At 34.8% G+C, this 122980-nt stretch overlaps 12 protein-coding genes across 18 annotated transcripts in view; 7 read left to right on the top strand and 5 right to left on the bottom strand.

The window, feature by feature from the left end:
- The first annotated feature begins 20680 nt into the window (after positions 1 to 20680).
- On the top strand, positions 20681 to 22807 carry LOC108200875 (protein XRI1). The gene is made up of 5 exons (XM_017369141.2): positions 20681 to 20967; positions 21055 to 21221; positions 21426 to 21510; positions 21601 to 21783; positions 22314 to 22807. Exons 1-5 carry the CDS (start codon positions 20862 to 20864, stop codon positions 22601 to 22603), a joined length of 831 nt encoding a protein of 276 aa, XP_017224630.1. The 5' UTR covers positions 20681 to 20861; the 3' UTR covers positions 22604 to 22807.
- A 2754-nt stretch (positions 22808 to 25561) lies between these two features.
- On the top strand, positions 25562 to 29107 carry LOC108200876 (uncharacterized). Of its 2 annotated transcripts, none has more exons than XR_010287421.1 (7): positions 25562 to 25747; positions 26034 to 27435; positions 27537 to 27716; positions 27813 to 28081; positions 28171 to 28408; positions 28481 to 28703; positions 28782 to 29107. XR_010287421.1 is itself a non-coding variant. In XM_064084193.1 (7 exons), exons 4-7 carry the CDS (start codon positions 27594 to 27596, stop codon positions 28992 to 28994), a joined length of 843 nt encoding a protein of 280 aa, XP_063940263.1. In that variant the 5' UTR covers positions 25562 to 25747; positions 26034 to 26464; positions 26534 to 27435; positions 27537 to 27593; the 3' UTR covers positions 28995 to 29107. The 2 variants fall into 2 exon arrangements, 1 of the variants encoding a protein (XP_063940263.1); XM_064084193.1 differs by lacking the exon at positions 28481 to 28703 and having other exon boundaries at positions 26034 to 26464; positions 26534 to 27435.
- Positions 26614 to 27432, top strand: LOC135149632 (uncharacterized). Its single transcript, XM_064085398.1, has one exon. The coding sequence runs from the start codon at positions 26614 to 26616 to the stop codon at positions 27430 to 27432; it is 819 nt and encodes a 272-aa protein (XP_063941468.1).
- Positions 29108 to 38783: 9676 nt separating the features above from the next.
- On the top strand, positions 38784 to 44567 carry LOC108202258 (probable potassium transporter 17). Its single transcript, XM_017370651.2, has 8 exons — positions 38784 to 38975; positions 39946 to 40168; positions 40761 to 41003; positions 41145 to 41195; positions 41923 to 42183; positions 42690 to 42742; positions 42826 to 43195; positions 43459 to 44567. Exons 1-8 carry the CDS (start codon positions 38844 to 38846, stop codon positions 44304 to 44306), a joined length of 2181 nt encoding a protein of 726 aa, XP_017226140.1. The 5' UTR covers positions 38784 to 38843; the 3' UTR covers positions 44307 to 44567.
- Positions 44568 to 45158: 591 nt separating this feature from the next.
- LOC108202257 (sodium/hydrogen exchanger 7) lies at positions 45159 to 66776 on the bottom strand. 5 transcript variants are annotated; one of them, XM_017370648.2, is made up of 23 exons: positions 66504 to 66774; positions 63308 to 63358; positions 63044 to 63135; positions 62190 to 62267; positions 61964 to 62121; positions 61627 to 61728; positions 61438 to 61555; positions 60455 to 60507; positions 60316 to 60381; positions 58143 to 58187; positions 57196 to 57251; positions 54156 to 54340; positions 52997 to 53044; positions 51886 to 51993; positions 50805 to 51036; positions 48592 to 48894; positions 47952 to 48049; positions 47660 to 47791; positions 47322 to 47540; positions 47005 to 47211; positions 46420 to 46684; positions 45931 to 46220; positions 45159 to 45563 (listed from the first exon to the last, which is right to left on the bottom strand). In XM_017370648.2, the coding sequence occupies exons 1-23, from the start codon at positions 66646 to 66648 to the stop codon at positions 45513 to 45515; spliced, it is 3102 nt and encodes a 1033-aa protein (XP_017226137.1). In that variant the 5' UTR covers positions 66649 to 66774; the 3' UTR covers positions 45159 to 45512. The 5 variants fall into 5 exon arrangements, with proteins under 5 accessions (XP_017226137.1, XP_017226138.1, XP_017226139.1 ...); XM_017370649.2 differs by having other exon boundaries at positions 45931 to 46217; positions 66504 to 66773; XM_017370650.2 differs by lacking the exon at positions 66504 to 66774 and having other exon boundaries at positions 62190 to 62301; positions 63308 to 63333.
- A 1094-nt stretch (positions 66777 to 67870) lies between these two features.
- On the bottom strand, positions 67871 to 87596 carry LOC108202256 (sodium/hydrogen exchanger 8). Its single transcript, XM_017370647.2, has 23 exons — positions 87272 to 87596; positions 85758 to 85808; positions 85517 to 85608; positions 84672 to 84749; positions 84440 to 84597; positions 84111 to 84212; positions 83925 to 84042; positions 82899 to 82951; positions 82761 to 82826; positions 81544 to 81588; positions 78687 to 78742; positions 77953 to 78137; positions 77721 to 77768; positions 76579 to 76686; positions 73414 to 73645; positions 71384 to 71686; positions 70804 to 70901; positions 70477 to 70608; positions 70131 to 70349; positions 69808 to 70014; positions 69330 to 69594; positions 68792 to 69099; positions 67871 to 68360 (listed from the first exon to the last, which is right to left on the bottom strand). Exons 1-23 carry the CDS (start codon positions 87474 to 87476, stop codon positions 68043 to 68045), a joined length of 3447 nt encoding a protein of 1148 aa, XP_017226136.1. The 5' UTR covers positions 87477 to 87596; the 3' UTR covers positions 67871 to 68042.
- A 3642-nt stretch (positions 87597 to 91238) lies between these two features.
- Positions 91239 to 95135, bottom strand: LOC108201927 (transmembrane 9 superfamily member 3). The gene is made up of 7 exons (XM_017370269.2): positions 94829 to 95135; positions 93716 to 93756; positions 93006 to 93591; positions 92773 to 92910; positions 92506 to 92662; positions 91920 to 92404; positions 91239 to 91747 (listed from the first exon to the last, which is right to left on the bottom strand). The coding sequence occupies exons 1-7, from the start codon at positions 95008 to 95010 to the stop codon at positions 91528 to 91530; spliced, it is 1809 nt and encodes a 602-aa protein (XP_017225758.1). The 5' UTR covers positions 95011 to 95135; the 3' UTR covers positions 91239 to 91527.
- Positions 95136 to 104476: 9341 nt separating this feature from the next.
- On the bottom strand, positions 104477 to 109708 carry LOC108201488 (uncharacterized). The gene is made up of 3 exons (XM_064085397.1): positions 109527 to 109708; positions 106439 to 108971; positions 104477 to 106339 (listed from the first exon to the last, which is right to left on the bottom strand). Exons 1-3 carry the CDS (start codon positions 109706 to 109708, stop codon positions 104477 to 104479), a joined length of 4578 nt encoding a protein of 1525 aa, XP_063941467.1.
- Positions 109709 to 112302: 2594 nt separating this feature from the next.
- LOC108202072 (non-functional NADPH-dependent codeinone reductase 2) lies at positions 112303 to 113928 on the top strand. The gene is made up of 4 exons (XM_017370447.2): positions 112303 to 112652; positions 112769 to 113012; positions 113152 to 113331; positions 113610 to 113928. The coding sequence occupies exons 1-4, from the start codon at positions 112333 to 112335 to the stop codon at positions 113826 to 113828; spliced, it is 963 nt and encodes a 320-aa protein (XP_017225936.1). The 5' UTR covers positions 112303 to 112332; the 3' UTR covers positions 113829 to 113928.
- A 106-nt stretch (positions 113929 to 114034) lies between these two features.
- Positions 114035 to 115975, bottom strand: LOC108200394 (polygalacturonase). Its single transcript, XM_017368521.2, has 4 exons — positions 115281 to 115975; positions 114897 to 115186; positions 114592 to 114820; positions 114035 to 114496 (listed from the first exon to the last, which is right to left on the bottom strand). Exons 1-4 carry the CDS (start codon positions 115713 to 115715, stop codon positions 114278 to 114280), a joined length of 1173 nt encoding a protein of 390 aa, XP_017224010.1. The 5' UTR covers positions 115716 to 115975; the 3' UTR covers positions 114035 to 114277.
- A 1876-nt stretch (positions 115976 to 117851) lies between these two features.
- Positions 117852 to 120713, top strand: LOC108200397 (non-functional NADPH-dependent codeinone reductase 2). The gene is made up of 4 exons (XM_017368526.2): positions 117852 to 118349; positions 118956 to 119199; positions 119613 to 119792; positions 120364 to 120713. The coding sequence occupies exons 1-4, from the start codon at positions 118027 to 118029 to the stop codon at positions 120586 to 120588; spliced, it is 972 nt and encodes a 323-aa protein (XP_017224015.1). The 5' UTR covers positions 117852 to 118026; the 3' UTR covers positions 120589 to 120713.
- An 851-nt stretch (positions 120714 to 121564) lies between these two features.
- The window catches only part of LOC108200395 (non-functional NADPH-dependent codeinone reductase 2), a 2474-nt gene continuing 1058 nt past the window's right edge, over positions 121565 to 122980 (top strand). The window contains exons 1-3 of one of the 2 annotated variants that reach the window (XM_017368522.2): positions 121565 to 121695; positions 121914 to 122320; positions 122604 to 122847. In XM_017368522.2, coding sequence (XP_017224011.1) covers positions 121998 to 122320; positions 122604 to 122847 — 567 coding nt within the window. In that variant the 5' untranslated portion in view covers positions 121565 to 121695; positions 121914 to 121997. Of the gene's footprint in view, positions 121696 to 121819; positions 122321 to 122603; positions 122848 to 122980 lie in introns of those variants that run through there. The other variant, XM_017368524.2, reaches the window with a different exon arrangement.

Here is a 122980-nt window from a genome sequence, read left to right as displayed (position 1 = left end):
AAGCTAGCATTCCTAGGTTTTTATAAGTGCTTCTTGACTTATTACACAAACGATACGAATAAGTGCTCATAACTTATAATCCAGAAGTTGGACTTAAAAGTCCGAAACAAACACCCTCTATATATTCTCAGGTTACGTTTAAGACTAGTAAGGCATGGAATATTTATCTACTCACGTACAACATAAAAACTTCTCGTAATTTTCATATAATAATTATTTAACAGATATTATATACATGTATTTATTTATGTGTGTGTGTTTTAAAAATAAAAACTGAAAATAATAGGGACCATCAATGTAATAGATTGTTACTCCCTCTGTCCCTCTCATTTCTTTACAGTTACTATTTTGGGATGTCCCTCTCATTTCTTTACGTTACTATAAATAGTAAGTTTTTATCATCATTACACCCACTATCTTCCCCCACTATCTCATATTTAACAATAAAAACTACTATTACATCCACTACTTTCCTCCACTATCTCAAATCTATTATTAAATATTGATAGGTCCCACCACTTTACCCACTTTTCATCTAACTTTAGTCATTTTCCATACATTGTCTTGGTCTCCGTGTCCCCCTCCAATGTAAACAATTGAGGGGGACGGAGGGAGTAGGATTTTGGACTTCAAAATCAAAAAATTACAGATTTCATAGAACTTGATTATATTATATTATTTATCAAATAAGAATTCTTTATGGATTTGAGATGCTGTTGTGGGCTGATTAATTGATCACCCCGAGAGGGGAAAGGTGACTTTCTGCGTTTGGTGAGAGCAGGTAAATCATAAAAAGAGATGTGCTGAATTTAAGTGACTTACTGTTTGTTTTCTCGTAATTTTTTATACCTATATGTAGAAGTAATCTAGTGACAAATTTACGTGGAAAAGCCAAAGGAGCTTTACTTTTTTTTTTCTTTTAATGTCTGCTTCTGGATCGAAGAAATCTACTCTTCGTGCTAATTAAGTACCCCTCCTGTTAACATCAGTGGCCTCCCTCCTCTCCTCCTCTCATCTAGGGTTTGTGCATTTTCAAGTAAATCAAGGAGCTTCCACTGGTTTTCTCCGGTGGAAAGCCCCAACCCCTTCATTTTTTCTTTATTCTCGTTAATTTCCTTTCAATAAAACCCAATCTTTTGGGTGTTTGTGTGTCTCTCCTCTTGGAGTGTGTGTCTTGTCTCTTCTTTTGGAGTGTTTTGTTATGTTTTTGTCTGGTTGTGATTGGGTTCATTTGGTGTTGGATCTATTGAAAACGAGTTTATTGATATTTTTGGTGATCTGCAAAGACTGTATTGATTCTGAGACGGTGGTGATTATTGCAAGAGCTCACCTTTCACAATCAAAGATTGTTCATTCTTCACGGGGTTACACTTTCGGCATGTCTATAGCTGGTATCCGGCATGTAGATAGCTGGGGTGCCTTCGGCATGTCTATAGCTGGTGTCCGGCATGTAGATAGCTGTGGTGCCGTTTCTCCAATCTCAATTCATACGATTGTTGTTTTTGAACATTGGGCTAACAATGGGTTTTACGTGATACGGTCAATTGCGATGGTACTATTTCCAGAGATGTTGGTGCAGTTTGGATCATTTGGGATGTCTTTGATTTCGTTTTTAGTTTCAAGAATTTTTAAATTCTATGTGTTAAACGATCAGGAAACAAATCATCTAATTGTTTTTAGTATGTTATTTGTTTTACCACCTGGTTGTATCGGCAGTTGGGGATTTATCCCGGCTGTATTATATTCAAGTTAATGAAATCTTCCTGCATTTGTCAAAAAAAAAAAAAAGTACCCCTCCTGTTCTTTAGAAAAAAAGAAGGTTCTCCGTCCTGGTACTTGTTTTTATGTATATTAAAATATTAGTTTCAGATTTTTATTTGAACAAAATTAAAATATTATAATTTAAGTTATACATTCAAACTTTTAAAATAATAGGTATCTATTATTCATGAAGAAATCTTAAATATTAAGTTGACAAAATATTTTAAATTTTCGACGGTTATAAACAATTTTGCGAATATACATCAGGGTCGCTATCCGAAGTATGTCAAGTATTTTTTGAAATTATTATACTATTCAATTCAATCTGAGACCACAAATTTTCGTCATATTTAAGAAGAACTTTTAGCGATTACTGAACTGCTTGGAATTCAATGTTATAGATCATAGATGACGAAATTAACAGGGAAGTTTAAAAAAGTGTTCAATTTTTATAAATGAAAAGTAAATTATAATTGAGAAGTAAGTGTTAAATTTTTTTTTTGATTTTTATTATTCATTAAGTACAATTATTATTAATATAATAATTAGAAATTGACTTAAAAAGATTCTCTATATATTTGTAAAATCATATTCCAAAAATAAAATAAGTCACATAAAAATTAGATATTTAATTAGATGAGAGGGAGTGCTTATCAAGGAATATGTACCACTTTAATTATTAAAATTTCAAAATTATAAATATGAAAGATAAAATCAGTAAATTCTAAACAGCAGAGGTAGAGACGTAGAAGTAGAACAAAGTTAAAACTTATAAATGATTAAAATATTTAAAAAATAAGTAGAATTCGTGAAATAAAAACCGACATTTATAACTTCTTTTTTAGATGCTTTTTGAATTTTTATAATTATTAACCCAGCTTTTAATCCCGGCTAAACACGCCGTATACTCTAAACAAGCGGATGTTATCCGGTCCATATCGATGAAAACGAATATTTTTACTAATGTAAAAGTCAACTGACAGAAAAACCTGAATAAATAGAAAAGAGAATGAGCCAAACAAGAAAGGTTAAAAAGTCATCCGTAGCATCCATTCTCAGCCGTTGATTCAGACTATTTAATCAAACAGATGACGATGATGACGACAAATAAGAAGAATAAAACGAAAGAATGTAAATATTCTTGGGCTAGATTTTCCAGAATGTGTACGTAGACGTGGGGTTATGTGTAACATCAACTTTATTAAATTATTATTTTTGTTTTTTCAATGTAAATAAGAAAATTAAATTAAATTACTGCGATCAGTTTTCAAATCAATCACTCAATCAATCAGGTCACGTACGTTTTCAAATTTCTTTGAACAGTTAAAATGTAAAACGTCTGATTTAACACTGTATGGCTCATCTGGGGCTACAATGCTCTACTTCTGAATTGCTACGGACGGTGCCGACTTCTTTATTACTACTCTCTTTGACATTTTCATACATACACAACAATAGACGTCGTTCGTTTTAATTTGATCGAAACTGAGTTCTTGTGATAAAATTTGACATTATTTGAAATTAAAGTTGAACATGATTTGGAAAAATATAAATTAAAGTTGGGATGCTATATTTTGAATAGGATTTGAATAGGCTAAATTGTTATCTAAAAAATTTGAGTCAGGTTCGAGTTGATTAGTGTACTCAGGCCGATACGAAATATTTTTATATTATAAGTTATGAAAATAGATTTTTCGTCTTACGATCTTATTAAATTATTATATATAATTATTAATGTATTATAATTAAATATCTATACTATACTATTAAAGCCGAAACATTAAAAGTTTGGTCGGTCGGTCGGTACTTGGGCCAAAATACGGGCCTATCTATATAACCAATTATTCTGGGCCTATTTATATAAATAATTATTCTTTTTAATTTGGGTCAAAGTACGGGCCTATCTATATAACCAATTAATAATAATCCTTTTAAAACTGAAACATTAAAAGTTTGGTAGGTCAGTACTTGGGTCAAAATACGGGCCTATCTATATAACCAATTATTCTGGGTCTATCTATATAACCAATTATTCTTTTTAATTTGGGCCATAGTACGAGCCTATCTATATAACCAGATAATCCTTTTAATTGAAATATATTACTTTTTTATATTTTTACTAAAAAACTCAATCTTCTAAAATAACATTGAGAAACATGGTAATTACTTTTTTAACTAAAATATATTATCTTTTTATAAATTTTCCAACTAAAAAATTAATCTTTTACAATTAATACGGACATGGGCGACATATTTATACGTAAAGATGTGTGCCAAAAGTCTAAAAGTCAAATAATAAAAAATAGAGGGAGTATTATTATATTGGTCGGGCGGTCGGTACTTGGGCCGAAGTACGGGCCTATCTATATATATAACCAATTATTCTTTTTAACTAAAATAAATTATCTTTTATATATTTTTTAGATAAAAAAAAATCAATCTTCTAAAATAATATCGAGCAACATAGTAATTGTCTTTTTAATCAAAACGCTTTATCTTTTTTAGATTTTCTAACTAAAAAAACCGAGTTTTTACAATCAACACGGGCGCCATATATATAAAAATATAATATCATTAAATATAATTATTAATAAATAACATGTGATATTATTCAACCAAAATACATGAATAACATTATTTTTAAATACTCTAATGATCTCATATTAAAAGAAATATTACAAATCTGTCATATACTATATATTATTACACTATTAAAGCCAAAAATAAAAATTCACTTGGTTGGTCAGTTAGTTGAGTTTGGTGAATCGTTTGGTATTCGACCCACGGAGCTCTTAAATTTATAACATGTTATAGTATATTTTTTATTATCAATTAAACCAAAACATCAAATTTAGGTTAGTATGATGGGGAGGTATTTGGTTCATGCGTATGTTTTATACCATATTATTAATTATTATTAACTAAATATCAAAGGTTGATTGGTTAGTTTATATCTGAGTTTACAGGCCACCTTAAATTATAACATGTAAAAGAAAATATTTTAACATTCTCATTAAAATATATATGTTCGACCTAATTTTCAATTAGACATTTAACGGACTTAACTATGAAGAATTTATCCAACTGTTAAGTAAAAAATTTATTAAACCATGTTATTCTATCATAATTTTATTTTTACAATAAAATTAGGTAACTTTAAAATATATATAATAAAATAACAAATATGTTAACCGCCCGTGCATTGCACGGGTTATAAGCTAGTAATTTTATATAAGAAAGATAATTATTTTTATTTAAATTTTATATTATTTTTAATTCGATTGGATAATGAACTAGTTAGTTCGGGTTAAAATTTTAACCCATTTCGATTTAGAGCTGACCAAAACACTGGATCGAATAGAAGAATCCTGCCCAAACTCAAACTCTTATCGAAATTGCCTCCTGGATGTGATGGGATATTTGGATTCCAGTTTCCAGGTGATCAATCCAATTCAGAATTTACTCCGTTTACGTATTTTAGTTTTGAGTCCAAGTGGGGTCGCATTTTGTAGGATCATTGTAAGGTGGACGAATATTTTCAAAATAATATTATATCGGACCATATTATGTAAATAATTTTCAAATAATTTATATATCAAACTCCTGTAAATGACAACATTTGTTGAACCAAGAGATATGTAGCAAAATAATAAATTTTATCTATAACAACATGAAATAATAATACCATGCGATTTTTAAAATATAACTAATCATCATAGAAATAAAATGGATTAGGGCTTCAACAACTTTTATATAATGTCTTATATTTATTAGTAAAAAGCGTTGTCACGGTCATCTCCCATATTTTTATAGGCGTGAATTTAGTGTCAAAATTAGTACTCCTTTGTCTCACATAATTTTATATGATTTTTTATATTAATTGACATGTATTTTAAGTCTTTTATAAAATATATTTTTATAATTTATTTTTTTTTGTTTTTGAATAAAAAGCTAAAATTTTTATAAAAAGTAAAATAATTTATAAAATTATATTTTATAAGAATTGTAAATTTGGTGCAGAGACTATTGTTCTCGTCCTCCATATATACTACTCACCGGGACGGGGGACACAGGAGAGTACCAGTAACAAATAAATTTACTGCACGGGTGACCCTGTAGGATGCAAGGGTGAGTCATGAGTGTGCAGTGTGCAAGCATTGTAGGAGAGGGGCGGGAGAGACAGAGGATAGGATGCGTTGGAGGAGACAAAAGGAAGAACTTAAATGAAGATGGCAGGGGGAGATAGAGAAATAACATATCAGAGTATATACAGAGAAAGGCAGGTTTCAGCAGGGGAATGATGAGATTTTGCTGCATGCAGAAAGAATATGAATGATGGGTTTATTTGTACGCTTCTACCACTCCCCCTTCCATCCACTCCATTGCCTCTTCTCTCAATGCCTTACAAATTTCACTGTTTTTTTTACCCCTTTTTGAATTGACCTACCACTATTAGCTGACCTCTCTTTGCTCTTTTTGTTTTGAGCAATTCCATCGTCCGAAACCTATTCTACTCTATCCCGAATCTTTTAAGTGTGCTAATTAGTAGACCTCGACTAAGTAGAATGCTAACTTTGTACTACTAACTAGATGATCGGATTTCGGATTTAGTAGTTTAGTTTGATGAGTTTTTGTTTATAAGAAAAATTTATAACTATCTTTCTTGATACACTTTAGAATACATGTAATTTGGACTATTAATCTAAAATTCGACATGCATACAGTTGAATTTGGTATGATATGCAGAGATGTTTGGGCTTGTCTTAGTGAGTTTAAAATAAATAATTTTTGTTTAAAATAAAAAAAATAATTAGAAGTTAAAAACAGCTTAAAACTTATAAGTGATTAAGGTGTTTCAGAAATAAGTAGGAGTCATGAAACAAAAGATAACATTCTCAATTTTTTACACAAACGAGTGGAATAAAACAGAAACTAATTTTTCAAAAAAAAAAAATACTTAAATTATGCAGCCAAACAATCATTATAATTTCACAGTCTATATATCAACAAGAATTCAACTAAAACAACGCTCGATTTACGATTGGATAGCCCATACGGTGGATTTATCCTCTGTTGTTTCTGTTGTTTCGGGATCTTAAATAATTAACTTTATAATCAAAATAACCTAAAAGAATAACTAAATTAACATCCAACAAGGCATTTCCCCCCTGAAATTCAAATAAACCGAGCAATCCTCTTCCATTATTCCATACTCGTTTTTCTTTCTTCATGCACATTTTTCTTCACTTGTTAAATAAACTTAAATACCGAAATACAAGAGTAGCTATAGCTGTTTAGTTTGAAACACAAATAGTTGAATTTCGATGTGTGCATCGAGGACGCCGGTGAAAATGTAGGGTACAAGAAAAGAAAATGCTACTACAGTAGTATCCATCGTCCAATCTTGCTGCTACCTCTGTTTCTCGAAAATCGAGCTTGGAATAAATCGTGTGAGAAGACAATAGAGTGAGAATAGATTTGTCCATCTCTTCTGATGTGCCCTCAAATATCCGCATTGTCATCTGAACGGATTGAATAAAATGAATGATATTTACATGCATTTGTATTTAGTCCTATCTCTAAATTCCTCTCTGTCCGCTGCCCCGGGTCCCTTATTCTTGCAGACATGCATAAAATATTCTACCTCCGTTTCGTACTGCTGTCGTCAACAAATCTAGAATAAACTCGAAAACTTTTATCAAAAAGTTCGAATCATGTTTTCAACATAAGATGCCGCGATGGTATTATATTTTATTAGCAGTGGCATCAGAGGGGGCTAGGGGATACTAGAGCCCCTCTAACCTCGAAAAAATAATGTATATTTTTTTTCCAGCCTCCGCTAAATTATTCATGTCATTATAATCTAGAGTACTTAGAGCGAGTTCAAGAGATGCCTTATAACATGTCCTACATCATAATTTAGGACATTTGATAAAAAAAAATGTTGATCCAACAATGTCCTAGTGATGCCTTATATCATTAGGACAACCTCTTGAAACCTTATTTACAAGGCACCTCTCTCTCTTTACTCTATCCTATATATTATAAAAAATTCTTATACATACTCTCTTTTTCTCTGTGCTTAGGACTTGCTCTTAGTCTAAAGAGAGTCTGATTAATAAATACATTCAAACAGATACACTCATAAGTCATACGCACACACTTGACACTACCCTAACTCAGCTTCTCACTGTGATAAATTCATTTAGCCACGAATCCGCGACAACCTGTCAGTTGCGCTCTCTCTCCCGGCGGCCGGTGCCTAATGCCCATAGCCCACTGGCCTGCAACATGCTCTCTCCGATTCTTCCTGCTTTTAGTAGGCTTAATATTTTCGGCAATGGGCAATGGGGTTCTTACGGGAAGAAGGACAGACCAAGCCCTTAGTGATCGTTATCCTATCACGCCACACATGGAGAAGGAGACATCTTGGAAAGAAATAGCGAATAGTCATGTCACTTAGAACTGGTTGCTTACGCTTTTTCGGAGGTTTACAGCCATTTTGTGGCGTAAAAAAATCGCTATTTTATAAGTCAATTTTTTTTCGACGCCGCTGCTTAGTGCTGTATTTTATGTTAATGCACTTTGAACAACGTTCTCTTTGAAGCCTTTTAACCAATCAATACCTGCAACCTAGAGAGATGGTCGTCTCTCTTTGATGAATGTGGTATCGAGGTTCAGTATTCAAATCTTAATCAGTCTTTTACCATCTCACTTATTTTCAAATTTGAGCTTCTTGAATTTCATTCCTGGTTCCGCCACCGTATGCAGCGCATGTCCAGATTTAAGAGCATCCGGATGTATGTATATTAGATTCGTGAATATAGTAATTAGAGTAAATTAAATTGGAAATTAAATTTTATATAATATTTATATTTGTTATTTCTGATATGATTTATTGAATTTAATTAAAAATTTTAAAGGGTCGGAAATTGGATGATTATAATAATAAATTTTTTCTTGTAAAATAATTATATAGGCACTTGCTCAAATAAGAACTTTATTAAAATGAGAACCGTTAGAACTTTTTTAATTTATCAAAATCTCATTTATTTGAAGGGCCCCGCCAGAGGCACCTTCACAAAAAATGTATATCATTAAGGTCTCCACCTAGCTAGCCGAAAAAAAAATAAAAAATAAAAAAAATCACCGATGACGTGGCAGTGGACGTTTTTTTTTGAATTTTTTTTGACTAGCTAGGGAGACACTAGTTTTATATACATTTTTTATATCGGGTACCCACTAGTTTGATGTTTAAATTAGTCAAAATATGATAAATTATAGAAGTTCTCACGGTTCTTATTTTAAGAAATTCTCACCGGAGTAACCCTCTAATTATATAATTCTCTTGATGTATTCACATGAAATCGTTTCATAGTAAATTTCATGTGAAATATAAAAATCAAAGAGTGTATAAATCAGCTTTCTTACGAAAACAAATACTATTGTTTCTAGAATCCGTGTGATCTCGAACCGTGCATTGTCATATTTTCTGGTTGACAAGATTATGAAGACCAGAAGCTAGATCAACTCAATGAACAAATAACAAGGAGTAGCATTTTAAATACCACTAACCAAAACAAGGGAGTGGAGACATACTAACAGCTGGGATAAGGAGCCTTGTCAATTCAATCGACAATTCGAGTAGAATTAAGATGTTGCACACTACTCCCCTTCTTTTCATGCTGTAAGTTTCAGTTTTTTTTAGAGCTTGTTGCACTTTGTAACCCTACACTTTGACTGATTAGCAAATCAGACCCTACACTTTAAAACGTGACAGTTTGTAACCCTAAGTTTTATTTAGTTTTCGGTTTGTAACCCTGGCCCACACATCCGTTAAAAACAACTGTTAACTTTAACTGTTTGAGAGGTAACAGTGTGTATATTAGTTTTTAACAGCTACTTTACCCCCTATGACCTCTCAAAAATTATGTATTATATTTTAAAATTATTTCTGAACACACACAACAATATATATTAAATTACAAATAATTTTTAAAATATGTATTTATTTTAAAATTTTAAAATAAGTTACATCGTTTATGTAAAAATAAATAAATTTTCAGATTCTAAATCTAAATACGTATTTTAAAAATTATTTTAAATTGTTTTATATCGTTGTGTGTGTTTAGAAATAATTTCCAAATATGATACATAAATTTTGAGGGGTCACGTGGAGTAAAGTAGCTGTTGGAAACTAATATACACACTGTTACCTCTCAAACAGTTAAAATTAACGGCTGTTTTTAACAGATGTGTGGGCCAGAGTTACAAACTGAAAGCTAAATGAAATTTAGGGTTACAAACTGTCACGTTTGAAAGTGTGGGGTCTGATTTGCTAATTAGCCAAAGTATGGGGTTACAAAGTGTAATAAGCTCTTTTTTTTAACACTTAAATGCATGTTCGGTTAACCACTTCTCAATTTAAAGCACTATGTGTCTCTGCCTGTTACTCACGTGACACTAGAGCCGTTTGGGTAAATTTATGTTGCCTAACGATTTATTTGTAGTAAAACTTTTATATATTTATAAAACATTTGTATGATTTAAATATGTTTAATATTCAAAAAAATACACTTTTCTTGTGTTAACGCAACTTTTTCTTTAAAACAATTTTTGGATTCCACGAGTACACTCCGTCTATAATTTCTTTACTAGATTTGATATAAAGATAAATCGAGTGCACAATCTTAAAGTCACTTACAGAAGATATCAATATACTTTTCTATAAATAATTTTATATTAATATATTTTGTAATAAATATGGAAACGAACGTGAGCAAGACAAGTTATTACAGAGTAAAAGACAAGTTATTTCACATATTTTAAGTTATCAGTGATTATAAACAAGCATTCTACTCTCATCTACTTTTAAATAATAAATTCTTAAATTTACTTTATGACTTATTTGTAAAATAAAATTTTAATATATTCTCATACAAATATTTTTAGAAAGTTAAAAATATTATTATATTATCAATACTCTTTCATAATATAAATTTCTATTATTTGATATATACTATAATTGTGGATACTATAATTATGGCGTCTGCATGACACTTTTGACATTTTAAGCCGATTATAGTTTAGATCGTAACAAATGAGGCATGCAAATTGGTTGTAAAAGTTATAATGTCTTTGTTTAAAGGTGAGTCAGTATTGAAGAATAACAAGTTGTCAAGTTAAATGTTGACATATATACATTTTGTATGATAATAACAAATACACAAGAGGAGCATAATATCATTGTAGATTTGAAGTAGTTAAGTTTAAGTTGAGAGTCAAAGAAAACATGTTATATATGTTCTGGACCGCGCTATAATATACTTTGTAACAAACACACACTAAAGAAGGAATATTTCAAATCTTAACGCAGTTCATTGAACCATACTGAGCTTTCCTTACTAATGACAAACCGATAGAAGACAAAATAAACTTTTAAAAACCGAGAAAAAGAAAAGAAATTGCCACCCCTTAAATCTTGATCATGTTTATATATGATTTGACCTGTAAACATAAAAGAATTTTTTCCTTTCCATCCTCAGGAAAGTAATAATTTCGAGTCATATATTAATCAAGCCTATGCTTTATAATTGTCTCTCACTAAATTAAGTTCGAATTCAAATTATATATACTAGTAACTAATTATATATGATATGTTATGTAAAGACTATAATGATTTTTATTGTATTATTTATTTGAAAGTTTCACAAAATTAATAATATTATTAAACAATTTAAAAAATCAGTTCAAACGAGAACTAGTCATACATAGTAGTAATAATTACTAGTCATGTATATAGTAGGGGATGATACATACTTACACTATATGATGAAATGCTAATAAATTGTGTATTATTTTGGCTTTGACTAAGTTGTACCAAAAAGCAATTGAAAATTTGAAGTATGAATGATTGATTCAGACATGGAGTATAATCAATCTATAATATATGGTGGAATGTGGCTCTAGGTATTTCATGTCCGCACACAAAAAGATTAGATATAAGAAGAAATGGCACAAGGCAGAAAAAACTAAAACCTAACTTTCATTGACTTTACGTGCTTGTAATATTAAAGATTGGAGTTAGGTCATACTTTTGTGTTTGAATATAAAAAGGCATAAAGTGATAGAGAAAGGCTTTGCACTTTTCTTCCCTTTGTGTATTTTTTGGAGTAGTCATGCACGTAGCAGCATTCAAGATTTCTGCTGATCATCTTTCGCTAGGCGAAGAAGAAGTTTAATTCTACTTATATAAGTATTTTTATAATATGAAGTCGTGTATATCATATTTGAAAATGCAACAGGAGGACCTTGAAAATTGGTAATCGCATCCGGCCATATATGATTTTCCATTATTTAGTCCAGATTTTTGGAAGTCAGTCCAGGAAAAAATGTGTCGCCAGCCCATTTCTTTTATGCAAACATTAGTCACGAGAGAAAATAACATAAAAAAATTTAAAATGAGAGCTCCGATGATGTACATATGATATCAAATTATCGTGTTTTATCTTATGCTATGGTTGTGAGATAAATTTTTATTATTGTTATTATAGTATCCCTGTCTTATAGAATCGAGTTAAGATTTTTTTTTCTTCTAAAAGTAACCCAGGTGGAATTTATTTCCTGGGTCCGCCCTTGCATAGAACTAAGAATCTAACCAGTCAAATAAAGAACTAAGCCCAGTAATTATTCAATATGAGATTTTACTTGTCTTAACTCTTATCTACCAGACAAAAAATAATCTTGTTTTAGCATTTGTGTTTATTTTAAAGAATTTGTTGCAGCCCTGCACGGTGCAGAAAATTGTTTTCTTTTGTAGCCCATCTTTTAAACTTTTATCGATTTTTTTGAATGGCAGAGAAAGTTAGCCGTGTTAACTGCGAGGCTATTAGCTGAACAAGAAGCTGATGCAGTGATGAAGTGCTCTTAATAATCCAAAATAACATGTTGCGAGTGCATTGCATCGGCGGACTTGTAGAAAAATTCAAGCTGTGAATATGATGACACCAGAACTTGAAACAAAAGCAGATATTTGCACCAAATAGATTTCTGGCATTTAGAAATTTCATAAACATTCTGGGAAGACTATACTTGAGAAGCCACTCTTTCAAGATGCCTAACCACAACAATGCAAGGGTTCTAGTATTTTAATCAAAAAGTATAGTAAAAAGGATCACTTCAGCTCATTAGTACTCCCCAGTTTTTACTTGAGTTGCTGATGTTCTGTGTTGTGTTTCATACCCAAGTCTGCAGTCCCACCGATAAATTCTACTTGTGGAATTAAACAACTAAAACTGATAAATTTGGTGATCAGGCTATTTCTGTGAAGAGGCAGGCGCCCTGGAAAATAACTTTCAACCACCATGTCCATATACGATGCAGGAATGCCATCAACATTGACATGAATCCACAGTGCTAGACTTCAAGCCCGTTTGACGGAGTTTATGACTTATGATTTAACGTAATTTATTGATTTGTTTTGCATTCTCCGTAGCAGGGTTCATGGTTCCAGAGAGATTGTGTGAACTTGTGACTAGTGCCGGAATTAGAAGGGGTGATCGGGGGCTTAAATACTCCCGACTCCTTTCCTCTTTTCTTATTTTCCTACAATGTTAAATATATTAAATTTAAATTCACTTCTAAAATTTTAGTCCATTTTAATAAATTAAATTTTCAACAATGTATTAGTATGTCGCGAATATTACTGATCGTATAATTTTAAGGGAAATCTACAAAACTACCTACCTTTTCTTTTATTGTTTTCAAAAATACTACCTTCCAGAATTATTTTTAAAAATACCTTTTCATAAAATTTTTTTTTCAAAAATACTGTTTGCAACTTTTGCAACCTCATTTGCAACTACAGGCGGCGCCAGCCGTGTTGCAACCTCTTTTGCAACTTCATATGCAGCTGAATTCCTGATTTCAAGTTCAAGTTTTCAAATGTCATTTTCGACCTCATTTTCGGAATCGATATATATATATATATATATATATATATATATATATATATATATATGGTTGCATATGGTTGTATTCAGTTGCATATGGAACTTGAAATTAGGATTTGTAATTGCATATATGGTTGCATATGGTTGTATTCAGTTGCATATGGTTGTATTCAGTTGCATATGGTTGCATTCAGTTGATTCTATTGTAATCTAATGGCCCCGCCAGGGGCACACCATACATCTGTTGTTACTTACAGTTTTCAGTTGCATTTAGTTGCAACTGAGGTTGCAAATGAAGTTGCAAAAGTTGCAACTGCAGTTGCAACCTCATTTGCAACTTTTGCAACCTCATTTACAACTATATATAGTTTTCAGTTGCAAGAGGTTGCAAATGAAGTTGCAAAAGTTGCAACTGCAGTTGCAACCTCATTTGCAACTTTTGCAACCTCATTTACAACTATATATAGTTTTCAGTTGCATTTAGTTGCAACTGAGGTTGCAACTTTTGCAACTTACAGTTTTCAGTTGAACTAATTGCAATTGCAGTTGCAACAGTTGCAACTTTCCATTTTTATTTGCAATTTTTGCAACCTCATTTGCAACTTTTACGGCTGCGCCGCCCAAGGTTGCAAATGAGGTTGCAAAAGTTGCAAATCGTATTTTTGAAAAAAAAAATTTATGAAAAGGTATTTTTAAAAACAATGAAAAAGATGGTAGTATTTTTAAAAAAATAATTTTACAGATGGGTATTTTTAAAAAGATCCCTAATCAATATACTTATATAAAGGAGAAGCGAGGGGCGTGTAGGTGGCGCCTCTCACATCGCTCCGTTCTATTTTTCTAATTTTCTGAAATTTTTGGATGAAAAATATCAAAAATTAGAACTACCTTTTTTAGTTTCGGGTATATTAGAAGTAAGTTTCAGAATCTGATTTTGTTTCAGATTATTTATGGAATATAGTACTTGAAAGTTTTAATCTGATTTTTAGAACTACCTTTTTTAGTTTCGGGTATATTAGAAGCAAGTTTTAGAATCTGATTTTGTTCCAGATTATTTATGGAATATAGTACCTTAAAAGTTTTAATCTGATTTTGTTTCAGATTATTTAATTATGGGAAAGAATAGCACACAAGTCTCTCTACACCTATAAATACCCCTATAGATTGTAGGGTTTTCGATCATCTAAACACAACCTTCTCTCTTTCAATACCACAACTAGGGGTGAGTATTCGGTTAACCGAAATCGAAACCAAACTTTTTTTCGGTTAATCGAAACCGAAATAAGCAGAAATTAACTACCGAAAACCGAACCGAAATTCTTTCGGTTTGTAACCGAAACCGAAACTATTATTTCGGTTATTACCGAAAACCGAATTTTAAACTATTTCCCTGCTAATATCTACTGCAGCTTTGATATGAATTCATGTTACATCCAAATTTATTAAACTAATTCATTTGTCCAAAACTAAGCAAATATTAAGTGATCTCTTATGCTTTTATGCAAACTCACGGACGTCGGCCAGAGCCAGAAGCTAAGTTTCTCATGCTTTGCTTTGTCCATTGGTAAATCTAAGCAGAGTGAATGACAAATGAAACTGCCCAAGAGTGAATTGCATATGAAGCTTACTGAAGCTATAGGATTGACACTTCATATAACAACTATAAAAAGTAAAATAACTGATATGTATGTAATATTAATACTAATAATATAATAAATATTGAAAATTTGGTTAACGGATCGGTTTTTCGGTTAACCTTGGTTAATAACCGAATAACCGAAAAACTGAATTTCAAAAATTTCACTACCGAAAACCGAACCGAATTATATAATTTGGTTAAACGAACCGAAAAAAATTCGGTTATTCGGTACGGTTTTCGGTTAACCGAACTGAATGCTCACCCCTAACCACAACCTTATCTTTCTCTGGTGATAGTTATCTTGCTCGATTTCTAACTCGGTTGTGTCGTTCTAGAAGAACAACGATAAGTGAAGGTTATTTATACAATATTAAAAAAATAATGATTGTTACAAGCAAAGGTGTTATAGACTGTGGGAGTCGACAAATCCAAACACGGAAAAAGAATATAGTCTTCACATGATATTACATGATATTGATGGATGATATCAATAAATTAACTATTAGTAATGTAAGTTTGTTAATGATATCAATGAATTAACTATTATTGATGTATGTTTATTGGTTATTCTTTTATAATATTTGTTTTGTTCATCGTACATGTTTGTTGTTAATTTTTATATGATTTATTTTATATACAGGAAAAAATTGCTCATGCATAATCTGTTCGCTCCGTTTAAGCAACTTTTAAGTGAAAATTGTTTATACAGTATTAAAAAATAAAGGTCCTTACAAACAAGGGTAGTTATAGACCACTATCACCGATTTAAGTTACATGTTTTTGTGCACAATCAATCCAAAAAAATTGGAGGAAAAGGACAATGTAGGAACATGATTATTTTTTTTAAAAAAACACAAATAAAATTAAGATTCGTCGTGTTTTAAATGTTTAATCACGTGTATAAATTTATTTCATTTTTCACCATGAATTATACTCCAATTTTGCAATTTTATATATTAGTATTGGTATCACATCAAGATTTTTATAATATAGATTTATTTTATCCTACAAATATTAATTTTGAAACATTAATATACATTTTATAGACAGCCACAATATTATTTTATTCTACAAATATTAATACTGAATCATTAATATAATTTTTATAGGCCGCCGCAACGCGCGGAGTCTCAACTAGTTTTTTTATATAAACGAAATCCTAACCCCACAACTGCTTGTGAGCAAGGTCCGAAGCAGGTGAACAGAACACTTGCAATGAATCAGAGCAATATAGCTAATTATGCGACTCCTAAATTCAAAATTTAATCAGGTAAAGGAGTTTAAAAAATGGCAACCTGCGGAGAATGAAACTCTGGCAGATAACATTGTAGTATGCAATTTGGTTCGTTTTTAACATCAGAATAACACTATTAACAGAACGTAATATAGTTGTGAAAAATCGGAAACAAAACTACTCCCTCCGTCCCCCTCAATTATTTACATTGGAGGGGGACACGGAGACCAAGACAATGTATGAAAAATGAGTAAAGTTAGATGAAAAGTGGGTAAAGTGGTGGGACCCATCAATATTTAATAATAGATTTGAGATAGTGGAGGAAAGTAGTGGGTGTAATAGTAGTTTTTATTATTAAATATGAGATAGTGGGGGAAGATAGTGGGTGTAATGATGAAAAAACTTACTATTTATGGTAATGTAAAGAAATGAGAGGGACATCCCAAAATAGTAACGGTAAAGAAATGAGAGGGACAGAGGGAGTAATTGATTAATCTATCGGTTTATAATTTATCAAAAAATGTTTTAGTCAAATTTGAGGATTTTTAGTCAAACTAAATATAATAATAAATTTATAAATATATCTTAAAAATTAATCAATTTTTTTAACAAATGATTTTTTTTAGAGCTAATGAAAACAGAGATAATGAACAAGTTTCCACGTAAAATTCAATAATCATTGAATAGACTATACAAATATTGAGAAAGAACCCGACACTTTGGGCCACTTATTCAACCAAATCTTTGCGGTCGGGTTATTGTTCTTGGGTCGACAACCCCGCATGCTGCTGGTGGCCCTGCAAAAGTACGTACCATATTCGCTTAAAATAAATATTTCTCTTCTCATTACTCACATTTATTCTTTTCTTTCAAACAGGTTAAAATAAATTGTTATGCATGATACAAGTTTTTTATAACTTTTTTTTAAAATAAATTAGAATTTACATTACTAGTATAATTAATAATTTTATTGCAACTATATCAAGTCTTTTTCTAAGTAACGACGTTTTCACGTTTGAAACTCATTTGTGTTATTATGTTTGAATTTTTTTTGTCGTTTTAATGTTAAAATTAGATCTTAATAGTTTAATAATGTTAAATTATGGAGTTAATGTAAGATGACATCCATTTTTTGAACAATATATAGCTTTAACTCTCTTGATAGTTTTCTTGTTAGTAAATGAAATGTTAAAGCTCAACTTATATTGGGCTTTGATATTGTTTTCAAAAGTTGAAGGATGATAAATTCTTTGTGGTCATATGATTTGAATCGTCATAAATGGATCTAAGACATGGTTTTAGTGTAATATATCAGAGAAACGAGTAAAGGTAGCTTGTTTGTCTATAAATATATAGATAGGCCCAAGTTGAAATTAGAATAAATTAGTTGAGAAGTCGCGCGTTGTGGCGGCCTATAAAAATTATATTAATGATTTAATATTAATATTTGTAAAATAAAATAATTTTGTGGCTGTCTATAAAAAATATAATAATGTTTTAAAATTAATATTTGTACGATAAAATAAATTTATATTATAAAAATCTTGATATAATACCAATACTAATATATAAAATTGTAAAATTGGACTATAATTCATGATGAAAAAATGAAATAAAATTTATACACGTAATTAACAATTTAAAGCATGACGAATCTTAATCTTATTTGTTTTTTTTTTGAAAAGTAATCAAGTTCTTACATTATCACCTTCCTCCAATTTTTTTGGATTGATTGTGCACAAAAACATCTAACTTCAATCTATGAGATAGCGGTCTATAACTATCCTCTTAAAAGTTGCTTGAACAGAGCAAACAGATAATGTATGAATAATATTTTCCTGTATACAAAGTAAATCATATAAAAATTAACAAAAACAAACATGTCCGATGAACAAAACAAATATTATAAAAGAATAACCAACAAACATACATCATTAATAGTTAATTTATTGATATCAACCATCAATATCATGTCAAGACTATATTTTTTTCTCGTGTTTGGATTTGTCGACTCCAATATAACGGTTTATAGCTACTTTACTTGCAACAACCTTTATTTTTTTAATACTGTATAAACAGCCTTCACTGATGGTTGAAGAATAACGGCACCTCCGAGTTAGAAATCAAGCAAGAGAACTATCACCACAGAGAGGTAGGGTTGTGGTATTGAGAGAGAGGAGGTTGTGTTTAGATGATCCAAATCCCTACAATCTATAGGGGTATTTATAAGTGCAGAGAGACTTGTGTGCTACTTTTTCCCATAATTAAATAATCTGAAACAAAATCATATTAAAACTTTCAAGTTACTATATTCCATAAATAATTTAAAACAAAATCAGATTCTGAAACTTGCTTCTAATATACCCGAAACTAAAAAATGTAATTCTAATTTTTGATATTTTTCATCCAAAAATTCCAGAAAATTAGAAAAATAGAATGAAGTGATGTGAGAGGTGCCACATACACGCCCCTCTATCACCAGAGAGAGGTAGGTTTGTTGTATTGTGAGAAAGGATGTTGTGTTTAGATGATCCAAAACCCTACAATCTATAGGGTATTTATAGGTGCAGAGAGACTTGTGTGCTATTCTTTCCCATAATTAAATAATCTGAAACAAAATCAGATTAAAACTTTGAAGCTGCTATATTCCATAAATAATTTGAAACAAAATCAGATTCTGAAACTTGCTTCCAATATATCCGAAACTATAAACGGTAGTTCTAATTTTTGATATTTTTCATCCAAAAAATCCAGAAAATTAGAAAAATAGAACGGAGCGATGTGAGAGGCGCCACGCCGTCACCTACACGCCCCTCGCTTCTCCTTTATATAAGTATATTGATTTTGTACTTACAACTAGTATAAAATGATTAAGATAATTGGGGCCGTTTGAGTGAGCTTAAAATAAGTGCTTATTGCTTAAAGTAAAAAAGTGAAGTAGAAGTTAGAAGCAGGCTTATAAGTGATAAAAGTGTTTTGGAAATAAGTAGAAGCCGTGAGACAAAAGCGAGTATTCGTAGCTTTTTTTAAGTACTTCTTGACTTCTTACACAAATAGTACAAATAAGTAACTTATAATTCAGAAGCTGGGCTTATGAGCCGGCGCCAAACGCGCACAATGATAAGATCAGTTTGTTTTAGGAAATTAGTTCATACGTTAACTTCAAAAATTATATATAATAAAATTTAATATTACACACAAAATGTTATAGATATATATACTTCTCTTGTACGCAGGTTAAGCAAATAAGCGAGAGGAGTAAAATATTTATCAACAATCTTTCAAAATTATGTAATTTTATTTATCATTGCTAATGTATGATCTGTCTATTCCTATAGAAATTGTTACAATAAATATAAGTAAAAATGGTGAAAAATATGATCATTTAAAATTAATTTCTTAATAGGTGTCCAAATTAGAAATATGGCCATTTTAATTGGGACGAAGGAAGTAGTTTTTTTTTAGTAAATTATTAAAAAAGTTAGACATTTTGAGTGACAAAAGCGTAAATAGCTTCATTAATTAATCTCTAGATTTTATTTTTTGAATGAAAATTTAGTATGCAAATAACTTTTTCAATTTCCCTTAACACATGCAATAAAAATAATTTAAATCGACTAATAATTTGGCTTGAATGGAATTGTAATTTTAAAAAATAGAAAAACAAACTGTTTCATGAAAGTCTCACGGTCCCATTAGAGTTAGATCAAATAACCTCCAAAAGAATAAAGAACAAACACCGGAAATCCACATTTGTTCCATCAAATGACCCTACAAAATATAACCAAGAATGTGAAATAAAGTTGAAAACACTGTATAGTGTATTATTCATCACTGAAAAGAAGAACAGTTAGTTCACCACCACACAACTGAAGAAAAAAGTAAAAAGATAAAATAAAAAGACAGAAAACAAGAAAAAAGAAAAGCTGAATTTGAATTATGTCTCTTCGAAATTTGTCCTCCTTACTTTCTAACCATTTTAACCTTACATGTTACCAAACCAAACATAAAATCATAACCACTGCAATTATTTAATCCCCACATAACCACCTTTCTTAGAATATCATAATTTATTCAAAGTGGAAATGCCCACATTTTTCGAATCCCAAGAAACCCATAAATCTGCTTCTTCTTTTTTCTTCTCTCAGTGATTGCAGTTGACTGACTCACTTCTTTTTCACATTTCTTCCCTTTATTTTAATTTTAATTTTTTGTCTTTAACAACTCTATATATTCACACATATTTGCATTTGAATTATGGTCAGTTTGTGATAAAATGGAAGATCTTTACTCCATAGCAAACTCCAGTTTCTACTCTTCTTCTTCTCTTGGCTGGGAATATCAGAATCTTGGGGTTTTCAATGCGGATATGTCTCATTCATGTAATTTATTTTTTTTCTGTTTTGTCATCACTGTAGTGTATTTATGTGTGCTAATGATTGGTAACATTCATTGGTGTATAAATGCAGTTGGGATGGGCAGCATTAACAGTCTACCATATTCCTCAGCACTTGATAATCTTTCTGATTATTCCACTGGCTATCTACAAGATGCTTTGCTTGAATTTAGCTCTAAAAGGAGAAGGCTACTGCTGTTCTCAGAAGAACCAACAAACTACTCTGCCTGCCCTGTTGAGGTAATTACAAGACTCGGGTCTGATTGTTGCAGCATATTTCTTGCGATCATAATAAACGATTAGTATGATGCAATAATCATTTGTTAGGGATCCGTACATGCATGCGGTAATATGATAATATTATTGCATAGAGTAGACAATATATAATTTGAATACATGTACTAATATATCTACATTTGAATGTCACTCTATTATTTTATATAGAGTTGCTGGAAGGAGAATTTAAGCCAGATTTATCCTGGAGATTTTGGTGATCTTAATCAGACAAATGAGATGGATAAAGTGAAAGGTGAGTAATTTTTGTTTTAAGTTGAAATGATAAAAATCAAGGAATGTTTTATTTAATAATATTTATTAATTATTACTGCATTATGTACAGACAAGATGAAAAATGAAAATAATAGAGATGTGGAAGCATCACCAGAAGAGGCAAGACCAGCTTTTGAAGGCAATAATAATCTGTGCTCATCCTCCTCTTCACCAAACAGCAAAGATTCAGTCCAGACCGGGTCCATTTCTCAGTCCCTAGATTCCCTAGCTGCCTATTCCCCTCTTTTAGTCGGTATGTAATTTATCTTTTGTATTTCCTGTATTAATTTTTGTTAAATTGTAGTCTTAGTTTGCGAAATGTATATATTATCTACTGTTAGCGATATGACATATTTATCGTGCTTATTTCGTATCTGATATATGATAGTATATAATACTCATTTATATTGTTTACTTTTTGTACCTCTTTAGAATATATAACTTCTAGCACACTTAATGGATATTTAAATGGGAGTGTGATACATACACTGTCATACAGCAAACGGTATGAAGATTGAAAAAAGAAGAAGCGAAGATAAATATAGGCAGTTGGCGCAAAGCATGTCTATATGCAATACATTTCTCTTTATCTTTTTCATTTTTCAATCCTTTATTCTCTGTTTATTTAATCATTTGTCGACTTTATGATAATATTATATTGTATTATAAAATTTTAGATGAGCCGGATTGTAACTATGAACATGCACAATAAAAATGACATGTTTGGAAGCTTGGATTTCATTTAAAATTCTGTTTAATGATTTTTTTCGGCCAAATTACTAGGGGACGGAGATTATTTGAAGAAAAGGAAGGAGGTGATCATGACCAGGGTAGTTTATCCATTTGCAGTGGTTAAACCGGGAGGCAAAGAAGGCGAAATAACGTTAAACGACATTAACGAAAGAATTTCGATGACTCCAACGAGGCCGGTGAGGCATCCGGTGGGGGATTTTGCCTGCCGGCCGGTAGCATCACCCCACGGACATGGTCTCTCCGGGAAGGCTGTGGTGGCTCTAACCAAAATTCAGACACAAGGGAGAGGCACTATTACAATTATTAGGACCAGAGGCTAAATGTTTATTACTCATATTTTTGTTACTTGTAATATTTCTCTTGCATAAATTGTATAGACATATATGTAGGGGATACTTATATATATGTACGTACAATTTCGTTGCTTGTATTAACTTTTTACATGCAGTAAAAAATAAAAATACTAAAATGGCCAGAACGTACCGGCAACTGTGGGTTCAATACATTGATCTTGTTTGTTTCCACGATTTTGTAGTTGCATAAAAACATGAATTTAAGTGGAATCATGTTAGAATGTTAGAGCATCTTCAATTAACGGTTCTAACTAAAGTTGTTTAACATGACTATTTTATTATCTATTTTCTTTGGCAACTTTTACATAAAAATTTGATCCAATGATTAGCAACCAAAGTTGCCACATATTTGTACAAATATAAGTATATATAACAAGATAGGAAACTATAATATCTTTATGGTGATATATACAATTTTCTTTTTTAGAGGGTGCCAAAGTTGACAACTTTGTTTGACACTCCTTCCACTCAAATGGAGAGCCAACAAAAGTGTCATGCCATATGGCACTGTAGCACTCTTTTTGGCATCTCATTTGAAGTTGCTCTTACAGTTCGCGTGTAAATAGTAAACCTGTGTTTGGTTATATGTGCAGTGTGTAACCAGAAATCCGGAAGGAAGATGGAGCTGGAGGGAACTAGTTTCCCCCAGTAACTTTTACTTCTTATCTATTACTGTATATTTTATTTTTTTAAATTATCACTAAACTATCATAATTATAATTATCTAAATATTATATAACTGATAAAAATATATTATACAAACAGAATCGCTCTCAAGAGAGAACAAATGCTTCAAATAGAATCACAAAATCATTAAGGTTTTGTTGCACAACCTATATTTTACATAGATTTTCAAGATTTAAATCTAAATACATAATGTTTTTGCATCGTTGTGTGTGTTCAAAAATAGTTTCAAAATATAATACATAAGTAAGATACTCCCTCCGTCTCAATTTATAGGTCCATTTTGGAATAAACACCCATATTAAGAAAAAAGTTGGTTATATGGAATCTTATCTCATGTTTCATTAATTAGTGCATTGATAAGTGAGAATATTGTTGAGTTTCAAAAAAATCACAATTAATATGTAGATAAATTTGTATCGAAAGAAGAGAGGGACAAGTATTTTTGGACAAATTTTCTTTCCAAACTAGACCTATAAATTGAGACGGAGGGAGTATTTTTTTTTCACGTGCAGTTTTGCTGCAGAACCTAAACTAATACTATAAACATAACGATTCTAAGAGTTCTGTAACTAATAGTTTTACATGAACATGACCCCAAACAAACATTCTAGTAATTTATATATCCTAAATATTTATCGGTCTTTTAAATTTAACATCTTCAAGTTCGTCTTTGCCCAACTCATGTACAAAACTTAAATAGTCACCATAACATGATTACTTTTATTTACTGTTTTTGTAAGTACGCAGAAAACAAAAGTGAAAATAAATGGTTCAGTGGACCTACGCCTTATAATTGTGATCGAAGCATGCCATGTATACAAATATATACATGCAGCTTTCACTACTTTAAATTCGCAGGCGTTGAAAATAGGTGATCCTTGCATGTGTTTTTGCTCGTAGCTTCTCTTTCCCGTCTGACTAAAATACGGAAAGAACATCCCTGGTACAATAATTTATACCATGTCTCCCTTTTAAATACAATCATATTATTAAATATTTTTAAAAATTCTAAAGGCTACACCGCAAGGACATGTGATATTGCCACTAACTTTCAAGTTGCGGTCATGCTAATCTCATTTCCTTGTCATTGCTATTTCCTTCCGGGGAAATGTTATTTCCAAAATTCTTTTTTTATTTCCAAAACAACAAATCATGAAAGACGAAATTACCATTACATGAATTTTTTCCAACAGTTGTTTATTGTGTATGCAGGGGACAGTTTTGTCTTTTCATTCTTCTTTTGCTCTGGATATAACAAAAATGCTCTAGATATAACATTTTCTTTTCGTACTCTTTATTTTTTTACTGCACTACAACATAAGCATGTTTGATTAACTTTCAAATTTACAAAACAGATTATTTTGTAAAATCGAATATCAGTAAAAGTATCACATACGCGTACATTTTAATATGCACATCTCGCATTTACGATTAGAAGCACACGGACTCAACAATCCGTCACTGAACACTCCAAATGGGTTAATAAATTAACATGAATATAGTTGTTATCTCTATTTATAAAAAGCCTGGGCATGCGTATGAGATTCTGGATTTTATTTAAAATTTTGAATTTGAGCAAAATTTTGTTTGATAATATTAATTTGGATTTCATTTGAAATCCACGACATTCAGAATTCAAATATTAATATAAATTTGATAATTTCAAATGACAATTTAAATTCTGTAATTCTGAAATCTTTCATTTAAAATGAAATACGCGTTTTCAAATATTCTCAAGATTTAAATGATGAAAGTATTTTTATCTAACCAATCTGTACTTTACATTTTTTTCATAGCCATTCCGGCTCGTGGTATGCACAAAATTTTATCTTCTAAACCCCTATTCCAAATTAAGTGTTTCTACTCCTTTAAACAAACGGGTCAACAGAAACAGAAATCAGAAGAAGCAGCTCCAGCTTTTTGTAAACAAACACCACCATAATTTGAGGTGTAAATTTAAATAAAAACTTGACATCTATATTTTATTTAAAAAGAAAAAAATTGAAAAATAGTGTATTGAAATATTTCTTTAAATATATTGACTAAATTGCACTGTTCATACCTGAAACTTTTTATTATTTCACTTTAGTGGCTCAAAATTAAAAGTGGCCAAATGCATGGCTATAAATATTATTTTAAACAATAAAAGGGCTCTTCCCCACTCCTGTCTAAATTTTTTTAACGCCGTTTGATGTAAAAACTAATAGCACGCAAGTGTAAGGTTAATTGGGTCATGTATGTAAACAGACAGTCACAAAACACACCCATCTCCCTCCAATTCTCTCACATAATACAACTGCCTCCTCTTCGACTACACCTTTCACTATTCCTTCTACTCGACCTTCGACTTCAAAATGACATGGCATCGAAGGCTGAAAAAAAATGCCGATGTTTACAAACCTCGAGAAAGCCCCAAATATACAGGTACATCCTTTTACTTGATCCATACAATTCTATATATACCGTGTTATTAGATTTGAGGGTTTTGTGAGTACGGTGTTATTGTTGATATGTATGTTCGATTATTAACTTTCTTTTTGATCGAAACATATTTTAGTTGTGGAACCCTATAATATTTCTATATTAGGTTTAGGATTTCTTTCTTCTTGTTTACTTGTTTATTATAATTGTGTATGCTATGATTTTAGTTGTGTAGTAGATATTCTAATTTTGAGTTGTGAGATAATAAATAGATTACAATGAAATGCAGATTGTGAATATTTTACTATAAAAATGATTCATGGTGGAGAGATGCAGTATGACCCGAAGAAATATGTAAATGGCAAGGTTGATTACTTTGACAATTGTAATGGAGATGAAATGAGTTTACTAGAATTGATTTCAATGATGAAAGAACTAGAAGAATACGGAGGATTTCATACCTACTGGTATAGGCTGCCAAGTATTATCGTGGGTGCAGGGTGTTTATTGAAGAGTACTACAATAGTACACAATTTAAAGAAGATGTAGTAAGAGATAAGGAAGAATACAAGGGTGATAGTGATAATAGATCAGATAAAGAATATGAGGGTGACGGTGATGACAGTGACACATGTAAAGAAAGCTTCCACTCTGACCATTCAAACAAGGATGAGAGTGATGATGACTTGTTGTTCGATACCAATGTTGATGAGGTTGCCGGTGAGAAAGTGAGATATGATGTTGATACTGAGGTAGGGAATGAAAGTGATCACTCAAGTGTCTATGCAGGTTCAGATGAAGAGAGATTTGCGGCCAACAACACAAATGAGGATGAAACCAATTATCCTGTGTTTAATGAAGATGCAAACATGGTGAACCCTGTTTTTCAGAGAGGAATGTGCTTTAAAAACTCCAAGACTTTTAGGGAAACAGTTAAAAAATATGCCATTATGAATAGGAGGCCAATCATAAATTGCAGAAATTTTGGAAAGAAGGTCCAATATGTGTGTCAACCACCCTGTAGGTGGAAAATTTATGCATCTCCAATGCATAAAGGATCTGTAACTTACCAGATTAAAACATATGTGAATAAGCACACATGTATGCCTACCTTCAATCAGAAGCAAATCAACTCCAAGTGGATAGCAGATTATTATGAGATGGAAATCAGAATGAATCCTACTTGGCCCATCAGTGCATTTCACAAGAAAATTGTCAATGACCTAAAATGTAATGTGAGCAAACATGCAGTTTACAGGGCAAGGTCTAGGGCATTGAAAAGAATAAATGGAACACATGAAGAGCAATATGCAGATTTATGGAAGTATGGTTACCAGTTGAAGAAGGTTCTTCCAGAGACTACTGTCAAGATATTAACTGAAAATCCAGAACCAGAGCAAGTGAGTGGAAGATTCCTGAGGTTCTATTTGTGTTTGGGACCACTGAAAAAAGCTTTTAAAGCACACTGCAGAAAGATTGTGGGACTTGATGGATGCCACCTTAAAGGCCCTTTCGGTGGCATACTTATCTCAGCTGTAGGTGTGGATGCAAACGATGGTATGTATCCAGTGGCTTGGGGAGTTGTGGAGTCTGAGACAACTGATTCATGGACTTGGTTTTTAAATTTTTTATGCCAAGACCTGCAAATTTTAGTAGATAAGGAGTGGACTTTTATCTCAGATAGGTAGAAGGTAATATTCTTACAATCAATTGTTTTTCAATATATATACATATATGACAACATACATACTTTGAAGATCTAATATGTGTCATTATATATATAATATATCAGGGATTAATACATGCATTGGAGTCAATTGTGCCTCAAGCTGAACACCGGTTTTGTGTCATGCACTTGTTCCAGAACATGCACAAAGAGTATAAAGGATTGGCATTGAGGCGTTTATTGTGGAAAGCTGCTAGAGCCACTACTCTATCGGAGTTTAATTTGCATATGAATCAGATGAAAGAGGTACATATGCATTTATGTCTATGATGATTATTCTTGTACATGCCTAACTATAATAAACAGGTTAATATTTATTGCTTTGAATGGTTAATTCTACAGGTCTCACCAAATTGTTATGAATGGTTAATGCAAAAACCTAGAGAGCAATGGTCTAGGTCTGCATTCAGGACCACCTCACATAGTGATATGTTTGTTAACAATCACTGTGAGGTATTTAATAGCAGTCTGAGCAAGTTGAGGGACCTACACATCATCACAATGTTTAGAGAATTACATAAAACAATAATGAAGAGGATCCAGATCAGAAGAGATAAAATGATAACTACAAATGCTGTCATTTGCCCTAGTGCTCATAAAAAATTAACAAAGTATGTACCTTTATGCTAAATTTAATCCAAATCTATTGACAAATGCCATATTTTATATACTAAATTCACCATATGACAAATGTCTACAGGTCTATACATTATGCTGGTAATTGTGTGGTGACTTGGTCTGGAGGTTCATCCTACAGTGTCACTAGTAGTGATGGAGGCCATGAATTGGTGGTGAACTTGTTAAAGAGAACCTGTGCATGTAGGAAGTGGGACCTTACAGGCTTGCCTTGCTATCATGCATGTGCATGCATAGCACTAAGGAATGAGCCATGGGAAAATTACATCCATGATTGCTATAAGAAGGAAACTTATTTGCAGGTATATCAATTTAGCTTTGTTGTGAATTTAACTATAATCAATTTACATCCTTGACTATTGTTAATTTTGTAGCTATACGGCCATACTTTAGAACCAATAGTTGGTCCAGAGTTCTGGGAAGATACCCCAGAACCAAAACCCTTGGCTCCTGCTGTGAAGATACCTGCAGGGAGGCCAAAGAAATAAAAAAAATGATGTGCCAGCGGACCTTACAAAATTGAAAAGGACAAATACAAAGGTTCATTGCACATACTGCAAAGCGGTTGGTCATAATCAGAGAAGTTGTGCTGCAAGGGTATGACTTTAATCACAAGTTAATTTTTCTCCTTCACATACTATCATAATTTGATGAAATATGTCATGTTGGTGATAGAAATCTGATGAGGCTACAAAGGCTGCAGCAGAAGGGAGAGAAATCAATGTTGGAAAGTCTAAGGTGAAGTGTAAGAATTGCAATCAAGAAGGCCACAATTCAAGGACTTGTAAGATGCAGAAAGCTCCAACAAACCGGTCTAGGTCAGAAACATATGAAAGAGAGTGCTTGGGAGTTGGGAACAAAGTTGGTGGGGCAAAAAAGGCACCATAATCAAACTACTTTAAAGAACTAAACTATCAGTTTTAAGAACTAATTTTTATTTTGTGAAGCTTCTGTTTGTGAGCTAGTACCTTTTTTGTTAGTGAAGTCATAAATTTACTGCATGTTTTGGTACTATTACTAGACATGGATAGTATGATCATCAAATGAATGGATCAAATTACCCTGCCGTTAATGCCGTCTACTTGGAATGGACGGAGCCCTTTCATTGCTTAAAAATATTATTTACAGCCATGCATTTGGCCACTTTTAATTTTGAGCCACTAAAGTGAAATAATAAAAAGTTTCAGGTATGAACAGTGCAATTTAGTCAATATTAAATTACCTTCAATAAATCAAAATAACTCTTATTCTCAGAAGAAAGAAAGTACAGCCATCGAAAACGAACCAGGCTTGGGAGAGTAAACGCTACATATAATTTTATGATTTATATGTGTCGAGTCGATGGGCATAATGCCCAGCAACAGTAGCAACCTTGATGTGGATTTATATAAGAAAAAAGAAAGAAGAGGAGGACACTTCCTAATGTTAAACGATGTAATGACCCTGCAGTAATACGATAATAACGTGTAAAATGAATTTCTCTTCTTCATGGTGGGGAGGTTACGGTTCTAGTACTGCCACATGTCTACAGTTTATGTGATATAAATAATTGAGTTTTATTGAATACGATTGTAATTATTTACTGTAATTGCCACAAGTCATGAATATTTTAAAAAACTGTCTCATGCCCACGTAAAGGTGGCCGACTATACGATCTCTGTGTCTCAGAATACAGTATTACCAAATTCCTAATTGATTATCTATCTATCTTGAAATATATGTGTTTTTTACAAACATTTCTGAATAGTTAATGTATAGTTAGAATTTTTTTTTTTTGAAATAAAAAGAAATAATTAATAACATAATACAATTTTTTTAAAATTTTAATAAATAACAGCTTTCTCTGGATAGTCAAAATATTTAAAAATATGTGATAAAAAGTTAAATCATATACTCCCTCTGTTTTTTTTATATGTCACTTTTGACTTGAGCACATATTTTTAGGTGGGTTGACCAGCTAGTAAAAATTATTATTTTTAATTGATTTTTTTTGTGAATTAAAATTTTAATTATATATTTTTATTAAAAAAAGAAAATTTCAAAAATAATATTTTTAACCACCCAGTCAAAGCACGTAAAAGTATATGCTAAAAAGTCACCAAATACCAATATACATACGATTTTTAAAATTGCACGACTCCCATCATTATCTCAAAGCTGGCATCTTTAGTTTAGACAAAAGATGTGTGGAAATTCTACTCCTGTTGTTGTCGTTGCAGACATTCTACTAGTAGGCCGTAAATCTATTTCTATGTTTTTTCTTCCTTGGTAGAGTAGCATGTTATCATGTATGCTCACTTGCTCAGTAGTTAGTGATTAGTCACCAAATCCAAGAATATAACCATGCCAGTCCAAACACATAATCTAACACGCAGGGTCGATAAAAAATACTCCCTCCGTCCCAATCAATTCTATACAGTTTCCTTTTTGGGATGTCCCATCATTTCTATACATTCTCAAAATAACAACTTTTTATAATATAAAACACTACTTCACCCACTACATTCTCCCACTATCTTCATTCTATAATAATAAAAACACTATTACACCCACTACTTTCTTCCACTACCTCAAATCTATTATTAATAAATATGTGGGTCCTACCACTTTACCCACTTTCCATCTAACTTTACTCATTTCTTACACTTTTTCTTGGTCTCCGTGTCCAATCCATTGGGACGGAGGGAGTAGTACTTTTTTACATAAGTTTAGAGCATCTCCAATAGACTCTTGGAATCACTTTTAAATATAATATAAATTATTAGCTCTTAACAATTTAGTGTACATGTACTCCAACAATGTTCTTTATATCCACTCGTTATTTATTTTTATATTATTAAAAGTACATTGAACTCATAAAAAGACAAAAAAAAATTGGAAAGAAAGAGAGTAAGTGGAACAAACTTATAATAAAATATTAGTTAAGAGCTATCTAGTGGCTCCTACAATTGAAGAGAGAGAAGAGGCTCTTAAGCTTTTAAAGAGCCTCTAAGAGTCTCTTAGAGGTCAAAATTTGGCATGACTCTTTATTTTTTAATTTAAGAGCTCAAATAAAGAGTTTATTGGAGATGCTCTTAAGATATCATATATACAGAGATGTCATCATTATTAATAAAATTATAATCAATAAAAAATTAATCATCTAATTAAAAAATATCGGACAGATTACAAAATCTAGTTATTATTAACTGAAATTTGAAGCCTGATTGTTGGGTATTCGTTAAAACCCAGCAGCAGGCCGGTATGTCATATATTGATGAAAACATTACTCACGGTACGTTATACAAAAAAGATTGTGGGAGTTGGTAAAGCAATAGCTGATTGCAAGTTTTCATTTTCGTATTAATTCATTTGGGGAACACTAAACCGTGACTAAATTTATAAACAATTTAGTGTGACAATATGGAAGTTCTTAAAAACTCCAAAGTCCGAACACATGTTGCCATTCATTTGATAAGCAGGGCCTCCAAGTGCTTATATATGCACACAACCTAGATCTCTATATGTAAAGTGAAGTGTTTGTTTTCTCTTTTACAAAATATGTATAGTAAAATTAAATCAAATCGATTAAATTACAGTGTTAGTTAACCGTATTTAGAATATGGTTTAAGTTTTCGATAGCTTTTTTGTTGTGTTTAGTTTTGTGAAAGATCGTAACTTTGTAGAAAAAGATCTTTCCACCAACGAAAATTTGTTATGTCGCCAACAAAAATATAAGATGTTTCCGGAGATTCGGACAACAAAATTTTAATTTCCAAAACAGTCAAGTCGTTTGGAAAAATATAAGATTGAAATCAAAAAGAAAATAACTACAAAAACTTGATTAAAACTAAAAACAAAATTGAGGGACTATGAGTTAATCGACTAAAAATACATAATTCGAAGTGACTTTGTAATTATATAATTATTTTTAAATATTTTTATTGTAAATAAAACTTAAAATATTAAATTTTTGTTTACATAAAAAAATAATAAAAATCACGTAAATAAGGATAACTCATACTCTCTATGTCCCCTCATTTCTTTGCGTTACTTTTTGGCACGTTTTTTCATGCTCATTTTAAGTATAGTTACATAGTGGGTGTTTGGCGGGGCTTTTAAGCCCCGCTTCTGGACTTTTAAGTTAGAAGCGCTTATTCGTACCATTTGTGTAAAAAGTCGAGAAGCACTTATAAAAAGCTACGATTCCTAACTTTGTTTTATGACTTCTACTTTTTTCTCAAACACTTTAATCACTTATAAGTCTTGACTAACTTCTACTTCATTTTTTTATTTTAAGCAAGAAGCACTTATTTTAAGCTCACTCAAACGGCCCCATAATATATTTTTAGCATTTTTTTATCTGAATAAAAATTTGATGTTTAAATTTTTATTCAAGATTTTTTTTTAAAAAGTTATGAAACTATACTTTATAGAGTCTCAAAATACGTGCAAACAGTGTACGTAAACTATTAAACTATTCAGAGGGAGGAAGGAGTATTGAGTTAGAGCAAGTCCAATAGTGAGCTAAAAATAAGTGTAGCTATTGCTATTATATAGCACCAAAAAGTGATTTTTGGTGCTAAAATAATATCACAACTCCAATGGTTGGTGCTATATCTTGTGCCAAATGAATATATGTGCATTCATGTACTTGAATAGGTTGAGATATAAATCTATTTATTATTCATTTCCCACCACTTTTTTACTTTTTGATGAGGTGGCAATTATAGCTATTGCTATAGTTTGTGCTAAATATAGCACCAACTATGGCAATATGCTATTTTAGCACCAAGTTTAGCACACCATTGGAGTTGAAATTTTTTGATTTTGAGCTATAATATAGATATAGAACAAGATATAGCTCACCATTGGACTTGCTCTTATGCGTAGAAGTCAACAATTAATCCGATTGAAGATGAATGGAATAATTGGAGCCAACTCCTATCACATTACTTATTAATAATATAAAATAATAAATCTTAATGAGTTTTAGAAATTTAAGTTATCTATTTTTAATCTCAACTCCAATATCATTCTCTATATTCGTTCCCATATTATTATTTTAATAATAAATTTGATAAAAAGAAAGGGAAAAGTAGGGAAAAACAAAGAAAGGAGAGAGATGATTTTCTTATTCATAAATATTAAATATGTAATGGTTAGAGGTTAGTTAAAAATATGTAATGACTAGAAGATTTCAGAATGTGTTGGTGATTTAATAAATACTCTATTTAGATAGTGTTGAAGTACATTAGGCAAATATGATTTTACATATTTCAATTTCAGCTGGTCTTATACAAGTAAAAGTAGGTGATAGACCGTACAAAACAAAATCCCAATAAAGGAAAATTCTTCGTCAGCACGTTAAAAGCATAATGGACCGGGAAAATAGATTTTTTTGCCACCCAACTTATTATTTGTTTAGAAACCTACCACTGAACTATAATATTTTTCTTTTTTGTCACTAATGTTAGGTTCGGACTTTTTTTTGTCACTAACGTTAGGTTCGGATTTGATTATTAACACTATGTTATTTTTTAGTATTATTAAAATATATTGTTAGTCTGCAATATAATGGCGATCTGATATGTGTCTATATCTTTATGTTGTGTCCTAGGTAGTTTACCTTGGAGGACGAGAGTTGGACACCCATTTTGAGACTCCGAAAAATTTCAAAAATTATTTTATTTTATTTTTTCTGAATAAAATTTAATGTTGGTTTTTTTTCCTTAAAAAAATGTTGGATTTTTTCTTGTCACTAACATTATGTTTTAATTTGATTATTAACAATATGTTATTCTTTTAGCATTATAAAAATATAGTGGCAGTCTGCAATATTATAGTGATATGATATGTGTCTATAACATTATATACAGTCATCTATGTGTCCCTTAGCTAGTTTACCTTGAAGTATGAGAGTTTAACAGATATTTTAAGAACCTAAAAAATTTAGTTTTATGAATTATTTTAAGACTCCACAAATATATGGCATCACTTGACTTTATAGTTCTTTACCACTACTTGTCACGTATTTTAAGGTTCCCACTTTTTATAAATATAGTTCCATAAGTTAATTTGAGATTTCCTTTCTCAAATTAACTCTGAGTAACCTTACAATATTAGGTAGGTTTGGTGAAAGTTTGTGATACATATGCTATCCTCGATCAACGATTTTTAAACAAATGTGAATTATTTATTATATTCTACAAACAATGATACAATTGATGGAAGACCTCTAAATGAGACATGATTTGGACATGTGAATATGAAGAATATAAGATACAAGGAGGTTCATAAATTTTGTAACCTCCACATTGATAAGATTTAAAATGTTCAGGACTTTATAGATGTAAGTAACTAAATAATGTGCACCAAGTTGCTATTTTTTCTGAACTAACTTAGTGTGGGTTATTAAGAATGCCTCCGTGTTATAAACTTGAGTTGTTAAAAATGGAATTGTATCAGAGCCAGTATGCTGATATAAAAGGCATTGAAAAAGGAGATCGCACACCACCAGCAGATAGGGTACATAAAGAGCATTTTCAGAGGGGTATGTACAAAAATTAGAGGGGAATTAAGGGGGGAGCAACCTGTATATCAGGTTTTCTACGTGGGTATTTACGAAAATGAGAGGGAAATTAAGGGGGGAGCAGCCTGTATATGAGCTTTTCGAACATCGTCAGTGTAACCTAAACAAGAACTCGCTGCAAAATATCATTAGGATATCTGTAAGTTCTGTATTCAGCACTTTTAATAGATGTTGGGACTCAAACCTGTCCACATATATCAGACTTATCCAAATCCGAAATGACTCGCTAAAGTAACCAATCGAGCCGATTCTTAAGCTCTCATCCTTAACAATATTTCAAGAAACAAAAAGCTTACATAAACTCTGGTTAGGGAAGCCCAGTCGATGACCTGCAACTAAAAGATGACATAATAAAAATTCACAAGACAATTACCATTTCCAGGCAAGCAAATATTAGAGAGAGGATCGAGCAATTGTATCTGAACTTTGGATACACGCAAAAAGCACATAGAAGATCAGGACCCGGCAGCTGTTCCTCGAGAACGAATACAGAAGTTCCCCAACATGCAGAGCTTGTACATGAATCAAGTTATCCTGAATATCATTTGACACAAACCGTATGCATTCCTCATAATCATACACAAGAACTTATATTCTCAGCCTATATATGATGTGACCTACATATGATGTAGTATATCCAATAGTCACCAGAGTAATTTCTAAGCTAAAAATACAATAAATACTTTTTAATGTTTTTTAGTAAATTGCGGAACACGTACCGCTTGCAACTATTTGTGCTTCCATTTCTGCAATAAGCAATAAGATACTACAAGTTTATAATTAATTGCTTGGTCTTTCTAGCTTGGTCTTTCTTACATAGACTTTGGTTGTTACAGGCATATAGTTGTGCTCACATATTGTTTTTGTTGCAGCATTTATATATAAAATAGAAGATTTCAATAAATTAAAGAGGGAGAATAAATTTTTTTGCCATCCAATTTATTATTTGTTTAGAAACCTACCACTGAACTATAATTTTTTTCCTTTTTGTCACTAATGTTAGGTTCAGACTTTTTTTTGTCACTAACGTTAGGTTCGGATTTGATTATTAACACTATGTTATTCCAAAACTATTAGGTGCAATGTGCAACATACTGAAATCAAAGAGGTGCCAAATGCAATTAAATCTAAAAAGAATAACATAGTGTTAATAATCAAATCCGAACCTAACGTTAGTGACAAAAAAAAAATCCGAACCTAACATTAGTGGCAAAAAAGAAAAAAGTTATAGTTCAGTGGTAGGTTTCTAAACAAATAATAAGTTGGGTGGCAAAAAAATCTATTTTCCCTAATGGACCGTTAAAAGTCATCAACTGTGACAACAATCATTCACCGGGATATCATAAAACCTCCTGTTCCCTCCGTCCGGTGAACAGTATCTCATCCGTTCAATCAGATTTTTTAAATCGTAGAATGTAATTTCGATAAATATTTTAAAAATGTTGTTAAGTGTAATTTTATAATTTGTTTTTAATTTTTTTTTCAAAATAATAATTCAATGTTTAGATTTTTATTCAGAAAAAAATTAATAAATAAATTATGAAACTATAGTTAACTGGAAGTTTTAAAATGCGTGTAAGCCCGCCATCCCAGCGCAAAGAATTTGGTGGGACGAAGGGAGTATATGTTAATTGTCTGAAAGGTTAATGTAAAAGATAGTTCTATAATGTTTTTTTTTTCAAATTTTCATTTTTTGGATAAAAGTTTAAACATCAAATTTTTATTCAGAAAAACATAATTTAAAAATATATTATGAACCTATATTTTAAAAAAATCTTAAAAAATGTGTCAAAAAATAACTTATACGATTGAATGGGACGGAGAAAGTATATGATCCCAAACTCATCATATAAGACAATCTATGAGACGGAAATCACGTTAAGACACCGCTGAAGAATAATATGCATATTTAATAATTGAAGTATATCAATAAAAAGAAGTTACCTAACAATAATGAAAATTCTATGATAAAAAACTATAATTATTATTTTTTAAAATCATGATTAAAATTATTTAAAAACATAACTGATAAGACTGCTCAGATTTCCCGACATATGAAACTGTTGTAATTCATTATTTTACTGGAGTTTTGAAGAGGATAAAAATGGTGAAGGAGGTGACAAAGATAGAGGAGGTAATGGAGGTGGGGTAGAGATAATGGAGGTGGTCATGGAAGTGGTGGTGGACATGGATGGGGATGCGAGAGCTAGACGTGGACCTAGGCGGAACTGCAGGAGGCAGAGGGAGAGGCAGAGGTGAGGTTGTTGGAGAAATTAGTAGTATTTGTTTTAGAAATTAGTGATATTTCAGCTGGGTTTATAGTTTCGGTTTTTCTATGGTGTGCCCAAGGGCACACACTAAGCACTAATTTTTATGAGTTTGGTGCATTCTTATTGGTCATGTAATCATAAATATGGATGGCCCCCCTGCATTTACACCAACTCCACCAATCAAAATCCACTAAACTCATCAAATTTAGTGCTTAATGTGTGCCCTTGGGCACACACTATAAAGACCCTTATAGTTTATAGTTAAATAAGACTATGGTCATGTTTGAGAATTAGCTGTTAGCTATTAGCTGTTAGCGGATTGAATTAGATGTTTTGACTAGCAGCGGAATGAATTAGCTGTTTCTCGTAAACTGTTTGGTAAATAGCTGATTGATTAGTTTTTTCTAACATAAACCAAAACCGCTAACCCAAAAAACTTCTTAAAGCAGCTTTTTCAAAATTAGCTTTTTGTGTCCAAACCTCTATTTCAATCGGCTAACTACCAAACACTTGTATTAGCGGATTCTAGTGGTCAAATCTCTAAACCACCCCAAACCTCTAATTTTGCCCCAAACCTCTAATTTCCAAACCGGCCTATATATACACTTTTGCGTGTCTATATATATTTATATATGTGAAGACATTTCTTATATGAAAATATTGATTTGTTGTATGCAGGTAGAAACAATGGTAAAAAAATTGGTTAGACACTAATTTCTACTTCTAGTTTCTGATTCCAAAGTCACTGTATATGGACAAAGGCTCAAATCGAAACCAAAACAAAACTAGAAACCTGCCTAACCCATTACATTTTCAAGCCCAATTAATCTGGACCACACACTTTAAATACGTTGGTTGCTTGACTGTTTCTGTCGAACTAGGACAGAAAAAGGAATAAATTATTAGAGCATCTCCAACGGCGTTGGTTATAATTGTTGGCTAAATTGGACCTGTAAGACATTATGTAAAATTTGCTGAACCTGTAAGACATTTTGCTTCAATGGTATCGGTTATATTGGTTGGCTATAATTTAAAAATAGTATGTTATTAATATTTATAAATTGTTAAAATAGAATATATCAGTTCAATATGGTAATAAATGATGTACAATCTTCCTACAGATTTTCTTACAGACCTGTAGAGGTTCGACAAATTTAGCCATCCATAGGAGGTTGGCTAAATTTATAGACAACAGGTAAGTATGGTTGGAGTTGAGTTTTTGGAGCTGTTGGCTAAATTTTTTTATTTTAAGTATGCCAACTCACCTTTTAGCCAAGGGATTTAGATGGTTGGAGATGCTCTTATGTTACCAAATTTTGCTAATCTTATACGAGCATGTATTTGATGAAAAAAAATAAAAAAACAGGCAATTTCTGAACAGGCCTTTGTCTGGCCCTCATTAAGAATATATTGAATTGAATATTCATATATTGATTGATTGATTAATTTTGGAGAGCTCCGTTTTTTTAATCAACAAAAAATTAATTAAAAAAAAATTTAAATATCTTACTACCAATGTTGTAAAGAGCGTAAATCGGACTTAATCGATGAAGTCACTGAACAAAGATTAATCGGCGATTAATTGAATTGATCGGAGATTAATCGAATTAATCGGAAATTAATAGATATTTAATCAGTTCGACGAGTTACGGATGAGGGATTAATCAGTTATTAATCACCGATTTTTAGAACAGACTATAAAAAAACCGCACGTAAGTGACAAAAAGAAAAAAAAATCACATGAACAATCAGCTGGAACGAACCCTTTTAATTTACGACCGTTAGATTTAAAACAAGCAGAAGAACAGTGCGTCTATATATACACTTATACACACACGCATGTTAATAAGAGTGGCTCATTGATATTTGTGTATCTTGCCGCCAGTTTACCCTCCGATGGAACAGCACCAGTTAGAGAATCATGGCTCGTCGGAGTCTTTGTCGGAAGTGGTGGTGTCAAACGGAGAGTTTGTCGGAGGTCTTCGTCGTACTGGCGACCATTCAATCTCTTCCTCAGCTGATAAAAATGTACATTGTCTTAATTTATTACAAGTTTTTTTTAATACTAATGTTTTTGTTGATGGGTTTTGCATGGATTGATGTGTTGTTGTTTTCTTTTTTGTTTTTATTCGGGCATAGATTAATTACAGAACTGTGTGTTGTCAGTTGTGTACTTGTGTTTGTGTGCTGACAATGTATTGGTCTGAAAGATATGTTACCTGAAAAGTGTGAATTTTTAGGGTTTAATTATGTCATCTTAAGGCCCATTTAACGGATTTCTTGAAAAGTGAAATCTTGTCTAGCTTCTTAAATTTTCAATTTCTATGACATAAAGGTATCGGAGCTCAGCTACGCAGAGAGGTCTCATGCTCGAAATAAATTAATTCAGACACTAAACCCGAATTTAGGTTAGCAAGTTATCCGAGGTCGTTTGAAGCCCCCATCAACTTTTAATATTGGTTGGAACAAACTAATGAAGACTAGCGTACCATTCAAAAACACCAAAAACCTGTCAGATGGTCCACTCTGTGAGTCAATCGGCTTCCGATTGGGCTTCTGTAAAGATCAAGAAGTTTTATGCTGTGATTCATTGCCAATTTGTGCTCATTGAGATTGGTCGTAACTTGTATTAATATGAGCAAGTGCTCATTGATTGCCTAGCTTCATAACTTACAATTGATGTTGATAATATCCTCATATTAAAACTTTTATCAGAGTTAAAACTTGAATATCCATTACACCTAATAAATAGCGATCAACTTCATGATGTAGACATGAAGAAAAGGTTTAAGGTTGTTGGATTACACACCTTGCACATATGTGGATGAAAGTTATATTTTACTTCATGACTGACCTGTGCTATATTCCTTATAATTTTATTCGTAGTAATTACTACAACGCCGCAAAAAAAATTCTTTGTAGTTCTTCATAATACAACCGTTAGAGATATTCTGAAATTGTATTAATTTTTGGTTCTGGATGCTGCATCATTATTCAGGGGACAGGTCGTTGGCCAACAATAGTTCTTGCTTATAAGACGCTGGGAGTAGTTTTTGGAGGGCTGGTTACCTCCCCGCTTTATGTTTACCCTTCAATGAATTTGAAATCTCCAACTGAAGATGACTATTTGGGTATCTACTGTATCATCTTCTGGACTCTTAGTTTGATCGGAGTTGTCAAATATTCATGGATAGCTCTAAAAGCCGATGATCAGGGTGAAGGTAACATGATTCTTTGGTATTTACTATTCAGTTTCTCTCTGTTACTTGCCAAATGTTGGAATCCTGCACTTCTTCTTTTATAGCTTTGTAGTATTTGTATGTCCGTAAAATAGTTAAAGTTGTACTGATTATAGGGAGCTTTTAGAAATTATGATCTCTTTAACACCTCTGTATGATCATCACTCTGTGAGAAATATGGTCACTCGCGCACTCCCAAACATTATGGTAGATGATATTATATAAGTTATTATCTTCAAAATGCCTACCGGAAGAACACAGAAACTCTTTAACACTGAAAGTCTTAAAAGTTGTATCATGCAAATAGGACACAGGTTTTGGTTTATGACAGATTAAGAAAATTAAAACATGACAGCAGAGACGACAAGTTACCATATTCTTAAGGGGCAAAAAAAATGTATGTCAAAGGGCACATACTTGTAGCTTACCTGTTGATAATCAAGACATAAAGTAAACGTTTTTCCAAGAATAAATTCCTTCAGATCTAGGTAAACATGTTACAAGATATATGTAGTTTGTGAATACCAGAATACTACTTTTGCCTAAATTTCTGGACTGAAATGCTCTGCTGCAGGCGGAACATTTGCTCTGTATACATTACTCTGTAGGTATATGGATATTGGAAGTCTTTCATCAAAACGCGTCCATTCAAACTCAACCCTTTTTCATGCTAGCCAGTATGAAGGCTCCAAAGAGCAAAGCAGACTTGGTAAATTTTTTGAGACGAGCGTAGTTGCAAGAAGACTGTTATTTTTTATTGCAATGCTAGGCATGTGCATGCTGATTGGTGATGGTATACTTACACCAGCCATTTCAGGTACCCTTTCATTGTCCAACAGCAATACTTCATGCGTCTATCCTCCATCGAGATGTCCAAGGCTACTTTTTCTACATTTTGCCAAAGGCATTACATAAAATACACTATCGTAATAGTTATTTATTCTTATTCCTTTTTCAGTGTTGTCAGCAATAGATGGCATCAGAGCACCTTTTCCTTCAGTAAGCAAGTGTAAGTATAAATACAAAAAAATTTAATCACTGCAGTTGAAAGTTACTACTTCTTAGCATCTCTCCCTAGTAAACCTGTGAGAACTAAAAGTCACACAGTGGCCATCCTAGTAGAGCTATGATATATATATTTTGTTTCTTGACTAAAACTTGCTATTTGATATGTTCTTACTAGATGGTAGTATACCCGTATGTTCTTCTCTTGCTATTATAATACAGCAGAAATTCAAGAAATCATCTTCCGGAAAATTTTGATATTCAAACGCTCAGATATTGTGAGTGCTTTAAGTCTTAATTATTAAAACTTCATATTTTTCTTTAAGATTTACGAACTATTACTGTCAATGTAGCACCAAGACGAAGCAAGGTATATACATTTGAAAAACAAAATCCCATATAGAAATTTAAATGTCTCAGGATTGTGACAATGACCTCCTAGAGGCCTCAAACACATTTATATAGGACTGCCGCGTACCTGGTACATGTGGGTTGGGTCTGATGCACACCAACGGGGGTGTATGACTTGTGTCTGTAGGGTCTTACATGACACTCACTAAACCTGGTAACAAGTGAAGAGAAGGAAAAAGAAAAATAATTGATACCAAATCAGGTTTCAGTGGATGTCATTAGTTTTTCTTCAGAATTACACTAAAGCATGATATAATGAATTTCTAAGCTATTTTATGTAATGTTTTTCATGTTCAATATTTTTGGTTTTGGTGTTGCAGCTCTGGTTGAATCTATATCTGCAATTGTTCTCATTGTCCTGTTCCTGATGCAAAAATTTGGTACGTCACGAGTGAGTTTTCTTTTCTCACCCATCATGGGGGCATGGACACTCAGTACCCCCATTGTCGGAGTGTATAATATCATTCATCACTACCCAAGCATATTTAAGGCAGTATCACCACAATACATCTATCAATTCTTTTCGAGAAAAGGAAAGGAAGGATGGCTTTTGCTTGGTGGCACAATTCTTTGCATCACAGGTAAGCTTCTTCTTGTGGCCAAATATATGAATGGCAAGAGATATTTGAATAGCATATTAAATTAGTTTCTGTGTTACATTTAGGGGCAAGCTAAAATACTATATTCAATAGTATTTTATTATAAATCAAGTGACCCATCTAAACTTTACCCTGTCGTAAAATGTTTACTGTAGTAAGTTTAACAATCTATACAGTTGCTGTAACGCAAACTCTCAGATGTTGTAAGTTGCAACCTCAACGTTTCTGGTGCCCAATTAGTAGCTTAAATAACATAAATTGGTCTGACGACCTTTTGTGAGGGCTATTCATATTAGGATAGCAGCCAAGGGGAAAAAAAATTAACCATGCTAGAAGTTATCTTGCATGAGAGTAATGTTCTAATTTAATTCCTACACATGATAGCCAACTTTCTGCTTTGGTATTTATAGCCTCTTTTCTTTTTATTAGTTCACTATTATGCAAACAAGACTAAATTAGAACCTTCTATTTCTTATTATATTATACAGGTTCTGAAGCAATGTTTGCTGATCTGGGTCATTTTAATCAAAGATCCATTCAGGTGATGAACCTGCCAAATATGTATTTCCATATCCATTTATTATGCTGTACTTGGTGAAATCTGATACTTTCTGCACCTTATAGATGGCATTTGTGTTCACTATATATCCTTCACTGATTTTGACATATGCTGGGCAAACGGCGTACCTGATCAAGAATCCAAATGACCACGATGATGGGTTCTACAAGTTTCTACCGACCAAAGTATACTGGCCTATCTTCGTCATAGCCACATCAGCTGCTACTGTGGCGAGTCAGTCACTGATCTCAGCAACTTTCTCTGTTATCAAGCAATCTGTGGTTTTGGATTATTTTCCTCGTGTAAAGGTGGTTCACACTTCCTCAAGCAAAGAAGGCGAGGTTTACTCTCCAGAGATTAATTACATCCTCATGATTCTTTGTGTTGCTGTCATACTTATTTTTGGAGATGGGAAAGATATTGGAAATGCCTTTGGTAAGATATCTAATAGCTAAGTACCTTTTTTTTATTATTATTATTAATAGAATACAATACCTATAGATTTAACTTCACAAGTAGAAAACAAATGAAATAATGAGTTTTTTCTTTCATTATTCTAGGGACACTGTATCACTAACCATAGTTCTAATTGTTGCCATTGTTATATTGCCATCACCACATCACTACGTTGATATTTATAAGGTTATTATTCTAGCTTACGATATTTAGCAATTATATGAATCATAAATTGATCGCAGGTGTTGTTGTGAGTATGGTTATGCTCATCACTACCATACTACTTACTCTAGTCATGATTACAATATGGAGGACTCCGCCGATTCTGGTTGCTTTATACTTCATTGTATTCTTTGTAATGGAAGGTGTGTATGTTACCGCTGTCTTGACTAAAATCCCAGAAGGTGGATGGATCCCGTTTGCTATATCTTTTATTCTTGCTTTCATCATGTTTGTCTGGTTTTATGGAAGGCAGAGAAAGATAGACTATGAAGTGACACACAAGGTAGATATGGACAGGTTTGAATTGCTGCTATCTGATCCAGTTGTCCAGAGGGTTCCTGGACTATGCTTCTTCTACACAGATATCCAAGATGGGTTCACCCCAATTTTGGGTCACTACATAAAAAGCATGAAATGTCTTCACAAAGTTACAATTTTCACAACACTCCGATACTTGCTGGTCCCAAACGTCTTGCCACATGAGAGGGTGCTTGTGAGAAAACTGGGCATTAAGGGAGTGTATGGATGTGTAATTCAATATGGATATGCAGACTCTCATAGTCTTGAAGGGGATTTGGTTAGTCGAGTCATTGAGAAGCTGCGAACCCACTTACTTAATTACAGTGATGATGCAGGCTCAGTTTCTCCAGATGAGGAAGCAGTTCTTGATCTAGAAGAGGCAAAGCGTATTGACGTGGTTCATATTCGCGGCAGGACAAGGTTCTACATAGGGGAAAATTGTGGTTGGTTTGACAGAAGCATGCTTTCCTTTTATGAAATCATGCACAGTAATTGCAGGTCTGCACTTCCTGCTTTGGGGGTCTCCTTGACCCAGCGCATTGAGGTTGGGATGCTCTACGAAGCTTGAAAAGCTAAAATCTATAAATCCAATACAATGTATCGATGTTGTTTGCAGTTCTGTAAAATCAAACACCAAACATGACAAAGTCATTCTAGATGCCTCAGCATGCAGCAGCTACGAAACATGTACTACTCGCCATGGTTATGGACATAGAATTTTTACAGTTTCTTAAGATAAAAGTTGAGTTTATACAACTTTTTTTTCTTGACAAAATCAGATGCAACACATCCTATTCAATTTCAATTGATTGCTTGTCAGAGTCGTTATCTTTAAAGTATTCACACATAGCATTCTCAACCTCTTGTGAGAAGAGAGAAAGGTATGCACTGGACAATGATTTAGGGAGGCTACTTATACCACCAAAACAGATAATGCCAAGTCTTAGTATTTCAGGAAAAAAAACTCACATTTATCTTTTAGTGGTAAACATTTAATAGGTGTTTAGCATTATGTGTGTACAGAAATAAGTCACTTATTTTCAGAAAAAAGTACAAATTATGTGCTTTTCCAGAAATAAGTGATTTATTTCTAAAAATAAAATGAGCCAAACGGAGTCAATGTGCACGTCTCCAGGCACTCCAGCCTTCTTCCCAGCAAAACAGATACTAAGTTGTGTTCGTGCGGTGTAAAACCTCGATTCTAACGATCACAAAATCAAGCAGATGAACAAAGGCTGTCAAGTGCCAACTACAGACTCTTTAATTTTACTTGGATGCTATTCATCAGATTGACAAATGTTGGCTGTAAAACCTCGTTCCAACTGCATACACTCTCGAAGTTTTACTTTGCACTGTTCTTTCAACTACCCAGATAGTTTATTCTGGACTATTATTTGGCCTGTATTTTATATTTCACTAGGACAATCGACTTCTATGATATTTCTCATTAGCATAGAGTTAAGATATGTACATTGAGTCTGACAAAAAGAAAAGAAACAAAGACGTGTCCATTGAGAAGACTACAAAAGCCTACTGGACCTGCTATAAATAATGTACTTGGTGAACTAATACTTGGTACCTTCATCCTTAGCACCAGATTCACACTTGCGTAGTCTTGTTCCAGAAGTTTGTTCGGTGAAGGAAGTCAGAAACTCGGAGTTGCAGATTTATAATTCGGTGCTTCTCCCACCTAGTAGCCCCTTCTGACTCGACATAACCAATAGGCTTTTCTTGAGGGTGATGGAACTTTTGGATATGAGTTGTGAGAAGGCTTTTACTTATTTTCAGGGAAATCTTGAGCACTTGTTCCGGCATCATCTTCAATCTAGCAAGTTAATATGATAAAGTTACTTGAAGCAAAAAGCTAAAAAAATCATTTCAATCCTGCACCAGGGTATTGGTATGTTTAAGTCTCCTCTGACATCTGATGTAAAGACTCTGGCAGACCTAGATAAAAGGAAATTCTAACCAAGAAAGAAATAGAGTAACCTATGGGTTTTAATCATATATTTTTAGCATTAGACCTATTTTTTTAGGGTAAGAGTTCAACTCTCGCAAAAGATGTAGTGTATTTACACTCAAGTAGTGTTGACAAGTGCACACAAAGATATATACAATTTGCACAGGCACAAACAGATCGACAGATTTATACTCATTACCAGAAAAAAATTCGTAAAACGATGTTGACTTACCATACTGCCATACATGCTTAGCTGCATTGCCCTGACAGATAGGTTGTTAGCATGTTCATTGGTCTCTGCAATAGGATGCTCATGAGGTTGTGTTGGTTTGTAACATTGGTCAGGCCAACTCATAAGACCTTCATGGTCACTACTTTTGAATCTAGTGAGATGATCTTTTGTATGTGGAACCAGGGATCTGTGGACTTCATAAGCAGCAATATTAAGCATGACAACTCTTGTCCCGGGCTCCACTTGATAACAAGATGCTCGATGCAAAAAGCTGGCTGACTCGATGCCTACTACCAAAATAGAAATGGATAAAAGACTTGCATCTAAAAGAAACAACGCCATATACCAATAAAACTATATCTTTATTCACCATCTTCTCAATTCACTTATCTTTACAAAAACTACATCAAAAAAAGAGAAATTTTGTAAACCCGGTGCAGAGTAACACTGAATTGATCGATTGAGCAATCATCTTACGAGATGTTTTACCTGATATGTCTGATTCCTGCTTGTTCGTATCACCATACAAAGGCATCAGTGCTGCTGGTGATTCTATGAGTTCCTCCTGAATCCCTTGTCCTTTTATATGTCCTTCCAACAACAAGCCAATGAAATGGTGAGGTACTTCAATACTTTCTTCCACAGGATACCTACTCATTGTTGACTTCTCTGCAACAAGAGCTCTAACTTCTTGCATTGGAACTTTCTCGAATAATTGCGGAAGCAAAATTTTAGAAAGAACAGTTGCACTTTCCTGAAGAGAGAAAAAATTCATATATCTCAAAATCTACAAAACACTTTCTCTAAAGTCCAGTGAAATCATCAAGCACAAAGCGAAAGTAAGAGCGGTTTTTAATAGCTTACATTATCCGAAATTAAACATATATCCAAGTTTTAACTAAAGAGTTGACTCAGCAAAAAATTAGATGATGCTGTTTATATCTCTATATGCTATATATTGTCAACTTTATTCATGTGCATGACGATGTACCTTAAACCAAGGTTGTTGAACTTAATTACATACTACACTACATGCACTGAAGTCAAATGCTGAATTGTAAGGAATTAATAAACCTTCCAGAAGAAATCTTCTATTGCCGGATCTGAGCTGAGAAGTGCCAGCACTTTTTCTGCTTTAATAAAGAAACAGAGTACCATGGAGTCTGTTATCATATCACAGATATAAGGCCTTCCATTCACCACCTCATACAGTCCCAGAGAACTCCCATGTGTGAATGTTGGATGCAATGAGTGCTTATTTCTTATACTCTTGCTTGCCCACTGCCACAAGTAAAGGTTCCTTTTAGACATGGTAATAACACTATAATAATGATAAAATAAGGGAAACAGTTTTATTTGGTAACTTGTATTAACGTAAATTATATTTTTACCACCACTACTCCATTCAAAATGACCCAGATGCCATTTGGCATGGATCCCTCCTTGTATAGTGTTGAACCACGTATCTTCATTGTCAGCTTTGTTGACCCTAGAAGTGCATCACGTGTTGTAGGAGGAAGGGCACCCAAGAGAGGATTAACACTAACAAGGTCATGTGATTTCGGATTCTTCACTAAAGGAGGATTTCTTAAAAGCTTCTTCAGGTCGATCTGTGGTATGTTTGGCATGTTGTCAAGGATAAGTTTAGACAACATGCAAAATTAAGACTAGATACACAAATGCATAATATATATCATCACTGGCAGAAAAAAGTTTCCAAGGGGTACACCTGTACAGCATCATGAAGATGAATGATTTCCTTTTTCTCTAACAACCCAACCTTTTCAAGATTTTGCACGTAATCACTTAGATGCTTTATTACAGAATATGTAACCTGCCTTGTTTTCAAGACGTGCAGAACCTGAAATGTGTTTCGTATAACAAATTATATTTCTAAAAATTCCCTAAAAAATTATGTTGCGGTGTACAGAATTCATCTTGAAGTACGATTACAAGGAATTATAAAGTGTAACTTATACAATCAGAAAATTAATCCAAGATAGTGTTGAACTCCTAAAAACCTGAGGGAATGCGACACGAACATCTTCCAGGAACTGCTTCGCCTCCTCACCTTCTGTTTCACTTTCACCAAAAACAGTAGATGCAACTTCACTATCACCTAAACCATAACACTCGTAGAGAAATATTATATCAGCAGAAATACTTGATCGATAAAGTAGATATACAACTAATTGAGGTTCATTAATAACCTAGAGGCCACGTGCCTCCTTCCCATCCTCCCCCCTTGGACCTCCTTCCTTCCCACATACTTAAAAATCTAATGCGCTGAAAATTATACAACATATCCACGTGTATAAATATATCCGTGTGTGAGTTTATGACTGGTTGCTCATAAAAATATCTGAATGTTATTTTTATTTAAATTTATCATAAAGACAATAAATACTTTGCTTCAATTTGGATATATACGACATTTAAGCTGAACAAATTTTAGCACAGGGAGTCTGTTTCTGTTGGTGCAGGACCTGTACATTCTACCAGGGATACAGCTATTCATGAAATGGCGAAATTTCCTTCGAATAACAGTGCACATACTATGTGGTACTATGAAATTCAGAAACATTAGGAGAACAGGAAACCAAAGGTAGGAATTATATTTCCAAAACCATCAATACAGATAAGAAATTGCAGATAACCTACCAATAAATCCATGTAGTTGCCGGCGTGAAATTCTGTGGGCGCGTAGAAAAGCAGAACAAATGTAGCATGCTGATTCTAATCTTTCAACAATGAAATATGTAACAAGTTTCTGAGGGAACAACCTTATCTGGAGAAACTTGTAATAGTTTGGAAAATGTACATTTGCCTTTACACATTTCCAGTCAGATAGAGGTGCTTGATATACCAAGTCCAATGCTTCATCAACAGATTGCATCACAACATTTGCTATATTTTGTGTAATTCTTCCCTCCTCTAGCATTTTCCAATAAGCAGCTTGCACACCTAGAATTAAATAGTTCTCTAAATTAGCAATAAAACAAGCTATTGGAGTAGCACACAACAGAGGGTATCAAAAATAATAACTGAGCTGATTGCACTCGATGTCCTTCCAACATACATATTTAATATTTGCCTTCCACTATGCTATATACCACAAAGACATAAACCACAAGTTTCATCATTATGAATATACATATAATATAGATCAGTATTCCTGCATGAACTACATTCCAAAACAGCAAAACTGCTTTGAAGTTTGAGACAAAAGAATTTCATATATTATGTACTATGACTTTCCATATAATTATGATGACATAAAAGTCATAACATAGCAATATAGCATCCATATCTCTTACCTGTATACTTTATTATTAACTGAACATGAAATGATTTGTAGTCAGTCAGTAGTATGTAATTTGAGCCATGTACAACAAAACATTACGGCCCATATTAAAATTATTTTGGACTTCAAATGTTATTAGCCACAGTTCACGAGTTCAAATTAACTATATACAGTTCTATTCATAGAAAGTCATAAATTTGCATACAAACGCTGCATGCATACAATCATACAAATTATGTCATATTTTAGAATTTGCTAACTTTTATTCAAAATTTACTTTTAATTCAATCATATATGATATTTACTTATATACCTATAACAATTCTAAAATATGTTAATAAATTTCTTATATTACTATGTACTTTACACGTGTTAATTTTTATTTAAGACTTGACATCAATTATTATAGGATAATCATTATTAAATTATTTAACTATTTTGATATAGTAGTGTGTACATATTATATTATAATAGTCATATTTTTTTATTTTTATTTAAAATTTACTTTCAACCCTTTTCAATTCAACCCAATATTTTACATATTTTAATTCCTATTTAATATTTACTTTCAATACTATAAAAAAATAATTCCTATCAAAATAATCCCCAGTTATAATAATTTGGACATTTTTAATTGTTAACATTTACTTGCAATTTCTATAGTATAAAAAATATTTTAAATTTATTAGTATTTAATTATTTAAATTAGAACCCTTTGCTTTACACAGTTTCATGTAACGTTCATATCCTTATTATAGAAAAATATCTTTCGTGTTTGGTTCCTTAATTGCATCTTTTATCTAGTGGATGAATATTTATTCCACCCAGACACTTGGTGGAAATGTACATATCCCTGTCACATGATTTTTATTTTTACTATATTTTTGTTAAGGGTTGTTGAACTCATTCTTGTATATACTACACTTCCTATATTCTCTTTAGGTTTTATGTACTTTTAGTGATTAATAGAGAAATGTTAATATGAGAGCGAAATCTGTAACATATTCCCCTAGCATGCACAATTTGAAGCATATTCTAATATCAAATGCTACAAACAGCTCTGGAAATATAAAAAGAACTCCAGAAATAACATTTCCCTTGGTGATACACAATTTGTAATGGTACTGTGTATTAATGGTTTGTTCTGTTATGTCATATATATTTAAATGATTTCGAGTTCCACAATGCACACACAGTGACTTTCAAAATTTTGACTTTAATCAGTTAATCCTCTGACTTACCGCTACAAGGTTCCCTGCCCACTCGATTAAAGATGAGGTTTTCTGTACAAAGTAAACATTTCCCAGACCCCTCACAAAAAAGCATCTAAAGGCAAGAAAAGTAATTGGGCAATATTATATTATACTGTCCATAAAAAGTTTAAGAACAGGGGCGTATCCTAACCTCAAACTCAGACTTTGGGGGTATACTTGTAACTCTGTAAGTAATACCATATTAGATGACCAACTCTCTAAGAAATTAAGATCACAGGACACTAAAATGATTCTAAAGAACATGTAGAGGCAATTTCAACAAAGATACACACAAGAAAGGAAATATGGAACACTACCGTTTAAGAATCTTATGCGTATATCTTCTAGGTTCATAACATCTAACTTGTCATCACTGTCGGACTGTGTATGAGGATGGGTTTTTTCTCCTTCCACATCAGATAAACTAGCAATATATTTTTTAACTGTAGGCCAGTCAGCAGGTCCTAGTTCCTCGTCATCACCAAAATCACCAAATACCTCTAGAGCTTTGTTCATCATTTCATATTTTGTGTAGTTCAGTATTCTCCTCTGCCACAAGAAAACATTCGTAAATCATTAAAGTGCCAACCACAGTATTGCAAAATGTCAAACAGAAAGCTAACTGCTGAGAGAGAATATATCCAAACGACAAAACAAGGACATGAAAATATAAGAACTTAGCATTCCTCAGGGACTTGAGAGGTTGCTGTCTACAATTACGGTCAAAAGCCAAACCGAAATTAGTAAGTTTTAATGTTGTGATATGATAAACCACGATATTCTGTGTATCTTTCTCGGGTCATTATTAGAAGACAATCACCATTATGCCTCACAGACAGTTCTGTTCGTTGGTTCTTCCATAATTTGAAAAAAAAAAATATTGATATGATAAGAACATGTAACCTAATGTTTGCTCGGATTGGTTAGTTTTTCACTTCTTGCATTGATTCTGACACTGTGAGTGTGTTGTGGTGATGTATAAACAATAAAATGGAAAAGGAACAGACTAACAAGAACTTAGAACATGGAAAGATAAAACAGACGAGATATCTGTTTCATTGCAATAAGATTTTTAAGCAATATCTTCACAAGAGAAGAAAAACTATATAAAGCAATTGAGCCATTTATAAAGAACTGCTTACCTTTTAGTGTACAAAATTTCTCTGAGTCTGGCTTAACAACCAATTACTATACAAATAAGCAGCTACAATAGTAGACTGGCTATCGGTACAATATACTTATTGATGATTATTAAAGTTGTGACGCTCATTCTACTGATCTACAGTTTCACCCTGGTTTCGAGCAGTTTATGGTATTACATGGCACTCGTAAATGACCTAGAGATAACAAAATTGACTGATGCAGTTTAAAGCCTGAGTAGGCTATTGATCACATTACCTTGGCTGCTGACAATTTGTCCAGATCCAGAAATTGTAAAATAAACTGTGTAGTTGATCCATTCAATACGAGCGTGAGAAACACGATTCCTCCCGTAAAAAATACAAACTGCAAAGTGAAAAATTGAAAATATATAAGGTAGTGGAAGGAAGCAAGTGAACACTTATGCAAATAAACTCTTTGCTGCCCCAACACAGGATTAGCTTGGCACCGATGAAATATGCCAAGCAACAGTTTGCAGCCACTGCGCAACTCAAAAATTGACACTCCGGACTTATTTAATGTTTCAATATACATACTTTATAGCTTCAATAAGTCTAAGAAGGTGACACAGCCAGCAATATCTGAAGCCCATAAAAGAAATAGCCAACCTAACTGTTTGAAAAAATGTTTTGGAGTATGTATAGCTAGCTTGTCTGAAATTTTTTGACTTGTTTGCTGTAACATTGTGATTTTCTATTTTTAAACATTATCAATGGGTAAACCAAGTGTACACCTTGTGCACTGCAAGTATTTCATTACCCTAAAATATTTTTTTGAAAATGTACATATAAAACATCAAAACCAGTGGAATCAGATTCACAGACAAGATTTCTTAAAATTCCAACTCTACTGAAAGAAAACCTAATATAGATAAAGAAACAGAGGTACACAATGTCAAGTTGCCTTTTTGTCGTAAAAATTTTCTCTTGTTGAAAGAATTGATTTAAGGTGGATGAATTAATTTAGATGGAATAAATTTTGGATAAACTATCTGTGCTAACCTGTAGGACAATTACCAAAACAAGAACTACTCGTATGAAAAGATATGAAGTTAGAAGAGCCCCCAAAATAAAATTAAGAACAAGACAACAGGAGATCAATTACACCCTTTTAGACAAAGAGAAGTTAGGAGTGTGCAGTAAGAAATTGTGGATTACAATAACCGACTCACTGGAATATGCTGCAAACAGTTACTGGGTACATATATTGAAGTGTGTAAACTGTAAAGTGCCTTCCAAATTAAAATTTTTGCATTGCCAACTTCATCATAAAGGTAAAAGCATATATAATTCAGGTAGAAGACTTGGAGTTTAACAGTTTGTTTAATATGTATAAGAGCAAAACATACCAAAATTCCCGTCTCAGGGCTTATATATGATGAACTGTCGCTAGAACGCTGGAACACCCAAAATGTTTAAATGTCAGCATCAAACTTTGTAAGAGAACAAAAATTTAAAGCACATTTCATGCATGAAAGTAATAATCCTTAAAAAACAGAAGCACTTTCCTAGCTATGATATGAATTCACATTTGTACAACTGCTGAACTAGATTTGAAAACTTCCCATGAAATTGTCCTGATAAGTGGGCTCTTTTGAAATTGAGATCTGATCTCAGTTCCAAGTAGTATACATTATGGAGAAAATGCTAGAGACCCTTTTTCCAAAATATTCCCAAACCTTAGTTGACAACTTTTGATTGGTTTGCGTCCCACTATTAATAATGGGACCCCCCCCCCTCCCCCCACCCCAAGCACATATATCCGCCAATTAAACTCATTATTTAGGAAAAAAATTAGAAATTTTTCTGGGGTATGTAGCATTGCTCATAATAAGCATCAAGAGGGATCTTATCCTAAAGTACTACCAAGGGTCTATGGTCCGACTCTTAAAAATAAAAATATTCAAAGATTAAAAAAAATCATTCTTAAAAACCACAATAATAAAATAAATCTAACATTTATTTTTTTACAACTGTACATATGAAATTTGTTAATCAAATGATCACTAAAATATTAGTTTAAACTACACCACTTAATGTCTTAAACCTGGACACTATATATTTTTACTTGAACAAAAATGTAGGAAACTTTATACACATATTTGTGTGGTTTCTTGAGTTGAAAGAATACAGCAAATATACACATCTTTATGTGGTTTCTTGAGTTAGAAGAACAGCAAATAAATTTTATAAAATAATAGAACTGCCCATCACACGGGTTGTGAGTTGGCCTAGATACACGTGAGCAAGTACAATTGCAATTCAAAGTCTAACAATTAGAATGATGCCTAAATAACAATCCTAAATCACCTGTTAACTAATATTAATCCAGAATATCTATAAGATAAGCAGTAATCTCCAAGAACAGAATCTGCAATCTGGAATTCTTTTTAACTTTTTTGCAATAGCTAGTATGTGGATTCATAATTCTTATATTTTTCAATCAACCCTAATCTCTTGATATATCTAAGATTTCATGAAAAGTGGGAATACATGAGCAATACTTGCCTTAACTGACAGCGAAAGCGAAAGTGATACAGCTCCTCTCAAACCAGACCATACAAGGACAGTAGCTTCTCTCCAATCCAAACCATAACCAAAATATCTTAAACAAGGATACAATACAGCAACCATCGCAATTCGTGAGATTTGAACAAAAACATAGAGGAGAATGAGGTAGCCCCAAGAATATTCTGAAACAACCAATCTAAGTTAAAAGAACTATATGTAAGTTTGTAGGACAAAAAGTCATTTATCGAACAAAGAACACTAATATGGCTCAAGGAACACCGTTATCTTAAAATCTTCCAATATATAAGGTTAATCAAGAGACACGGTGGTTCTATTTTGAGAAATATCATATTTAAATAAGTGTACTTAGATTCTTTTTTATTGAACTTCAGTACCAATAGAATGTCAACTTCAGCCTTAAAGTGTATAGCTTTAATGTTCTGAAACTCTATTAAATGGACATCTTGCAATGCTTCCGCATGCAAACTTTATCTTCCAACGGAACTAAAAAATCATCTGCACAGTTTCCGTCCGTGTCATACAACTCATACCATTTTCTTAATCCTTAATAGTTAAAGGATCAGCCACATCTTGACGAGTGTAAAGGTAATAAAACTATGCTAGTGATAGCGTTGTCCTAGCAGTCCCCATTTAGATACTTTTACCTATCACACGATAGGAAGCCTCTCCCATGTTTTTTTTCTCTCTCAGGCACTTTTGCCACTTAGATTTATAAGGTGCCCTCTTGTGCAATAGGAGACCTCTACACTGTTTTTTTCCTCAAGCTCTTAGGAGACATAGATCGGAGGGGTCTGATTAAGCGTCTACTTGAATAATATGTTCTAGAACGCCTCTTAATGGCCTATTGAGCTCTTTACTACGTCAAAAAAAAAGTGACCCATAAACATGAAATGCGGATTACAGGAAATGCAATGATTAGACAGGACTCTGCAGACAAAATGCTTCAAAATTGCCAAGCAGTGGGAAGAAAATGGGTTCTGGCCTTTTTAATGTGCATTAATAAGTTATTCTGTTGCATTTATGGTGTCGAAATTTATTTTGTTAATCCATGCAGCTCATCAGCTGAGAGGTCATTATTTTAATATTTCAGGCTAGTAGCTGGCGGCATTTATTTTTCAAGCTATTTGCTGGCAGCATGAATCTTTTGTTGCATATCTAGTAGCACATCAGACGTGCCACATTTACAAATTGTTATAGAAGGGCAGATATGTAAATACAAAATAATATGATGTAAAACTTTATTACCCTCTTATTTAAATTTTAAGTTATAAAAGAATCCCAAACATTCACAACACGATTTACTGAGACAAAACCCGGAAATGACCCGTTATTTGTTTACACATAGCTATTCAATTCCATCCAATTGTTACTGATTTTTGCTAGACCAAAATTGACCCGTTAACAAACACGAACCCAATCCCAAACCCGAAATTACCACCCCTACATGAGTGTGAATATTAAAACAATTATAATTAGGAATGTGGCTAATGGTACTTTAGGGTAATATCTGGAAGTTTTTGAAATTGAAAGGAGGATTCGTGGTTTTAATAATATAAATATTGGTTGAGAGAGGGGAACAAAGTAGGAAAAAGAGAAGAAATGAAGAAAGAATTGTACAAGAGCAAGAGATGGGCAGCAAAAATAGGTACAAGCATCTAGACACCACGCAGAAGGAGAAATTAATTTTCAAATTAGTAAGAGCTTGAGTAAATATTGAAGCGAGGAGAAGGTTGGCATGTTTCACATGATTGCAGGACTATTAGTTTTATCAGTGAGGAGAAGTCTGATATGTTTCGCAGAACTTTATTCTATTAGATTTATCGGTAAGGAGTAGGGAGGGAGAGAAAGGAGCTTTTCGGAGGATGGAAACGACTAGGGATATTGGCCCGCTTTAACACCATTATTAGTACCACCATGATGTCAAAGGAGTGGGAACTTAGCATACTTGTGCCAACTTATAACAAACAAAGGCAATAAAACTTTGGAAGAGAGTTATGGGATGTAGGGTGCATAGAGAAGCAGAGGTGTGCGAGACGTTGAGAACCAGTTCGGTTTCTTGCCGGGTTGAAGAGTGGATCACGGGCGCCTATTTATGGGACAATTAATGCTTTCGTGTCCATATTATATTGTGAATTCAGCTCTGAAACCATGTTGAGAACTAGTCCATCTAAAACCTTAAGATGTTGAAGAAAGGCCCAAATGGATCTTACGCTATATTTCAACATTCCCATTAATGCCCATTTTTGGGCCAATTAATGCCTTCGTGTCCATATTATATTGTGAGAATATTGGGCGTGATAAAGAGTCATACTTGATACCTCCACAAACTTAAGCTCTAATATCATGTTAACTGACTAGTTCTCCTAAAACTTTGAGGTTTTGGGAGGAGGGCTTGCTAGGATCATATTTCCATCCCCTATTCCCAAAATCATTTGCTCTAACCAAAGACAAAATTAGCATTACAATATGTCAACACAACTTTTGATTATATAATCAAATTTGTAAAAAGACATTTATCAAGGGCAATGAGCGATGTTAAGTTTTTGAATAAAACCTATGCTACAACTTTATAGTGATATTTTGCATGTTCATTCAAATGGGTTACCTAAAAACTATCTTATTTGTGCTTGGTGTCAAGAAAAGATATATTTCAGCGGCGCTTAAGGTAAACATCTCTATTTGCAACTTTAAATAAAAACATGTACTCCCTCTGTCCCAGTCAATTGTATACATTTCTTTTTCACTGCTCGACACGCTTTTTAAGGCTCTTATAAAACATAGTTCTACAACTTATTTTTAAGATTTTCTTTTTTTGTATAAAAGTATAAATGTTATACTTTTATACAAAAAAAGAAAATCTTAAAAATAATTTACAGAACTATACTACATTGAAGCATTAAAGTCCGTGCCGCGCCCCCGTCCCCCAATGTATACTATTGATCGGGACGGAGGGAGTACTATGTACCTATAGTTATACATGATGCATGAGGGAAGATATATAAAAGACAAAGCGTACCATGGCTTTTAAAGGTAGTGGTGTTTCCGAGAACACTTTCAGCTATAACAACCCCACTGCAAAGATAATAAGAAAAGTCTTGAAGATATATTTTATACACAATATATAATATTAGATGACTCTAGCTAATATGCTAAAAAATTGACCCTTTAGCAAACATCAAATAAAAGATGTTACATTGATGACATAAATGCATACTATTTTATTGTGTTGCGAAAACAAACGATTTAAAAAAATTAAAAAATGAAGACACGTGGCAATTGTAAAACAAGGATATTAACACAATTTTACCATCAAACTGTATTACTTTAATGTGCGTCATGACTCGGGAGGGAACTGATTGTTATATTTTCTGGGCGAAGGAGTGTAAGAAAGAAATGTGTTTATAATTATATCACATGTCATTGATAGCTCAAGTTCTTCATTCATTAAGAATCGAAGGTTGTGCGTAGCTAAAATAGACCAGTGTTTAATACTGTGCTCGTCACTTTCATTAATACTTCATTAATATCTTAAGTCTTCACGATACACAATTATTTGGGACATATAGACCTTCTCAAGTACCTCCATATTTGTGGGTAAATAACATTGTAAACTTATAATATAGGACAAAATAATTTCCCTCTATCTGGACCAAATCATTAAATATCCAAATTGTGGAGAAAGGCTGTGGATGGTGCTTCACTATTTTACCTAGAATCTGAATGGATATTTAGTACTAAAAAATTTAACTACATATAATAATATATAAGATGGAGAGCGGAGAAGAAGCAGAAGAGGGAATGTCTTATTATCATATGTGACATGATTGTTGCATGCAATGCATGGACCCGAAACTTTACTACCTTCATAAATATATTAGTATATGTGCAGTGCATTGATCAGAATCATTACCACCTTGATAAAATTTATTAGTATATGACAAATGTAACATCTAAGAACTATACCTTAAAATGAAAATCAATGTATTGGCAATATAAGCAACCATTTCCCTGAAAACAGTAGCAGAAAAATATTTAGTATAGTTAGATTGAATTTCTTAGAAATGGAGATGACACGCTTAAGCATTTACGAAAAGAACCTTCGAAAAAAGGCAAGTACAATAACATTGAAGAGGTTAAAGAAGATACTTCTACTATATTATGCCAACTGTATTGAGAATTTCTTTATTTTCAATAAACACTGGAGTAACCAGTTATGTGTTGCCTTGAAAGAATAATATATGAAATTAAATAAGTAATAATCCCTTCAAGGAAGTGCCTGAGATGCATCACATCCCGTTTTACATCCTTCAACAGCTTAATGGTTCTGTACTAAAGATAATAGGTTATTTGAAGTGTAACCATATAGCATACCAGATGCAATTGCAGCCAACTAGACTGAACACCAGGCCCGGTTTGAGAAACCAGAAAAAGAATGTGTTTAATTGCAACATACTACTATATAGTACTAATTATTATTTATGTGAGCGATTACAATTAGTAATTGTCAAAGAATGTAATCAGACTTGGGTAAACTTGATAGATATAATATAGGGCAAAAGTCAAGTTGTAGGATTCAATACTAGCCTAGTATTATCTGATAGAACATAAAGTACTATGTTCTTAGTTTAACGAAGCATATAAAAATTGGTGTTCTGACATCTCCGCTTCAAGCTAATTTCCAAGCTACATAAGGTTGAAAATCATAATTTCCATGATTAAAGTTAAAGTGAAAATAACTATATCCTAGATTTTGGTGTTCAATGTCCATGAAGAACTAAATACGTTCCTTTTTCATTCAAGATCTTGTAAATAAAATAAATGAATAGAAATTTTATTAGGGAAAATAGATTTTTTTGTCACCCAACTTACTGTGTCTTTAGAAACTTACCACTCAACTATTTTTTTTTTCCTTTTACTCATTAATGTCAGGTTTGGATTTTTTTTAGTCACTAACTTAGGTTCGGATTTGATTACTAGTATTGTGATATTTTTTGTAGCATCACTAATACATAGTGATAGTATGTAATATTTCGATGATGTGACATATGTTTATATCTTTATATATAGCAATAATAACATTAAATGAGCCGATAAAAAATTAAAATCAGGAACAATCGTAATTAGAATTCTATAAATTCATTAAATCGTCAATATGGAATCAATGACTTCAAACAATTCATCCTTCCTGATAAAGTCTAATTGAGTGATTCGATGCATCATCTTTCACTATTAACGTTTCAATCGACTAGTTCAGCCTAAGGCCTCTCTTAAATTTATCTTCATAAATTTTAATAAGTTTATCTTATTACAATTTTCAAGATAAAGATAAATAAATAGAGAGGTCCGATGATTGTCCTTTATAATGCATCATTTTATGTTATTATTACTCCCTCCGTCCCTCATTTGTTTACAGTTTTTTCTACTACTTAGCACGTACTTTAAGACTTTTATAAAACATAAATTCATAGCTTATTTTTGAGATTTTCTTTCTGTGTACAAAAATTCAAATGCTAAATTTTTATTCGGAAGAAAAAAATAAAATAATTTATGAAACTACATCTTTTAAAAGCAGTAAAATAATGCGTGTCAAACTCTTATCACCCAAGGTAAACGACCTTGGGGACATAAAAAGTACTACATATAAACATATAGACATATATCAAATCATCAATATATTACAAACTACCACTATAATTTAATAATGCTAAAAAGAATTAATATAATGCTAATAATTAAGTCCGAACCTAGCTTCAGTGACAAAAAAAAAAAACTGAACCTAACATTAGTGAGTAAAATAAAAAAAATTATAGTTAAGTGGTAAGTTTCCAAAGACACAATAAGTTGAGTGACAAAAAAATCCATTTTGCCATTTTATTACTGCCTCTGCACCTGAGTAATTCATCAGACATAGCTACTTAAACATGTCGCAAAATATTAGCAAAGTATATGCATTTGGAACCCAGTTTTGTACTCCTCAATATTTGTGCAAACACGGGTATATTAGGAGGAACAGATTATAAAATCTACCAGTAGAAGATTAATTTAGTTTATATTTATATGTGGCCATGTGGGTGTACTGGTGTCCTACTATCACTATGGTCAAGAGCTAGATAATTTAAACATCAAAGAGTGGTACCAAAAATGATGCAAGCTTTGTTGACCATCACCCGTAAATGCGGTCCTAGCGACTGCAGCATAGAACCTGAGCATAAATGATGCTTTTAAAATATGAATTTAATTACACCCTACCGAAACTTGGTGAAATGCTGGCTTACATTCCCAACGTCATAACTGTCAAGACACCAGAAACATCAAGCCACTCTTGAGCCTATTATATAAGAGCTGATGTTAAGTTTTCGCATGAAGGAAACAAAGTAAAAATCCAACTCAATCATCTAGTTTCCTAAAAAAAATTACTCACTGAGAAAAGTAAAATAAATGCCATAGCTAAGTCCCCATAGCTTTACCACACCTATGCACCCGATAATATCTTAGAGAAGCTATAGTTTAGTATACACACATTATAATATATGCAGTATGCTACAGATCTAGATAGGTCTTCAAAAGATACAGGACAGTGTACTATCTTTAAAAGCTTCCTTCAACCACTAGTTACAGGCCTTCTTTCATATTCCAGAAATCACAGGATGGTACGATAAATGTTTGACAAATTTGATTGTCCAAAACTGATGCTTTTTCTTTCGATAATAGATTTGCAACTGCTACAAGGGTGCATGGGCTCAATCACGGGCTTAAGTATCCCAAGTATTTTATACGTTTAATAAGAAAAACTGAAGATAAATTAATGAAAAACAAGGAGAAGACTACATATAATTTGAGCTAATGTCGCATCTAAACACTATACTCTCGAAGATAAGTATAATCTTTAATCTTAATGGAATTAACGAGCAAATAAAAGTCACAGGTTTGATGAAGAAACATAATGACACAAGTAGCAACTCAGCTGAATTATAAGTCACCTATACTTTAGGAATACAAGGAATATCGATTCAGCTCAGTAATCCATACCAACAGCCCCGTCATTAACCGATGTTTTATCTCTGCTACATTAAAGTAAAAACGTTTAAGGAACCTATGGTTACCTAGTTCTTCAAATTATATTTGTTTGAACTAGTGCACTTGATTGCGGGATCAGTGACAGAATAGTAAGTCTAAAAGAAAACATATTCAGGTTGACAAGCATGAATGCTTTTATGATATGATCAATGTATTAATTTATTGGTTGAGCGTTACATACAGTGAAGTAAGCAATGTAGCTCATAGCAAGTGTTAGTGTAATCTCTATCACCGTGTCATTGAATACAAATTTAAGCCACAAAACAGATGCCAACCCAAATGCAATACCGATGCCTACACTGAACAAAAAATAATTGAATTAGAACAAGTTTATATGTTTTTAATGTTGACTAAGAGCAAGTATACCTACGCTCCAAGAGAAACTTGTGCCAAAAATTTTACAAGAGCAGCCCACTTCATGCCTGATCCCGTGGCCATTCGAAAAAATAGTTGGAAGATCACAATTGCAATTCTGAAGGTGAAAACAGATATGCTTGCTAAAGTATATGCAGATATGTTATGGAAAAGGTGATTCAAATGACCATTACACCAAAGAATAAAATAAATCATAGCAACATGATGTTTAGTGCATAATTTTTGTTATCATGTTGCCTTATTGGCAACACACAACTTTCGTCAACCAACAGGTAAAACAAAAGATATCTACAAAAACAAAATAGATAAGCGCGGACAAGTAGGTTTGATACCCGTCATTCATCACTGATTCTCCTTCAATTATAGTACTCAGTTTTTTACTTGCACCAAGCTCCTTTAAATGGGCCACAACAGCAACAGGATCAGTAGCACCTAGTAGTGCTCCAAGCAACAATGAGGTCGTCCAACTCCAGTTATAGGGAAATATTAGCTGCAGCAATATTTACTATATCAGCAAGTAATGAAGAGATGCATTGTATATGCCAAAATTCAGCAAACCTTTAGGGCAGCTCCAAGGAGGAAGGTTGACAATATTACACCAGGCCCAGCAAGTAGAAGCATTTGTGCCATACATTTCTAGAAAGCAGAGAGGATGTGATTAACTCATTCACTGAAAATGATACCATTAATCAATATAAATGGACTCAATCTAACAATTTAACCCAGTGCATAAGTAAGCTTACAGAAAATCATTTTTTAAGATGCCTAATCACAGGGGGACAAGGAGTGACAACTAACATACCATTGCAATATAGGTGATGGTCAAAAGAAAATAATCTGAATGTGCTGGCTGACCAATAAAATTTGTGACACTTATTAGAGCTGTAAGAAGTCAAGGCACTGACTAAATGAACTAACTCGCCAGAGAGACACATCATTAGAGGTGACACCTAGGGATTTTCCAAGTTCTAACAGAACAGGCCTTCTGGGAAATGACACATTTAATTGCATTACATTCAATAAAAGAGCTAAATCAGTCTAAATTCCCGAGACATTTATGGTTAATCAAACGTCAATCTATTCCCAAGTTTTAGAAATGTCTTTCCCATGGCTCATGATGTTGTCAATTGAATGATACACTTACAGCAGGCCAAAAAATTAGCATCTTATATCACATCTGCAGACTTGCTTCAGGAAACAACATGACATTTGACAAGTAACAAAGTAGTTATGCAAGTATTGGAAGCAAATAAATGCTTTTTTTGTTTATACTTGATCACCAATTATTATATTCTAATAAATGAAAAGAAATTATCTTCTTTTCTACTGTGCCACATGTGCTCAGCTATAAGAATATACAAACAGATGAAAGTATACTATAAATAAATAGACATATGGTAAAGAGAAGTAACCTTTATTTGGTGCACCTCCATCGAAAATGAACTCTCGAAAAGAAGACCAGGTAGAAAAACAGCTAGCAGAAGGTCAGGATCAATATTTGCCCCTGAAGATTGATAATATTAAGACAGCAGCTAGTTTTATAACCTTAGGCAAGTCAAATATTTGTACTTCTAAAAACAGTATTTCACTATTTCTAGTGAATGATGTAAGCATCAAGACGCAACTTTCATATAGTGACACAGGTATAAGTTTATCTAAGGTGAGATTTAACTTACAAAGTCGGATGCCATCTCCAATCTTTCCCAAATGATGATGTGTACCATATTCTGCGTATAAATTTATTCAAATATAATATCCACAACACATAAAGTTATTGCCTAAAGTCAATTTACAGAATAATACAAGATCATATGCATAAATTTGTTAGTTTCATTCATACCAGAAGAAGCTCAATCACATGTCTTTGCATAACTTTTACAGATATACTTTAATCAAATTAGCAAAATTAAAAAGAACTTTAAAGCAAGACAACGTGAAACAGTTTATCTTGGCAAGATATTAAGTATAGATCATCTCTATAATATAATATGACCTTCTTCTTTCACTTTAACACCATTTCAACTCGCCAACTTTCCCAAAGATTAGGATATCATAAGAGTGACTTAACTAGATCAAATATATTTAATTCTAATCCGCTCAACAAATTCCTTTAAGTGCGTCCATGAGTTATAGAGGAACTGAATAAAAAAGTTGAGATAAATATGTGATACAAAGTGGTAGAAAGGTATTTAATCGAGCTTTGTATGTCTGCTCTACCTTCTCTTCAAATTTTCCTACATTGGGGATGATTGGTTTCATAGACATGTCCTCTTCTTTTATTCTATCTCCTTCAAAGCTTAAAAGCACACCTCAAGATTGTTATTCCTCTAGAATTAATTAAAAATAATGACTAAAAGATATTTTAACAAAAACATATTGATTTCAGCACTTAACCAAACACATTTAACCAAGCACATGATATCAGGAATGATAATTGAACCTCGTACCACCTTAACCCGAATCCTCATTCTAATCCGCGAACCAAACGACCTCTTAAAAACAATTTTAAAAAGTAGAGAACATGCTTAAAAAACATTACCAAACACCACCTTATAAAATCACCAAACTAAGTGCTCGCTTGGTTTCCTCTCCAAGACCTAGGAATTTCAACTTCCTGGAGAGTAGCTACAAATGAAGTTGTTTGGTTGACAAAAGTAAGGGAAGAGCAACTTCCATGGAAGTATGAATACCTATTGATTCGTAGGAAGTTATTAACCCACCCCACCCTTGGTCATTAGAAATTCCTATAGTTTTAAATTCCTATATAACAACCAAACAATTTTATTCACTTCCTACGGATTTTAGGAATTTTAATTACCAGGAAACTACTGCAACCAGTGTTGTGAAAAGCGCGCCTAGGCGAGCGCCTAGGCGCAAAGCGAAGCAAAGCGCACCCTTAGCGCCTCATATATGTCGAGGCGAAGCAACTTCAATGAAGCGCACGCTTTTAGCCTTGAAGCACAAAGCGCGCTTAAGCACGAAGCGGTAGAAAAGCGCGCTTTAGCGAAGCTGAGCGCATAATAAGATATTTAATGTTATTGGGCCACTTTTAAGGCCCAAAAGTACTAAGCCATAACAAAAAAAAGAATTTTGGGTCACTTTTAAGGCCCAAAAGTACTAACCCATAACAAAAAAGAGAATTTTAGGCCAAAAAAAAAGTACTAGCCTGGAATTTTGCCTATGAAACATAAATTTTGAATTTTAATATTTAGTTTTAGGATTGTTTTTCCCTCTAAAAGTATTATTTAATATATTATAAAGGATACATTAAGTTATTTTTGGCTTAAAGTGTGATTTAATATATTATGAAGTATAAATTATGTTATAAACCTATATACATATATTCTAAATAATAAATAAAAAAATTTGTAAAACATGCGCCTAGCTTCAAAGAAGCGCGCGCCTCGCTTTTGCGCTTTGCGCCTAGGCTCTAGAGAGTTTTGCGCCTCGATGCGCTTAATGCTTTCGATAACACTGACTGCAACCAAACAAGCACTAAATAATTCATTTACCTGAAACCCTTTTTTAAAACCAAGGAGGAGGTGTGTGACTGAAAGGTATGGATATCAATTAAAATATTACTCACTCATTCCCATCCATTCTGGGATGTTCCTCTCAATTCTTAAATATTTCAAAACTTTTATAATATGATTACTACTCACATCCACTACTTTCATTCACTTTTCCTAATCTATCAATTAAGGGGTGTGTGGTTCATAATTAATAAGTCCAATTAACGCGAATCGGAACCTTGTACCCATGTCTTGGTGTTATATTAGTAATTTTGTTGCATGAAATGAGAACCCCATTCTCTCATGATAGGCGAATCATTCCTTCCACAGCCCCCGAATACCCCACCCCCACATTATACATTTTTGTACATTCATGCTACTTGCTACATTTTTTTTTCTCCGGGTCCAACACCATTTATTCTTCATGACTGACATTTCTAATTATAATATTAAAATAATATAAACAACCAAACTATCACTAATAACAAAAAATTACTTCCTCCGTCCCTCTGGAATTATACGTTTGGAATGGACACGGAGACTAAGAAAAGTGTATAAAGTAGTTTGGACACGGAGACTAAGAAAAGTGTATAAAGTAGTTTAAAGTAAAGAGAAAGAAAAGTAGTTAAAGTGGTGGGACCCATGCATAGATTTGAAAAAGTAGATGGAAGTAGTAGGTGAGTGGGATTATTATATTATAAAAGTTTACTATTTTAGGAAAGTTTTGAAATGTATAGAATTGAATGAGACAGAAAACGAAAGTGCATAGAAATCAGAGGAACGGAGGGAGTGAGTAATAATTATATTGATTTCAACACTGAACCAAACACGCACGACCGAAAGTCGAGTAGTTAAGAGGGGTGTATTGGATTGGGATTTTAAAGCATTTTTTTGCATTTATGAAATCCGAGAGTATTCGATTGGAATTGTTTGAAATCCAATAAAATCTTGAGGTATTCAATTGGGATTTCAAATTATGCTACAAAATCTGGTGGTATTCAATTGAGATTTTAAATTATGCTTTACAATCCGATGGTATTCAATTGAAATTGTTTAAAATCCATTAAAATCTGATGGTATTCAAATGCAGATGGATTTTTTTGCATTTCATAAAATGATGGATTTTGTGGCATTCTTCAGTGTATTTTAAGTTTTTTGAAATCCCATCAAAAGCAAAGGGATTTTGAAGCATTGTGCTTAAATCCTATCAACTCTGCGACATTTTATCAAGAATCCGCACAAAATCAAAATCAGACACAATCCATTAAAATCCATAGACCTAAAACAATCCATTAAAATCCCAATCGAATACACCCCTCAAAATGCATGGAAAAAGAAGATAAAGTAAAAGTATATATACCAATGGAGCCGAGAGCGATCCCAATAATAAGAAGCGCAACGGTGTACGGAACCCTGGTTCCTTTAAGTAATTGACGTGACGCGATTCCTAACAACAGAGATATTCCCACGAATAATATGGCTGTTTCACTCTCTTTCCCCGACATTTTCGCCTTCCAGAAATACTCCACTACTTGCACTCAGTTTGAAGATGTAGAGTGTGTGACTCTAGAGTGTGTTCGTCTCCATCAAAATAAGAAACAAGAGAATTTTCTTTTTCTTCAAATTGATTTAGTGGTTAATTTGGTTTTCATAACATATAATTTGTCATTTATTTTTAGAGTAAAGTTTTATGAAAGTACTCATTTCACTGAAGTCTTGAACAACTTCTTCTTCAAAATCAGATAAAATATAATTTATTGATTTCAATTTAAATTTTTTTATTCTGTAATATTTTTAAACATTCGACATGTTAAATATTTTGTTCTACAACATAATCAACATGTATGATAATTAATTTTATAAATCACACGACATATTAAACATATTATAGAATATAGCGTCCTGCAATTTATAAGAGCAATTGTTATGCATATCGATTACGCTGTAAAATATAATCTTGAACTTGTTGGATGTTTAAAAATATTATAAAATAAAAAAAATTAAATTTGAAATCACCAGATTATATTTTATCTAATTTTGAAGAATGACGACTCCAAGACTTCACTAAGATGAGGATTCAAGGAACTTAACTTTTTTATTAGTAATAATATACTTTCAACTATTGAAAAATTTTATCCCGCAATTTTATCATAAAATTTTAGTGAAAATTTAGTAAATTTACGACAGCGAGTCACGTGACACGCTTAAGTGTTATGAATGACTATTTTATTATTAATACCTTTATAATATATATTTCAAAAATACATCAATAAATAAATCTTAATAAATATTTAATTGATGACTATTTTGATATAAATATCATTATAATTATATATTCCAAAAATATAAATAAATAATTGGAAATTCATCAAAATTACCACTTTTTCTAAAAAAATTGCGATTTTACTATCTTTTGAAAATATTTGTAAAAATATGATCCGCAATCAGATGCAACTTTACATAGTTGAGTTTTGATTTTTCTAAGAAAAATACGACTTCAAGTTGTATAAGTTACGTTTTGAAGTTACGTTTGGGGGCATTTTTTCAGAAAATGACAACAATAACCTTTTGCTGCTAAATAGTGATGCGAGGCCAACACCCCAATAGTTTATTAGCTAAAATACGATAAAGTTGTTTAGAAACTTTTTAAGATTTCTCTGACCTTTTATTAGCACAAGTATAAGAGTACCATGAGTAAAAATAAGTGGTATCAGTTACAAAAATCGGTTGTGCAAATGATGATACTGAGAATATCCCAAAACAAAACAAAGTAACATTCATGATGTTACAATCCCGTACTCGCCTTATATTACATTTTTTTTTTTCACTAGGATACTTATTCTATATATATGCTGTCTACTCTAGTGAACACATGTACATGAGAACGCCAAAAATTAGACTACTGAACCTGCGGAAAAGATAATGTACTTGGTGAATCAATTCTAACAATATGTTCATCCTCAGTGCCAGATTCGTCGCTTGAGTAATCCATTCCATGAGTTTTTGTTGTGCTAGAACTCGGTACTGGAGTTTTACCATCAGGTACCTTCCCCGACGTAGCAGTAGTGGGCATTTTCCCAAAAGTAGCAGCCCCTTCTGACTTGGCATAGACAAGAGGCTGCCCTTCAGGTGATAAAACTCTTGGATATGACAAGCTGTGAGACGACTTCTCATTATTTCCACGAGAACTCTGTGCATGTAGTCTGGTGTTGTCAATCTAGGAAGTCAAGACAGACAAAGTTAGTTGAAAGTAGCAAGCAAAAAGGTGAAAACAGACGCATATGAAAAGAGTTTAGAATGTATAACAAACTCCAAATTTGTTTCAATTTGGGACCAAGGAATTGGTGTATTCAGAAGTCTCTTTACGTCTGATGTACAAACACTTACACAAAGTTGAGATAAACGACCCATACGCTTTCCCAACCAACACAAAGGGCTTTAGTCCTGTACTTGGCATTTCTTTTCTTTAATGATTGTAGGAATTCAAGTCTTGCAAGAGACATGGTAATTACTCATACAAGTACTATAGACCAGCAAATGTAAAAAATCATGTATACAAGTTGTATAAACACAAACAACTAAATAAGTTGAATAAACACAAACAACTATTTAAACAAACAGTTCATATAGTGATATTATCATACATACCATGCTGCCATACATGCTTAGCTGCATTGCCCTGACAGATAGATTGCTACCAATTTTGTCAGTCTCTTCTATACGATGCTCACTAGGTTGTGTTTGCATGTAAAACTGTTCGGGCCAACTCATGAGACCACAATGTTCTTTACTTAAGGATCTAGTGGGATGATCTTTTGTATGTGAAACCAAAGAAGACGACCTTCTCTGAAGGGATCTGTTAGCTTCAAAAGCAGCAAAATCAAGCATGATAACTCTTGCTCTGGTCTCCACTTGATAACAAGATGCTTGATGCACAAAGCTGGTGGACTTGATGCCTATCAAAATCAGATTTGATTAGGAAATCAAACAAAGAGCTCACATCTAAATGCCACAACTTTAACTTCAATTAATAAAAAAATGTAAATAAACTTTTTCCCTAAAAACTGATTATTATAAACCATGAGGTTTTCTCATAACATTTCTTTCCACTGTTCATTAAGAAAGTACTTGATCAAATGCAGTAACATACTAATGGATTGGTCAAACATCTTACTAGATGCTTTACCTGATACATCTGATCCCCGGAAGCTCATATCACCATACCAAGGCAACAGTGCTGCTGGAGATGCTATCAGTTCCTCCTGGGTCCCTTGTCCTTTTATATATCCTTCTAATAACAAGCCCATGAAATGGGGAGGTAGTTCAATACTTTCTCCTCTAATATAGGTACTCATTGTTGACTTCTCAGCAACAAGAGCTCTGATTTCTTGCATTGGCATTTTCTCAAATATTTGTGGAAGCAAGAGTTTAGCAAGGACAATTGCACTTTCCTGAAGAGATAAGATAACTAAGTATTCAAAAACTGCCATTTAATAATAGAAAGTGGAAAGAACAATAAAAAAATCCAAAGCTGCTACTTATAGCTCTACATTCTACAGATTACTAAGCTTTTAATATGACCTTATAGCCAAGTTCAAAAGACTTGATGCCGAACTAATCTACATTCATACAAATATGTTGAGACTTTTGAGTAATGAACAAACCTGCCACAAGAAATCCACTATTGCTGGATCTGATCTGAGAAGCATACGTATCTTTTCTGCTTCAATAAAGAAACAGAGAACCACAGAGTCTGTTATCATATCACAGATGTAAGACTTTTCATTCAACACCTCATACAGTCCCAGTGAACTTCCATGTGTAAATGTTGGATGCAAAGAGTGCTTAGTTTTTATAGTCTTGCTCGCCCACTGCCACAAGAAAAGATTCTTTCTTAACACGGTGATGGTGCTAGTAAAAACATCAGGTAGAACATGATAGATTTTGGTAGCTCTCATCATGAAATCAATGTAAATAATGCTTTTACCTTCACTACACCATTCGAAATAACCCAGATGCCATTTGGCTGGGATCCCTCCTTGTAAAGTGTTGTACCGCGTACTTTCATTGACTCTTTAGTTGAACCTACAAGTAACTCACGAGTTGTGGGAGGAAGAGCGCCCAAGAAAGGGTTAAGACTGACTAGGTCACGTGCTTTAGGAATCTTAACTAGAGGAGGATTTCTTAAGAGCTTCTTCAAGTCCATCTAGGGTGGAATTGACATGTCAGCAAGGAAAAGTATGAAAACATATAAGGTGAAATCATTAACATGGACAAGCAGACCAACATAGTATGTATCCTTGTTGGAAAAAAGTTTCACTTCTAAAGAATACCTGTACAGCATCATGAAGATGAACCATCTCCTTTTTCTCTAGCAATCCAACCTTCTCAAGATTTTGCACATAATCAATTAAATGATTTAATACAGAATATGTAACCTGTCTTGTTTTCAATACACGCAGAACCTGAAATGCAATATACATTAAAATTTAAAAATCCTCCCCGCCCTCAAAAGGTAGAGATAAAATCAAAGCTACCCTTAAGCATAATATGTTGCTGACTTGCTGTGCACATAATTCAGCCCAAGTATTATGTCATGGAAATGAATAATCAAAATATTAATCAGCAAAGCAATCAAAGATAGTGTTACTCCAAAGAACCTGAGGGAAAGCTACACGAACGTCCTCAAGGAATTGCTTCGCGTCCTCTCCTTCTATCTCACTTTCACCAATAACACTAGATGCAACTTCACTATCACCTAACAGATAGACGACAGAAAAAATTTGATGTCAAGTTAGTTAAAGAAAATATAATTTCAGCAGGAATACTTTATCAATACAGTAATTATTAAATGTGTTTCTCACAAAGTATATGGATATTATTTAATTAAATCATCAGAAAGACAACAAATATTTATCTGAGTTTGAATACTTACATAGTTTAAACTAAACTAGTTTGGAACACATGGTATGTTGGTCAGTGCAGAAATTTGCAGTTTAGAATGGGAAAAAATTGAATATATAGTAAAAGTGTCATACTGATTTTTAAAACTCAGAAATCAGGATATGTTTCTCCAAATAAAACTGTATAAAGTATGTTTTTCTGCGAAATATTAGGAGCAGGAAAAAATTGAAGGTTGAGAAATGAATTCATAAATATCAATACAGGTATGAAATATAAATATAGGTAAGAAATTGCAAATAACAAAAGCATTTACAGACCCTTGTATAAAGATTTTACCAATAAATTCATGTAGCTGCCGACGTGCAATTCTGTGGGCGCGTAGAAACGCAGCACAAATGTAGCATGCTGATTCTAATCTTTCAGCAGTGAAATACGTAACAAGTTTCTGCGGGAACAATCCTGTCTGGAGAAACTTGTAATAGGATGGAAAATGTACATTTGCCTTCAATCCTTTCCAGTCACATAGAGGCTCTTGGGATACCAAGTCCAATGCTTCATCAACAGATTGCATCATAAGATTTGCTATAGTTTGTGTTATTCTTCCCTCTTCTAGCATACCCCAATAAGCAGCTTGCACACCTATATTGAAAGGGTCTTCATATCAGAAACAAAACGAGTCATGAGAATTAAAAAAAAAAGTGAGCTGAATAAACCATGTGTCCTTACAACATACATATTCCTTGCTTGCCTTGCACTATAGGCTAGACGCCAAACAAAAAACAGAGATATATTGTATAGAATACCATTACTCCCATGCACACATTTATTTTAACACTTTTTCGAAATTGTACATAAAAACTTCACAGATTAATATGTTTCACTGTATTATTGTGATTATGAAGTATAGAAGACAGCATAAGTATATACATATCACAAAAGAATGATATCCCTTGGTTTCCTTGTAATGCAATATTCAATATACCCTTTAAATTTTTTCAAAACTAACATTTGATAAAAAGTGTCCTTTGCCAGTGTGAAGAGAGAGCATACTGATACATAAACACAACAATTTAGTACCTTCTGTGCCTCGGCTTATAATAAAAAATTCACTATTTTGGGTAAGAGTTCCACTATTCCCATATACCAAAATGGCACAACATCTGAGAAATATTACTAATGGTAAGGCCTACAATTTATTAAAACTAATTCGCTATAAATCAATTTATTTTATAAAACCAATAGGATTATAGATTAGTTTATACTAATTACATAAGCAATTACAAATCTATTAAGAAAAGAAATAATCTTGTTAAGACATCATCAGCTTGAATTAATTGCAATTAATGAGTACTACGGTATAATTGAAATTTTAAAAACCTAAAACTTGATGTAAAAACTACCCTAAATGAATAGTATTGCCAAATTTGGTGTAACACTATTTACTTGCACCAAAATGATGCTAGTTTTAAAGTTGAATTGGAGAGCACTTGTACATTATAATGCTCTAAAATTAGTAAAGTGTGTTCCTTAGAGTTGGATTGGAGTTTTTTAAGCTCCTCACTTGAAAAACTACTTCGGAAAGGAGCGGACAAGGGTAGCACGGATGAGTCAATAATAACATTGAGAGGGAGGGCCATATCGATATTATAAATTTTAAAATTGTACTACTCCCTCCGTCCCTCTCATTTCTTTATAGTTTTTTTTCACCGCTCGACACGCATTTTAAGGCTCTTATAAAACATAGTTCCGTAATTTATTTTTGAGATTTTCTTTTGTGTATAAAAATTCAAACATTAAATTTTCATTCAAAAGAAAAAAAAATATAAAAAATAAGTTACAAAACTATGTTTTCTAGAAGCATCAAAATGCGTGCCAAACTCTCGTCCCTCAAGGTAAACTACCTAGGGGGACAGAGGGAGTATATATTATTTATGAATATATAAAACTCGAAAAGTAGAAGAATGTGTTTTACATGTTATTTTAATTTCATAATTTTTTGTGCCAATCCATTTTATCAAGATGTTCAAATATAATTCACATTTATACAAATTTTGGGAGGGGGAGATAGTAAATTTCAGGTTTTATTTACAATAATAAGAAACTAAGACAATTTATAAGACTAATTTTATAAAAGTTCCAAAGTTTGGGGGTGTGACACCACCCGACACACCTAACCTCTGTCCTGAAGAGTTCCAAAACTTGAATTCAATACATAGTGGCAAACAAGATGGGGAAAACCGGAGTTTTAATTTTTACCTCTCTGTTGGATGGCTATCTTTCAAAAACTCGAGGTTTTAAAAGAAGGCACTTAATTAATAATATTACACAAACATAGACAAAAGGAAAAAAGTAAGAAGGAATCTAACCATTCAAGAAACGTATGCGTATATCCTTAAGATTCATAGAATCTAGCTTATCATCAGTCTGGGACTGTGTATGAGGATGGACTTGCTCTCCCTCTACATCAGTTAGACTTGCAATATATTTTTTAACTGTAGGCCAGTCAACAGGTCCTAGTTCCTCGTCATCACCAAGATCACCAAATGCCTCTAATGCTTTGTTCATCATTTCATATTTTGTGTACTTTAATATTCTCCACTACCACAAAACACGAGTACAAATATAGCATAGTTAGAGATACAGAATGCCCATTAGAGATTTTGTAAACTCTCAATCAAAACAAAATGCTATATAACGAGAAAATATTTAGTAGATGAAACATGAATCTTGACAAGAACTTCACCTACTCTAAAGCTTGAGACGTTGCCAACTAAAATTACAGTTAGTAGTCAAACCAAACTTATTAAGTTTTAATTTAATGAAATTACCATTGTATTATCATGTTTCGCTAAATAGTTATATACTAGCCCGTAAGTTATAAACCAAGTGTCGACCTGTTTGACACGTGTCTACACAATTTTTTATTTAATAAAACATGGAATTTTAGGGGGATGAAACCAAATTTGGTACAATGAAATACCATAAAAAACCACCTTTAATATAGAGTATAGAATCATTTTGTCTTTGGTTGTTTCATTATCTGACGAAATCGAATTATATCATTCTTGATCATATATTGTTTCTATTATTTTATCTTGGTTCTGTGCATAATGCATATGATCAAAAGACCTCTGTGGCTTGTGGGTTCTTTTTTGTATTAGTTATGATCATGCAGCTGAAACTGAACACAGGATGAGAAACGTAAAAACTCAAAAAAGAAAGCAAGTTCAAGCTTGCCTTGTAGTCAGCTGGTAAACAAGCACACGTCCACAAACTGGTTGCGACTCTCGTAAGAGCTGAAATTATTAACCATGACAATGGGAGAAAAGGCCCTCAATGTCACTATTTTAATACATAATACCCCAAATGTCACTATATAAGAATAAGGCCCTCACTATCACTCCAAAACACAACTTAAAGTTGCGATTTCATCTTTAATCAAAACATGACACGAAGTTACGTTTCCATCTTGAACCCAGCAGCTTATCAGATAGAAACAATATGTCAATATACGCTTTTAAAATAAAAAAATATTCTATTAAGCAGAACACAGGACGAAGTTGTGCTTTCACATCTTAAAACACCACTTGACGTTGCGTTCTGATTATCTTTTTTAAGATATAAAAATAAACACAAGACGAAGTTGCGTTTTTTTTAACATCAGATAAAGTCATGTTTTGAACTAACATTTGGGGCCATATTTCAGAATCGTGACATTCAGGTCATTACCCCCTAGAAAATGACATATGGGGCCAACACCCGACAAATGGCAGGGCGGGTAATAAAATCTGCAACAAGACCTATAGCACAGGGCATTCAGGTCATTACTCCCCTAGAAAGTGACATATGGGGGCCATGGGGCCAACACCCGGCAAATGGCAGGGCGGGTAATAAAATGTGCAACAAGACGCCCCAAATTCACGATCAACCCCACCCCCACAGCGGAAAAAGAAAAAACAATTTCAGGCCCAATGCAGTTATTTAGATAATCTGATATTCATTTCATTATTTGGTTTCTCTGTCAAGATAATACATTTTGCACAGATGTATGTATCTATTCCTCTCTCTACAATTAATCTTCAGTTACTTGATAACTACTATCCTTGTCTCATGCCTCTTTATATTCATCATCTTTGGGAAACAAAAGATTTTGAAATTTTGATTTGTTGTTTTATTTGAATATTTATCTCACATAAAATTATATTTTTGAATATATATATATATATATATATATATATATATATATATATATATACGCTTTTGATCGAATACAAACTAAATTTAAAATAAAAACTAGGAACCAATACAGACCCTTAGATCAATCTGATCTAATGGCCCCGCCAGGGGCACCCACACTAGTTTAGTGCATCCTTCCGCACACAATCCCACATGTTCCCCCCATTTTAAAATGATTTTTCCTGTTAATTGGTAAACGTTTTTTAACTCCGACTTCACCATATTTTCTATATCTCCAAACGATCAATTTGCATACCATATTTAGTTTTTAGTTTGTATTCTAAAAGTGGTTTGTAGTGTAGTACGACTCTCTCTCTCTCTCTCTCTCTCTCTCTCTCTCTCTCTATATATATATATATATATATATATATATATTTTTATTTTTTTTTTAATTAGGGCCAAAATTTCATTCTAAAACATGGCCTCTATAATTATTAAGACGTTCCCGAAAAATTGGAAGTTGGTGGCCAATCGAATCATAGGCATCTACTACTTACAATGATAAAGGCATCAATTTATGGCAAAATATTCCTTGACATTAATTCCTTAAATTGATTTGAAACCCTTTCCCCAACTTACCCAGGGCCGTGTCCTACAGTGCATGCACCTTACCCATGCCCAAGTCCTACAGTGCAGTCAACTTGGGATCGTAATGGTCTCCCAACCCAGAAAGATAATGCTGCTTGTTCTTTCAAAATTATAAGAATAAATAATAAAATAATGATAGGGAATGGCAACACAATGTCAGATAATGTTAATCTAGTCTTTTCAGTCTGCTAATATCTGACAGCGTGAGAGTTTTAAGAGAATGGATTGTTAAACGTGAAACACTAAAATTTCTTGAAATATAAAATAGAATAAGCTGATGAGCTGTCAGGGGAGAAAGAGCCTGCTAGTAAGAACATGGTTACTAAACAGATCAGAGCATAAGGGTTCACTAAACTTAGATTTTAAAGCAATGTCCTTCCCAAGAAAAGCTACATAAACCAAATAACTATGCAGAGCTGGTAATCTACTACAATAAAGAAGTTTTTTGAGGCTGTCCCTTACCGTCTCTGCTTTTGCGCAGCTGGCTTAACATATAATTGTTACACAGATAAGCTGCTACATTATTAAATTAACCATCCACTCAATTTACTTTGTGAGGATTAGTTAGGCAAATAGGCTTTTCTATTGAACTACATTTTCACCCAGGTCTGAAGCAGTTAATGGTCACATGTCTCAACAGTGAATCAGACCAAAGTGAACATGATATAATGCAGTTTAAACCCTTTTTAGGTTATTGATCACCTTACCTTAGCTGCTGACATTTTGTCCAGATCTAAATAATGTAAAATGAACTGTGTCGTCGATCCATTCAAGATAAGTGTAAGAAAAACAATTCCTCCAGTAAAGAACACAAACTGCAATAGTAAAACATACAAGTCCTGTTATAAGACAGTGGAAGGGAAGCAGAAGACAAGTAAGTATGTAAACAATGCTAGACGCTTCGACCCTAATCCAGGTAACATGAAATAAAATTTGCCGCCATGAATTAAAATTTGACACTTTGGACTCATTTTTGTTTTAATTGCAAACTCTAGATCTTCGAGGTATTTGAGCAGTCATGCATGTGTACAGGTTTACCATGTCTGAAGCACATTAGCAAATGCCTGAGCCAGCAACTCAAATAGATTAGAGTATAAGTTAGTTTGACCTATTGCTTTTTATACACTAAATGCCAGTGTCTAGTTCAGAGTACCGATGGGTAACCCCAAGTATTCTGCACTTCGCGCAACGCAAGTGTACAGTCACCCTAACATCTATAACAAATTGTGAATATAAAAACATCGAAACCAGTAGATACAGATGAGAAAACCAAAACTTGAAAATTTTAAATTCGATGAGAGAAAATCTGATTTAAAAAGGAACAAGAAACCACAACTTCAAGTTGCACTGTCGCACTAAGCCAGAAGAATCAGCTCTTGCTTGAAAAGTTGGCCCAGATGGATGTACTTTTTTAAGGGATAGAACCATTGGATAAATTATTTTAATGTCTAATGTAGCATATCACATATGTACCAAGTAAGAAATTTGTGGTAAAAGAGATGAAGTTTAAGGAACCGCAAAAGTAAAATCTGAACAAAATATATGTTGAGGACCAAAGAGGCAAATACTCCACTACTCATCTGTAGATCCAGATAATCATTTTAGTTTATAAACTACACATCACCTAGACCTTTCTTAGGCACAAAGAATTTAGGGTGTGCATCTTGAGAAAGTAAGAAATTGCGAACGGCAATTCATTCCTTAATACATATCATTTAGGGTGAATTGCTAACCATCTTCCAATTAAAAAATAAGACTTCCAACTTTATTACACCATAAAGGCATAAATGATTGAGCTTAAGACTAAAAGATTAACAGTGTTTTCTATGTGAATAGTTTCATAACATACCAGAATTCCTGTCTCCGGGCTGATATATGATGAGATGTCGCTAGAACGCTGGAACACCCAAAATGTTACAAACTTAATATCAAGCTTAATCCGACGAATAAAATAGTAAGTTTCATGCATGAATTTCAATAATCCATATAAATTGGAAGTACATTATTATCTTTCAAACAAGGTTAAAGAATATCTTACTATCTCAGATATCATAGTATGAGTTTATTTAAGGAAAACTTGCCTTGACTGACAATGACAGTGAAAGTGCTACTGCTCCCCTCAAACCAGACCAGACAAGAATGGTAGCTTCTTTACGATCCAGACCATAACCAAAATATCTTAAACAAGGATACAGTACCGCAACCACCACCATTCGTGAAAGTTGGACAAACAAGTACAAGAGAATCAGGTAGCCCCAAGCAGATTCTGAAACAACCATTTAAATTTAGAAAAAATGTATATAAGTTAAAAGAATATAATAAATTTGAAGACTTCACTACCCTTGTTTAAGGTTTACACATATGTACATATATTGATGCCCTCAAATTTCTAACTACTTCCTCTCTACAATCAAATTCTTCCTATGGGGACATAATTAGGTAAAAAAAACTATGCCCAGGGATAGAAACAATTGCGGAAGCCAGATATGTCATGAGAGCTTGGCCAGATTTTTTGGGTAACTGGTTACCAAGTTAATACTCACAGGGAAAAAAAAAAAAAAAAGAAGGCTTATTTCAATCTCCTTATGGTTTAAAGTGATTCAACATTTACTTATAAACTATTGATGACCATAGCTGACGAATTCACTTAATATTTTCTCCAAAGAACTGTCTCAACTGTTCATGTCAAGAAATGTATTACTATATTAAGTATTATAGAATCTACTGAGGTATAAACTTTTGCAACTTTCACCAAACCATGTCTTGAATGTCTTTGGTCATGCATGAGGCCGGGAATCTATAAGACATGGACTACCTTCGCTTTTGAAGATACTATGGTTTCCAAGAACACCTTCTGCTATAACAACTCCGCTGTAAAATAGATAGAAAACCAAAAGAAGAAGAATTTTTATACATAGTATACAAAAACAAATACAACTTTAACCTAGTTCATTGACCTTTCAACAAATATGATACTCAAAAATTTATAAAAAATGTATATATTGGAAGTGGTATCTTCATGGATAAACATCTCATGATTATGAAAATCACATATATTTAGGACAGTTTTGTTTTTGTAATAGTCTAATACGTCAATTTAATTTTGGATTTAGTGACAAAATTTGCCCTATCTTTTTTTTAGTGAGAGTTATAACTTCCTATAGTTTAAAATGACTCACATAAGCACTCAAATATAAAAGATGACTCATTTAACCAAAGCCACAGGCCCATAAATATAGGAATGGCAAAAAAGTCCGATCCGATGGATACCCAATCCGAAACCCGAAATTTTGGATTTACTGAACCCCATTTTTTGGATTTGGATATTAAGTATACCGATCCGAAATCTAAAACCCGATCCGAACCCGAAACCCGAAAAAAATCCGAATATATAATATTATATATATATATATAATTTTATAATTTTATATATAACTTTATACATTACACGTTATATTAAATCATATATAATATACTCATTTTTAAGCTAAAAATTGACTAATAATGAAATTCAATCAAACTAAATAATAGTATAATTCAAACGGGTGATATGGTGAACAAAACATTTTCTAGTGATAAATATTGTTAATTGGGTTGATTAATAAAATATTAGTTATACATAAATAAACCAGTGGTATAATAGTTGAAGTTGGAACACTAAAATTCATCTCTCGGTAGTGCTCCATATCGCATATTCGATTTCATGTGCTTGCAATATTTATAATTATAAAGATTTTCAAATTTCATAAATCATATAAACTTGATTGAATAATTCAAATCTACTTAAGTTTATGATATAATTTATTTTTATATTTGCACATTAATCTATAGTCCATATTTAATCCTTTTAGTTAGTCAACCAACATCTCACACATTTTTTATAAGTTATACTCCCTCCGTCCCTCTCATTTATTTACAGTTTTTTTCACTGCTCAACATGCATTTTAAGGCTCTTATAAAACATAGTTCCGTAACTTATTTTTGAGATTTTCTTTTTGTTTATAAAAATTCAAACATCAAATTTTTATTTTAAAAAAAAATAAAAAAATTTGAAACTATATTTTCTAGGAGCATTAAAATGCGTGTCAAACTCTCGTTCCCCAAGTTAAACTACCTAAGGAAACAGAGGGAGTAACTAACTGAAATTAGATTTTCTAATGGAAAATCATAACATGTAATTTATTAATAAGGTAGCATAAAAATGTATTTGATAATTTTTTTGTCAAAATTTGACTATAACAAACTTAAGTCTGTTCACAAGCTATCAACATTATATTTTATTGTTAATAAATATATTTAAATTTAAACATATGTGGGAACATAATTTAAACAAATATTATTTTAATTGCTAGATCTGGAGAAAAACTTTTTAAAGTGTAACTAAATATTTTATAATATAATAAAATACATATTTAATATATTATTATGTGTAAAATATTACAATTTTTTTAACCTTGATTTAAAAATACACAATAACCGCTATACTCTTTAAAACTTCATGGACTTATTTGCTCTTACACTGGGGCTTTTTGCATGAGCGTCCCATAAACTCTGCTACTAAAACTGGTATTCACCAAGTTGTCTACTCCTTTCGTCCCGATGATTTATATACGTTCACTGTTTGCACGCATTTCGAGGCTCCTATAAATTATATTTCCATAACATTTTATTAAAAATTTTCTTTTTTGAATAAGAGTTTAAACATCAAACTTTTATTCATAAAAAGAAAACTTTTAAAACTATTATAGAGCTATACTTTAAAGGAGTCTTAAAAAGCGTACCAAAAAGTAACGTATACAATTGAATGGGACAGAGAGAGTAAATTGTTATCAACTTATCGGCAATACTGGGGATTCTTAACACCAAATTATCTTTTGTGCTTATGTATTGCATGGTTATACAATGTAATTTAGGGTAATACTACAAACTTGCGTTCAAACCATGTTACTCTGCTATGTTCCATGAGAACTTGTTAGTTATTCATCTTCACATTAGTATACCTGTGACTATTATTATTAAGTGTGAGAAAAGTATTGTCAAAAAGTGTCATTTAAGTACTAATAAGTACCATAGATTTAAAAGTGTCATCAAAAGATTACAGATTTTCACCCTTCAAAAAGTATTGGTTCTATGTCACTGAGGTAAATTAATTGTGTACCACTCTGATCATGACATCATTACAGATTTTCACCCTTCAAAAAGTATTGGTTCTATGTCACTGAGGTAAATTTATTGTGTACCACTCTGATCATGACATCATGACAATCAATAAAACTGTTATTGTAATTTTGGGTGTGATTGGATGGGAATAAACATCCAAATTAAGTCTATATCCGAGGGATATAGGCCTTCCAAAATCCAAACACACCCATAATTGCCCTTAAATAACATTAACTATACATATAACATTATATAGTTGGAAAAGAGCGTAGCTAGCAAGTAAATAATTTCCCTCTTTCCGGACCGGCTTAGAAAAAATCTGCAATGTGGAAAAGGTTTTGCATAGTGCATGGCTAATTGATCTTGAAGAATATTCTGTTAATAGACTACAAAAGATTGGAAGGCGGGTGGGCGAGAGAGAGGAGAAATGGATCGAAAATCGGATATACAAGACGATTGTTGAATATCAATGCAAGAGAAGAAACAGATTGAAAATCACATATATAGTTTACCTTAGGATGAATATCAACGTGTTGGCAATATAAGCAACCATTTCCCTGAAATCAGTACCCAGGAAAATTTATTATGGCCAAGTTGAATTTATAAGAAGTAAACATTACACACTTAAGCATATTTAGTACGAGCATTCACAGAAAACACAAGTTCTAGAACAACCACATAATAGGGATTTTGTTCTATTTTATAGTTGAGCTAGCCAAAGGGTTGTTACATTTAGTTGGCTGTGACGATATTTAATTAAAAACAAATGTAGTTGACTGTAACTATATTTAATTAAAATAATGCAAGTCTGCAATATAGAAAGACCTTGTTTGAATTGTGCAGTTCGGCATAGCAGAAGAACTAGAAGACCTTATATTTCATAATGCAGGGAGTATATAAGATGCATCAAGTCCATGTTTACACCTTGCGTAAGCTTCGCCAGTAACTCTGAAAACTGCCTTGTTTGCAGTTTTCGACTTGAGATGATGGGCTAGTTGATAATTTAGTAAGATACAGTCAAGTGAGTACAGAACTACAGATTACATCTCCACAATTTCAATTTTGATTAAATTATTAAACAAGTTGAAGAGTTTATTAAAACATGACACAAGTTTCTCCTATGTACCTTCAGAGGGTTTGTTACTCCAGGATCCATTTATCTCACATGCTTAGACTCCTTTGCTCTTTTATTGTGATTTACAATTTTCACTAGTTCTAAAGGAGAATGAGTGGAAAAAAACCATATTGAGCTTTCCACAAATAATAATGTTTGCATAAAAACCATGTAATAATTAAGCCAACACTTGTCGATGAAAAGCAATATCAAGATTAATGTTTTATGTAGGCTTCTAGTCTTATGTTACATATAGAGTATCAGGGTCTTACCGATATATAGAGTGGAAACTTGTATCAAATTTAATTCACTTTTATACAACTATGCACTTTTGGTTAGGGAACTGTAAAGAAAAATGTGGTTCACTGCCTGGTAAAATGTAGCACTAAGTTTGCCTTTTGTGAGTGATTAATATAAGTAATTGTCCACAAAGGACCATAATAAGGTGAACATTAAAAAGAAAGTTGGTACAAAATGTCAAGTTTTAGCATTCAATAGAATCAATAATAGAATATTTAATCAGATTTCTGATCTACGTATTCCATTAGGTATGTTGATGGCTTTTCTTCAAGCTAATGTCAAAAGCTAATTAAAATGGAAAGCAGAAAGTCATACCAAAAATGATGCAAGCTTTGTTGACTTTCACCCTTAAAAGCGGTCCTAGCAACTGCAGCATAGAACCTGAAAATAATGTACTTTCAGATATGACTTCAGATAGACCTACAGAAACTTCAAAAAAACATTCTGACTTACATTCCCAGTGTCATAACTGTCAAAACACCAGAAACATCAAGCCCCTCTTGAGCCTATTATGGGCAAGCAAAGGAAAAAACATTAAAAGAACTGGAAATCCACAACAAAGTTTTAGTTTCCTCAGAAATGTACTTATTAAGAGAAGAAAAACAAATGTCATAGCAAAGTCATCAAACATTCAAGTCACCGCACTTAAATACCAAATAAAAGCTTAAAGAAGCATTTACATACTACAATGAACTTGACAATGGATACTAGAGAGCTACCTAGGTGTTCCGGAGAAACACGAATATGTATTATCCATGTAGTTATTAAGATAGCCGCCTTTTGTTAAAGCTCCCCTTATCCACTAATTGATAAGAAACAAAACATACATAAATATTGAAAATCACAAGTTTGAATGGCCACAACTGAAATCTTGAATTTTCTTTTTATTAAATCAAGATTGGCGTCTTCTGTTTTTAATATCAAGAGAGTGCTTATTTAAGTTTGCTGCTTCTTTAGGGAGCATGAGCTTCAGCCTTCACTAATAGAGATAATTCAAAGCTTTAATATGAATATAAACTGACAATAGATCAAAGACAAAATAGGTAAGAGACTGCTATGGTTTTAGTTAACGTCACATCTAAAGACTAAACATTATACTTTATGACAGGGATGCAGTAGAGTGTAAGATGGCTTTAAGAAAGTTACTAACAGAAGTGTGTCAGAGAAAATAAATTACATTGATAGAATTTCGGCTCCGTCACAGACACCTACTTTAGGCACCCAACAAATGCCGATTCATCTCAGTCATTTATAATCAATGTCCAGCCATCTATAATTTATACTATTACTAAATCAATGGGAAAAATATTCCCGATAATTATTGTTTCATTTATTTTAAAGTTGTATATATTTTGAGGTTCGCATCATTTGGCAAAGGAACGGGGTGATACCTTCAGACCTTTAAGTTTATAAATGATATGGAGGAGATGAATGCATTTGTTTTGCACACAAGCTGTTTCAAGTTCGAAAGTTACATACTGTGAAGTAAGCGATGTAGCTCACTGCGAGTGTTAGTGTGATCTCTATCACAGTGTCATTGAATATAAACCCAAGCCACAAAACAGATGCTAAGCCAAAAGCAATACCAATACCTACACTGAAGTAACAAATGGAGGATCAGATTATTTTAATTTTAATAATGGTACTAAGAGCAAGTATACTTACGCTCCAAGTGAAACTTGAGCCAAAAATTTGACAACAGCAGCCCAATTCAAGCTTGATCCTGTGGCCATTCGGAAAAAGAGCTGAAATACTACAATTGCAGTCCTGGAGGTGAAAAAAAGTTTCAACTAAAGCAGATGCAATATGCTAAGAGCAAGGTAATCAAAGCCAACAGACAAATCACATATATATGTATAAGCAATCTAACAAATAGTACATATATTCGTGCAATCATGTTGGCTTAGTGGCTCATGACTTTGTTCAACCTGCGACTAGAATACAAGATGTTTACAAATAAAGAAAGGATAATAGTGGACCAGTAAGTTCTATACCCGTCATTCATTAAAGATTCTCCTTCGATTATAGTACTTAGTTTTTTACTTGCACCAAGATCTTTCAACAATGCCACAACAGCGACAGGATCAGTAGCACTTAATAGTCCTCCAAGCAACAATGACGTTGTCCAGCTCCAATTATATGGAAATATTATCTGTAGTGATATACTTTTGACATCAGCATCAAAGAAATGAAGAAACGCACAGCATAAGCCACAGTACTGCAAACCTTTATCGCACTTCCAAGGATGAAGGTTGAAATTAGTACACCTGGCCCAGCAAGTAGAAGCATTTGTGCCATACATCTCTGCAGAAAAGAGAGAGGCAGCGTTTCACTCTATATTATTGACCTTAATCCATATAAATTAGCATCAAGGCACAGACTGGACCCAGATGATAGGGTAAAGTTCCAGGAATTGCTTTTGCATAGAAAAGCAAACACATCAGGACCAGATATGACATCCAAATACCATTGCAACAAGGTGATAGTTAGAAAGTAAATGATTTTTATAATGTGCTGATTCAAAGATACGTTCTTTGACACTTATTTTCGAGAGTAATAAATATGTCAATAAGGTGTTACTGCAGTGACAGAAATAAAATACCTACTTGGTTTGAACACACAACTATTATGCGCAACAGCTAAGGTTTTTCCTTGTTCTCAGAACAAAACTTTTGAAGAATGACATTTTCAATCACATGCATTCGACTCTTGAAGAGGAACAAGAACATGAAAATGAAAGCAGCTAGGTTACCTAAACATTATGGTTCCTAAAACTTTATTGTTATACCAAGATTAAGTAATGTGGTCAACATGTTTCATGATGTTATCAACTAAATGACACTTTTGGACTATATCATAAAATACCATTATAGTGGAGTACGTCAACTGTCTTACTTTCTATGGAAGAAACGTGACGTGACACAATAGTAACAACATAACTACACAAGTATAAGAACCAATAAAATGCCTGTAACATACTCAAATGCCAATTATTTTCGAATTAATTAGAAGATGGGTATTCTGTTTGAGCATGCCAATTTGTAAACAGATAAATGGTAGAGAAAAGAAACCTTTATTTGGTGCACCTCCATTGAAAACGAACTCTCAAATAGAAGGCCGGGTAGGAAGACGGCCAGTAGAAGATCAGGATCAATATTTGCCCCTACAGACTAATAATATTAAGATGCATACTATTTCACCTCAGAGGTAAGTCATAAGTTTGTACGATGACAAACTGTATGAAGAGGGAAAAAACTTATCATTTATATATACTATCAGATATGATTAGAATTAAATTGACATTTTACTTACAAAGCCGGATGCCATCCCCAATCTTTCCCAAGTGATGATGTGTACCATATTCTGCAGAGTATTTCATTCAAATTTAGAAAATTAATGCAACATTGTGTTATTCTGCTAAAGTGCGGTAAAGTCAGTTTACAAGACAATTTATATTAATATTCATTTAGTTTGATACCAAAAGAACCTCCAAAGTATGTATATGAATATGTTGATAGATTTGTAGTTTCAACTTGTAAGCACGACGAGCTGGGTGGCACACTGATCATCCACGAAAGCTCACCATATGATATATAATAGCCACATTAGCAGTTAAAGCTTATATATATACATATATTGGCATCTCATGTAAGGTCAAGAACTATAACTTTTGCTAAACCAAGCCTCACAATATGTGTGTGTGTGTGTGTGTGTGCTAGACTCAGTCCAGGTAAGCTTAATATAACCAAACATGGGTAGTTGGGTACGTTCGTAGTACATAATCTAAGTATCGAATGTTTAAAATTTGAGTCTCAACAACAACATATTACGATTTATTTACGAATAATGAACCAATTCACTGCATTTTTTTTGGGATTACTGCAAAAATGATCTGACATTTCTGAAAAAAAATGACCTATAACTTTAGGAGAAGACAACTGGCACCGGCCACTAATTAACAGATTTGCAACAGTATATATAACAATACAGTAGATAAAATGCTACCAAGTAAATAAATCTCAAATATTAAAATTTTGATCCAAAATAATCCAAACATATACAACATATAATATACAAATAATAAAGAAATAATAGCTCGTTGGGGCTCTCGAATCAGGTAATTACAAGCTGCAGCTTGGCATATTAAAGCACTCTAATAGCTAGAGTTCAGTTCGATTATTGCTGAGTTGAATTTTATTATTTAACGAGCCAAGCTCAAAATACTCACAAATACCGAGCTTGACTTGTTAAGGTCAGTGTTGTATACTGCACATATTCATAAAAGATCAACATCAATTTTGAAGTGCCCTTTGTGAAGCCTAATTAAGCACATACTTTTAAGCAACCATCAATAACTTTCAATTTTGAAGTGCACGAATTTCACAATTTAAAATAGTCATATCAATAAAATAAGCAACCATCAATAACTTTCAACAAATCTAACGAGTCTTAGCTCCACAATACTTGATTTAGCCTAATCTCTAATCCCTCATATTCTCGCTCTTCCCCATCATCAACTCCGTCAAAAAAAAAAAAAGGGCCTCCATGAGTCGCATTTGAGGTGAAATCACACCAAAATCGACATCAAAAACACCACTTCCGCCCTACTAAAAATCACTCCAAATAAATCCACTATGTACCAACATAAGCTTAAAACCCGAAAATCATTTTACAGTGATTGCTAAATAATTACTCATATCCCACCAAAACTCAATCACTAAACAGTAGTAAACTCAATTTCAGCCAACTAATCACAATATAAAATACAAAATGCATGGGGTTATTAAAAAACATTAAAATCAATAAAAAATTAGGAAGTAATATACCAATGGATCCAAGAGCGATGCCGAGAATAAGCAGCGCAACAGTGTAAGGAACCCTAGTGCCTTTGAGCAACTGGCGAGATGCGATTCCTAGGACCAGCGAGATTCCTACGAATATAACTGCATCACTTGGACTTGAACTATCCTCTTCTTCTTCTAACAGCCTGTAAGAAACGAAGGACGAGGTTTCATTTACTATGGAACCCATTCTGTTGTGTTTTCTTACACAACTGGAGCTGAGTAGTTCATGATTTAATACATACGGTTGGAGTCTGGGAGAGGCTCTCACAGCCGTGGCTTTTTTGTTTGCCGGTGAAAGTTATTTTTTTATTTATTTTTAAAAGAGCCGGTGAAAGTTATTTATTCTTTTTATCAGGTGGTGAAAGTTATTTAAAGATAAATAAATATGTGTATTTTTAATTTATGTGCCTAAATTTTTATTTTTTGATGTGTGCGATTTATTAGATATGAATATTTATGATATATTAACAAAGTAGTATATTATTATCTAAATTAATTTCATTCTTTTTTGTGAAAAAAATAAGAATTTTAACTATCAGATTAATGATTAATAAGTTGTTGTAGTGTTGTAAAAAGCGAAAGTCAAATTTAATCAGTGAACTCAAATAACAAGGATTAATCAGAGATTAATTAAATTAGTCGTTAACTATATTGACATCGATCAGATATATAATTAGTTCGGTGAGTTACGGAATAGAAATTAATCGGTAATTAGTCGTGATCAATCACCAACTTTTGGATCAGATATCTGTCAACTAAAATAAGTTACGAGTTTAGGACTCCTTTGCGGGAACAAAATGACAAAGAAAATAGAGTTTTATAAAAAAAAAATATTATTCATGAAATTCACCTATATTCAATATATATCATGTGTGACAAGTAAATTCGTCAACAATATATTTGTTCCCTAAATTGACCAATACAATTATGAACCGGCACGCAAGCTAATTATTTAACTTATTACTCATTTTTTTCTACCCCAGATATCTACTGTAGTGCATCTGTGAGGACAGCAATTCTAACTTGTTCACGTAAAATAAGACATCTCCTAAATAAAATAGTATATTTTATTTTAAAATATACTAGATGGAATCCTAAGCGGAACAAATTGTCAAAGAGAAATACGTACAATAATGCCGATCTGCGATCTGAATCGCCAATAATAACATGACCTAACTTAATTCGGCTACTACTGTAACAACGATGTTTAGAACCGTATTTTAAGATTTTCTCGGCAAACATCTGGACAGGAGAATTATTTTAACATATCATGTAGGAGTAATATTTTAATAACTTGTAACGACACCTGTTAACTATTTATATTTCTTGACTTCTTCGTGGAATACTCCCGCTCAATTTTTTACGTTACTTTTCGGCACATTTTTCCACACTCATTTCTTTACGTTACTTTTCGGCACACTTTTCCACGCTCATTTAAAGTATAGTTCTGTAATATATTTTTTTTAAATTTTTTTTCTCTGAATAAAAATTTGATATTTAAACTTTTATTGAAAAAAAAGAAAATTTTAGAAAAAAGTTATACAACTATACTTTATAAAAACCTCAAAATGCATACAAGCAGTGAACGTAAACAACGACGGGGGACGGAGGGAGTATTATTGTTTACAAGTGATTAGCGGATGTGTCGTGTCGAGTCTCAGCTTGATCAATAAAATATTATATATCAAATTTGCGAGATTGTTTTGATAGAATTGGTTATATTTAAAAATGATGTTATATAATTATAATCTTAGATTGTGCAAATTATATTTATTATTTTAATATGATAATAGACGATATGAAATCTCCTTTTTTGAAACAAATGTGATAGTCTAATAATAAAAAATCATACGGCATCAATATCAACGATCGAGTTGAACAAATACAAGTACACATGAAATGATACTTAAACATGTTTTGAAGATAATGTATTTACAAAAATAAGTACACATTTCATTCATTATCATTGAATTACTGGTACCGTCTTTCATCATGTCCTGGTGGAATTATATCTTGAGGTATACTTCTAGACCATAACTGCGATTCTAGTATAAAATTTCAGCAAATCAAAATCCCACTTACAATCAATAAGAAAAACAAACTTCTCATCAAAGAGAAAAAACAAACTGAAAATACAAGTCGAAGATTGAATAAAAGCAAACTGAAAACAAAAGAAAATAAAAAAAATTTAGATTTGATAGTCGAAACCACAAGATAGGCGATTAACTTTCGAATCTGATAAGTTCCGCTTGAATCGAAGAAAAAAAGTAAATTGAAAGCTCTGATGATGTAACTTTAGAAAAACAAATCAAACTTAGATTATTGAAGGAAACAGATTATTTATTTAAAAATTATTAATATAATAAATAAAAGAGTTTGGGGTTTTTGAATTTGATGGAAATGGGATTTAACGCCCTACTCCCGCGTTATAAACAGGGAGGAAAACAAGTGAAGAGCTTCCGAATTTTTTAAAGGGACGAAAGCAAGTGAAAATGGATGCAATTATAATATAATTTTTGAAAATGGACAATATAGTTTCACACCAAAAGTGAGATGAAAGTAAAAATTTATTTGCTTTCACTTACATTCACTTGATTTCTCTATTAAAAACTCAAGAGGAGCATGGCCTATGAGTGAGACTACGCTGAGAAAAAAGAAAGAGCCCAAGAATTTTACATCACATGATGTGAAATCTTGTTATATATTTTTAGGGGTTGGCTAAATATAACAAATATCATCATGCTAACTATATCTATAGTCAAAGGCAATGCTCATTGGAGACTCCAATGAGCATTGCCTTTGACTATAGATTTTTAAAGAGTTGAAGAAGTTCTAATATTTAGATTTTGGGTATATGTGTGTAAGCACAATGGTATAAAATCAACCTGAATTTTAAGAATCAATAATGTGTAAAAATAAAATCAATGTTATTCTCTGTCCTAACCATGTCTTTACGGTTTTCTTTTTAGGATATCCAATCCAATTCTTTATATTTTAAAACTTACAAATGAATGAGTTCCACGACTTCCCCACTTTTCCTTTCTCTTCACACTATTTTTACTCCAATATCTCTCTTTTATACATTAAAAATCAATGAGCTCCATCATTTCACTAACTTTTATTTTTTTCCACTATTATATATATATATATATATATATATATATATATATATATATATATATATATATTTTAATCTCCGTGCCCAAACCAAAATATAAACCAAAATATAAAGAATTTGGCTGGAACGACGGAGAGAGTACTTTTTAAGGACTAAATGAAGCTAAAATTAGAAAAGACTCAAAAGAGAATTATTGAATTTTCCGTCTTGATTGAATCTTCAAACTGATTTATCCCGGCTATGGTTCGTACTAAAGCAATCATCATGAACAAGACCAGGAAATGGGACTACTGTTACTGTATACACTTTATTAGAAGCTAAAAATGCCTAACAGCCTAAGAAAGTGAGTATTATTCCATAAGTGTGGGGAAATGCAGCAACTTAACATGCTAGAAATATACTGGAATAAGAGCTTATATTTTCTTTATCACTACGATGCGGGATTTGGGTTGATACTTTCCTAAAAAACATATGTCGAGTGCTGAGACATGATCTATTTAATACCGGAATTCAAGAAACTCAACTCTCTTAATACTTGCATCTTTGGTTACAGAATTGGATAATTTTTAGCACCAAGTACTGGCAGCTTAGTATAATAGACGTTTTCGCCACAAGCTGTAGTAGACTAGTAGTAGTGAACTAGTAAAGATATCTCCAGCTCTATGATCAGTAACAACTTCTGAGTGCTAGTAATCAACATTTCCGCTATATTCATGACAAATTTTAGTTGAACAAGAAGTTATCGTGAGATTCCCATCTGTGACGAGCCACAGCTTAAGTTAAAGATTGTTGGATATTAATTAAATTCTAGGGAAAGGTGTTTATTTCTGAAGTCATGAGATCTCAAGGGCTTATAACAACTGAAGAAGGTTAAGATAGCCTGTATATAGTTAGTTACATATAAGAGTTCAACTTCTGAAGACATTTCTCTCTCAGTACAATTTCTCAAATATTCTCTACTAATAATTCATTAACTACCAAACTTATCAGAAAAAAGAACCGTCAGGCAGAAGGCGTCAGACTGTCAGACGCGCTAGACTATACGACAAGAATCCCATTAACTAACCAAGAATTGAGAAGCGAGGAGGGCAAAACCGTGCTTAAAAGAATGAACTTTTATCTACTCACATTTGATAGAACGATATATGTGACGTACAAAGAGTAAAGCTGCTCGAAAACCAATAGTCCCCAGCATGAGGAAGAAGCCATAGCAGATGCAAGCCATGTATCCGAAGAAGAATGAGATTTGCATGAAGCCAGTCATATCGGATCTTGCATAGTAGTAGTACAAACAGTAGCCATATATAAATATGCCAGTTGAGCCACCGCAAAGAAATGACCTGCACCAAATTAACACAAATTGCAATTTTATATTGACTCATGAATGCATATTTATCAAACTCACTGACAGTTTGCTCAAAATAAGAAGAAGACCACATATAGAGGCTGCGCCAAAAATTGGCACAGAAAATGAAAAGAAAAAAGCTTGGTTCTAGCAAGAAACTTTTGTACCTCCACCACCATTCATGATCTTCAGCAGCAAGTTGAAAGTAAATTAATGCCACAGTGATGAACGCAGTCACAATAAGCAGAATGATGAATACGATGAACAATATGCTGTATATCGTATATATCCTGTGCCCCCACACGCTGGCAAATATGTAGTAAAGCTCAATGTAGATGGCACTGAATGGCAAAAATCCTGCCATTGCCATTTGAGGAAGAGTACTTCTGTACCAAGGCAAATCTGGAATTTCTCTGGGATATTTTGTGGTGCGGCATGGAGCATGGAACTCAGTTTTGCTATTTTTACCAGCAACTCCACCCATCACAAGCAAAGGCGAGGTCACTAAAGTCCATATAAGGGTTATAACCACAATTGTGCCGAAAGGAAGTGCTGCAGTTGAGCTATAAAATATGGCAACAGTATTGAGGAAGCTAAATGTCAGAAATAGAGGTCCACAGAAAAGGCAACCCGTAAGCAACAAGTTCCTCACCTGTTAAAAGAAATTGAACACCAATGAGGTCATCAACTCCGTCCAAAGATTAAATTTACATGAGTGCAAAATAACAACATTATATAATGATTGACACTTGCCCAGTTAGTTCCTTCAAGTTGGCAGTAAAAAGAGGCTGATGTATATCCCGCAAAGCCAGACGTAAGTGCATACATGACAACCAATGCAGTGAATAGTGCTCCACGGTTGTATGGATAAAATACGCCTATTAGTGCAAGCACAAATATGAATACAGTCCTGAAACAGATGCAACAACAAGGTCAGATACACTTGTAAAGTCATTGAGCACTTGAAATTGACAAATATGGCTTTGCACTTTCGGATAGATATGCTCAATTGATACTTACAGAGCAAATAGTTGGGTTCCTGAACCAAGGGCTGCAGCAAACAAGGATTTGTACTTAGGGAAGCGGAACACATCACCATGAATGTACTTCCATCCTGTCTCCTCTTGGTCGTCAGCTGATTCCTCATCACGAGCATACCTTTCATATGTATACATGAGATACTATACTATACAACATAAAGTTGAAGAAAACAACAATAGATATCAAAAACAACACTGACTGAATTTTCTTACTTGATAAAATCATTCTTAAGTACTCTCATGAGGATCGTGGCAAGGAAACCAGTTAGAAGAAGCACTGTGACACAAGAGTTTATAATGGAAAACCAATGAATTTCCAAGTGATGAGGCAAAGAAGAAGCTTGTGAGAACTTGTCCATCCTATTCTCGAAAGCAATGTCAGTTTCCTTCCATTTGACGCTGTATGTAAACTCAACATCAACTTCTTTGTCCTCCGTCAAATCAATGACTGAATGAGGATCCATCCGAGCATTGATCTCAATTACACGATCATTATTGTACAGGACATCAAACTGAATATGCTTGTACAGATAATATCTATATTCACTCGGTACAACTTTTCCCTCTCTATCGACCTTTCCTATAAATCCCCAGATAGGCAAGTCATCGTAATACATTTGAAAGTAATAATCTTTATCAACTGCACTACGAAACTGAGCAACTTCTCTCCTTGTCAACCTTTTTCGGCAGACAACTTCTGACTCTTTATCCATCAAGAAATCTAGTACATATGGAGCGCTTACCAGACGGTCTCCATTCAAAACCTCTCCCAGAGCTTCCCTCTTCTCTTTCACATCATCTAATAGCATGATCAAATAAGTTCCGTAATAATCAGTATACCACTATTCCATAAAATCAGAAGGGCAAATCAAGAGCCACAAGTGCCCACAGTTAAGAATGTACAAATTAGGGAAGAACTGAACCTGGTAAACAGAAGGGTAGGTCGAAATATCTGTAGGTCTCACTGAAACCAAAAAACAAGCAGAGGTATCAGCAATTGTTAAGGAGTAACTACATTGTCAAAATTATAAAAGTTATCTTTTAAGCAAATGACCAATCTTCTTTTACTAATGCTAAAGCCTTGTTCCAGGATCATTTATTTGTCATTTTTTCTTGAGTCCTAAAATCAAATATTTATCTACGTCCATACATGATTTTCCCCCGGCTAAATAAGTCTATGCATATCAGTTTAAACAAGATTAATTCCAGTCGATTTCTCCAATGCCGCCTCTAAAAACAAAATTTTGGAATTTACTGACTTCAGCATTCTTCTCAAACCTTACGGTGTTAGGAGGAGAAATCATATAGTATTCTTAACCCTCCCCTACACTCGAAAGCCCATTTTAAGTTGTTAAGTAGATCACGAGTACTCATCTATAAGTTTAAGGTGCCGCTGCTTCCTTCCTAGTTCATATATTTCTTCACATATATTTAAAATTCTATTGCATCAGTAAAAACTCAAAGAACTAAAAGGTGAACAATACATATCACATAATTACAACACAATAACGCCCACTTATGTGGACTTGACCTTTCTCATCTTCTTCACAACTATATTACCCTGACTCTTCATTTTGTCTGAAGTACCTGCCGGATACTCGACACTCGGACATGGGCATGGACAATCCGACACTTATTTTAGGCCAAAAACATGTAAAATTTAAAAATATTGCCAAGTCCGACACTGAGGCACATATCTATGTTTGACATTTTTAACCGAGTCCAGCTACGTTCGCACTAACCCATGATTTTAACGCCGATTACAAACTCATATAGTCACATATAATTGAACGATTTTCAATCAATTTATCCAATCGAAAAAGTCCAAGAAAGGAACACATGTTGAAGCATGTTCTATCACTGTCCAATAATTTACATGCAAATCATCCAAAACACAAACAAAATCCTGATCATCCTACATCAAAGATCCATATCATAAACCTAATCAGATCACTAATCAACAAATCATAATCCCACAAACATAACCAAAATCACAAAATTATTAAATGTGCATCGAAACATCACAATGCACGTACCTGGGGTTATGAAATGGCCCGACCTTATTCGAGTAGAGAGGCACAGAGTCACCCGCCTTGAAACGATGATCATCTCTTAGGAATCTGAAAATATCAGCTGTGATGCCTCTACAGCTCATCAATATAACCAGTATCATCGAAAAAACCGCGGCCCTCGAAGGAGGAAGAGCCATTATTCTCATTATGGTCGAATGCAAGGGACAGAGACAGAAACAGAGAAGATCAGAGATGTGAATGTAGAGCTATGTAGGAGGTACTTGTGAGTATGTACAGTCCTTAAAAAGGAAAATTGTAACTGTCTAGTGATGTTTGGTTATATAGGTAAAATTATAAGATTAAAATGAAGCAAATTTGGTGAAACTTTTTATACTAGGAGCTTTGGCTGACAAAGTCAGAGACCGTATGTCGCAGGTTTTTTATAATTAGGAGGGGTGTATTGGATTGGGATTTTAAAGCATTTTTTTGCATTCATGAAATCCGAGGGTATTCGATTGGGATTGTTTGAAATCCATTAAAATCTTGAGGTATTCAATTGGGATTTTAAACTATGCTACAAAATCTAGTGGTATTCAATTGGGATTTTAAATTATGCTTTAAAATCCGATGGTATTCAATTGGGATTGTTTAAAATCCATTAAAATCTGATGGTATTCAAATGCTGATGGATTTTTTTTCATTTCATAAAATGATGGATTTTGTGGCATTCTTCAGTGTATTTTAAGTTTTTTGAAATCCCACCAAATTCAATGGGATTTTGAAGCATTGTACCTAAATCCTATCAACTCTGCGACATTTCATCAAGAATCCGCAAAAAATCAAAATCCCATACAATCCATTAAAATCCATAGACTAAAAACAATGTATTAAAATCCCAATCGAATACACCCCCGTAGGTTTTTTTTAGTGTGTGCCCGTGAGCACATGCTAAATTCGAAATTTTATGAGTTTGACTTACTTTCATTAGTTCATATCTTATGTATACAACCATCACACCAATCAAAATTTTTCATACATATAAAATTTCGCGATTTTTCTTAACTTGATATGTTTATCTAGCACTGTGTACTGTTTTGTTTTTTAGTTTAGATGTTTATCCAAGAGTACAATATTTATTTTATTTAAATTCAAAATTAATAAATTTTTATTTAATATTCAGGAAATATAACAGTATTGCCTCTAAGGCTCTCACATAACCTAAATATAAATTTAATTCTAAGAGTGAGGGCTGAATCCAGAAATAGGCTCTAAAATACAAGATTTCAAACCTAATTTAAATGTTTAATCATTTAAACTATTTTCAAGTTACTCTGCACCAAATTTGCAACCAGTCCATGATTCATGGGATAATAATAGTTAATCATTGAGAAAGGAATGTCAAGGAATATAAAGAAGCATTTGCACAAATAATAATGCAGAGAATCATTTTTATCTTCGAGCGCGTTCCGTCAGACTTATTTAATGAAATAAAAATTATTTTGGAGAGAATTGTTTTATTTATATAAAATAAAAATCAAATAGTTTTTTTTTTTGAAGGTAAAAAAATCAAATAGTTGATAAATGCTAAACTTTGGTTATTTATAGAAGTAAGTATATTATTTTGAGAAAAAAAGAATATTTTACGTATTTTTTTATAATCCTTTAAAATTGTGAATGTCCAGCTTAAACAAAACTATGAAGTTTAGCAAGAATGTCTTTGCTTAATAACGAAAGACAATGAGATTTCACGTGTGATTGATTGTTGCACATTATACTCCGTCCTCTGTCACATTATTGTTGAGATGAAAATCAATAAAAATCCATCATTTAAGTAAAAGATGATTGTGTCTCTGAATACATACCAGAAAAACCGATAATACGAAAAACCGATAATACGAACGGGAGATTTTCTTGTTTCATGAGAGAATAATGAAAGTCAACAGTGAGATTGTTGTTGCAGGTACGTGGGCAGCACCTCCAACATATTCACAGCTTATTCAGGACAATGTCTTGCATTTTAACGAATCTTCCAGCGGCCTTCAATGCCCAATCCCTCGTACATCCTAATCAATTCAGGATTTCCGAGAACAGATAAAATTTCTACACCTGGAATTTCACTCTTTTTTTGTGTTAGTTTATTGTTGCTGTAATATATCAGTAAACACATACATTACAGAAGTTAATCCTAGATGGGTCCAGGCTGTTAACCAACCTATGATTTATGGGCCGTTGAATTAATATCCAGCGGCCCAGATTATAACAAAATTTTAGTACATCTAGCGTTTTTAACCGCTAGACGGGGTAATTCTATTACGTCTAGCGGTTAAAAAACACTAGACAAACCCCGTCTAGCGGTTAAAAAACGCTAGACATATAAGAAAAATTTGTTATAATTTGGGCCGCTGGATATACATCCAACGGCCCATAAACTAAATGTTGGTTAAGCCGGCCCTGGCAGTCGACTGCCAGGGACCAGCACCCATCCTAGATTTCTATACAAACTTTGTTCAATTTTTTAAAAGAAATGAAAATGAGATTTGTTATTTGTTGATAACAACTATCTTTTAGTAATTTTTCGTTGGCGGAGATTTTTATCCATGCAAGGAGCCATTATTTATAAGACCCGAGTCAATAAAAGTACTAATGAAAAATGGTTGTCATTGTGTGTATCAGAAAAATTGATATATCTTATAGTGAAAAAAGTAAGTCTCCTGGCTCGCAGATACAACTACCATTGCTGGGATGAACATTTACAGAACGCTACATGTATCTTCCTTCTCTGTAAGATGAACTATCATATGCCTTCTCTACATATAACAGATTTTCTGATAAATGTAGAGCCTACTTTCGGTATAACAAACGGATTCACTAAGTTCAACAACAACAAATATCTGCGACATTCACTGCAGAACCGTATAACCTAAGTTCATAATGAAAAACCTTATACAGGGTTCAAAAATATTTGACAGACAATCACACATCGTTTTCTAAAATGAAATTTACATTAAATTATCGTAAAGATGAAAAGAACAGATTGCGTTTGAAATGAAACTTCCATTAAAATCTAGAGTACAGATGAAAAGAACAGATTGCTACCAACCATTAATGCAGTTCCCTTAAATGGTGGTTCTCAATTATATATGTTGATACAGGAATTTGGTGAATCAACAAACGTGAGATTCGTTGCCGGAATCAGGTGTTTCACGGTGATTATATGACGGAAGTCCGCCGGGGGCGGTGGTTTTGAGTGTTTGAGGGTGGCTGAGATCAAAGGAATATATTTCTGCTCTCGTTCTCACAACTCTCGATATATCCCCTTAATGTGCCTACGTACCCCTTTATATAGGGGATCAAGCCGTACGTAGTTCTATTGAACCAGGAGTCCTAGTTTGATCAGGACTAGGCCTCTTGGCGATAAAGTCGAAGATAAGCCGATGGCTTATCTCGGAGAGTCCTACTCCTGTTAGAATTAGTCTTGAGGATGACTACCTCAGATTCCTAGTCCAAATAGATCACGGATTCGACGATATCTCCACTACGAGAGATAACATCTACCACGACTCTTATGGAGAAGTTATCTGGAAGAGCCATGACTAACCCCTCGAGGTGTAGGGACATGTCCTCACCTCCCGGTGAGGTCTTCGTCTTCAAACAAGGTAGATAAGGAGCCAAATTACACGATCGTCTCAATCCCCTGATGAGGGCTAACTCACCAGAATATAGGATCCAGACATATGATCGGCCTTCATGTTACCCCGGAGGGCCTTCAAGAGTCATGATCACCTCAAGCCCCCACACGAGGGTTAACTCGGTAGATAGCAGGATTGAGGATTGTAGATCATGCCCGGATGAGCCCGGGAACTATCAGATGAGCCTGATAACTACCAAATGAGCTTGGTAACTGGTCTTCATATCCCTCGGAAGGGTCGTCACCGAGACTCACTCACCCTCTCTCTCTCATCATTCATTCACAATTGTACATACCTCTTTTAGGGCAGGGGACGCGTCCTGATAGGGAGGACGCGTCCTTCCCTATTCCTGTTCTCATCCCTGTTTCCTGGACAAGAGACCGCACCTCCCGGGTCATGTCTGGAGGAGGGCGCGTCCTCCCCTCCACATGGTGTACAAAAACGACTATAACAAGTACTCCCCAGATTCTGCTGTTATTGAAAATGTCAGGGGAATCTTCACATCTCTAGTAGCTTTACTATTCACCAAGACGCGTCCTCCTGAGGAGGTGCGTCCTTCTGCGTCTGCTTTCTCTCAAGGAATTTGTAGCGATTCGTCCGTTATTTAAATAATTTTAAAATTCAAAAACAAAACGACAGCTGTCCCTTCTCCTCTATAAATACCCCACACACACTCATCTTCTTCATTTCACGCGACCGTTACTTCTCTCTCCGACGACTTGAGCTTCCCGAACAAGACACTGCAATTTCCGGCCACCATCTGCGAAACCAATCCACTCAATTGCTTCGTCATCTTCCAAGGTATGTTTTACATCCATTTTCGTTCATTTTCACTAAGTAAATCAAGAGATCCGGGCATGTGTCTTTTCAGTTACTCGCACATTCTTCGTGTTCTTCGCTGCGTTCATGTGTATGTATATGTATGCATAGTCTTTTGATCCATTAGACTTACTAGACTCGTGTAGGGAATTTGTTTATGCATCGTTAGAGATTTCAACTTAAGGCGCGTCCCTAGAATTTAGGCGCGCCCCTAGGAGTTCTCAGAGGTAGGCTCCCTAAAACGCAAATAATGACTTTCTTCATTATCTTTTCCAACTCAGGGGCAATCATAGACAACGGGGAGGGCGCATCCTCCAAACTGGACGCGTCCTTTCCTTATTACCATATTGCAAATTCTTTCTTTCATTTTTCATCTTCGTTACTTCGTATTCTCTTAGCTTATCATCATAAGGGCGCGTCTCCCCCCTTCCATCCATTTAGAAGTTTTCGAGGGCGGCTAGGAGTTTCTATTTCCCCACCAGAAGTTTTCTCTCCATCCCCTCCACGTTCTTCGCAAATCCTTTCAGAGGACGCCAAGGAAATGATTCTTCACAACCTAGCTAGAGACATTATGGAGTCCTCTCATTCCTCGACTCCCCACATGACTACTCCACCCCCTCCAGCCAACGAAACCACTAGCACCCCTCCCATGACCGGTCGTCCCATGGATTATGATTCTGACTTCGAGAACTGGTTGGAGGAGTCTGAAGGCGCGTCTGTCCCTACCCGCAAGGGCAAGGGTAAAAATGTATGAGATCATATCCTCTTCTTCAGAGCACAACACTTCTTCCCCCCCTAGCGACAGAGATGACTCTGATTATGAAATTTCAGACAAGGGAGGAGAGGGCGCGTCTTATTATAAGGCTGCTGAAGAGGACATCGACGAAGGGACGCCTCAAGACGCGCCTCGAGGCAGGGCGTCTAGAATTCCCCCTACCCCTCCATTGTCCCCTGAACCATACATTCATCCACGCATAGAGGAATGGGAGGAGGACGTTGACTTGACCGAGTATGAAGACATGGAGCTCTCTTCCAAGATGGTCGAGGAAATAAAAAAGAATAAAGGCAAGTTAAGCTATGTAGACCAACCTTCTACGCTCTCCTGGGAAGAACTAGAGTGGACGATGGACTATTACGAGCAGAGGGGAATGACAGTGGTTCCTCTCGAGGAGATGAGGGCTCATCGCTTTGATATTGGGAACTACAGGGTCCCTCGCATAGTCTTAACTCCTCGACATGTCAGTTTAGGAGTGGGCGCGCCTTTACATGAGTATTTCGAGGCAATCTGCGAGTGGTTCGATGTCGTGCCCATCCAACTATCCCCAAATTCTTACAAGTTGGCAGCAGGGCTATTCATCCTCTATAAGGATGAAGGATACGGCGCGCGTTCCATGGAAGAGCTCAGCTATTTTTTTCGCCTGACAAGAAGTTCCTTAGGTTACTTCTTTCTTGTAGTCAGGAAACAACACAACAACAAGGGATTCAGCGAAGGGCGCGTCTCCCATATCAAGAAATGGAAAGAGCCTTTCTTCTACGTCTATGACGTTAAGAGGATTAGAACACAGCTCAATATTTCTCCAGGTTAGCACATCTCCCCGCAGGACGCGTCCTTCCAATTGTTGCTATCCCTTTTACTAACTTAACTTTTTATTTTGTTTAGTTGAGCGCGGGATGCCCTCCCTAGAGAATGAAGCCTTGGAGAGGGTACAGCATATTTTAAATCTTCCTCACGAGAGGAAGAACATGACCCTTCTTGTTACCACTCCAAATCTCATCAGGGCTGGTTTCCTTTCTCCCAACATAGGCACTAAAGTTGGGTTCAAGGTATTCAGGGACGGTAGGCCCCTTACAGATAGAAAACATAGGTTTTCTAAAGAGAAGTCCAGGGAGCAAAGCCCTGATAATTTATCTAACCAAGGTACTATAGGGCGCGCCCTCCCATATATTGATAATGTTTTGAGGACGCGTCTTACATGTATACGATTTAACATGTTTACTTTTGAAGCGCGGCTTATCCTTTCTATATGTGTGATTTAACTTGTTTTGTCATTCTATCAACTGTATATGACTAACATGCTTTCATTGTTGTAATGCAGATATGACAAACGTTCCCACTTTTCTTAACCGGACAAAGCTCGACACTGGGGAGGGCGCGTCCTCTCAGCCTTTAGGATCAAAACGGGGCGCGTCCGTCCTCGACACCCAGAAGCAGGGTGATAGGTCTGACCCTGCCCTGGAGAGTTCCTGAGGGCCCAAGAAACAAAGGGCGACCAAAAAGCAAAACCTCTCTCAATCCACCAGTCTCTCAACCCGGGCTTTGGGCGAGATAGGCGCGTCCATTGCTTCTGACGAAGAGCTAAAGGCATGGCGCGCCAAATCTGACTCCGAGAAGGATGAGTGGATCCTCAAAGCGAGCTGCGAGATGTTGATCCACAACAAGGACCGAGAGAATGCAAAGACTGCTCAGGGGACGCGTCTCCTGAATTTAGAGAAGGAGGTCCAGCTGAAGAAGGAGGCTAAGAAGCAGGAGAAGGCACTGCAGGCGACTGAAAGTGCCAAGAAGACAGCTGAGGAGAGCCTAACTTCTGAGAGGGCGCGCCTTGAGAAGGAAATCGCTGACCTCAAGAAGGCAAACTCCACCCTTGAATCTACCAACCAGAGTCTGGTGGAGGAGAAGGACAAAGTGGAGGGCGCGTCCTTTTTTGAGGGGGTGTGTAGCTACGTCGCTACATTCCTTTCTGGGGAACCTGATTATGACTGGCTGCCCAAGTTCGGGAAGACTGCGGCCAATTTTATGGCTGAGTTCCCTAAGGAGCACCCTGAGCTCATGGCAGCTAAAAAGGCTGAGCTGACAGCCACTCTTGCTAAGGAAGCAGCTGAGGAAACGGCGCGCCAGGAAGGCGAGGATCAGGCTGAGGACGCGTCTGTCCTTTAATTGATTATTTATCTATTTTCCTTAACCCGGACTTGTATTAAACATTAGTCGTTTCACATTCTGAGGAGCGGGCCCTCTGTAAAACCCTGCAATTTGTAATATATATTTAACGTTTTATTAGGGCGCGGCCTAAATGTTTAATCACGTTTTATTTAGATGCCTTCATGCTTGCAATCTCATATATATGCTAAAGTGACGGAGGGACGCGTCCTCTTTGGTAGGCGCATCCAGATTTCATTAATCAGCATATAACTTATTAATAATTAAAGGCTTTTGGACGTGTCTTCTGCCATCGTGCTTTTTGAGCTAATAAGGGCGTGTCCTTTGTCCTTAAAAATCTGCCTTTTAGTTTCACGATGGAGAGTCATGCCCTTCCAAGGGTGAGTTATGCACTTCCTCTTATGACATTATTTTTATGGGGGGGCGTGTCCTCTGATAGGAACGTCCATCAAGCCGTAGCTTTAGGAAAGCGTGGCCTTTCCATATCTCCGAGGATAAAAGCCTTATTTTCATCAAGTCTATTCTATGTGAAGTATATGCCCATGTTACTCCCCAAGTGATGCCTTTCATCTTTTGGGATGACGGGGAAGGGCGCGCCTTTTAGATAGTCCATACTTCTTTAGTTGATAATTTACTTCATGATTCATAACTTTTAGGCCATTATTCTCCAAGTAATCCCTATCAAGTGGATAGAGGGCGCATCTTCTGTTGAATTTGATGGGCGCGCCCATTATTGGGAATATATTGCACATACTTTTATATGGGGAAAAGAGTGGCTCTAGGCCTTTATTAAGGATAATTGAATCATAACATGGCCTTTGGCCCATAGTAAATCTGATAACTAATGCGCTCGAGTACGAAACCGCACCCGTCCCAAGGAGCTGTTAACTCCAAGGGGACATAAAAGGACTAACAAAGGCCTTAGCCTAAAGAAGGGCGTATGTATACCACTCCCCTAGACTTGGGATGATGTTTAGTCATTGCTAGGCTACGTAGCCCACGGCTACTGATAATACTTCTTCAGATGCTCCGCGTTCCAAGGTCTTGGAACAGGCTTTCCATCTAGGTCCTCTAATCTGTAGGTACCTTTCCACAATATGACCTTCACTTTGTAGGGGCCTTCCCAATTAGCCCCGAAGACTCCGTGTTGGGGATTCTTGTTGTTGAGTACAACCTTCCTAAGGACAAGATCCCCAACCTGAAAGGGGTGAGCCTTCACTTTGTTGTTATAGTACCTAGCCGTCCTACGTTGATAAACGGCCAGGCGTACTTGTGATGTAGCTCTGATTTCTTCAATCATATCTAAGTATAACCTTTGACTTGCATCATTGTCTAATTGGTCGAAGTAGTCTCTCCTGAACGATCCTGCTCCAATTTCGATTGGGACCATGGCCTCACATTCGTAGGATAGCACGAAGGGCGACTCCCCGGTCGTTGTTCTAGGAGTTGTGTTATAAGACCACAGGACCATCGGGAGTTCTTCTGGCCAGTTCCCTTTGCTATCTTCCAACTTTGTCTTCAGAGTATGCTTAATGATCTTGTTCACAGCCTCCGTCTGCCCATTGCTTTGGGGGTGGTACACCGCTGCGAAATCTTTCTTGATGCCAAGGTTGTCACATAGGCCTCTTAACTCCTTGCTGTCGAACTGCTTTCCGTTATCCGAGATCAGCTTGTAGGGGACTCTAAACCTGCAAACAATAGAGTTAAAAACAAAATCTGTTATTTTCTTGGCTGTGATGGTGGCTAGGGGTGCGGCCTCCGCCCACTTGGTGAAGTAGTCTACAGCTACGATCGCATACTTCACTCCTCCCTTGGCTTTAGGGAGTTCGCCGATCAAATCTATACCCCACATGGCGAAGGGCCAAGGACTGGTCATAGTGGTTAGGGATGTGGCTGGGCTGTTGGTAAAGTTCGCAAATCGTTGGCATTTGTCACATGCCCTGGCGAAGTTGAAAGCATCACTCCTCAAGGTAGGACAGTAGTACCCCTGTCTTAAAATCTTCATGGCCAGTGAGTTACCTCCCGAGTGGTTTCCACATATGCCTTCGTGGACCTCCCTCATCACATAGGTGCACTCCTCCCCGTCTACACATTTGAGAAGGGGCTGGTTGAAGCCTCTCTTATACCATCATATTCCACATATCTGGCAGCCTTGTACTTTAACTTTCGGGCTTCAGCTTTATCTTCGGGCAGCGTACCCTCCTTGATGTATTTCCAGATTGGGGTTATCTATGTAGAATTTTCATCCTTGTCTTGTATTTTTGTTACCTCAAGCTCGGGGATGCTAGGTACCTCCTGTATCTCTAGGCGGATAACTCCCAATAAGGCTGGGTCTTTCTGAGATGCTAACTTCGCGAGAGCGTCAGCATCTCCGTTGAATTCTCTAGGTACCCTGTTTACTTGCACCTCTTCGAACTGATCTAGTAATCCTTGAACACATCTTAGGTATATCGCCATTTTAGGTCCCTTTGCTTGGTATCCTCCTTTGATATGCTCGACCACCAGCATGGAGTCGACCTTTATAACAAGCTTTCTCACCTTCATTTCGAGGGCAAGCCTTAGCCCTCCGATTAGGGCTTCATACTCTGCATCATTGTTAGAGAGCTGGAAGGTAAAGTGAATTGCGTTCAAGAGTCTATGTCCTTCCGGGCTTATGAGCACTATCTCAGCTCTTGCTCCTTCATTATTTACTGCTCCATCTGTGTGCAATATCCACCAGAGTTCGGGTATGCTTTCCTTGGGGTCTGCCTGCTGCGGTGGTAGGCCGGGATCATATTTGATCAGGAGACCGGACTCCTCTCCATCTTCAGGGAATTCCAAGATGAAATCTGCTAGGGCCTGTCCTTTGATGGCGGTCCTTGGTTTGTAGTCTAGGTCAAATTGCCCCAACTCGACTGCCCATTTCATCATCCTACCGGTTACCTCTGGTTTATGCATAATTTGTCGGAGAGGAAATGCCGTCCTAACCTCTACTTTATGAGCCTGGAAGTATGGTCGCAATTTCCTAGTTGCATGTACCAAGGCATATACCAGCTTCTCCATACTCGTGTAGCGAGTCTCTGCGTCTAGAAACCTCTTGCTCACGTAATAAATTGGGGACTGCCCCTCCTCATCTTCCTTCACCAATATGGCACTTATGGAGTAGTCTGAAACGGCTAAGTAAAGGACAAGCGTCTCTCCTTCCTGAGGTTTGGCCAAGAGGGGTGGCTCGCCCAAGTGCTTCTTGATTTTTACAAAGGCATCCTCACATTCCTCCGTCCACTCGAAATCTTTGGATGCGCCTTTGATGGCCTTAAAAAACTCCTTGCACTTTTCCGATGATTTTGATACGAACCTGTTTAAGGCGGCTATCCTTCCTGTCAGACTCTGCACTTGCTTAATGTTGGCAGGGGACTTCATGTCCAGTAATGCTCTGATCTTTGCTAGGTTGGCCTCTATGCCCCTGTGGTTAACCATAAACCCAAGGAATTTCCCCGACTCTACCCCGAACACACATTTCTGCGGGTTGAGTTTCATCCTATACTTCCTTAGGATTTCGAACATCTCTGATAAGTGGGCAACGTGGCCAGCGTCCCTCTTGGATTTAACCAGCATGTCGTCTACATATACTTCCATCGTCTTCCCAATCTGATCTTTGAACATCATGTTCACCAATCTTTGGTAGGTCGCCCCTGCGTTGATGAGCCCAAATGGCATTCCAATGTAGCAATATAGGCCCCTGTCCGTGATGAATGAGGTGTGCTCCTGGTCGGGCTCATACATGGGAATCTGATTGTATCCTGAGTAGGCATCCATAAAGCTGAGGAGGGCGTGTCCTGCCGTTGAATCTACTAGTTGGTCAATGCGAGGGAGCGGGAAACTATCTTTGGGACACGCTTTGTTGAGATCCGTGAAGTCTATGCACGTGCGCCACTTTCCGTTGGGTTTCTTGACAAGTACGGGGTTTGCTAACCATTTCGGGTAGAACGACTCCTTTACCAATCCTGCTTTCAAGAGGCGATCGACCTCCTTCTGCAGGGCCTCGGCTCTTTCTCCGCTGATGGGCCTTCTCTTTTGTCTAGCACCCTTTTTAGAGGGGTCGACATTCAAGTGATGTCACATAACTGCCGGGTCTATCCCCACCATATCTTCATGGCTCCAAGCAAATACGTCGAGATTATTTGTAAGGAATTCTATCAGCTTGCTCCTTACCTCTGGACCTAGTTTGGATCCTATTTTCAAGATCTTGCCATCACTCCCCGGTGTAACTTGCACGTCGATCGTATCCTCAGCTGGCCCTGTATTCTGCACTTGCATGGGTAATCTCGGGTCTAAGTCGAAATCAAACTGGTGCGGAGTTTCCTCTGGTTCTGAGGGCGCGTCCTTAGAAACTTCTTTGGGAGGAGAGGGCTCCTCTATTTCTATGATGATCTCCTGTTGATCCATTCTTCTGACTTTCTTCGGAGGTGCCTCTTCCACTTCGATAACCTGTTCTTCACATTCTTCAGACATTGATTCATCGACAAGAGTGGGTTCGCCCTCGTGTGGGACGCGTCCTCCAAGTGATGAGACGCTGGGCGTGTCCTCACTGTCGCTCTCTAGGTACTGAACGAGGTAGAGAGCGTGGACTGATTGAAGTTCCTCGTGGGGCGGCGCTCCCCTTCTGTCTCGAAAATTCTTAAGTGACAGGCCATAGCAATCGCGAGATTCATATTGGGATCCTTTCACACAACCAACTCCTCCAGGAGTGGGGAACTTCAAAGTAAGATGATAGATGGAGGTGATTATCCTCATGTCTTTCAATAGGGGGCGTCCCATGAGCGCATTATGCGCTGAGGGATGGTCGATGATCACAAACTCGGCAATTTGAGTAGCCGCTCGTGGAGCCTCTCCTAGGGTGACTGGCAAGCGTATGGTTCCTTTGGCTTTAATAGCCTCCCCTCCGAAGCCATATATGTAGAGATTCTCTACGGTCATGTCTTTGTCTGGTAATCCCATTTTCTTGTAAGTGTCGTAGTAGAGGATGTTGACTGAACTCCCATTGTCGACAAATACTCGGTGAATGTTTAAGGCAGCGATACGCATGGCGACCACTAAAGCATCGTTATGGGGATGGTGTACCCACTTCGCATCGTCTTCGGTGAAGGTGATGTCCATTGTTTCTCCTTTGAACACTCTCGGGGCCCTAGCTGATAGGTGGTTTACGTTGGTCAGGGGGTAGTCTCTCGCTTCTTTGGCGTATCTCTCCATTGCCTTTCGACTGCCTCCCCCTATGTATGGTCCCCCGAATATGCTTCTTATGCTGCCTTCTCTTACAAATTGAGTATCGTTCTGCTTTTCATCAGCCCTGTCATTCTGTGAAGCTCCAAGGGCGCGTCTTTCCGGAGGGTGGTCTGCCCTATACTTTTTTACCCATTCTGTTAGGTATCCTTCTTTGAGTAGATATTCAATTTCCTCTTTCAGATGCCGACACTCGGAGGTGCTATGTCCTGCTGATTCGTGGAAGTCACAATACTTCTTTTTGTCCTTGGCTATATGTTGGGGAATAGGTTGGGGTCTCTGGAACGGCACCTTATCCTTGGTCATTGCATAGACGTGTTCAGCTGAGGCTGTTAGCGGGGTATATACTCCTGACTGCCTCGGAGGAGGGCTCCAAGTCCTTTTACTCGAAGTCATATTTACCCTACCCAGAGAGCGGGCGCGTCCTTTTGGTTCTGGACTGGGAGTGCGATCTTTTCTTTTGTACTTAGATTTGGCGATCTCCTTTTGATTTTCGGCCAGCGACTGTTCTACCTTTTTTAAGGATTCGGCTGCGGAATATAGTTCGGACAGAGAGGCCGGGTCCTTCCCCTGGAGGTGCTTCCAGAAGTCGGTACCAACCTTGAGTCCAGCGATAAGGAAGTTCTTCAGGGTTTCGTCTGAGGCTCCTTTCACTCCCATGGACTCTTGATTAAACCTTTTGAAGTACGCGGTCAAGGTCTCGTTGTCACGCTGCTTGACATTGGCGAGTGTAGTGACGGGTGGAGCGTATTTGGTTGCGGCTTGGAATTGCGTCATGAACATCTGCTGCATGCCTTCCCAAGAGGAGATGACCCCTCCTCCCAACTTCTGAAACCATTGTTGAGCACTGTCCCTCAGGGTTGCCGCTAGGAACCTACACCTGACCAGGTCGGGGATCTGATATAAGTCCATTTCAATGTTGAATCTGATCAGGAATTCGCGGGGGTCGGCATTCCCGTGATAGCGGAGATCTGCATTCAGGTTTCTGAAACCGGTTGGTAGCTGGGCCTCGCGGACTGCTGCGGTAAATGGTGACGAGATCTGTGGCGCCGCTGTGGCGGCGCCAGCTTGCAAAAGGGCCAGTAACTTCTTTAGGTCTTCGGGGTTGATCGTTCCGACTCCTGGAATAGTCTGGGTAGCGGTCGCTAGGTTTGTGTTAGCCACCGTGGTCTGAAGCACGTTGTTGGCTTGGGTCTGAAGCGCATTGTTGGCTTGGGTCTGAGTAGCGGTTGCTTGGACGATTTGGGTTGGTGTTTGCGTCGGAGGAGTAGGTGTGGTGGAAACGGGAATAGTTTGCTGTGGAGTGGGTGTGAGTGGAGTTGATGTGGCTTGCTGATTGGCAGTAGTTATGATTGGAGGTGGTGTGGCTTGCTGATTGGCAGTAGGTGGGCCTTGGGGAGGCGTGTCTCCTTGATTACCCAGGGGGCGCGTCCTTCCCGTAGTTCTTGGGTCCGGGGTGTGTTGGCTCGATTCAATTTATGAAGGGAGGTACTCTATCAAGGGTCCCCCTCGGCGCCTTCCCCTCAAGTTTGGTATGAGGCCTCTTCCTCTCCCCCGTACTCCTCGGTATGTCCTGCCCGTTCCTGTTTCACGTCTTGCCTCAGGAGGCGCGTCGTTCCCCCGAGGACGTAGGGGCGCGCCGTTTCCCTGGGAGGGTCTCCTCTGCTCCTGCTCTGCCATTCACACAATCATAGCCAAGCTGCTTGGGGTGATACCTAGTCTTTCAGCCAGGGGCCGGGCGTCTGCGTTTTGGTTCACCGTCTCTTGTCCCATCCCTCCCGTTTGCGCAGGGGGCGTGGTCACGTCCAGGGGCGCGCCCTCCGCGTCGTAGACTCCTTGGCTTATTATGGCTCCTGGTGGGAGGTTAGCGCCGGGGGTCGCATCTCCGTACTCCAACATTCGGGGGGTTGGTCGTCTGAAACGTCTACGTCCTCTCCTGCCATGGCTTTTGGAATGGCGCGAGTGTCTGGGGACAAGTTCTTCGAGTATAGACTCCAAGGTATTCAACCTTGCATCATACCTCGCTTGACTTTGTTCCATTCGGTGGAGGGCACTAAGGAGCTCCGTGTTACTGACTACAACCGGGGGTGGGTTGTTCGGCAAGGTGCGGGGGTCCTGTATGTGCACCGGTGAGTATGGTTCTATCGGTTCATCTTCAACATAGTAGTCTCCTTCATACGGGTCATCATCGTGATTGGCCATCTCTTCCTCTTCGAGATTTCACCTAGTCCCCTCCTTCTAGCGCCAATTTGTTGATAGAGAAATTTGGTGAATCAACAAACGTGAGGTTCGTTGCCGGAATCAGGTGTTTCACGGTGATTATATGACGGAACTCCGCTGGGGGCGGTGGTTTTGAGTGTTTGAGGGTGGCTGAGATCAAGGGAATATATTTCTGCTCTCGTTCTCACAACTCTCGATATATCCCCTTAATGTGCCTACGTACCCCTTTATATAGGGGATCAAGCCGTACGTAGTTCTATTGAACCAGGAGTCCTAGTTTGATCAGGACTAGGCCTCTTGGCGATAAAGTCGAAGATAAGCCAATGGCTTATCTCGGAGAGTCCTACTCCTGTTAGAATTAGTCTTGAGGATGACTACCTCAGATTCCTAGTCCAAATAGATCACGGATTCGACGATATCTCCACTACGAGAGATAGCATCTACCACGACTCTTATGGAGAAGTTATCTGGGAGAGCCATGACTAACCCCTCGAGGTGTAGGGACATGTCCTCACCTCCCGGTGAGGTCTTCGTCTTCAAACAAGGTAGATAAGGAGCCAAATTACATGATCGTCTCAATCCCCCGATGAGGGCTAACTCACCAGAATACAGGATCCAGACATATGATCGGCCTTCATGTTACCCCGGAGGGCCTTCAAGAGTCATGATCACCTCAAGCCCCCACACGAGGGTTAACTCGGCAGATAGCAGGATTGAGGATTGTAGATCATGCCCGGATGAGCCCGGGAACTACCAGATGAGCCTGATAACTACCAAATGAGCTTGGTAACTGGTCTTCATATCCGGCGGAAGGGTCGTCACGGAGACTCACTCACCCTCTCTCTCTCATCATTCATTCACAATTGTACCTCTTTTAGGGCAAGGGACGCGTCCTGATAGGGAGGACGCGTCCTTCCCTATTCCTGTTCTCATCCATGTTTCCTGGACAAGAGACCGTACCTCCTGGGTCATGTCTGGAGGAGGGCGCGTCCTCCCCTCCACATGGTGTACAAAAACGACTATAACAATATACTTGAGTAGGAGTTCTCTTAAGAACATAAATAGTTAGTATGCTGCATATCATCTAGTCTAAAATTGAAGTAAAAATGGCCAAGGTGGAGATTCCACAGACTAGAATAGGCTCAATGGGTGCAACTCGAATCTCGGCTCATGAAAGTTCGATAGGCTCGAGTTCGGCTCGAAAGCTCGGATGATTTCATCAAACATTAACAAAAACTCGAAACATGATCAGTTCGGCTCGAGTTCGATTCGATTAATATATAAAAAAGATATAAAAATTAAATATTTTATATAATAATATAAAAAATAATATAAAAATAATTATAATAATACAGGCTTGATTAGACTCACGAGCCTCACAAACCGAGTAATATGAAACTCAAACTCTGCTCGGTAAACTATTTGAATAGCTCGAGTTTGAGTTCGGCTTCGAGCCGAACTCGAAGCCGAACTCGAGCAGCTCGATGTGTTTGCTCGTTTACAGCCCTGCTGGTGGATATCCATGTATAAGGTATGACTCTTGTTTTTACTACTATTGTTTTCTTCCGCATATTAGATGCTACCTAACACAAAGCATAAGCTGTGTGGTATCATGCGTATACAGGCAATCCTAACTCCCAAACAGCAAAAATTACTTCACAAAAGAAGAATGCATTTGATTCCACAAAATTTCTTCATAAATTAAACGAACATCATTTTATCTCTTGAAATTAACAAAATTTACAAATTCATGACAAACACAAAACAAGAACACTGGTTGGGCAACATTAACTCCAAAAATAAAAAGTAGACTTTTGTGCCCAAATAAACAAACATTGGCCTAACTTATAGTAAAATATAATATATTTATTTGTTTTAAATTATTTTTAAACTCATTATTTTTAAAAATTTACAATCATATATATATATATAGTATATTTATTTAATTATTTAAATAATCAGTTCGGTTTTAACCAATAACCCAAACCGAATTCATAATACTGGGCGGAGATTTTTGTCTATGGACTTTCATTAAAATGTACAGTACAGATGCCAAGAGCAGATTGCTACCAACCATTAATGCAGTACGTTAAATGGTTGGCAATTATATACCTGAGTAGGAGTTCTCTTAGGGGTCGTTTTCAGGTATCAGGTATGGGTTTGGTTCATTCCAAACCCATACTTGATGTTTGGTTGGAAAATTTATTCATCCAAACCCATACCTCAAACCCCCAAGGTATGAGTTTTTGATACCTTAGGGGGAGGTGGGTATGGAACATGGGTATGAGGAATCAAAATTATTTTTATTTTATATACAATTACATCAAATGCTTGACACAAAATTAAATCAACAACTCAAAATTGGATAAAATAAAATTATAAAATTATTTTTCATCAATAAAAAATAATAATTTAAAAATATTTAAATTCAATATATTATTCATTCCATAACTCAACCAAACACATGATATCAAGAATGATACATTATCCCCATACCATCTTAACCTGATTCCTCATTCCAACCCCATACCACCCCATGAACCAAACGACCCCTTAACATAAATAGTTAGTATGCTGCATATCATCCATCTAGAATTGAAGTAAAAATGGCCAAGGTGGAGATTCCACAGACTAGAATAGGCTCAATGGGTGCAACCATGCCTTTAATATGCTTTGGAACATCTTATAGTGTTTTGGCTCCTTCGGAGTTTCTGAAACCAAGTGTTGTTAATGCAATCAGACTTGGCTATAGACATTTTGACACTGCTGCCTTCTATAACTCAGAGGAGTGTCTTGGTGAAGCCGTTACAGAGGCTTTGAGCCTCGGTCTGATCAAGTCTCGCGCTGATCTTTTTATCACATCAAAGCTTTGGTGTAGTGATGCACACTCTGATCGCGTGCTTCCTGCTCTACAAAAAACTCTCAAGTAGGCCTGTAGTTAGTAAATTTATTGTCATTATGAGGGACACTTAGTGTAGATTATGAGTCCAAAATTAAAATATACTTTGAAGAATTGGAGCAATGAAATTTTTTGTTATGTAGGAACCTTGGGATGGAGTATGTTGATCTCTACCTTATTCATTTTCCTGTGAGCTTGAAGCCCGGGAGTCAGGGTATACCTTTTCCTTCAGAAGATGTTCTTCTCATGGATTTCAAGTCTGTCTGGGAAGCCATGGAGAAGTGTCAAAGCCTTGGCCTTTCTAGAAACATAGGAGTCAGCAATTTCTCTAGCAAGAAGCTCGAGACCATACTTTCATCTGCAAAGATCCCTCCTGCTGTTAATCAGGTAGATAGAATACATTACTTGATCCAAATCAAACGATAGACACCTTGTGGTTGAAGGACCTTAATGATTGTTTGATAATATTTATGTCCTTTTGAGCTAGAGATTATCACTGAAATTAATCTTTTGTGTGAAAATGAAGGTGGAACTGAACCCTCTGTGGCAGCAGAAGAAGTTGCGGGAATATTGTAGGAAAAATAATGTACATCTTTCAGGTTTTTCCCCTTTAGGCGCCCCAAACACATGGTGGGGAAATAATAGAGTCCTGGACTGCGAGGTGCTGAAGAGTATTGCTAAAGCTAGAGGAAAGACAGTTGCTCAGGTACAACTCACTTCAATTTCGAGTCTCTAAATAAATCTTCAATATATTGTCTCTCTAAGAAATGATAAACCAGAAATAGATTTCCCCAACAAATTCAGAAACATTAGCATACCAGAAATGTATAATGCATATCAGTTATTTCTAGTAATTTATATGGTAATTGGAGTCTATATTATTATCCATGGTATTCTAGTTACACAATTATGATTTGTGGTAGAAATGAACTGCAGAAAAAACAGTGAAAATGAAATGTTCTTTTCCTGATGTCATTTGTAAAGGTATGTTTAAGATGGTGTTACCAGCAAGGTGCAAGTGTTATTGTTAAGAGCTTCTCAAAGGAAAGAATGGTTGAAAATTTAGAGATATTTGACTGGGAACTGAGTGCTGCTGAGTGTCGAGAGATAGAACAGATTCCCCAGCAGAAGGGTTACACTGGACACCACTTCATTTCATCGGAAGGACCTTACAAATCTTTTGAGCAATTCTGGGATGAATAGCTTCCTACATGTATTAGTCTAGAATAAACTACCCTTGTATTATGTATGTAACCTAGTATTCTCCGAATACTTATTAAAAGATTTGTGGCTTATTTACTGATTTTTGAACATATTTCTACAATTATGTTAGTGTGCACTGCTGTTTTACTCCGACCTTTTAGGGCGTGTTTAGATGGTATTCGGAAAAGAATGCTAATGGCTTGAAATTTTGATCCGACAATGAAGAGTAAAATTAAAATGAGAAAGTCATGTACTACAGAACGAGGAACTCAGGCTAAATGAAGCCCACATGATCCTTCAGGCAGCTGGTGTTTAGCACACAACTCAATCAAATTCTAGAAATTCTAGTGGCAATATTTTGCAAGCTGTGGCATACATTCTTACGTCCTCTCAAATCCAGACATAGATATGAAAAAAAAAAAAACTGACATGAACTCTGATGATAATCTCTATAAACAACCAGAAGGCTTAATGACGCCAGAAGCAGTTCCTCCTGCATTGGCACACGACGCTTTTGCTGCTTGATTTTTATACGTGAGTACTACATCTTGTAGTCGTATCCCACTGCAAGGATATTTCTTACTACATTGCAACTGCACTGCAATTGGCGTTGCAGATGATCCGCGAATGTCTTGATACCTTACATTGCTAATTTTGATTCCAGATACCTAGTCAAAAACAGAAGATTACTAACTTATAAGGTTCGACACATCAAACAGTAGTTAGTTAATAGAGAAATTACATAAACTTCAAAAATATATACCTTTCCTGGACAATCTTGGTTGTTAGGACAGTAGTCTTGGTCTATAAGAATCGGATTTTTGACATTACTCATTGCAATATTCTTGAAAAGAACATCTCTAACAAATCCATTGCTCGACCTTGCCCATGTTTTTATTCTTACACCATTGTCACTATTCCGGAATGCAACTGATTTGACTGTCAGGTTCTGAACACCAGGTTCATGCAAATCCCAGCCCAAACTTCCAATGCTGTCACCGTGAACAATTATTAATTTACAGTGTACAATATTATACATTCTATCCCTTCAGGATTAGTAAATTTTACCTGATGCCGTGACCAGGACCACAGAAAACATTTTCAATCCACGTGTTAGTAGTGCCAGGTCCAATTGACACGCAGTCATCCCCAGTACTAATACGAGAGTTGAAGATGCTGACTCCTGATGATAACTGCACATTAATACCATCAGTGTTGGGGCTACTGCCGAGTGCTAAGATTTTGATTCCTCGTAACCTCACAGTTCTGCATTTGTAGACAATCATGTGGAACATTTGGCTGTTTATTGACGTTAGTCTACTCACAACTACGTTCGTCGAGCTGTAGAACCCTATGCTCTGCAAATAATAAACATATTATGTCACATGAACCCTATAAAAATTTGGACTCTAAAACGAAAAATTTATGTACATTGATAATTAGTATTCATACCGTTGCCCCTGCAGGGCAGTTGTTTCCGGATTTTTTGCAATTCCACAGAGCTGCTCCTTTAGCATCTATGATTCCTCCAGAAATGGAAAGTCCATTGACATTCTCAAACTTGATCCAGTTTCCATTCGTGGCGATAAGATTGTAGTTAGTAGAAGCTACAATAGTGCCCTGGATACGAATGAACATGCTGTGTTTGCAGTTGTGGCCACTGAAGACTATAGGACCACGAATCAAGTATCTTCCCCGGGGCACGTAAATTTGAGCTGGCCTAGTAGAAGCGCAAGCTGAATTCCACGCCCTAAGGAAAACCTTAGAAACATCCGTCCTGCCATCAGCTCTGGCTCCCAATCTTAGCACATTGATCGAGACTCTTGCTGCCAGTGCTGAATTTACCAGAAAAATGATAAAAAGTGTTAGTCTAAGAAAATAAGCCATTGAGCCTGATCAGATCAGATGTTTTGATAATGGGAATTGTGCAATCTAATGTCGGTATTTATAAGGTATTTGAATTGCAGCACTTCTTATCGCGCTATGCAAATAAATGCAAACTTGCATATCATCCGCGTTGACTAGTAACGTGCAAGTGCAGAGCCTGTAACATGTTGCATTTTGATGATGAGCAAACCAAATAGCTTTTTGCATCAAGTACAAGTTCTAGTGCATATCTGTACTTGGTTACATTATTCTGAGATTGCTTATTTTCTGCCACTATTGATGCCTAATTGAGTGCTGATTCTTCGTTCGAAAATCAAGTAAAATATAGTAACAAGGCACATGAAGTGCAGAATTTCTGGAGATATATTTTATTGGTTGGTATCAAAGTCAACCGTGAACCGATCTAGATCACCGGAATTTTGACAGTGCTGCGTTTTGTAAGTATAATTCGAAGTTACATGGTAATGATCAGAGATATACAATTGGGCTTGGCCACATACATTGTGACAGTGCTGTCATTTTGACATGCGCATCTCTGATCATTACCATTGTGCTGATTGAATATGTGAAAAAATGCATAGCCAAATATTATAGAAATTTTGATTTGCCCTCTATCGAACTTGGATAGCTGTCATATGGCTCACATCCTGACCTGATTACTTGAGTTCTATCAAATACGGGTATTTAAGCCAAGCAATGCACACCACCAACATTTTGATGAAATGTCTGTGATAGATATTAGATATTGCAACTTAGAATACAATAATATCTGTAAGGGCTGATCCCGACGCGGGCAATACAATTTTTTTCTAAAATCCTAAACCAAAACCTATATGCGGTTTGGTTGAAAATTTAAACCGTAATTGTGCTATCATAAAAGAGAGTAAACTTCAGAGTTGTGGCCAAAGTTTACACCGATTTTCAAAGTTTACACCGATTTTTAAAAGTGTGGCTCCCGCTTAACGGGAGCCACACTTTTAAGAAGCGGAGCAAAGTTTGGCCACCATTCTAAGAATTTGGAACTCATTTTTACCCTTTTGTCCGTTACTCTTGCTAGTGATATTTAACGGAGCCACACTTTTAAAAAGCGGAGCCAAAATTTGGCCATTTTTGTGGGAATTTGAAACTCTAGCCAACGTTTTGAAAATCGGTGTAAATTTTGGCACAACTTTCTAATAATATTTTAGATTCTAATCGAACGGACTGAAGTAATATTTTAAAATTTTGTATTTTTATTTATCATAAAACGAGGGTAATGTAAACAAACATGTGCATGCCAGAGCAAATTCTGTAGTTTATGTTTGGAGATTTCATTTTAATTTTTACCAGTTATTTAGAGTGATTAAAAAAATATTACTATTTATTATTTTAAGATTTATACTTTTTTCAAATTGAACTTCATACTCTATATTTTTATCTTAAAATATAATTTTAAAAAATAATAAACATAAATACATTCTTCCTGAATCCCAAAAAGTATACCGAACAGTAAACGAAATTCTTCAAAAACGTCAAAACAGAAAGAATAAAGAATTGCAACGTAACGTGCAAGTTGCTCTGATATGTACCGCTGGAGTTTGACACCTATTCTAATCCTTTTAGAAAACATAGTCATATAATTTAACTTTTTAATATATTTTTTATAAAATAAAAATTTGATGTTTGAATTTTTATATATAAAATGAAAATTTTAAAAATAAGTTATGAAACTATGTTTTACAAGAGTGTTAATATACGTTATGTTTTACAAGAGTGTTAAAATACGTGTCGAGCATTGAAAAAAACTATTCCCTCCGTCCCCCTGAGTTATATACATCGGGGACGAGTATGCGGCACGGACTTTAATGCTCGTGTAAAGTGAGTAGTTAAGTATAGTTGTATAGAGTAACTTATTTTTAAGATTTTTCTTTTCTGAATAAAAATTTGAATGTTATATTTTTATTCAGAAAAAGAAAATTTTAAAAATAAGTTATAGAATTATATTTTATAGGAGTATTGAAGTGCAGTAGTGAAAAAGAAACATATAAAATTAAATGGGACAGAAGTATTACAAAAGTGTTAAAATACGTGTCGAGCAGTAAAAAAAACCGTTGAGAAATGTAAATAAACGAGAGTGAGGAGTACATAATTGTCATCAATATTTGTTGGATCTCGAGGACTTAATTTTGTGGCCTGCCATCCCTGACCCTGAGACCTCAGTCATACTCCACTCAATAAAGTCGGCCTTGGATTTGTGTCACTCGCCACAGTAGCATCATCATATCCAGATTATTTTTCAGATTGGACTCGACAATCATTTATTTTTTCCAAAATGAGTAGCAAAAAAATTCCAGAATCTCAGCTAACTTCAGACCATGCAGCAACTATTCCATTGCTAGGATTTGGCACCGCTGTGTACCCTTTAGTGGCTTCAGATACGATGAAAGAGTCCATTTTCAATGCCATTGAAGTTGGTTACAGACATTTTGATACTGCAGCATTGTACAATTCTGAGATTTTTCTTGGCCAAGCAGTTGCTGAAGCTGTGGACCGCGGTATCATTAAATCTCGTGACGAGCTGTTTGTTACGTCCAAGCTGTGGTGTTCTGATGCACATCCGGATCGCGTGCTGCCTGCGTTACAAAATAGTCTGAGGTAACTTTCGTATTGTTAAGTGATCAGTTCTTACAAAACTTCTCCCAAAACCTTGATGTTGTGCGAGGAGGGCTTATCATTTGCAAGAGACTATGTTCGAACAAACTGTTAAAATATAGGATAAGGCCGAGTTTTTTTAGGAGTGAAAGCAAGTGAATGTAACTGAAAGTAAATGAACTTTCACTTTCATCCCACTTTTGGAGTGAAAGTATGTTATAATTGCATCCATTTTCACTTGCTTTCATTCATTTAAAAAACTCGGGAGCACAAATAAGAGTGAAAGTTATATAAGTTTACTTTCTCTTCACTTGCTTTCCTCTCTGTAGCCTTAAGGTTTTAGATGGACTGATTCAGGTTTGGCAGATATCGCTCTTCAAACCAAAAATAGTGAGGAGAATGTTGTAATATAACACAAGATCCATTTGTGGCTTTTTTGTAATACCTTGAGATTTTAGATGTAGTGATTCTCGATACAAACCAAACTGGTCATATATATTACGAGATGAGAATAAATTAAGAGAATTGCTAGGGACCCGAAATGCTAATATGTACATTCATCGAACTAATTTCATGTTTTTTAAACTTATTAATATCTCGAATGCTTAGGAACCTTGGATTCGAGTATCTTGATCTCTACCTCATTCATTATCCGGCGAGCATTAAGCCTGGAAGTATTTCGTTGCCTTTCCCTAAGGAAGATATACTTCCCCTGGATTTCAAGCATGTTTGGGAGGCCATGGAGGAGTGTCAGATACGCGGTCTCACAAAAGCTATAGGAGTCAGCAATTTCTCCTGCAAAAAGCTTGATCTTATACTATCCTTAGCAAAGATACCACCAGCTGTGAATCAAGTAATTATATTCAATCTTTGGTGCATTATTTTATACTATGTTGTTCACACTAAATATAAAAAGCAAATAAATATATATATCTAGTTAGTTATAGAGAAAATTATACGGAGACCACTATTTTATTGGAGACTCCGAGACCATATATGTACCGTAAGCAGGACTTGTTTTGCATAATAGTATATTTTGCACTGATCTGCTTGCTGAACATATATAGTCTTCAGTAAAAAGGGTCTCCATAGAACTCAACCCGAGTTGGAATGTTCTTAGATTATAATAACTCATGGTACTGCTTGCGATCATGATGTCACTCATTTAGCTCATCTAGTTATGTTCGAAACTAGCCTGATTTCATATACTTGTCCATGTTTTTTGAGAATTATAGTATATGTTACTAAACATTTTTGATTCACTAGGTGGAAATGAACCCTTTGTGGCAACAGAAGAAGCTAAGGGAGTTCTGCAAGGAAAAGAACATACATGTGACAGCATACTCCCCTCTCGGTGCCAAAGGGACGTTCTGGGGAACTAATAAAGTTATGGACTCTGAGGTGCTTCAAGAAATCGCGACAGCCAAGGGAAAAAGTCTTCCCCAGGTACATCATTTCATGGTCCATATATTCGATCTCCCCACATCATTCTATCTAATTACTAGTACTAATGACAGCTAGGCTGGGCTTACTGAAATCCACAATTTTAAAACTGTATTTATGTTGCTGTTCTTCCAATACCAAATACAGTATTTTGTTCGATAGGCTCCCTAAACTTGATTGGAAGCATGCTAAGCATTACAATTGCACATAAACAACTGCTTACTGTTTGATAGACTGCAAATTACGCGTCAGCAAAGCAATTCATTCAATCCAGCATTAAATATGATACCACCTCATTAGTTCACTTCACCTCGATACCCTCGTTGAACCCTTGTAGCTCATGTACATACACTAATAACACCTCATATATTTACGGTCAGTTTGAGTCAAAAACATGTTGGCTTTCAAAACATTTTCGAGTTCGACACTACACACTTGGACATGTATGATGTATCCAAGTTGGATACTTTCCATCTGAGTCCTGGTAACCATGGTCTAGAGTTTATAGCATATTACATAGATATACTTTAGTTTATATCTGATTTCTTATTGAACTTGCTTACTGTTTCTGAAGATTTGCTTGAGATGGGCTTATGAGCAAGGAGTAAGTGTCATTGTGAAGAGCTTTAGTAAGGAGCGGATGAAAGAAAATATGGATATATTTGATTGGAAACTTAGTTCCGAGGAACTTGAAAGAATCAAACAACTTCCTCAGCATCAGGGGAACCCTGCACTCTTCTTTACATCCGATGATGGACCATATAAAACTGCCAATGACTTGTGGGACGAAAACAACTAGCGTGATAAATCAGGCCAACTTATTCAGTACTGCATTTTCTTGTGTTACAATCGACATCAAACTTTTGTAACTTCACGCTATCTGTTAGTCATATTGTGGAATAAATGAACTTACGTTTGGCATAAGTTCACTTACCTGAGAATGTGCGGCATGCTATACTATAAAAATATGAACAAACTTAAACGGAGCCATCCTTCACAAATTTGAAAAATTGTTATGAGAAGATTTGAGAATAAATTGGTATACCGTACATGAAAGAATGGAGCAATCCTTCAGAAATTGGGTGTGCGACTTCCAGTATAGGGTGTAAGGGGTGCAAAAGGAAAGAATGAAATTATTGAACAATTGTCCATAACATAGTTCAGATTTCATTTCATTCCTTCTGAATTCATTCACCCTACCCAATCACAACATCAGGGTTTTGTCAGACGAAAAAAGCTTTCCACAGTCTTCTTCTCAGCTTCCTCGGAGATGTCAAAACTCCCAGGACTGTATGCTACAGAGGTACTACTCTTTGTTGAATAAATAAGGATCCCAGAAAGAAGTCAGGAAAATTCAGATTTCAGTGTGATCAAATATGAAAATTTTATGAACATAAAGAAGAAAGTGAGTAGTGTTAAATATGATTCACTGTTGAAACTTTTAGATAAATTTATAGTTAAAATTGATTCCCTTAAAAAGGTTTAAAGGTCCCATGTCACTCGTTTTATATTAAGGCTGGTTTCTGATATTTGCAGACTGGTGTAGTGAGCATCTTGGGCAGAAGAATCACAAAAACCGACAACTATGACAAGCATCTGGTACTTAAAGTAGATTTTTTTAACTTAATTGAGATATGGTTTTTGTAGAGAAAACAACTAGTTTGCATTTGAATAATAATGATTATGTTCTGTTATTGATAGAGTCATCAGTAATGTGAACTTTTAAAATTCATCGAGGGCTGAAGAATGAATGAGAGGAAGAACACAGTGGTGAATGCCTGATATATTACCAGGATAGCTTAAATCTACAGACGGTGTTAGATCCTACTGTATATGGTTACGGAAGCACACAAAGTGCAGGAGTTTTGAAGTTTAAGTATTGCGCTTCTGGTTTTTATTTAATGAGGTACACAAAGTGCACCAAAGGTTAAGATTGGCCACACATCATACATTTTACTAAAAACAAATAAGTAAAACAAGAACTGATGAAGAACCCGAATCATTTAGTTGTCACGGCTCTAAAATTTATTGGTAAAATCGGCACCATTCACTGTCTGAACTCTCAAATTTATTTGCAAAAGCATTTTTTATTTATTGCCTTGTGGGATTTTAACTTCTCTGCAGGCCATTGTCAACAAGCTGAAAAAGTCCGCATTAAGATCCCTAGGAATTGCATATCCGGATTAGGATTAGACTTGAAACTTAACTATGAGTAGCATCAAAATTCCAGAATCCCAGCTAGGCTCCAATGTTGCAACTACTGTTCCATTGCTAGGATTTGGAACTGCTGCATATCCTCTAGCTGCTTCGGAAACCATGAAAGACTCCTTTTTGAGTGCCATCGAAGTTGGTTATAGACATTTTGATACTGCGTCGCTGTATAATTCAGAGAAGTGTCTTGGTGAAGCAGTTGCTGAAGCTGTAAGAAGTGGAACCATTAAATCTAGGGACGAGGTGTTTATCACGTCCAAGCTCTGGTGTTCTGATGCACATCCAGATCTTGTGCTGGCTGCATTGCACAATACTCTTAGGTAACACTTTGGTTACAATGTCTTTTGCTATTAGTTGATATCCATAAATATGCACAAGCACTACAACTAAATTGAAGCCATATCCGCAAATGAAACTAAACTAAATCAGACATACTCAGTTTATTGATGTGTTCAATTTTAAGCAGACCACACAAGGCCATGCTTGAAATTAAAATATGTACATTTGAGAGGATGAAAAGCCGAATGCTGAAACTTCTGCATATAAAAGCCTTATTGATCTAATCTCACATTTATCGTACTTCTTATAATGTCTAATGCTTAGGAACCTTGGACTTGAGTATCTTGACCTCTACCTCATTCATTATCCAGTAAGCATTAGGCCCGGAAGTGTCCTGTTTCCTTTTCCCGAGGAAGATATACTGCCCATGGATTTTAAGCATGTCTGGGAAGCCATGGAGGAGTGTCAGATACGCGGTCTCACCAAAAATATAGGAGTAAGCAATTTCTCCTGCAAGAAGCTTGAAGTTATACTTTCCTCAGCAAAGATACCTCCATCTGTGAATCAAGTGAGTCCATATACTGTATCCTGTTCAAGCTAAACGCGCATATTAAAGTTCATGCAAAAGTCACAGGGTATTAGATACTAGTTACTTGTAATAGCCTGTGTTCATGATGTCAACCTGATTTCATGTACTTATC

Source organism: Daucus carota, chromosome 9 (assembly GCF_001625215.2).
Source record: "Daucus carota subsp. sativus chromosome 9, DH1 v3.0, whole genome shotgun sequence".
In the NCBI taxonomy this organism is placed as follows: Eukaryota; Viridiplantae; Streptophyta; class Magnoliopsida; order Apiales; family Apiaceae; genus Daucus; species Daucus carota.
This window is presented reverse-complemented; position numbering and strand designations above follow the sequence as displayed.

Coding starts and splice junctions, on each gene's coding strand:
- LOC108200876 (XM_064084193.1), top strand. CDS start 27,594: ATGCACTTGTTCCAGAACATGCACAAAGAGTATAAAGGATTGGCATTG. Junction 27,717..27,812: donor ATATGAATCAGATGAAAGAG/GTACATATGCAT, acceptor TTAATTCTACAG/GTCTCACCAAATTGTTATGA. Junction 28,409..28,781: donor AGAAGGAAACTTATTTGCAG/GTATATCAATTT, acceptor TGTTGGTGATAG/AAATCTGATGAGGCTACAAA.
- LOC108200397 (XM_017368526.2), top strand. CDS start 118,027: ATGAGTAGCAAAAAAATTCCAGAATCTCAGCTAACTTCAGACCATGCA. Junction 118,350..118,955: donor GCGTTACAAAATAGTCTGAG/GTAACTTTCGTA, acceptor TCGAATGCTTAG/GAACCTTGGATTCGAGTATC. Junction 119,200..119,612: donor TACCACCAGCTGTGAATCAA/GTAATTATATTC, acceptor TTGATTCACTAG/GTGGAAATGAACCCTTTGTG.
- LOC108200875 (XM_017369141.2), top strand. CDS start 20,862: ATGGAAGATCTTTACTCCATAGCAAACTCCAGTTTCTACTCTTCTTCT. Junction 21,222..21,425: donor ACTCTGCCTGCCCTGTTGAG/GTAATTACAAGA, acceptor TATTTTATATAG/AGTTGCTGGAAGGAGAATTT. Junction 21,784..22,313: donor CTATTCCCCTCTTTTAGTCG/GTATGTAATTTA, acceptor CCAAATTACTAG/GGGACGGAGATTATTTGAAG.
- LOC108202072 (XM_017370447.2), top strand. CDS start 112,333: ATGGCCAAGGTGGAGATTCCACAGACTAGAATAGGCTCAATGGGTGCA. Junction 112,653..112,768: donor GCTCTACAAAAAACTCTCAA/GTAGGCCTGTAG, acceptor TTTGTTATGTAG/GAACCTTGGGATGGAGTATG. Junction 113,013..113,151: donor TCCCTCCTGCTGTTAATCAG/GTAGATAGAATA, acceptor GTGAAAATGAAG/GTGGAACTGAACCCTCTGTG.
- LOC108200394 (XM_017368521.2), bottom strand. CDS start 115,715: ATGGCTTATTTTCTTAGACTAACACTTTTTATCATTTTTCTGGTAAAT. Junction 114,821..114,896: donor GGTCCTGGTCACGGCATCAG/GTAAAATTTACT, acceptor TCACGGTGACAG/CATTGGAAGTTTGGGCTGGG. Junction 114,497..114,591: donor ACCAAGATTGTCCAGGAAAG/GTATATATTTTT, acceptor GTTTTTGACTAG/GTATCTGGAATCAAAATTAG.
- LOC108202258 (XM_017370651.2), top strand. CDS start 38,844: ATGGAACAGCACCAGTTAGAGAATCATGGCTCGTCGGAGTCTTTGTCG. Junction 38,976..39,945: donor CTTCCTCAGCTGATAAAAAT/GTACATTGTCTT, acceptor ATCATTATTCAG/GGGACAGGTCGTTGGCCAAC. Junction 41,196..41,922: donor TTTTCCTTCAGTAAGCAAGT/GTAAGTATAAAT, acceptor TTGGTGTTGCAG/CTCTGGTTGAATCTATATCT.
- LOC135149632 (XM_064085398.1), top strand. CDS start 26,614: ATGGTGAACCCTGTTTTTCAGAGAGGAATGTGCTTTAAAAACTCCAAG.
- LOC108201488 (XM_064085397.1), bottom strand. CDS start 109,708: ATGGCCAATCACGATGATGACCCGTATGAAGGAGACTACTATGTTGAA. Junction 108,972..109,526: donor ATGGAACAAAGTCAAGCGAG/GTATGATGCAAG, acceptor AATTGAATCGAG/CCAACACACCCCGGACCCAA. Junction 106,340..106,438: donor GATCCAAACTAGGTCCAGAG/GTAAGGAGCAAG, acceptor GTTATGTGACAT/CACTTGAATGTCGACCCCTC.
- LOC108202256 (XM_017370647.2), bottom strand. CDS start 87,476: ATGGGTTCCATAGTAAATGAAACCTCGTCCTTCGTTTCTTACAGGCTG. Junction 77,769..77,952: donor CACTGTCATTGTCAGTCAAG/GCAAGTTTTCCT, acceptor TGGGTGTTCCAG/CGTTCTAGCGACATCTCATC. Junction 70,609..70,803: donor TTCGTGTAGCTTTCCCTCAG/GTTCTTTGGAGT, acceptor ATTGCATTTCAG/GTTCTGCGTGTATTGAAAAC.
- LOC108202257 (XM_017370648.2), bottom strand. CDS start 66,648: ATGTCGGGGAAAGAGAGTGAAACAGCCATATTATTCGTGGGAATATCT. Junction 51,037..51,885: donor ACAAATTGTCAGCAGCCAAG/GTAATGTGATCA, acceptor TTCTTGTGGCAG/AGGAGAATACTGAACTACAC. Junction 47,212..47,321: donor TTTTGAATGGAGTAGTGGTG/GTAAAAATATAA, acceptor TACTTGTGGCAG/TGGGCAAGCAAGAGTATAAG.
- LOC108201927 (XM_017370269.2), bottom strand. CDS start 95,010: ATGAGAATAATGGCTCTTCCTCCTTCGAGGGCCGCGGTTTTTTCGATG. Junction 93,592..93,715: donor CCTACCCTTCTGTTTACCAG/GTTCAGTTCTTC, acceptor TCATGCTATTAG/ATGATGTGAAAGAGAAGAGG. Junction 91,748..91,919: donor GATCATGAATGGTGGTGGAG/GTACAAAAGTTT, acceptor AATTTGGTGCAG/GTCATTTCTTTGCGGTGGCT.